Below are 144179 nucleotides of genomic sequence, written 5' to 3'. Positions count from 1 at the left end.
TCATTGTGCCTAGAACATTAGTTTAAAAAGAAAAAAAAAATAACGTAGTAGTCTTAGAGTTGTCAAGTTTTCAGTGAGAATACTAATTATGCCTTCATTTTGCAGGGAAAAATACTGTATTTGGAGCGGCCATCTGTCAATTTTAAAATCGTGTCTGCACTGTATCTTATCGCCCCTCTACCTTCAGATAACTTAGCAAGACTAAGAGCAGTATTATGATACATTGGATATGTTTAAGGGTATAAACGAAAAACGGTAAAAATAACTTGATGTATGATGCGTGAGTTATCTTAGTATTTGAAAATTCAAACAGAAAGAAATATATAATCATCTTTTTCAATTTTCATCATTTGTACCACCCACTAAGTAAAAAGGCTGATTGTTGTAGTTGCATCTCTAATTATATTTCATTTAGGACGTCGTGACAAGGCCCTTTTTCGATAAAAATGATGTACCTGATTCTGTTATTTAAAAAGATATTAAAAAACAACAACAACAACAACAACAAAAACAGGGTAATTTTATTGTGTGCGTAAACAGATTAACTCAATGGTTAATCACAAGTAAAATGACTACAATATTTCTTAGAAATACTATAAGTTCTTTATATTCCAAATATGGTCTTAAACTATTATCTTGAATCCTTCAAGCAGGCAGTGTCCCTGTCCCAGCATTAAATATAGCAGTTGTTTTTAACCTTCTTTTACTCTATTACTGTTTTTAACATTTTAACAATCATGCTATGTCTCATAGTCTCACTTTGCCTGGAAGTCTTCTTCCAGTTTTACTTTTATTCTTCACTAATACCCAGCTTCATGACGTGTGCGACAGTGACAGAAGTGCTGTGACAGAGTTCCTCTCCGATCTACAGAGTTGGTCAGCTGAGAGTGGCAAAACTATATTGCTTAATACGGTAGTAGATCTAGGTGAACCAGTCGAAACAATATCCACTGTAAATTATCTTTATAATTTTTGCGGAAGTTAGGGTGTATTTGTTCGCAAGACGATGTTTCTCTTCGGGAACTGAAAGACGCTTTGAAAGTATCTGAAGAGAACCAGTTCATGGTTGAACAAAACACACTTCTTCAAAGTAGAGTTTCTGACTGGTTCACATTGAGAATGTACCGTATTACAGGTTCAATTGTTCATAGGGTTCAATTGTTATTTGCACAAACGAGCAGATCCAGAAAATATTGTTAAAGCTATCATGCAGCCGTCTGAGCGCTGCAATGAGGCTCGGACTTGAATTTGTACCAAAAGTCCTCGAACGTTATAAAACTATGAAAAAGGCAAATAACGTTCAGATAACTCTCAAGAAAATTGGCCTGCTTATTGATACAGAGCATGGATTTTTGACCGCATCTCCAGACTCTGGCATTATTGAAAATGGCAATTTAGTTGGTTTGGTAGTAGTCAAGACAAAAGTTGCCGATAAATGGAGCAAAATATCTATTGCGAACAGTGCTAAAGACTCCGGCTACCCAATAAAATGTGTTGCCAGCAGTGTAACTCCACAATCTTCATGCTCAAAGAAACAAATCCCTGCTATCACCAAATTCAGCTGCAGCTATTTGTGTTTAGGTCATTTGCTAAGTTTTGTGACCTTGCAGTCTTTCAGGTTGAATGTGGACTTTGTTTGCTTAAGAATAAAGCTTAATGATGACTGGGTACAAAAACACTTGCCGAAACTTGAGCACATTTTTGATAATTGTATGGCTCCAAAAATTATTGAAAAACATAAAGCACTTTTGTAATTTAATAGTATTTTATGGAATCACCTTTTACCCTTAAGCTCTAACTCCTTTATAGTTAGGTCTCTTAACACGAATAAGATACATTTAATAATGAAATCGGAAAGAAACGTAGCTCTAAAGCTAATAAAGTTTGTCAGTAATTTCTGATTTGCACTTTGTTTCATGTTTGTACTTTCAGTCCCTCTAGTATACAGAAGCTCATATTGAAGGAACATGTCTGTGTCAAATGACAACTTCAGTTCTTATTTTAGTTGCGTGTCCACGATACAAAGAAACCAGAATTTTATTTATGTCCGGAGCATACCTATGGAAGACTAGTGCGCCATGCAAATTGCCAAATGCTAAATGACAAATATTTAATGCTTACTACCGATTATTTAATGCTATTGCCAAAAGCTTAATGCTAAATGCCATACCAAATGCTAAAAGCCATATATTCAATGCTAAGTGCTAAATGCTTAATGTCAAATAGCTAAATCTTATTGCAAAATGATAAATGCTAATCGTCAAATTATTTAACTTCATGAGTTGTGCTTTATTCACATTTGACCCGGGTGCCGTGCGATATATTAGTCTACAATTTTTCTTGCGATTTTGGGGGCATCGTAGATGGCTACGGGCTATGGCGTATGTGTTCACATTATATCCGAGCATCGTGCCTTTTTTTGTACAGTCTCCCGGGGAAGGCCGGGAGAAATCCGTATGGACGCTGCGCGGAGATTATACGGAAATCGTGCAATGTCAGTGCAGTTGCCGTGCAGTCTCCGCAAGCTTTCCACGGAAATCGTACGACGCCTGTACCGCTTCCGTGCATGCAGAGGCTGCGTGGAGAAGATACGGTGACGGTACAATCCTGGACGGCAGTCTTGGTGCTGAGCCAAACTTTGAAATCCCCATGTGATTCCCGCATCAACTCCTGCATCAGGGTGTCGTAGTGTCCCAGGGTGACCCGTCTCAACAGCCAGGGCTTCACGTATACCGTCCACTCCCTGTGCCTCTGTTGGGTCTTCTGCTCATCAAGGACGACCAGGGCTGCAATCATTGCCTGCTTTTTTCCTGATCTGCCTCAACTGCAACCGCAGGTATGCCGCTCTGAGTCTTAGTGGTACTATCATTTCTCTGAAGAATAAATAATAAAAATACATGTTTGAGATGGCCAATATATATAACCATCTGAAAAATGTTTTGCCCATATCAAGGCCGCCGCACGGCAATGGTGCGGCCGCTGTAGGATTGCCGCGCGATGACTACTCAATATCCGTGCGATTTCACGCGTACAACGCTGCAGCTGTACGAGGGCAGTGCGAAGGTCCCACGTGTCTACACTCTCCGTACGATTTCTTTTGGGCATTATGTCCACGGAAAATCGTGCGTTGGCTGCACGATCAGTGCGCGGTCTCTTGATACCCGTGCGGGGATTGTGCAATGCCATCTGCGACATGTCTTCGAGCTACGGGCTTACGTTTTTTCAAATTTATATACCTTTTCGCTAAACAAAATCGTAGAGGCTGCGGAGTCCGTGAATCCTTATGAAAATCGCACTGCCGTGAACTAGGCATAAATTACTGACCTGTATCTTTTAAATATTTCAAACATTAAATGCTCTACTAGTCTAAATTTAAAGTACTAACATGTTCTCCTTGTGATGGGAACAAGGAGTCAAAAGTGTTTTACTCTAAAATGTTCAGAAAAACGTTTTTAATTGGGACATTTTTCATTTAGCATTTAGCATTTAGCAATAAGAATGGCGCAATCGCCTTCCATAGTATGCGGAGGTAATGTTGTCTGTCTGCGCTGCTAAGGCTGGTCTATTGTAATTGCACGTTTCCAGGATCCGATCAGTTCTTTACGCTTAATAAAAAAGACTCCAGGATTACTGTGTGGCACAAAATGACCGGTAATCTGTTGAAAGTACTTGGGAAATATTATCTTGTCAAACCGTGTCTGCTAGTTACACTTTACGTGTAAAGCCATATTTCAGTAAGAATTGCTTGTATTGGATTGAAACTTCGTACAGTCAGCAGTGTTTTCGAGTCATCAAATGTACGGACATAGCCAAGTTAGATATTAGTAGTTCTTGGATGAATTCAATATAGATTATTTGGAAACTTTGGTAAAAGTTGTGGTAGCTACCAAGCTGCACCGACACAATTATAGGTCATATGGTGACTTTCCAGCTTTGATGATGGAGAAAGACCCCAGGTGGCCCTCCGTGAATCATTTCACATCGATAGAACCACCGGCCTTTCGTAAGCCAGCTGGACGGCTTCCTCACATGAAGAATTCAACGCCCATAGTGAGGCTCGAACCCACATCGATGAGGGGCAAGTGATTTGAAATCAGCGACCTCAACCACTCGACCACGGAAGCTGTATTTCAGTAACAATTATAATAATATATAACAAAAACTGAAACTTCATACAAGACTTCTTTTTTCACCAAACTTTCCCGCATAATCAAGCAGAGTACATGTTTTATATGTAACATGTTTTGCGACTAAAGTTTTATCTTTTTAATTATCATTGTGCTAATTTCTTCCGAATTGGCGAGTGCGCCGTCTTATGAGCTCTTGTTTGGCTGGCGTGGGTTCGGTGGAATTTACATTTTGCTGACAAAATGCCGGATTTACACAGTAATATATACTATGAAGGTCATTTGAAAGCGGTCAGAAGAAATTATTCTAATCAGGAAAAATAAAACACTTTCATCACATTAAACAACTTAATTTCCAATATTTAAGGGCGATCAGCCTCCCATCGCTGATTCCCAATATGACCCGGTGATTATGCGCTTCCGCTGATTTCAAATCAATTGTCGCTCAATGCTGTAAGTCCAAGCCTATTCGTATTTTTCTATGTTAATACCATCGAGTGGGTAGGCATTTTGACGGGGACTTGCTATTGAATACAAATATGTAATGGAAGAAAAATGACTCATTGACAAATATTTAATATGTGATATTTATTCATGCAGCAATGTATAATTCATTCATACAACAGTGCATCTCAGCCACTATACATCATATCAGAGGAATACTATATAAATAATAGGCATTATGTGACAATTTTGAATGTTTCCAAATCATGTCACAAATAATACAGCAATAAAATGACAGTTGAAAAAAAATGTTTTTGGTGGTGTCTTAGCCTCCCAATTCGTTCTTGATGGTGGGGAAAAGCCAAAAGTCACATGGTGCTAGGTCTGGAGAGTATGGGGACTGTGGTATAGTTTTAATATCTAGCCCAACTAGTGTTGTCGTGGTAACGACAGACGCATTTGGTGTTGCGTTGTCATGGTGAAGATAGAATTTTTTGCCGACAAGCTCTATCATTATGAACGAATTGAGAGGTTCGCGTTTCGACGACGTCGAAGACCTGCCAGTGGTTGTTCGAGAGTGTATCAGGAGAATAGCAACAGAAAAACAGCCAATTTAAATCTTGGGTTCACAGATACAAGAGGTGTGTGAAGGTCTGACTCTGGGGAATAGTTTAAGAAAATTTGACATGTGTGTTGTGTCCGACATTACAACGTAGACTTTCTGCAATTATTTATACATTTAGTTGCCCCGCTCACGGTTGCTATGGTAATAATGTTTAGCGTGTTATTTTTAATATTGTGACTTTGCTTCTGAGAATGAGTAAAAGGTATATGGAGCTATGTATGTTCAAAGAATTGTGCAAAAATATTATAAGATGAGTGTTACGGCACTTGTCCCGACACCTTCCGAACACTCCTCGTATATCTTTTATTGTAAATATTAGATTATTAGATAAAAATATGTTACAGCTGTTTATTGGCACACGTATTACTCCAAATGGTAGGTCATCACGCTCCTTTATTTATACACACCAGGACCGGAAATTCTTGCATACCAGACTGGGATTTCTGGTGATTTCACTGGAGCTGGAAAAAACTCCATCTTACATCCCGGGGCTGTAAGATGACTCTCGTGCTATAAATGACGTATAACGAACTACATCTGTGTTGTAGATGTGTGTAGTAATAATTGTGTTTTACGTAAAAGGGGATAAAAATCAAATACCTTGAAAGTTTCTGTTATCGGAAACAAACACTATTTATTTTAGGCCTAAGACGCACCTCAACGACAAACAAAGCAAATAATATATATTGTTTCAATTCTAACAAGTTAGCAGAGATTATTATGTTCATCCTTGACGACATCAATCAAATATTTGCCTGTTTTGTGTGGGTTTCTTTACCGGCGCGGCGTTATGACGTTTGACGCTATGGCGTAATAATTGCGACGCTCTAACAATGAGTAGTTGCATAATAACACACAATTATCCGTCTTCCTTATTTAACAGGAAACAAATCGACTTTATTTACTGTGATTTTATTGATAAACTGCCATATTGATATTCCGCCAGGCCTGGGATGAAAAAGATGATAGTTTTTAAGACATTGATAAAACTCTTACAAGTTCGTATTCCTCTTAGTTACCAAGTGTTCCTAGATTTTTTTTAATCCGAGTACTAACAATAAAGCTATGAATCGCAGGCTAAAGAAACATTTTTCAAATTTCCTCGTCTTTTCCATTCAGAGAGTCGGGTTGAATATAGGCATGCAAAAGGGGCAATTTTAGAGATCTCGTAATATTCTTTCAACTATAATCATATAAAAAATTGCAAACTTGGTAGGCTGTCTGGAAGCAGCGAGCACGTACAGTGATCAAACAATGCAAAAGATAAAAGGTAAAGGTAGATTTCTCGGAAGCACAGAGCACCTCAAACACAGCAATAAAGCCATGCATCGAAAAGTAGGCCATTAGGCCTAGTCGCAAAGTAGATTAAGTATATAGATCGGGGACCTGAAACATCTACCATGCATATCCCTAGACATTTTTTTTTTAATTTTAAAAACTTTGGTCCTGCCAAGAAATGTGGTAGGCTACTTATGAAATAAGTCTGGATGGATTATCATCTATGTGTTTGTCATTTCCAAAAATGAACAGTTGTCATAGAAACATTGAAATCATATAGATATAAGAGTTTTTCTTTCATGGGAAATCCTTTTACTTTGAAAAAGTTGGTCTTGCCAATGAATTTTGTACCTATTCATGAAAAAAAATGTCTTAGGTGTGAGGGTGCGTGGTAGACGTTGCTGGGCCCCGCACACCAATCAACAAGTATATCTACATTTTAATTATTAAAAAAGTGCAAACATTTAGAGAGAGTAAAAAGAAGAAATGGTAAGGAAATGGGGGCGTTAAGTGGGACTGTAAACGACAATAACTTCTAGCGGAAATAGGAGCACAACACTGAAATTATTTTATAACTTGAACGCTGATATAGTAACTATTTGTTATTGAAATTTGAAATATTTGCAAAAAGAAAATGTGTCAATGTTGACGCAAGCCCCTTTGACTCTGGCCGTTACCTAGCTAAAATACTGCACAGTCTCTCAAGTAATACAGATTCACAGATGCTCGGAATGTATAGCCTCAGACGCACGAGTTTGTATAGTTGCAAAAAAAACCCTCGAACATAAATAGACTCACGAGTATGTATAGACTCTAGAGTGTCTATAGATACATAGAAATTTGAGTGTTTAGACGCATGGATATGTTTATACATGTATGCTCGAATATGTGTAGACACACGGGTGATATAATAATAATACAGGCACGTGTCCAGGTGGGGGACCAGGGGGCCCGGGCCCACCCAGCTGGCTGGCTAGTTACGATTTTTATTACTATGGGCCCCTCAATTAACAAATTTATACACCAGCGCAACTGGCTTGATTTGACAGCAATACACAGGCTAAAGAGCCATAAAACCGTGTCCGGTAGTGGAAATTAGCCCCAGGCATGTCACAGGTAAAAGTTTATCTGTGCATGCTTCATTTATCGCTTGATCGGTACTTGATTGGGTAGTGGAGAAACTATTATGTTTTTTTTTTTTTTTTACTCTTTGGAAGTGTTATAAAATGATCAGAACATTGTTGGTTTTGTTAAGTAAATCTTAAAATGAATCTGAAAATTGAAACATTATGATGGTTGTATTTTGTTTTTACATTAAGGCACATTCCCCAAATTTATTAAATTGATAGATATTTATCCGATCTTTTTATTTTACAACAATTATGAATTTGAAACTACTGTATCAATTTTACTCTTTTGGGTCCAATAACCTTACTTAAAAACTCTCATAGTTTTAAAAAGTAGTTTCTCAGTAAATCTTACAAAACGCATCTAAATCTCGTTACTTATGAGGGGTTTTATACATAAAAATATCATTTAATATGTGCTGTGATGTTATAGTTTGTACAGTCAAAGAAGTATAAAATACACATCTATTTATTTTTTATAGATCTCTGGTACAGTTAAGAGTTCATTGTCATTTGAAATCTATGATGTAAATAGTAATTGTCATAATACTTCGTTTGTTTTGTTGGAAATCTAAAACATTTGGCCATTTTGCAAATAGGATACCCTTAATAATTAGACTAGCCACTAGACTGATAATTACGATATTTCTACGATTTTTTTTCTTTTGTATGTTCATAGAGACAAAAGCCAGTCTATTCTAGAGATTTTCTAAGAGGACTGATGTTAAAATTGTAATATTGGACATAGTATATAGACTGGCTCAGTTCACTGCATGAAATAATTAAAATGTGAAAAAAAAAAATATCAAAGTTTAGGAGCTAGTCTATTTAATAACCATTTTAAAACTTCAACATTTTTTTCAACTGGGTATCATACAGAAAAATAAGTCCATACACCGTGACTGTACAATCATACATACATTGAAAAGGCTTGATGAAATGATTAAAAAGTAGACTTTTCCTTAAATATATGATACATTCATGCATCCTTAAAGGTGTTTCAGGTAGCAGGAAAATGCATCTATTCATGTGCCATATTAAAAAATTTCGCAATCGGGAGGGGATACCCCTCCTGAACCCACCCCAGGTTGCCCCCCCCCCCACCCCCCAGCAAACAAATCTTGCACACGGGCCTGTAATACGTGCAGACGCTCGACTATACATAGACGCACAAATATGTACGTATCGACGCCCGAGTATGTATAGACGCGCAAGTATGAATAGACGAATGCCTGCGAACTTATTTTAGTTTTATTTATTTTTCATTGACTTTAGAGTAAGTTTTCGCAATATGTTGAGCTCGTTGTTTGCTTCAGTTTTCGCGCCTTGGTAAATGAATATGGATACCGCGGACCAATCTGATAAGCCTGGCTTTTATGCTACGCAATAGATGAGGTGTATTATACGGAGGATACGGAAATATCCGATGTTTGACAATTAACGGCGGACAATGCCGCTCTCATCGGTAATCGAGCTCGCGACATCCGGATCAGGAGGCTTAGAAAACTAAGTTCTGCACATGGATCTATATACTACTGTGCGTCCCATAAATTTAGACCTATTCACGAAAAGTATTTCTAGTCATGCACTTTTACAAAAGTTTTAAGTTTCAATGTAGCAAGATAAATTCATACCTCGAACGTAGAGTAACAGGTGACATATCCTTTTATCTACTTTCGACTTTTTTTAACGACGGTCATGACCCTAAAGTGGAAAAAATGACCGGTTTGAACCAACACTCGAACGCCCATTAGTATCAAGTAACAAAGGGCGAAAATTTTAACATTAAAAAACATTGTGTCGCATCAAAATTGTTACATCATTTGACAATAACACTTTTATTTATTTTACCCTTAAAAATTACACTCGTCTACACAAAAGTCACAAGACCACTGATGGCCAGTAACAACCCTGTGGGCAAAAAAAGCTCTGGTTTTCAGAGTTAACACACTGGAAATTTAATTAATTTGATTATTTACTACAAGCTAGAAAATGATTCGTCATCTCGCTCGGTTAAAATAAAAAAAAAATATTCGAAAAAAAAAATCAAGTATCAGTGCCATCTTCGACAGGTCATGCGATAAAAACAAAGGTAATGCACGTTGATACTCGAAAGAAAGCGTGTGAAATATTTGTTCTTCGAATATATCTCAAATATTAGATCTAAGGTATACATAAACTTACCTTGCTTATAAAAACAAAACTCTAAGTTTAATATAAGGCCTAACTATAGTAAAGGAACCAGTGTGGGGACCATCTGGTCTAGTCGCGTAATGGCGGCCAGGTTTTTGAACAGTAATTTTTCACTTGGGATGGCCACAGAGGTCTAGATTAAAGCTGGTTTCTGCATAAATGTCATTGTAGATGTATTTTTGACATTTTGGAAGAAAAATGGGAGAGGAGGTTGTATTTGATGAACTGAAGTTCTATTTTAGTATGAGTAGTACTTCCAGGTCACAGCAGTGTGATTTTGGTGTGATTTTACAGTAAGCAAATGTGACAAGAGAAATCTCTATTAGAAGATGCATGACCCCTACTTTTCTCTTCATTTTATGTCAGTTTTATCATAACTCGTTAAAATGAGGTAAGGATTTGTTCTCTGAAATGGGTCTAGCTATGTTTGGTAGCTCTTTAAAAAATGTCAGTTTTATATGGGATATATAGTGAATACTATTTATGCTATTATGACCTATAAACGCTAGATTTTTTGAAATTCGTCAGCTATCACGTTCTTCAAAGCGAGGCTAATGTTTTGAAACTAAGCCAACACACTTACCTACCGTTTTACTCAATAAATGAGTAATTATAAAAAAAAAAGTTTTGTTCGAGAGTTGGTATTGTTCGAGAGTTGGTATCGTTCGAGAGTTGGTACTGTTCCAACGTTGCTACCAATAAGCTAACATACTTACCGCAATCGGAGCATTTGTTTTATAAGTTTCGATAACAAAATCAGTGACGCTCGTGTTCCGGACAGGGAAACACGGAAGTATTAGTAAGATTTATTTTGTCAGTTTAGTAACAGTCTGTTTAAGAAAGGGAGCAGGTACATTACATGTAACCGTTACTGTAAAGCTAACTTTTCTTAGGGTGCCTTAAAAATTAAATTTTGAATTAAAAATATACAGTTCTGATCCGAACAATAGCCCTTGTAAACGTTTATTTTTACAGTGCTTCATGCGTATTCATAGTCGTCTTCGGTAACACATAAGGGTGACTTCTCCAAAAGGCTGTCGGTAATTTTTGTTGAATACTCGTGCACGATATAGAAGACTAGAACTCACGACCCCTGGTTTTGTAGTCACGTGACCGCTGCGTCCGCTCTTTAGTAACGAAGCATTTTTACGCGCATATTCCGTTTTCACCGGCACATTGCGTAGTTCCAAAGATGATCTGAACACCCTTTAGTGAGAAGGGATTTTGTATAGTATGTATCAAAGTTTTTTTGTGCTAAAATCGACTGCGTCACCAAAAGATAAAAGGTAAGAGTAGATTTCCCGGAAGCACCGAGCACCCCAAACACAGCTATAGAGCCACGCAATTGCAAAGCAGACCCGCAACAAAAAGAAGCTGTAACGGAAAAATGTTATAGACCGATTGCTTCAAAAATCCAACACGTACATTTTAATTTGATGCAAAATACAGAAAAAGGGGAGGAAGGGGTAAGGGTAGAAAAAGGGAGATGGGGTGGGGGTGGGCAGTGGAACGAAAATGAATATTAAAAAGGGAATGATACGTTTCTTAAACACAGTTACCCTACAATGTAAACCACAGCAGCGCAGACACCTACGTACAAATGACAAAACTAACATACATAGATAAACAAACAAACAAATAAGATATAACAATCGTGTGGGGCACCGCCATACAACACAGACGCACAAGCAATGCACGCAACAGTCGGACACCACCTGAGGACGGCCGGGAGCCAAAATTAAGGTGGGCACGATATCTTTCTCATAGTAAAAGGTTCTGCACTCGACAAAGTAATGATTTCGTTTCTATCTTCATTATAAATGTACCCAACATTTATATTATCGTGGATGACGGTAGTCTGGGATGAATACTTAGAGGCGTACAGTCATAATCCCAAATAGCACGTGGCTTTAAAAATGTCTGGATATGTACAACTGATCATTGATATATTTCAATAGAATTATAATCTAAATAAGCAAATGTCTGAAAAAAGTTAATCCTTACCCTGTTGAATTTCTATAATTTAATTGTCCATCTTTCAATTTGGACAGTGCCATTAACTGTTAAATGGGGGTGCTTACCAAGAAGATACTGACTAAATGGCGAACATTGCAGGCCATGGTGAGACTGCACGGATGTGCAGGCTGATCATGATCTGCACTGGTCGCAAAGGCAGAACCAATCGTGTCCAGCATGATGAGGGTTAAGAGTGTTCCACATCATCCGTGATTTACAACTTTAGTATGATTCTGTGAAAAATAAGAAGTTAAGAATCAAACAGATGCTTAATCGCTCTCCTAATCAGGTAACGTATGAGTGGCACACGTGGCGTGTATAAGGCGGACTCAACAGCATAAGCGACTTGCTAAATGACATAGCGAAAAAAGACGGCCAACGGTCCTTAAAATGCCGTGCCATAAACCGTGCGATACTACTGCATTTTAGTAGTGAAGTGTACATAAAGCACTCTTTCTACATGAAAATGCGCATAAAGAAAATAAAAAAAACATAATGGTATCTTTACTTTGGACTCTTTCGATACACCAAGGACCCATTTTTTGACCGATTTACTGACCTAATTATTGTTATAGTTATTCTTTCTTGAAGAGGACGAACTTTAAACAAAAATAGCAGAATCAACTAACAAATATCTATATTTAACGAATCATAGTCCTCCGTGGTATATTAGTCAAGACCGCGCGGATGTTTTATTGCCGCGGCGACCCGGGTTCGATTCCCGACTCGAAAATCTTTCTTTTTTGTTGATTTGGCATTTTTAAGATAGTTTAGAAACAAAAATTCATTTTCTAATTTTCAAAGTACATGTATGACTAAACTTCAATTTTAAAGACAGATCATTTTAGCCAAATTCCTGACGTCCGTGCCTTTAAAGATCACAAGATATTTATGTAAGCTGTAAAGTAATGCTAAATTATTTTACACCAAAGAGTAACCCGTCAAAAAGCTTTCACAGTCTGCCGTAGTATGGATTGAAACGGATTTCTACGTATTTGTCGCTCCACCTGGAGGTCTTGGGTTCGAGCTCAGCTATGATCAAAACCACATTCCATATGACATCAGAACTGCTTCTATATTCAGGAAGCGTACTAAAGAGATATCAGTATGACACAAGAGAACAGTTATTTGCCCATAATTATTAAGCATTTTAAAGTCTAAGCATTTTAAAGTCTAAGTCTAAATTTCGGACTTAAGGTAGTGGACCCATATTGCCACTCGGCCATTTCCGCTTGATTACGTATTCTCGTTTGGCAATTCGGCATTCTTCGGACGTAAACTAGCTCACCGCGCACATGACATTCCGTAAAAAAACCGGGAAAATGTCGAAACAGCATAATATTATGTAGAATACGTAACTTGCCTATTCTTATTACGTGTCCACTACCTTTAAATGTTGGTGAATACGGGCTCTGGATCTATTTGAAAAGGGTTTCTATGTCTGTTTTGAAATAATTAAAATGGTAACAATAATCAACAGTAATCGATATTTTTTGCGTTGCTCAACGATTCTATAGGCACTTAGTACTTGAGTACATGGCATTGTGTACATGAGTACATTACATTGAGTACGAGTACAAGCGTAAATGGTTCTTTAGTATTTTTCTTATTAATTCATGCGATCATACTTTTTGGAGTACATGTCGTGCATTTTGCTATTATTACATGTGTTCAGCTGGCGTGGATAACATTTGCTTACACTGTACTGTATCTTTGGTACCAGTGCAATGTTGTAAACTGACCGCTATATAATAATGACCCACGGTCATTATTTTATGTTGGGTCATAATTTTATATAGAATAATGACCCCTATCTATAAAAAACTGACACCCCTTATAAAATAATGACCCCCCGATTTTATCTATAAAATGTTGACCCCCACCTACCCTAGTACTAACATACTCTTTATCAGTTTAGGTCACTGTCGTATTTCTATTGCTTATATTTGTTGTTGTTGTTTCTGCTGCTGCTGATGCGTCTACAGCTGACACAACAGCAGTATATCTTAGAGGCCCCGCTAAGAAATAAACGTACACCTATAGAAAAATGAAGTTTAAAAGGGTTTTCATTTGAATTATCATTGTTGTACATAAAGAGAAGTATTACAATAATAGAAGATATACCTAAGTCGTTTCAAGGTTACTATAGAAATAGAGATAACCGATATTTAGGCTGGAGGATAATTTGGTTTTGTTTACTAACAGTGTATTATCATCTTTTATTAGTCATCTGAAATGATTCTGGTCATGTTTTCTTGATAGAAATTGAGATCATCCTTTAGGAATAAAGCAAAAGCCCAACCATAAAAACTTTGGTGAGATATTTGGCCTGAGGAAAATGATTCAAACCACTTGTCACTTACAGTGACTCTGCTTTAGTATTTGGTTGGAGTTGTCGAGTGGTTAAGGTCGTTGACTCCAAATCCAGCGGCCTGGGTTCGATTCCCGGGCGGGGAAGCTGGAAATTATGAAACACATGTTTCCCACTCAACTAGAGGAGTTCTGGTAAGCAACCCAGAGTTACTGGATTGAAACCCAGGCATCCTCGCCGCCTGAAAACTAGCCAATTCTGGCTATCTAAAACTGGGCGTTAAACTGAATATGAATAATATTGATATGAACAAATTTATGAAGTAGAAAATAGGGGTCTTTCCGTGACATTTTTCGCAAACAGCAATAAGATTTTGTAACGTTGAAACTTGTGTTACGTCGGGTGACGTTTAGGCTACTTCAGTGATACACGCGATGCAAATATATGCTTCTACCGCATTTTGTGAAATATTTCACGGAAAGAGCCCCTTTTTTTTATTTCATTGACTTGTTCGGAATTTTCATAGCAAAAAGACTGCGTAAGTCGTAGTAAATTGAATCGTTTTCCGTCGACCAAACCGTCCACCGATGCTCGTATGGTGCTACTCTAAGATCAAAAGATTTTTTTAGAACGCCCATCGTAGTGACATTTTATGAAATGTCCGATTGACAACACTGACATATCATTCTGTTTCCCTTGCCAAGAGCGTCCGAATGCTATTTTTGAAATTAATCCAGCGAAAAAAAGCCATTTTTACTCCAGATGCTTCAATATTTCATAATTTTTACGAAACAGCCCTTTGCTAAACAAAAAAGGAATATAAAAGACCTGAATCGTACAAAATGAAGGGGAGGTGTCCTTGTATATGAATACCAAATATCAGGGCCTTATGGTAACTTTACTTTTCGACCATTATTACTTCTACCGACGTCAAAGAAGACTGGCGTAACAACGCATCTTAAAAACCAGCTATCCCGGTTGAGGCCAAATTACGCATCCTCTTTTAAATATACTTTACGACTTTTGTGAGCCTCGGTGGCGCAATGGTAGCGCGCTTGCTTATTAAAGCGGATAGGTCTCCACAAAGAGTAAATTTGTTGCCATATCAATCGTTTGCCAATAGAAACAATAAAAAAAATGACCTAATGGAAGGGGGATACATAAAGGAAATCCTTTTGCAACTTGGAATCCTTGCAACTTTCAAAGTACATGGTAGAACATACTTAGAACATACATGTAGATCACGAAACTCCTGCTTCAAAAGGTGCGTGACTTTTTGTTTAGAACATGTTTTAGATCTAAACTTTTTTGTTACCTATAAAAATTTCATGCTTAAAGTATTGAATCTGGAACTTATGATAATGATGATTTTGTTCGAAATTTTAGAGAAAACATCATTTTGTTATTGCCTCCTACATGTTGCACTTATTTCGTAATAGCATGGGCTCGCGGGCTCATTACGGAAAAATGCTGTTGACGGTAAAATAGTTCAATTTCTGAAGTGTAAGATTGTTAAAAGGTAATTTATACGTGAAAGAGCACCATGTTTTATGCTGCCCCTGAACGTAATGTCAAATACCCTTAACCTTCGTTATGCCACCTATATATCATTCATATATACCTCCAAAAAATAGGCAAACTAGTATGAGGTAGCCCAGTTGTTTTATTACCTATGACGTTCCTCGTCGTTATAAATTATTAAAATTTCAATATATTTTTGAAGAGAATCCTTTTTTGGATTTCAGGCATCTTTGTTATTTTTCAAACGTTTTTACGTAGAAAAAATCAACAATTATATCAATATAAGGCATAAAATATGAAGTCGGATGTTAGGAAGTTCCACGTTGTATGGCCTGTGACGCCAATGACAATACGATGTTGTTCAAAGTTCAGCATAATATTGAAATATAGCCATTCCGCTGGAAGTTTGGGTGATTTTTGTCACTTTTCAAGAGCTTTTAAGTAACACGTATTGAGCAACTATTATACCCCTTTATAACATTCAAAGCCATTGCACAATATGTTAACTTAGTTTCTGTTACGATACCCGTCACGATTTATATATAAAGTTGTAATGTGTTTTTAAAGAAAACCAGGGAAGCCCAACTCGGGATATTTTATCAAAACTATATACATTGTATATGTATGTCTTGCAATTGATAATTTTTAGAGGTATCGATACAATGCTCTTCACACACATTCATTCAACTTCACGCAACTCAAGTGCTTCTAATAATGTGGCTTTTGAAAAGCATAAAAATATGATGCGCATTGCTCGTGAGATAACCAAAAGAAGGACCGTATAATTTTAACCCCAAACAAAAAATATTTCACTGTATACAGTCACTAAATTCTTTATGAATATTTATTGGCGTATTATCTCGGCTCCTTTCAAAAATTGGCTAGATCCCACCATGGGTTCTAGAGTTAAGGCCCTTTAAGCGCCAAAATTGCTATTTTTGCTTTTGCAGCCGTATAGATCCTTAATTTATGGTTTGATTTTAAACAAACTTGCAAAATATCTTTAACAACAATAGTTTTTGGATTCTACGATGAATTTGGCAGATCCATTTATAATTTCCGGACTTACGGCCCCTGATTAACCTCCTGAAAGAGCCAAAATTTGTTACTTTTACCTTGTAAACACGATAGAAGTGACATTTTACATTGGAGTTTCACAAAACTTACAAATTAAGTCACAATTATATTTCGGTTCTTTTCGGAAACCGACTAGATTCCGTCATGGGTCCAAGAGTTACTGCCCCAAAAAGGGGAAACAATTTTATAGTGGCACTTTCAGCCATAAAGAGGTTTTATTTATGCTTTGATCTGAAATTAAAGAATAAGCTTGTTTACACTCTTAGGGGCACACATTTTATTCTACCTTAATGAAACTTGTTTAGAATGGTTTGTTATCATAAAGTCTTGGATGGTTTCAAATCTGGGTCACGTGAAGTCAAAACCGAGGTCACTAGATCAAACCAAAGAAAAATATTGTATACAATCTAAAGGCCACTATTTTGCTCGAATATTCCCGAAACTTTGTCAGAATGTTTTGAATCTTGGACAAATTCGAACCTGAGTCATGTTGGGTAAAAATGTAGGTTACTAGGTCAAATAAAAAAGCTTAAGTACACTCGAAAGGCCACAGTTTTGGTCTTGATGAAAATTAAAATAGAATATTTGTATCCATGAAATCACTAAGTAAAACATGTTTGCACTGTTATGGTGTGTTACTCAGGTGAGTGATCAAGGGCCATCTCGGTCCTTTTGTATAATCTTGATACTGTGTTAGTTTTTGAGTAACTGAGAACTAACAGAAACAAGAGCAACGGATTCGGGAATAATCATGACCTGTATATTGTCATTCAAAATATTAGGAATACTCTAATCTAGGGTTAGGATTAGGTTTAGGGTTTACGGTTTAGGGTTTGGGTTGAAATTGGCCCAGTCCTGGCTCAGACTTAGTTTCACATATAGTTGTATAAGAGAAACCTTTAAAAATCTTATCTTAAAGCACAATGCACAGAGCTTAGATATTTTGCATGTAGCATTGTTTATTGGACCTCTACCAACATTGTTCAAATCATGATCGGTCTATTCCAAAAACAAAATGTTGATTATTTAGGTGTATCGGTTGAAATATTACTCAATAAGCACTGGCTTTCAGTCTTTTCAGCGCTTTGATTGTAATTGATACTGCTTTTCTACTACTGTTACGGCTAGTCGTTACTGAAATTGTTCACTTTTAAAAGCTGTTACTGCAAATGCGCGCAACAACTCATACTAGCTACTACAACTACTACTACTGATATTGCTTTTATTGCTACAGCCGGTTTCCAACTTTCAGTAGTGCTGCTGCTTCTACCGCTCCTTTTTTCTTTTGCTACTGGTTCTTTTCCTACAGCAAATATCTTTGCTAATATTTTGCTAGTACTACCAATTGCACGTTTTTGCTTCTGCTAATGCCAATTTCAAATTTTGCTACTGCTACTGCTGCCACTGCAACTGCCAGTTTTATATTTTGCTTCCGCCTCTGCTTGCACTGTTACTGCCGATTTCAGGATTTAGCATCTGATACCACCAGTTTTAAGTTTTGCATGACACTTATTTTGTCTGTACATAATCTGTAAAAAGATTCTTTGGAAGCAAAGCATACAACCAAGCAGAATAATAGCAGACTCGGTTTGATTGAGTCTGTTCATGAGAGGTAAGAAAATATGCAACAGCTCTCACGCCCCTAGCTTTGTCTTAAGCGGAACTTATGATTTTGTTATTTATAATAGCGTCTGGAATTTATGGTAAAAAGCAGTAACTATTGTGTTGTTTTCTAATTGTATTTTAATTGAATATTAACATTCCGTAAAATACAAAGAAATTCCATAAGGAATAAAAAGGGTTTATTGCATGATATGTTTGTCAAATAGTTGCTTGAACCTCTGAAAAAGACATACATATGGCCTGAGAATATAAACATTATCAAATAAAGCACAACAGTGCTAAACGGAAAATACATGCAAACACATATGTGGTAAAGTGCTAAAATCTATACATAATACAGCATTTTAATTATAACAAGCAAATTCGATTAATTGGAATCCCCCACCAAATGGGTTTTTTGGTGAGGAATAGCAAAGAAATATATCCGGCAAAAAATTATGAATGTTACTAAGAAGCAAATAATTTCATAAGTTGTGATTAATTTAATAGAAAACAAACGTTTTAAGTGTACATTATAAATGTATGCTACGTTTTGATCCTGACTAATGAAATTATTTTGAATGGAATATGTTTACTGTAATAAACTTTAGAATTATATGGAGGTATTTGAAATGTGAGCTAGTGTAACTAGAACCAAATATTGTATTCGAGCAGTTTGGCACCAGCTGTCGTTGTTTAACATGTACATTTGAACTTAAAAAGAACAGATATCCCTTAAAGAGAGGACAATCAAGCACGAAATCCAGGACGTGGGTAGTGGCGGGACTGAGGGGTGGTTGTTATTACAAATTCGCATGCTAATAAATATTTATGCAAGGTTTAAAAGATTTTAACAAAAAGGGATATGTTAGAGGGTGGGGGTTGTGGGGATAGGATGGGGGTGACCGGGTAAAAGTACAAAACTTCACATATTGATAATAGATATTGATAGAAAATAAAACGAAAATGAAGAAAATAATTGTTGTGAGGGGATATTGAGGGATGCTACATGATCGGGGTAGTGGGGGGTGACTGGATGGAGGAGCCAGGTGGGGGTGGGGGGGGGGGGGGGGTAAAACTTTGCAAGTTGAAAAATATTTATGGAATGTTTGCAAAAACAAAATATGGAACGAATTTTTTGTGGGGAGCGGAGGGGAGTTTGGGGTGTGAGGGGGGGGGGGTGGGGTGACCAAAGCGGTAGGGGTGACCAGGTTTGGGTACACAACACATGTTTACAATAAATGCTCATCGAAAAGGATGAAATAAGTGTAATGAAATTCTACCAATTGGTTAGTTTGTTATGTCAAATATGTAGATTTTTACACAATTAAAGGGAAATAACTCTGAAGTTACTAAAGAGATCCTAACGAAGTTGTGTATGCACTACCCAATTACGGTGATCTAAACAATCAATTTACGTTTCATAGTTCTAGGTCAAATATATCACAACTTATGCAGCAGAAATTGCAATATTTATAATATCCTATATAGTAAACACTAGAAACGTCTAACCGCCATAAACCGCCATAACTCTAGTGTTACTAGCAATCTGACTGAAACTTGACGGGCTGCATAACCTTACAGTGATAAACATGAATATGAAGTGTTTTTTTTTAATATTCTAAACCACTTTCTAGATATGGCTCCGGACGAAGGAAGACACGGAATGAAGGACGGACGAACGGACGGACGGACAACGCCGAAACTATATCCCTCCGCCTTCGGCAGGGGATAATAATCAATTTAGATTCTTTAATAGTTTACAATGATCAAAGAAGTATTTAACATACCCCGTTTGTACACAAAGTACATATAAATGCATATAAAGATTAGGAAAATATCTTAAAGTCCAAATCCCGACATAATCAGAATGTCGGTAGGTAATACAGATTTTTAAGCACTATATTAATTCAAACTCTGCTATTAATTATAAATACTCTCTACTTAACAATATTCCTGCTATGGATCAACCAGTTGAACTTCGCTCGAAAATATTTAGACAGTCATGAATGTTCAAACACGGTCCGTCATTCAAGATATCTATAAAATGGCTATCACATTGATCCATGGTACACTTGACTGCGGTCAGTTCGATGTTTTCTAATTTGACGGCTTTTGATAGAAATAAGCATATCGACGCGCATTGCTCGTGCGACAGATTACAGTTCCTGATGTTACACGACCCGTCCAAGGTAGGATTTATACCGGTGATAGATATCGTGTTACAGTTAGATATAGAAAATTCCTCTAGTTCTTTGTGATTCGTAAAGTCAATATAATGACCTTCACAAGCGTTCCCAGAGCATTTGATCTCACTTAATTCGAGGATGTTGATAGCTTCTGCGTGTGATAGGAATGAGCATAACGACGCGCATTGCTCGTGCGACAGGTTACATTTCTTGATGGTACACGACCCTTCCCAGGTAGGATTTATACCGGTGATAAATATCATATTGCATTCTGATATAGATAAACCAGTAAGCTGTGTGTGATTTGTAAGATCAATATAATGACCTTCACAATCATCCTCAATGCATTGGACATTATCTAATTCAAGACGGTGTAAAGTGACTGCTTGTGACATGCAAATGCATAATGACGTGCATTGCTCATGTGATAGATTACAGTTACTGATGTTATACCTCTCGGGACATGTAGAATTTATACCGGTGATAAATATATTTTTACAGTTTGATATAAATACATCTCCTAACCTTTTGTGATTCGTAAGATCAAAGTTATGACCTTCACAATTATCCTGAATGCATTGTATTTTATCTAATTCCAGACAGCTTAAATTTTCCGCGTGTGATAGGCAAGTGCATAATGTCGCGCATTGCTCGTGTGATAAACAAAAGTCGACGAGCGTACATGATTGAAGGACCGTATAATTTACACCCAAAGCAAATATTTCACTGTTAAAAGACACTAATTCCGCTAATTCTGTACGATTAGTCAGGTCAGCAGTATGACCCTCACATTGTTTCTTAGAACGTTTTATTCTTTTTATTTTAAGAATCTGTAATGACACTGCTTGTGACAAGCATGATGATAACAACGAACACTGCTCGCGTGACATCTCACAATTTGAGATTTTACAGGATCGAAGGCAGATATGATTTATACCGGAAACTGAAATTTTACTCCGTGATAACTTTATACTCTGCAATTCTTTGTGATTAGTCAGATCAGTAATATGACCCTCATATTCATCAATAGTGCATTTGATGCTACATATTTCAAGCGTCCGCAATGATTTTGCGTGTGAGAAGAATGATGATAACAACGAACATTGCTCGTGTGATAACTCACAGTCTGAGATTTGACATGATTGAGGACAGATGTAATTTATACCGAAAACCGATATTTTACTCCTTGATAACTTCATCATCTGTAGTTTTCTGTAATTTGTAAGATCAATGGTGTGACCCTCACAGTTGTCTTGAATACATTTGGTAAAATTTAAGTCAAGAGTCCGTAATGATACTGCTTGCGACAAGAATGATGATAACAAAGAACTTTGCTCGTGTGATAACTCACAGTCTGAGATATTACAGAATTTAGGACAAAAATGATTTATACCGGAAACTGATATTTTACTCCTTGATAACTCCATCCACTGCAATTCTCTGTGATTAGTCAGATCAATAGTGTGACCCACGCATTCATCATTAGTACATCTGACTGAATCGATTTCAAGAGTCCGTAATGATGCTGTTTGTGATAAGAATGATGATAACGACGAACATTGCTCGTGTGACAACTCACATTTTGAGATTTCACAGGATTGAAGATAGGTACGATTTATACCGGAAACTGATATTTTACTCCTTGATAACTTAATCCTCTGTAATTCTCTGTGATTAGTAAGATCAATGGTGTGACCCTCACAATTTTTCTGAATACATGTGGTAAAATTTAAGAGAAGAGTCCGTAATGATACTGCTTGAGACAAAAATGATGATAACAAAGAACTTTGCTCGTGTGATAACTCACAGTCTGAGATATAACAGAATTTAGGACAAAAATGATTCATACCGGAAATTGATATTTTACTGTCTGATAAGTGTATATCCTGCAATTCCCTATGATTAGTCAAATCAATATTATGTCCCTCGCATTTGTCTTTAGTACATTTCATGATATATATGTTAAGACTCTGTAATGATATTGCTTGTGACAAGTATGATTATAATAACGAACACTGCTCGTGTGACAACTCACATTTTGAGATTTCACATAATCGAGTACAAGCATTATTTGAACCAGAAACTGATATTTTACTCCAAGATAATTTTATTGTCTGCAATTCTCTATGATTAGTAAGATCAATAGTATGACCCTCACATTCGTTCTGAGTAGATCTGATGCTTTGTAGTGCAAGAATCTGTAATGATGTTGTTTGTGACATGCAAGTTGATAACAAAGAACACTGTTCATGTGACAACTTACAGTCTGATATTTCACAGGATTGAAGATAGGTATGATTTATACGCGAAACAGATATTTCACTCCGTAATAATTGTACAGTTCGCAATTCTCTGTGATTAGTAAGATCAATAGTGTGATCCCCACAATCGTCCTGAGTACATTTGATGCTTTGTAGTGCAAGAGTCTGTAATGATGTTGTTTGTGACAAGCATGATGATAAGGACGAAAACTGATCATGTGACAACTTACAGTCTAAGATTTCACAGAATTGAAGACAAGTATGATTTATACCGGAAACAGCTATGTTACTTCTTAATAACTTTATTCTCTGTAATTCTCTATGATTAGTCAAATCAATAGTATGACCCTCACATTCGTCCTGAGTACATTTAGTATTCTTTAGTTTAAGGGTTCGTAATAATACTGCTTCTGACAAGAATGACGACAACAACGAACATTTCTCGTGTGACAAACGACAGAATATGATTTCAAAGAATTGAAGAGAATGACTTATACCGGAAAGAAATATATTACTACTTATTAACACTATACTCTGCAATTTTCTAAGATTAGTGCAATAAATAGTATGACCCTCACAATCGTCCTGAGTACATTCGGTGTGATTTAGTTCAAGGGTCCGTAATGATACTGTTTGTGACAAGCATGATGATAAGGAAGAACACTGTTCATGTGACAGCTCACAGTCTGAGATTTCACAGAACTGAAGACAAGTATGGTTTATACCGGAAACAGATATTTTACTTCTTGATAACTTTATACACTTCAATTCTTTATGGTTAGTCAAATCAATAGTATGACCCTCGCATTCGTCCTGAGTGCATTTAGTATACTTTAGTTTAAGGGTCCGTAATGATACTGCTTGTGACAAGCATGATGATAAGGAAGAACACTGTTCATGTGACAGCTCACAGTCTGAGATTTCACAGAACTGAAGACAAGTATGGTTTTTACCGGAAACAGATATTTTACTTCTTGATACCTTTATACTCTGCAATTCTTTATGATTAGTCAAATCGATAGTATGACCTTCACATTTGTCTTTAGTATTGTGTAAGCTATCTATTTCAAGAGTCCGCAATGATACTGTTTGTGGCAAGAATGATGATAATACGAACATGGTAATGGCACAGGATAATGCATCCTACATGATTCAATACTAGTAGGATCTAAATCAGTAAAGCACGTTATTGCACTATCTTGTCGATGGGGCCCGTAATAAAAATGGCGTAGTTTAGACTTTACGGTATGTTGATCAACTGAATTATGTTCTAATAAACAATCAAAAGTTAAACTCTGTACCCGGATTACTTTCCGAAAGAACATGTCTTCATCCATACTCTTGTCTCTTAGTGTTACATTATATATGCATTCACAAACATGTTCTGTAAGGTCAGTGATTAGTCCACATATCATAATAAGTACATTTTCTAATCGCAGTATTTCGGCAACAGAGGTTTCTGGAGTAACTGCAATGAGACCCTCAAGTAATGTAAGGGCAGTACCCGAGGAATAAGCATCAGAAACTTTCAATAGGTAACGGCTACAAATGTATAAAGCAGCAAAAAACTCCACGTAAGATGTATGAATAAATGAAAGTTGTGACTTCGCTTGTGTTGGGTCGGTACAGTTTACCTCAGTTAGAATACCAGTCCGCAATATTGCAGAAATAGCATCATCTGATACACCCAACTTATTCAGCTTGTATCGACCAAATACAAGTAATGAGACACTGTCCGCGCTTTTTATGTACGCATCATAAGCAATGTAGCCTATAAGTAGGAGCAGATTTCGGTTGTACTGACATCTCTCCAAACTATCAAAATACTTTGGAAGTGGAAGTTGTTCAAAACTGCTATTTTTGAAATCATGTAGGACAGGAGCAGCACTCAATTTGTCAAGCTCCCACGCAAGTACAGTATTAACAATGTCTGAGTAAACAGAACTTCTAGATTTACCTACATTGTGACCCTTACAGTGTAGCCAGATAATCTGCTGCAGCAACATTGGGGCGTTCTGTATATCTTTGACATTTAAATTTGAAAGTGTTTTTAAATCGAAGTCTCTAACAGATGGTGTTGGCGTTTCATTTAACAACTTCATGTATTTTTCTACCATAGGTGCCACAGAGCTATTCTTTAAACCAACGAGAGTTATTACCAAATCGTAGTCTGATGATTTCATATTTAAGATACCGCGAGATGATGGCCGAGATGTTGTGATTATTGTAGAATTCCGTGCAAAATGAGATGTCGGTACCCCGTGATGTGGCGACTGTCTGTTTGATTTAGGTTGTGCCCACTCGTCCAAACCGTCTGCTAGAATGAGAATACGGTCCGAAAGGTTTGTAAAAATATCGTCAATCAGAGTTCTATAAATTTCTGACCGAGTTTTTATCATATCAACAGTGTCAACAATACCTTCCGGCATTTCGCCTAAAGGTATATAAAATAAGAAATCAAATTGATTCATATCGTACATGTCGTTTTCTTTTTCATGTGTCATGCCCTCCTCGTCTATGACGCCTGAATCGTCACTGTTTCCTCTTTTTGTAATGGAAGTGCACCAGTTGTGCATCATCATTTTACAAAAGGAACTTTTTCCAGTTCCTACGTCTCCAACAATAAAAATCTTCCTATTTCTTTTTTCATCTGTGCCAAATAAATCGCAATATCTTTCTATATGGTTTTTATTTCTTCCCCTATTGTTTCCATTTTTCTCTGTGTTGTTTTCGTTGTTGCCATCTTTGTTTTTGTCGACAACCATTTTAGGAGATACATATACGTCACTGATGTTGACGTCATTTTCTTTTGTGTTTAGTGGAGAAATCCATGTTTTGACATAATGTTTCTGATATTCATCCACCAGGTGTTGTTGAAGAGCTGTAAATGTTCATTGTACAATACTGAATAAAAGAGATAGATTAAAAAATAACCAACAGTTGGGTGTATAGGCTTTGTACAAATACAATTATATTTAATATATACTACATTCTCTTTTATATGTGTATTTATGACTGAACAATTATTGAAAAAGACGTTAAACCCGAACACACGCACGCGCACGACACGCACACGCACGCACGCACGCACGCACACACACACACACACACACACACACACAGAGCATGTGTTGATTGGAAACGTGTAAAGCAAATGCGTCAATATTAAATAGTCGCCAACAAAATAATGTAAAACAGAAAAAAGTGGAAACTTCACAGGTCGCCCAACACGACAAAAACGAAAATGTTGCAGGCTCGGTTTGATTGAAACCATAAAACTATAGAATTGCCAATTTTCTTTTGCTATCCATGGCCTCTAATATACATAATGATCTATTCATGCCTTTATCTGAATGATGATCTTAGGATGCACTGAAAACATTATTATAATAAACTTTACGAACTAGTTTTGTATATAGTACACAAAGCAGACAGTGAAAATAATCAAACACAAAGCAGACAGTGAAAATAATCAAACTATCAGAGAACATTTTCCATATTTCTAAATCTGCGACTGTTTTACATTGTTACCCCATCAAAATGAAAACAGCTATAAAATTCTTAAAAATGGCAAATCATGGAAATTATCGCTGTAACCCTTGCCACTAAAAAAAGCAAACTTTACTTTAATTCATAAAACTTTATCAAAGTATCAAATATATTGATGTAAATGTTTACACGTGAAAATATATAGCACATATTCATTAATTCTACGTAAGATTACACTTCAGCAAAATTATCAAAATGTAGCGCATGGTCCTATATGATTATCTACAAAGGGTACGGCAAGTAACACATTTGTTTATTCAAATCTACATCGAATATTGTTTTCTATACTCAAACATGTATTGTCGAATATGCTCCCGTAATCAAAACACTGTAACAATGAAGATTAACAAAACCATGTTCCTTTCTTTTTAATCTATTGAATTTTATCAGTGTACACGCAACATTCATTTATGACAAATATTTCATTCCTGAAAATTAAATGTAAATATTTGATATTTATCTATCATAATTTATAAAATTCAATATAATATTATAGTAACTCTGCGACAATGGGAGCATAGCACTGCCACATTCTGAAAAATAAAATTACATCAAAGTAAAACAGGAAAAGAGCTGGGGACTAAAGTTGAAGGGTGTGGGCGTGTGTGTGGTGTGGGGTAGATGGAGAAAGGAAGTGATTAGATATTAAAAGAAATCATCAAGAAACAAAGTACTTTGCCTGGCGTGGGGTGGCGAAAGGTATAAATGATGACGGGATAGTAAGAAGCAACATATATGCGGCTGTGCGGGCTGGCAGGTTCGGGTATAAATATAATCTGGAAAGTTGATCCCTCGAAAGCACCGAGAACAAAACAAACAGAGAAAATTGCAGACTCGGTCTGATTGAGTCTGTTCATGAGCAGTAATTGAAAGTGCAACACTGCTCACGCCCCCTAGCACCGGTTTAAGCAGTATTCAATTTTCAAATCTAAATGAGTTGAAATCAATGATCGCGAAGGACCAGAAAATATAACAACACTGAGATGAAGTCGGGGCGACTTTTTATAGCCGCCACACAACACTTTTTCAACATTTTTTTCTACTTGTCTGCTTGCAGCAGTGAGCACAATGCCCAACTTTACAGTGCTGCCTCACTGGAATATCACGCCATAGACACGTGCCATGATACCCCACCCAGTCACATTATACTGACACCGGGCTGACCAGTCCTAGTACTATCCTCTTAATGCTGAGCGCCAAGCGAGGAAGCTACTAGTACTATTTTTACGTCTTTGGTATGACGCGCCCGGGGATCGAACCAACGAATTTCCGCACTCGAAGCGGACGCTCTACCACTAAGCTACCGAGGCGGTTGCGGCTGGCAGGTGTAGGTTGGTGAGAAAGAAGAAGTAATGTGGCAGGGGATGATAGGGTACTAGTCAAAGACAATATCAAGACAGTAAAGGAGAAAGAAATATTTAGGTAAGGGTTTGGGCAGTGGGGTGTAATGTGAGGCGGAGGCGTTAATGCGGTTTAGTTTAATCATATTGTATTGCTTATTGATATTTACATTTATAATAACAAACATCAAAAATGTACATGAACAGCCAAGAAAATAAGCAAATGGGTCGGGCCACAAGTTCTCACAACATCAGTTAATGCGGTTGGAGGTTGACCCGCGATACTGAGACAGTACCAAATAACGCAAAATTTTGAAAGAAAAAAGTCTTATTCGGGTAGTAATGAGGGGTGGAGGGTGACGAGCTACTTATAGATTATATCAAGAAACACAAACAATCGAAAGTAAGACATAAAAAAGGAAAATATCTAGGAGTTGGGGAAATGTGGGTGGTTTGGCGATGTGTTTCTTTTGTAGGAAATTGATACGTATAAAAGATAGCAAGTGTTATGAAACCTATGTCATTTAGTCAGTCAGTTAGGTGGTATTTTCATTTCAATGAAGTGTGTGAAGTTACATTCAGTTGTGATGTATATTTACAGAGATACGAGCTTATTGACAATCGAGATCAGACTTTTGTTGAAAAAGAATTTTAAGCACAAAAAGGACATGATTTCATCAACATTGTCGCTAGAGTTATGGAAGACAGTTGGTATCTACATGGGGAAGGCATTTATTAGATCTGATGTAATTGTGATGAGTAGTAATTGGGATTTGAGAATTTCTAACTAGGTTAATACACGCGCTGACATATTAAAAAAAAAAAAAAAAAAAAAAAAAAAAACACTTCGCACGACCCACTTTCCGCACTCTCCCTTATGAGCTAAGCGGGCTAACACAAAGTCAATGATCAAAAGTATTTCGAAAATACATGTAGCACAACTCGTATGACACCATCACGTCAACGCTTTTAATCACACCTACACCGCCTGTACAAGCGCTTATTAACGTAAAAATCAACTCTTATTATCGGAATCATCGACAATTTATTAACTATTTATCCATGCCATGACAGTTAAGCATACTCGGTATGTCTTTTTTGTACATCTGATTAAAACATACCTAAATACAGTTGTGGAACTTCCACTTCCTTTACCATATCGGTTGTAGTCAAGCTCAAAATAACGTACAAAAATATACAACTAATTCCCTGTTTTAGTATGCCTTCCTTAAACACATTCTTTCATTGATTAGATAAGGCTTTTTAAATGTCTTGACTTTATAGCCTTTTAATGAAACGGACCTAACATAACAAAAAAGTTTCCCTTCCCTATGTTCTGTGCCCTAGGTGGTTATCTCGTGTGAATTTTTCTCGAACGGGATCATGTCGGAAATTATGTTTAGCCTCGATCTAGGTAGTTTTCATTATATTTTCCTTTATGTAATCCTTGACGGATTTCCAAATGGTATGAGACAGACAAGAATACAATTTAAGCGCTTTCTGGAAATACATGTAGTTATGTTTTATGCATGCACCGTGTAGGTTTGTTTTACAAACACCCAAAGAGTTTTAGTTATTTAGAGAAAGTGTCAGTTGAATCTATAGAAATATCATCAAAACCAAGTACATGTTCTGCTAAATTAAATGCAATTTCAATCCCTGTAAGCGCCACACTTGTTAACACTGTTTCTTTAAAAAATGTATATCAATCTCTTCTTCTATCTGGCTTCTGGTGAGTTTACTCATGGAGGTTGCACTGTATATGAAATGTCTACTATGTAGTTTTAAGAACGTTAAAAAGGCAGGATTACAGGAGATTGTGACCAAATTTTTCTAGACCGAGAATGTTCTTTAGAGTTTTATTTTTTAGGAAAGCTGAATTAACAACAGAATCTGCGCCCTCGTTTGTTTCGTAGGGTTATCGCTACGTTTCCTAGCTAACTATTGTGTTTTCGCATCGCGATCGTGACATTCAAATTATATAATTGTCGTGTTTTCCCTAAGCAGGTTGGCGGAGCTAAACACGAGAATGATATAATGTTTTAATGGCCTGAGCACAGTGCTTCATTGGAGATTTAAAAATAGAATGACAATGAATCAGCGCCCTCTTCGTTTCTTCTGATTTTCGCCGCGTGACCTTGTTAATTATTCTGTTTCTGAATCGCGACAATGGTTTTTAAATTATATAATTCTCATATTTTAACTCGGCAGGTTGTCGGAGCAAAAACACGAGATTTAAAATATTTGAATGCCTTGGGCGCAGAGTGAAATTTATGAAATAAAATGACAGGAAAGTGGACGAAACACGCCAAGCAGAGAAAGCACGGGTGGAAAAACACGCTAATTAGCGGAAGCGCCGGGCGAAAAGACGAAATTTATGAGACATGATGGTGGGGTCGTAGAAGAAAAGACGCTAATAAGCGCTCTGTGTACGTCGAGTTTTCGGTGTGAAAAGTCGAAATGACAAACAACAAGAGGGCCATGATGGCCCTATATCGCTCACCATGGTTGATCTGGCCTACTGACCTAGTTTTTGACCCAAATAACCCGGATTCGAACTTGACCTAGAGGCCATCAAGACAAACATTCTGACCAATTCTCATTAGTTTCAAACTTTAACTGTGGACTCGAATATCTATATATAACGAATACCTAGTGAAACATACAGCCCCTATTGCATACACAAGGTTTTACTTCAATTTGTTCAGTTGACCTAGGTTTTACTACAGATAACCCATATTCAAACCTGACCTAGACTTCATCAAAAAATTATTCTGATCATGAATTTCATGAATATCCAGAAAAAATACAGCCCCTATTGCATGCACAAGGTTTTTCTTTGATTTGATCAGGTAACCTAGTTTTGATCCCAGATGACCCACATTCACCCTTTACCTAGATTTCTTCCAGACAAATATTTAGATCAAACTCTGCGAATATTAAGTGAAAAATACAGCCCCTATTGCATACATATTGTTTTTCTTTGATTCGACCAGATGACCTAGTTTTTGACCCTGAGGTCCCATATTCGAACTTGACTTAGATTTATTAAGCAAATATTTCTGTCAAAGTTCATGAAGATCGAGTGAAAAATGCAGCTACTTTGTCATATACAAGTATTTTCTTTGATCTTACCTAATTACCTAGTTTTTTTTTATCCCAGATAACCAATACTCGTACATGACCTAGATATCACCAAGGCAAACATTTTGATCGAATTTCATAAAGATCAAGTAAAACATGCAGCCTCTATTGCATAGAAAAGCTAAGTGTGAATAGATGACAGACGACAGGCGACGGACATTGGGCGACTGAGCATTGCTCAGGTGAGCTAAAAATTGTAGCGATGAAATCAGATTGACTGACAATGTTTTATGTAAAGTTCTCAACATAGAAATCTGCTTTAATATGTTTGTATTTTTAAGACACATTCGTTTTGTTTTAATCGAGAACTATATTATAAGGAACAAACAGGAGATATCTAAGTATTTGATTATATTCCAATTTTTTTTAAATAAACTCTAAATTAATAAATAAATCTACTGCATATATGTAGTTCGGAATACGTAATTTACAGCACGAGAGTCATCTTACACACCAGGATGTAAGATATTGTATTCCAGGTTATAATATAAATAAATATAAATAATATGAAGTGTCATAATATATTGAAAACTAGAAGCACATTTTCCATTTTTTGCAATGCAAATCATATTATATAGATATTACAGATACATGTATATTGTTGTACAGTGCAAAGTTACCTTGTTTTTGTTTCAAGTATTCGATCCTCGTCTGGTACTTTTCTTCAGCAAGTTTCAGTTTGGCAACATGTTGTTCCAATTCAAGCTGTTTCCTTTGCAACTCCTTTTGTTCTGCTTCAATCACCTTTAATCTCTGAAAATTATAAATTTAGCATAATTAAAACTTTTTCATACACTTTCTCCTTTTGTACATAATTAGTAGCATATACATATATGTGGTAAGGTGTCCAGACATAATACCTGTTAAACGAATTTGGACAAGTGTGAAACATTATACTAAACAACTAAGTGACAGTCAATTGACATGACTTAGTATGCACCAAACGTAAATACATACATTTTCATGGTCTTCATGTCCCAGTTTAAGTCTTCTTATTTCCGGTTCATATATTTCCCCAAACACTGTCGACACTGTAGATGCAACCTTTTCCATTGCCCGTTCCTTTGCACCGTCTATTTCTGTATTAAATTCCGATGTCTGCTGCCGTAAAGAATAATAAGTCTCTTCTGCTAGTTTTCTAATACTCTCTTCAGACTGTTCTTTAACTGCTTTGATGGCCTCTAGCGCAGTTTGAATTACTTTAGCTTCTTCACTCATTGTTATGATTAATTCGTCTTTGAGAATCTGTAGATTAATCGCGGAACACAGTTGTTAAGGTCAAAATTTTATCATAAACATGAGAGGAGGAAATAAATTGTCTAAAGAATTTGCGACAAATGAAAATTGAATCATAAATAAGATAAGAAAGACAAACATCAATAGATCATGGACATGTTCTCCAACAGAGAGCCTCCAAAATATAATTAAATGTGTTTGTCATCATCACAGAGACACTAAAAACAATTTTTGTCGATGATCGTCAGGCGCCATGTTGGTTGTGATGTAGAGTTATGGAACGATGCCGCTGTCTTTTGTAGTCATGGACATTTATTAAAATCAGTGTTTTGCTGTATGATATAAGTACCAGGTTTCCCGCAACATGTATTAACTCCTCTTGTCTTAGCACAGTCATCAAAGATTATTTTGTTTTTCTCGAAATTATTTATCGCCTCCCCTAACCTGATCGCCTGAAGCAATGGAGTCAGTCAAGGCGACGACAGCAGACAATGTTTTCTCCACATCAAGCGCGTGCTTGTAGTTTCCGGCGTCGAAAGATATCACCCGGCTTAAAATAGCCTCTATATCATAATATAATTACCACTATATAACAAAGGTATGATAATGGCACGGCTGTTTTATGTATTTGTTTGTTTTCGAAACAGCAAATAAATCACGTTAGCCTGACAAAACCTTTTCTAAAAACAAAACAAAAACACTAAAAAGCGTTAGCCTTACAGATATTTTGCTCAGTTAATTACTTTGATTTTTGGACAAACCTTTTTTAATGTTTTTGCTGCTGCTTCAGCTGGTGGATTAATGCTTAGTGCTTTCTTGTCTTCTAATACTGCTATCATGGATTGTAGGTATCTAGTTACTTCTTGATCCGTCAAGTCTTGTTCAGAATTGTGTAAAATTGCATTCCTTATATCTCGTACCTGTACAAGGAAAGCCATGAAATTCCCTATATTTATGTTACAAGATATAACTATGCATTTTCATATTATATCATATCATTTCAAAGACCATTCAAATATCAAATTCTGTTTTTGTTTTGTGTGTTAAATTGCATGTAGTCAAGGCTAAATTGCGCTGCTTATCGTCTGATTTACCACAGTTCAGAGCTCAGATAGGCAAGAACTGAATCGAGAGGGAGTTCAACTCGTGTTATTTAATTGCAAAGCAATTGTGCGGTGAACGTGGAAAATCAGATGATAGCCTTCAAGAAGGCTTCTTTAATTTTCCTAATAGCATGCTCATAAGTGATAAAATTATCATGCGGTGTTTCAACGTCGGATTTGATGTCATTATATTCTCTCAATGATCCGTGCCTCAAGCATTCACAACGCTTGACTTCCGTCTTTATTCAGTTGACAAAAACTCGATCCATGTAAGAATTGTAGTTTTAATACGACTGGAAAAGATAGTAGTAGTATTTTATCATGACCATAATATATGAAAATGTAAATTAACAAAGCTTGATTTTGCTTGATTACGCAGCTGATGTGAAATAATAGATAATTATATGTGTTCCTACCTGACTAAAAATATCATTTGGTGGATCGATATTGCACTGAATGTTTGACTGAAAGAACTCGCCATTTATGATAATGCTGAGTAATCCAGAAGCATCCGTTTCGGCAGCAGTATTGCTTGATCCTTTGCTAGTGGTTGTCAAGAAACATTTTGCAAACTGCCAATGGTCAGTGTACCATGTAGAACAATCAGTCACCCAGTGTGGTTCTCTAAAACGATGCAGTAATACAATATCGTCATAGATTTTGCTACATGTTGCACAACTCCTGTTTGTTCCCTTTCTGCAGTTACATTTTGCTTTATTTTTCTGAATACAAACTTTTCCTTTGGCATGTGCCGGCAGGATGTTTTCTATAGCACAGCCTGTGCATGGCAGCAGCTTTTGAACAATTTTCGAATGTTCCGCTTTAACAGCACTGTCAGTAAATGGATAGAGACCTTTTTGTAGATAGAACAAACCAAGCGCTCCCCTCACCCAGTTCCTGTACGGCTTAACTTTTATCTTATCGGTGTTTGTCATTTTACTCCAGAGAAGGTTTGTTTCTAAGGACTTCAGTCAAATGTGTTAATACTTCACAGGTGCACCACGTCCCACATTTGAAAACTGAAAAATAAAGATGTTCTATAAAAGGTGAAGTTATGAATACAGATAGAACTGGTATTAAACAGCTTTTCTTTTTTTAAAGTTTTACATGTATTGCGTAAATATTTGTTGCCAGTTACCAAGACTGTACATCAAAATGACATGTACATACATACATTGCAACATAGAAAAAATCCTATACGTACACCAATGTTGATATGGTCATGTAAATAACAAAAGAATTTTTCGAATATTAATATCGAGTCGAAAATGTCATTATTATAAGTATGTAGTTCGTAGCGTAAATTAGTGCAAACGCAGTCTCTCCTAGATCAAATCCTTCTAGTGAATCTCTTTCGGTGAACATGAATGAAACAATTCTTACTTTTTCAAGTTTTAACGAAAATGGGTCGTTACAGTTCTGCGAACATCTTAACAGGAATATCCCTTCCACTTCTTTAAAAAGAAAAAACAAAACATACAGCATTTTAAACAAACGCACGCTCATTACTCATAACAATTGATCTGTTTATGAAAGAAAATATAGAAATCTCTTTTGCCATGTATATCACTGGTTGAGCTCTACACAAGCGTAGACGGTAGCTTGCATTTCATCTACCATCCATAAACAGACTCAAATTAACCGAGCCGGCAACATCACCGTTTATGTTGTGTTAGATGACCTGTGTTTTTCCACTTTTTTTCAGTTTACGAGGGTACAGAAACAGACCTCACACTCCTCGCAGTGGATTTATCATATTAAGAGATTTCATGAACATGCATGATCTGAACATAAGGTGATAAAACTTATAACGGTTTAAAAAGTTTAGTGACAATTGCAACGTTCATTTACTTGAGAAGTAGTTATGAACAAAAATCTACATACCCGATCAAAATAAGTTTTCTCTTAGATTTTATAAAATTTATGATTTTTCTTTAACCATCTTTTTTAACAAGTACATCAAACATTATTTTAATGTTTTGTGTTGTATTTTTACGTTTTGAAGGACATAATTAGACTGTAATACAGGCACATAAAATGTATGTTTCATTGTTTTAAATTAATAAACTTTTAATATTAGAAGTAATTGCAGTGTTAGCTAATACCCGTTTATTCAAGTTCGACTCTGATAGGCTAGTCAGTCGCGAGTCCACTTCCTGGAAAAACTAATCTCACGTGTGGATGCATTGTCAAAGATGACATAGGGGCTCCGGATGAAATAATGATAATAACAATTTCCATATACGAGCTTTGCATCTTGTCAAATATGAGAAAAAGAAAGGAAAATAAAATTTAAATTCTCTGTGTCATAATTCCAATAAAAACTCGTTTATTTACAGCGCATCCCGAAACATCACGCAAGTACAAGAAAAATTATTTTTCCATATCTTAGAGTATGGTGATAACAATATGGAAAAGCGAAATCAGTTCTCGTGTGGCTATCAGTGTGTAACATTCCTAAAGTCGCGCAATATTTCCGCTGAAGAACTGAGCATATTTCCCGATACAAAGCTAATAACCTTTTTATTACACACGCATCTACACATATAAATATGCTGTAAATATCATAAATATATTCAATAGTCTGAATAGGATTGACAATACTGAACTAAATAGAAAAATAATAGTGCAACAACACACACTGAATTACGTAACGCACCCGATATGAAATTCAGGCGTCAGTGTATGGGAAAATATTGACGTTTCCGGTACCAGTGTAACTTAACGGGGAATAGAAACGAGTATGTAATAATATCGCATTCGCATTAACCGTTAATAAACAGGCTATAGTATTTATTTTTAACTATCGGTATTCAAGAAATTACTTGAAGTGTTAAAAACCCACCACGTCCTAGTTACCTACATTTTTTCCTACCAAATGAACTTGGTGCATACTGGTATATTATAGCTATTCTATAAGATGACAGGAAGAGAATTTAGGCCCTGTTTTCACATCTTCATCTGCAAACTTATTCAGTCATTCTCTTCTCAGTATAGTTTTAGAAACATACAGAATAATAACAATCTTTACACCGTAGAAACAATGTGTAGTTTAAACTCACCTTAATTATATCTTATTAAACATGAAGTACCGTGCATACTACTACATTAATTTAAAATATATATTTAGACATTAAACACATTATCTTAGCCTTATATATGTCACTGTCAATATATAATAAATACTTGTTATTTCTCATTTTCTCCATGCATAAACAATGTATAATTAACACTATGGAAATACCAAAGAATACAGTTACGTTGTGGTGCGTCTTTAAGGTAATTTGACAAACAGTCACTACTGACCATGACATTTTATAGAGAAAAATACAATAATACATAACTCTCCTTAGTATTTAAGGTACAACCCATGCAATAGTGTACTTCCTTTTGAAGAGTATAAACCTACTTTTACTTAAAATGTTCAGGTGGTGTAGGTTCAAGTCCCTTTTGGGCCAAAAAAGTTTTCTTCTTATATTCCTTTTTTCTAGTAAGAAAGTGATATTTTACATTTGATAAGTGATTTGTTGCTGTTCAAGGTGAATTTCCCTCTGAAACAGAAGGGGGCAAAGTTAGACATCTTTAAAAAATACTGAGTTTGTATATGCGCCATATTGTTAGGCTGCACTTTTTGAGCTCTGATTTGATTTAATTTTGTTGTCGTTAATAGTGGGAGTAGAGACGTTATTTTTGAAGTGTAGTTTTGTGAATGTGTGCTTGATGTGTTTGTGTCATTATATTTTGGATTGCTGCATGTGTTGATCCAGAATCAGCATCAGAAACAATCACATATATAAACTTGAAATATTTATTATTGATAAACACTTTGTGAACTTTCGTTCACTATTGTAGTTTTCAATCATGGATTTTATTATGTATGACAGCAATTTCTTACACAAAATTGGACAGTCAACAAGGTGTAGACTTAAGCCTATTGTGTTATCAAGGTTAAAAGATTTGAGAATATTGAAAGAGTACAGAGGAAAAAGAGCTGGTCGCATGAAGGCACAATCCTTGAACAATAGCAAAAGTGGTTACGGTAAACCAGTGGTTTTCAGAGGTGTAAACTTAAGCAACCTTATATACCCTAAGAAAAATGGAAATAAATTGAATGGACAAAATGAACAGCTTACATGTTTGACGCTAAATTGTCGCTCGGCAGTAAACAAGGATGTTCTTATTGGTCAATTATTACGCGAGGAAAAGATAGATTTTGCTCTTCTTACAGAAACTTGGTTTTCGGACGACAAACAACACCAATATGAAACGTCTGATCTAAATCAAAATGGCTACAAATTGAGTGTTACGAACAGGCAAAATAGGGTGGGTGGTGGTGTTGCACTGACGTGTAGATCTGCTGTAAACATGCGAAAACTTTCGGCAGGACATTCTCACAGTTTTGAATATGGTATCTGGATGTTGATTTTCAAGAACATTACTATGCATGTAGTTGGGATTTACAGACCTCCGTCTTTATCCACTTGTTCCCAGTTCGTCACAGACTTCTTTCAATACATGGAGGGAGTACTATCACATCCACGATGACACAAATGCAGTAACAGAATTCAATAATTCTTTGTACGCCATGGGTTTACAACAACATGTACAATTTAGTACACACACTGGTGGTAACATTCTTGATTTGGTCCTTACGGAAGTCGTAAATGGTGTTGAAGTAGTTTCTTGTGAACAGGGTCCATATATTTCTGATCATTGTGCAGTCAAAATTGTGACAAATGTTAGAAAGGAAAATATAACAAGTGAGGTGGTGCTCTTTAGAGATTTCAAAGACATGGATACGAACACATTTTCAAGCGATCTGAGAAAAATGACAGTCGAAAGTGATAATGTCGACCTTTTTGTTGAAGAATTTCAGACAGCAGTAGAAAAGATTATGAACTCACACGCACCATTTATAGAAAAAAAACAATCATCCATCGCGCTCCAAAACCCTGGTTCACAGAAAAACTTCTTCACCTTAAAAGAGTGGCTCGCAAATCTGAACGTTTGTGGAAGAAACATAGACAATCACATCTGCATGAAGCCTTCAAAACAGCACGTAAAAACTACGAAAAAGAACTCAAACATGAGAAAAAATCATCTCTGAGTGAAAAAGTTCTTAATGCAAAAGGTGACTCGAAAAAGCTTTATAGATTTGTATCTGAGACAACAGGCACTAGGTCTGAAACCCTATGCCAACTGGACATGACAGTACACTGGCTGAGAAATTTGCAGATCATTTCATGAATAAAATCGAAAAAATTCGAGAATCGTTCAAACATTTCGATAAGTTTCAACCATGCGAAAAAGATATTCCTTGATTTGACAGTTTTAAAGATCTGAGCGAGGAAGAAGTTAGAAAACTTATAGACCAACTACAGACAAAATCATGTGAACTTGATATTCTACCAACAAAAGTGCTAAAATCATACTTGGATGTGCTGTTGCCTGTTATTACCAAATAGGTTAATTTGTCGTTGCGCGACGGCATCTTTCCAACAAAATGGAAACAGGCAATTGTAAGACCTTTGTTGAAGAAAATGGGACTGGAACTTGAATTCGCAAACTACCGGCCTGTTAGTAATATATCGTTTCTGTCAAAATTAATTGAAAAAGCAGCTCTGTTCAGACTCAATGATCATGTAAACAAACACAATCTTCTTCCAAAAAAACAATCTGCTTACAGGAAAAACCATTCTTGCGAATCAGCACTGCTACGTCTTGTAAATGATTTACTGGATGCTATGGAGAAGAAAGAAGTTACGGCGCTAATTGCCATCGATCTCAGTGCCGCTTTTGATACTGTAGATCATGACATTGTTGTTGATGTGTTAAACAAGCAGTATGGCGTTCGTGGAACAGCACTGAGCTGGGTTGATTCCTATCTGCGCCCCAGAAGTTGTCGTGTAAGTATCAATTCAGCCATGTCATTTCCACGCCAATTAAATTGTAGCGTTCCACAAGGGAGCTGCTTAGGACCATGGCTATATTTGACATATGCGGGGCCACTGTTTGATGTTATTCCGCCGTCGATTTCAGTTTACGGCTTTGCGGATGACCACACTGCTAATAAACGCTTTAAACCATCATCTCCAACAGTAGAATCCCAGGCAATACGAGAACTTGAACAATGTGCTAAAACAATCAACAACTGGATGAATGAAAATAAGCTTAAAATGAACACTTCCAAAACCGAGTTCATCATGTTTGGTAGTAGGCAACAGCTCTCTAAGTGTTCAACTGATAAAGTATGCATTGTAGGTGATGAAGTGAAATCAGTGAGCTTTATTCGATATCTAGGTGCATTCCTGGATGAAAACTTGAATCTAAAAGAGCATGTAAAACGAAAGTGTAGAACAGCAATGCTCAACTACTTCAGAATAAAATGTATCCGGAAATATCTTACCAAAGAGGCTACCGAAGCCCTTGTCCTGTCATTGGTGATATCCCATTTAGATTATTGTAATGTCATTCTGTATGGTATTGCTCAAAGCGAAGTAAACAAAATGCAACGAATTCAGAACATGTGTGCAAAACTTGTCTTAAATCGAAGAAAATATGACAGTTCCAAGCAAGCGCTGTATGACCTTCACTGGCTACCAATCAAATCCAGAATCACATTCAAAATGTTCACCTACATGCATAATTGTTCAGTTGGAAACTCTCCAGAATATCTTTCTGAACTTCTCATAAAACAAACACAGACAAGAAACTTGCGTTCTTCTAACTCCGTTACTGGGTGTTTCGTTGTTCCTTTCAACAAGCGCAAAACGTTCAGCGACAGAAGTTTTGGTACTGTTGGACCTAAACTCTGGAAAGAATTGCCTCTCGAAATGAGGAACTCGGACACAATAGATGTTTTCAAAAAGAAGTTGAAAACTCATTATTTTGGAAATTACTTTGCACTCTTTTAGAGACTGTGACTGTATTTTTTAAGAAATTGAAGTAACGTGAACTGGGTGATTTTATTGTGTAAATACATTCAAAAATGAACTATATTATAACAAATACAAAATACAATTGTTTGTAATAACTTTTGGACATGTCGCAATAACCCACTTATTCTTACTTAATAACAAACAGCTGTCTTACTGTATCTTAATATTCTAATATTTTATTAATCTTATCTGATGTCTGATCTTTTTTTTAATGCTTACTAAATAGTTTATTCACAATGGTATTTATGCTCATTTATGTTATATGTCATTAAATATCTTAATTTTTGTCGTATTTTTATGTATTTGTAAAACGCCATTGAATATGTTTTGCGTAAAAATAGGCGTTCAATCAAATGAAACAGTTTCAGTTTTTCAGTTTCAGAGTTACATGCGGTAAAAGTTCTCTATTTTGCCTTTACTCTTTAGATCGCATATTATGAAAAAAGTAGGTAGGTTTTACTTCTGCCAAAAGGTTATTTTTGAATGAAGTCAGCAAAATTTAAAACAGTCCCACATGACTTCTGCCTCATTGAATCTTTTACTTGAAGCACCCTTGAAAACAATTATATTCACAGTCTTATTTTGAGTTTTATAATTGTTTACCAATTGTTTGATGTTTCTTTTATCAAATTCAATGGTAAAATGGATTCCCTGCAAACGTTTGGACAGTGGCCATCACTTTGAAATTTGTCTCTACTAGATCTTGAGGAAAATTAATATGAATTGTACAACATTTATTAAAAACAAACGGCATGGTAAAAGTTGTTTACAGTTTGCATACACGTCTCTCTGGATACAGTATATTGCTGAAACATTATTGTGAAGATTTTAAATATTCACCATTACGTGAGTCATACCTTAAAATTGAACCCCAAACAAGAGCTGTCACTATTAGTGGCAAACGCCCCCGAAGTGTGCCCAAGAATCCTACTTTTGTCTGCGCAAAATATGCCAGAATAGTTTAGGTATGAATCATTTTGTGAGAAGATAAAAATGTTCTCTGAAGATAACCTTGACCTTGGAGCTAGGGGCCTAGGTGTTGAGCATGACACACCAACTCATTATAAGGAACAATTGTGACAAGTAATTTTAACATCCCTTGATGAATGGCAGAGTTATTGACCGGACAAAAAACATACAATGTTAACCTTTGACTCTAGGGTCTTGGTCTTGCGTCTGACACGTCATCTCAATACAGGGAACGTATTTTATGTATTTATGCAAAGTAATTTTAAAATCTCTTCATCAATGGAAGAGTTATGGAACGGACAATACTAGTAAACAGATCAGGGTAACCTTTAACCTCTAAATGTTACCTTGACCTTAGTGTTAGGGATCTGGTTTTTGTGCATGACATATTTTCTCGTTATGGGGAATATTTATGCCAAGTAATTTCGAAATCCCTTGACGAATGGCTGAGTTACGAATCTGACATGAAACAAACCCTATTAACATTTGACTTGACTTCTAAGTGTGACCTTGATCTTGGCGCTAGGGGTCTGCATCTTGCGCGTGACACATTGTCCAGTTATGGTAAACTTTTATGCCAAGTTGTTTCAAAATCCCTTCAAGGATGACAAAGTTATATACCGAACACGAAAACGATCCTATTAACCTTTGTGTGGAAAAGGTACTACTGATATTCTTTTATAGTTTTGTAACAAGTGGTATTACATTAAAATTTCCACACGGTTGATTATAAATCCTCCAAAGATGGTAATGTAAAATTGAGTGGCAATACAATGGAATGTAGTTCAGAACGTTCAAGCAGAAATTCAAAGGGGTCTGGCACAACAAACAGTAAAGTTCCTCCGAAAACTAATGAGGGAACGTCCTCTCTTGCCGCGGAAACTAGTGACAAAATGGTCTCGATTTTGCAAGAAATTCAACAGTGTATCAAAGTACATGACAAAAGAACTCGTGAATGTGACTAATGGTTTAGATTATTTAGAACAGAGTAATGATTACGAGGGTTGATGAAGACTGTTTGACTACCCTGCTTTCTCGGGTGATATGTGTAGGGATAAAACTAAAAATCAGAATGAAGATTCTGCCAGTTGATTAAAAATTGTAATGGCGTGTTAGCAATGTTGGGACACTCAAACAAACAGATGAATATGTTTCTTAGGGACTTGATGAAGCCAGAAATAAAATCATACACCTTTGTTAAACCATTCACTGCATTTTACAAAGGAACCTTTCGTAATGATATTCTTAAGACAACGAAAGAGATTGAGGACTGTGTAAAAATAAGTAATAAAATCCGTGGGATATTTAGAGGACGTCCTAGTTTTAGGAAATTTTATAGACTGAGGCAGATTTCTGACAAGGAGTTTCGGTTGGTGTCTAGGTTTGTTCCATTCATTAGCTGGTGGCTAAGCAGATACAAAAAGAGTTTTTCAAAAAGCTCAGTGAGAAGAAAGGAAGTTAATATCTCCAATATTCTTGCGGAAAAAGAAAAAACGCGATTAAAGAATTATACTAAATTTGAAGAATCTGAACACATTTACCCCTATTATCATTTTCGTGCGCATGTTAAAACAAATATTGCTGGTTGCCTGGCATGACTGAATCAAATTCAGCGCGGGTGCAATCTGGATGTTACAATACAACAGACTAGCAGAAGATATAGCCAGAATTTCATGCAAAACGGCTATTGTGGTACTATTGACTTCACGGTTAATATTTTTTTAATTTAACAGGTGAAGTTCTTAAAGTGTAATGTGGTATGACGAAAACAAGTCAATTTTTTAAATTCAAGTTTTTATTAAAAATACCCTAGTAATACATCAGGATAGTTTCTTTTGCTATTCAGTATATTTCAGGTTCATTTTCACGTGCTTGCAATGTTTTCCCAAATTGTCTGACACCGTGTCCTAGGCTCAAAACTCTTAAAACCTGTCCTTTACAAGCTATGAAGCTTAGGATATCAATTCTGGATTTATTGATGACAGTCTCCTTTGTGGGAAAACAAAGGATGAATGCCCTTCAAAGAAGTTGGTTTTTTGGACGGTTGTCGAAGACAAACCGGATAGAGCAACCACACTCCCCCGTAACACTTTTCTCTGCCCCCTTCACAACCCCTGCACAAAAATATACATATACGAAAAAGCTCTTATTCAATTTTTCAATCACTTAGTAAAACTCCGTTGGAACAAAATAGTTCCCTACATGTGTCGCCTTAAAAAAGCAAACAACAATATGATGATAAAAGAGTCTGCAAAATTATAATCAAGAATGATATAGAGCTACCAAAATATTGTAACAAAACAGATATAGGTGTATTACAATGCATTGTCTGATCGTGAAACATCGGGCATTTCCATATTCTCCGAGAAAACGTTTGATATTGAAGTGGTCTACATAAAATTCCAAAAGCCAATAGCCCAATGTTGCTCTAATGCAAAAAACATCGCGCCAAAACTGAACAGATGACGGGTCACGTGACCCCTTCTTTGCTTCATTGCCGAGGACGACGCCATATTTGGACAGTTGTCGACGACATACCAGCCTGTGCAAACGCTTCTTCCCCCTCCAATAAATATATATACGGGGAAAATTTTTATTCGATATTTTTACTTCTCCTGTGATTTCGAAAGCCCGTTGAAATAACCTAGTTCTATACTTTAACAGTATTTTGTTTGTTTGAATCGAAGTCAATAGACGCTTGCAGTTTACGGATGTTTATAGCGACCCGCTTATTCTTTTGAACTGTGAATAACAATGTAAATGAGTGTTTGATAATAAAAAAACAGTACCCGATATATTTACACAAAAAGCTATAAAAATGTATTTTATACTTCTTTGATTTACTTCAATTTTCAACGTATGCTGCCGAAACTGAAATTAGTTATATTACTACATGTTTATTCACTGAATTGTTACTGTTCCGCTGTAGCTTGGAGGTAGCGTGCTCGCTTTATATGTTAGAGGTCTGGAGTTCGAGCCCCTCTGAAATCCGTAACCGTACATAAACTCTCTAAAAGCTGAAATTGTATTGTTCTAGCATTGAATGTCTGAAATTAGTTAGTTTGTTTTGAATTTAATGCCGTTTTTCAACCATATTTCAATTATGTAACGGCGGACAGTTAACCTAACCAGTGTTCATGGATTCTGTACCAGTACAACTGGTGGAGGACGAATTATTTCAGACGAAATGTCTTTCATCAAATCGTCACGGAGAACATACGTCCCGCCCGAGAATCGAACTCTCCGTAGATCTGTGCTATTGAGCTAAGTAGGCGGGCTCCGAGAATTAGTAACAGTATTTTGTGTTTGTTTGCTGTTATATAACCTGTATATATTGGCCCTCTTACAATAACATCTCTGATAGACGGAGGATTGGAGACTAGCACTGTTCTTTCCCATGTATGACGTTTCTGTGAAAATAGCCGAAATATTGTTGAAATCTAAAAAGTAATCCAAATGAACAAAAATAAAACTAGAAAATGTGTTGCATGCTATCGTTGATTAATCCGGTGAACATGATAGATCCATCATTTATCTCGTGTAAAGTCGTGAAAATTCCAAATTTAATAGTATTTTAGTGCCTTGTGAAATTTAATACAGATAAAATGTAGCTGTAACTCGGACCAAAAAGGAAATGCGCAATATTCAAGACGACGTATTTTTGTGTAAGTTTGCTTTATTGTGCATTTTTGCCTATATATTAGCCTTAAGTTTTGAAGAAAAAAACAACACCAAATCATTGAAAGAAAGAGTTGTTTCATATGAAAATTGAACAGCATGTAAAATATGCATATTACGCTACTAAACCAGAGCTATACTGATATAAACATTAAATTCCGGAAAAGGACTGCCTAAAGGGGCCTCACTTCCGGACAGTTAAACGCCTTTGAAAATTCACCATTTTCAAAGAACTGTTACATATGTTCATTTTGATGCATTTGCAATAGCTTACGTATGTTGAAATTTTATAGAGCTAGGTAATACACAGTTTTCAGCAATTGTTTATTCTTATTTCTTTACAAATAGCTTTCATTTTCAAAGGGGGATAACTTTTTCAGAATATTTCAAGTATCTGTCGTACGGGAAAGTACGACAGAACAATGGCCAGGTAAAATATTGATAAAGATGTTGTTCGTTTATCAGATATTTCTGTGTTTGGATGATATACTCATAAACCTTAAAATGATTTGCATTAAATGAAATCTAGAAAGAAAAAAAATCAAGTGTTTGTGATTACAGTCTCTCTTAATAAAAAGGAAACACAGTTAGGAAAACAATTAATTGAAACAACAACAACAAAGATGCTTTAAGAATCTAAGCCCAGAAGAGTAGTGCATAAAATTATGTTTTTTTTTTATAAATTATTTCATGCTAAAAATCCTATTTTATTTTAGAACACATTAAACTAGTCTAACATTGTTTTATTACTAAATTAAAGTTTATAGAATGTACAATGTCCTTTCTTTTCTCTTATAACCACCTTTGAAATGAGTTTGCTATAGAAGTGATTAATTCAGCCTATATAAAGAACATACATACAAGCCGCCTAGTGAAACCTTTATTACAGAGTACAACTGTACAGTCTTTCCCTTAACTTTTAACTTTCTTGTGGCAATGCAGTCTAGTGATGAAGACTTATCTGTCACATTTGTCCCACCAGAGGCAAACCTAGGCCTCCTACTGTTTTTTTTATCTAATTGTTAAATTGAGCTATAGTGTGACTTTTAAGCATCTACTTGTATAACGCAAATGTTCATTTTTGCTCTGTTTGGTTTGCCACTTTCCTGGACAACCGTCCTTCAGTGCTTTCAGCGCTTTGATTAAGTTTAAACTTTATTTTAAATATTGAAAAATGTAGTAAATCATGCAGTGTAAAGATAATTTCCATCCGTTATGTTGCCAAGGTCAAAGGCAATCTAGTTTCAACTTTTTCTTCAGTAGAATATGGCAAACTGCATTAAAGAAATTTTGAAAAGGCGCCACAACTAAGGTTACCCGTACTGAAGCAAAATGCGGCTGAATTTGACGTAGAAATTGTAGTTGGAAGACGTTCGTTGGTAGCATGTAAACATAAGAAATCCGGTTAGGCATATTAGTCATGCAAGGCAACAGCTGACAATATAGACAGTCGCGAGCCTTCGAGGTTGGGGATTTGTGTTGAATGCTTGTGAAAGTGGTTGTAGATGGACAAAAGATGAGTCACAAAAACATATAAATGTGTCGGACAGCTCGACTGCAGTGTGCTACATAAATAGCATGGTTGGAAGTAAGTCCAACGAGTGCAATTCACTTCGTAAGCAGAAATGGTATTGATGCATTCAACACAAAGTCTGGCTCTGTTGTATTTACATACCAGGTACAAAAAATAAACTGATGTATTTTCACACAGGAGAATTTGAACTAAATACTAATGTATTCAGAAATATTTGTGACAAAACCATAGTCCGAGGTATTGATTTGTTTGCATTTCGTTTTAATACAAAAATACCAGTTTTTTGCTCCTTGAAGCCTGATCCGCATTTACATTGGATTAAAATAAATGTTCCTGCTGTTATAATGTTATAATCCCCCCCCCACCCCGCCTCTTCAGTTTTCTGGGACGCTGTATCAAGACGATAACTATAGACATGGCAAGTTGCATAGTAGTTTTTCCACTGTGGCCATCCCAGTCGTGGTTCACTCTGCTGATGAAATTGTTAATACAGAAGCCGTTGGTACTACCATCGCAAAGGGATCTATTTGCACTCCCGCAAGGAAACAGGACTCATCCTGTTGCAAAAAAATGATTTTAATTGCATGTCTTGTCAAGAAGATCTTCAGACAGCGTTACTGCCAGAATCCTCATGTGTTCTTGGAAATCAGGAACTAAGACAGTATCAAATGTATATATCAAGATGGTTACATTTTTCATTTGGAGAACAGATTAGTTGTCCGTTACTGTAGTGAATGATTAAGAATTTCACGTCTTATACCACATAGTGTCCGGGGAACATTTTCGTAAAAGGCTAGGTTTAACGCAGTCCCTGTAAAAAGTATTCTAGAGAAAGCTTGGTGGTCAAATTATAGAACATTCTCAAGATTCTATAACAGGAAAGTAGCACCAGGCATTTCCTATGAAGGAGAAGCCCTGGGATAAGGTTTAGTCTATCGTGTCATTATTGAGCAGCTTTAATCTTCTCCTTTAAGACCGAATGTGTTTTTGACGAAATAGAATAAGCCGATGGTTGATGAAAATTCTATGAATCAAATGAACACTTGAGTGATTAAATAAGATTGTACTGGATGTGTCAAATCAATTTTTAAAGTATTTAATTTTGCATTATTGAAATATTATTTTTTTTAGTTTTAATGATATGAGTCAAAATGAACACTTTTTCCATCTCATATATGGGATGAGAATGGAGAGCATTTAATCCCTCGAGTGTTCATTTGACTCATAAAATTTCTATCAAACATCGACTTAACCAAGTTATAAGTCTCGTTTTTTGTTTTCTTTTTTCAATTTTATAGGAATACATTTGAGAAGGAGGTTTTGTTATATTGTAAATGAGTTTGACATTGTGAAAACAATTATTTTTAAACGATTACATTTCAATATGTAATATATTGTAGTTTTTTATGCCTAGCTGTTCTAACATATTTTGCTTAAAACCATTTGAAATCATCTTATGTTTATTATAGACAGATGTATCTTAAGCCAAAAGTTTGTTAATCAGTGGTGATAAATTCTTAAAGGGCTCAACTTTGGACACTCAGTGGCAGGACCAGTGCTGTAATATTATATTGAGAAAATGTGATACTCTGCAGCCTGGAGTATTTATAAATTTATAAATTGTTTTATTTGCATTGATTGCTTGATGGAAGAATTGAATTTATTAATTGTTTGACTGAATGGATGGACAGGTGAAGTTTTTGCATGCTTAGCTCCTTTACTCCTTTTTCTCATTTTAAAAGATAAAACTACATATATTTAAACTGAGAAATATTATCAAAGTACTGCTGATAGTTATTGCAACATGGAATATAAAAGGATTGCAAATTCCTAAGAGCTGTTTGAATTGTAATTTATCTCAAAATTATTTAAAGTTGACATAATAATTCTGTCTGATTCGAAACATCTGTCTGGTTTAATAAACGGACTATAACCGCGTATATAACGTCTCTCAGTTTCTTGACACTGTGTATTCACTTATCCGAATTTATGTTTGTCCAAAATTCTGTATACTTTCATGGTCGATTCGTTTGCATGTTAGGCAAGTATTTAAAGTGAAAAGCATAAACAATCAGTGTAGGCGCTAAACTGCCTCAAAATCAAATATTTGTTCTTTCTGATCACTCGGTAAATATCGAGATCAGCGAAACTGAAAGTACACTTTGGCAGGTGGCGCTAAATGACGTAATTTTAAGACTGGTTTGCATATTGTTTTAAACAATACCGATCAGCGACACGGATGCTATTGGATCAGTCTAAAATCACTCATGCACATGCTTTTGTAAACATTTGCCTGCGGGTACGATTAAACGGTTAATTGCTTGCCGATTGTGGCAGTAGGTGGTAAGACAATATCTGTAATGAATACATTAAGGCCACTGTTCCGAAACTTAAACATGCACTGGTTAAACTTTTCAATATCATTTTTAAAACTGGAGTTGTGCCGAATTCTTGGACTGTAGGGAAAATTGTTCCAATTTATAAAAACAAAGGAGAAATCACAGATCCTGCAAATTACAGACCAATATCCTTACTAAGCTGTTTAGGAAAACTTTTCACAGCGATATTAAATTCAAGACTGGAAAAATTTACATCTGATAATGATATCATAAACAAATTTCAAGCTGGATTTAGAAAGGGTTACTCCACAGTTGATAACATGTTTGTTCTTAGTACTTTAGTTGAATTGTTAAAACACAGTAAAAAGAATGTATTTTGCGCTTTTGTTGATTTAAAAAGTGCTTTTGATACCATATGGAGAAATGGACTTTGGGCTAAACTTATTGTTGATAATATAAATGGAAATTTTTTACGAGTTATTAAAAATATGTATGACAAAGCAAAATCGTGTATTTTTTCAAATGGCTTTAACTCTGATCATTTCCCTTGTAATATCGGAGTCAGACAAGGGGAAAATTTATCGCCCTTGCTTTTCTCCTTGTATCTAAATGATTTGCATGATTACATTAAAAACAGTAATTTAGTAAATGGTGTAAAATGTCATAAACATGGTATAGAAAATGATATTAACAATTATATTAAACTGTTTGTTATTTTATACGCTGATGATACGGTTATAATATCTGACTCAGCAGCAGATTTGCAATCAGCACTGAATGTTTATGAATCATATTGTGATGGTAACAAATTAACTTTGAATACGTCAAAGACAAAAGTTCTTGTTTTTTCAAGAGGTAGACAAAGAGCATATGAATTTAAGTATAAAGGTGAAAGTATTGAAACTGTTTCAGAATTCAAGTATTTAGGTATTTTATTTAGCCGAAGTGGTTCATTTTACAATGCTAAAAAAGAGATAGCCAAGCAGGCAACGAAAGCAATGTACTGTCTGATTAAAAAATCTAAAGCGCTATGTCTACCGCTTGACATGCAGATTGAACTGTTTTCAATAACTGTAAAACCTATACTTTTATATGGTTGTGAGGTATGGGGATATGGAAACTTAGATGTAATTGAAAGGGTACAGTTGAAATTTTTAAAGTATATTTTGAATGTGAAAAATTGTACGGCAAAAAATATTGTTTACGGTGAACAGGTGTTACACCAAATCAATTGACATCAAATCGAGGATTGTGTCATTCTGGTCAAAACTTGTTAGCTCAAATAAAATTTAAGTTAAAGGGGATATGTATGCCATACTTTTAAGTCATTTCCGGGAAACAAATGTAAATAACGTAAGACATTATTTATGGATTAGAAATGTTAAAGATATATTGATAAGCAGGGGAATGATAAAGGTATGGGAAACACAAACATTCCCAAATGGTAAATGGCTTTATATTGACTATAAAGCAAAAATTACGTGATTTATTTCTAATGAATGGTATTCAAATATTAAAAATTTAAAGTAGTTGTAAAAATTATAGGATATTTAAAACAAAATTTGGTTTGAAAAAATATTTGATCAGTACACAAACAAAATATCTTAGTATATTTTTAAAAATTCAGAACGAGAAATCACAGACTGCCTATAGAAAGGGTTTTGTTGGAATAGAATCCCTTAGAATTAAGGAAATGTACATTATGTAATCAAAATATTGGCGATGAGTTTCATTATCTCTTAGAATGTTCAGCATTAAATATTGCAAGAAAAAAATGTATTAAACCACAATACATAAGGAACCCTAATATCATATCATTTGAAAAATTAATGACAACCAATTTACACAATCATGTTGAATATAGAAAGCTATGTATGTTTATTAAGGAAATTATTAAAATATTTGAGTGATGTCTTGAATACTGTGATTTATGCTAGTGGTGATATATGTATACTTTTTGTAAGGCATTATTGTCATTACTACAAATGAAATGTTTTTGGTTATATATATTCTGTTGAAAGGAACATCTCCCTTTGTATAACCATGTTAAATGTAAAAATATTTAGCCTCACTGATATTATATGTCAATATTGTATTTTGCCTCATATTATCATGTGTATCATGAAATGAGAGTAATAAATTGAATTGAATTGAATTGTAAGATAATTAAAGGTTCGGGCGTGTATCTCTTGATAAACAAGGGGATTATAGACAACTATCAAAATTATATTTGAAGACTAAATTATTGATTTCCGGGCTACACGATACGGAGTTTCAAGGTAGCCCGGCGGGCACGCTCTGAAAAAATTTAGTATCCCGACAGAATTTATTGGTAGCCCTCGGGTTCCGGACATGGGATTTCTGAAACACTGGCTTAGCAAGTTGTTGTCAACTTTTAGTAGATTTTCCAAATTGAAAACATTGATATAACAAAAGTAACTGTACATAAACTGTACATAAATGGTTTTACCAAAATTGTAAATTTATAATTGTCGAACATTATTTTGGATAGGATATATTTATAGTTCATGAACATGTCATTTAAGGGTAAAAATATGGTGTAGTTATATATAGATAAAGTTTCTTTTCCCACAACAGATATATGAAAACAAACATTCTTACCGGCTTAATAAATCTTTTTTTTTTCATTTTATCTTGGCTATAAACGTTGAATCGTGTTTTATACAATTCATATTTATATCCGAATTCAGGTTCGTCTAACCAAGATAACTGCGCAGTTTATTTGACAATCCTAAACAAGTTACTACCCGTTTGACTTTAAACAAAAACCGATAGTTCGACATTGACACATTATATACGTCACAGTCACCAGATGTCGTCTACTTATACAATGACCAGCGTGTAGGCCAATAAAAAATAGTTGTGTGTTTTATGTGTTGGTTTCTAAGTTAAGATAACTGTTCAAAATGTCTATCAATCTGACTAAAGTACTTGATTTTCTAAACGAAGATCTGAGAAAGACCCATTCACATTCGCCTGTATATTTTGGATTTCCGATATTGCTATTTTTATTTTCGCAAATCTATTTTTATTTGAACCAATCAAACGACTTATTTCAACAGGCATTTGGCTGAACCATCAAAATAGCGTCGAATGTCAAAGGGTGGGAAAAATGTGCAGTCAGTCCGAGGCCCGAACCCGGACCCTTTGCTTTCTGGCGAGTGTCCTCCCGACAGAGCTAACCGGCTGTCTGACACCGGTACGTTACGTGACCAAGTCCGTACCGTGACATATGATTTCTCTCAAAACACGAGGGCGTAGTCGCGATGTAGTCGTTATAAGAATTGTAAATATGAACAACCTAAGGTAAATATGGATTTTTAAAACTTCTACTTTCACATATAAAATGTTGTAAGTAAGGCTCTGATTGGCTAGCGGAAGGGTTGTCAGAACGAGGATATCAATAGCACGTCTTTAGATCAAATGTGCGTAGCGTTAAGAGATGTATTTTAGTCAGATTGACATTTCTATTTACACGACAATATAAGATCAACATATATAACATTATACGCAGTGTACCGAAGGCACATCACACAATGCAGTGCAATTTTCCCGCCAAAATACGTATTAACTAGCTCTTGTTCTACTATACATTCAGAAAATGTGTCGATCTTAATAATAACGTTCGGGATAGGGTTATTGTAGGTAATGTATATAGCACTGTCTCAACAAAATACAATCTTGAAAGTATTATTTTGAGCCTTGGTTATCTTAAGTTTAAAAAAAGTATATATATGTCATGACGCCGAACAGACTGACGATTCCCAATTTCATTTCAAGCATTTCATTTTCCGATAAAGCACTCTCCTATGCATGACATAAGCACGATTACAGTAAGCGAGTGCGCATTGTCCAGCTCAACTACATGGGACTTCCGTGGCCGGGTGGTTAAGGTCACTGACTTCGAATCACTTGCAATTCACCGATTTAGGTTCGAGCCTCTCTCGGAGAGTTGTTAGGAAGCCATCCAGCTGGTTCCGGATGGTCGGTGGTTCTACCCAGGTGCCCGCCCGTGATGACAAAGCTTGATTGTCGCCTGTGTCAGTGCGACGCTAAACCAACAAACTCAATTATACGGCCTGAGAAGACTAATACACCAGTGCATGACACAGCAAAATAAACCGATGACAAGATGCTTTTACAGCTTTTATTTCTGAAACAGAAGTCATGTAGAATGATTTGAGACATAAATATTTTAATGAACAGAAATAAAAAACAAATAAAGGTATCCGATTCACAAATAATTTAAATTTGGATGCCTTGTGACCCCGTGTTTTTTATGGCATGGTATAATTTGAAAGAGTTGTGACTGCTGAACAAGAATCAGTTAATAAGATGACCATAATTGAATTTCAAGATTCATAATTGCAGTCGTGTTTTTGGACTACAATTGGATGATTCTTACACTGTAATAATTATATTTCTGTGGGAGTATCATTGAAGACTGATACCAAAATTATATTTAATTTAGCTTAACAGGCATCAATATTTGATATGTTTTAATAGCGATGTTATATAGACCTTGCTTATCTGTTGATCGGATACCTTAAGCGGTAAACAAACAAAGACTGTATATAGGCCTGACCGAGTGTTTGCAATATGCTTATCGGTAAACCCCGCCATAAGTGATATGTACACGCAAATTTCCTGATGACATATGGGTCAGCTTCAAAGACATGTACCGAGGTCACGGAGGGGAAACAGGTGTTCGAAGTGATTGACAGGACTTAGTAAAGGACTGCAAACTAACAAACGGGAAACGTCTTCTTAAAGTCCTAGATTTACGACTATATATGTGTAACCCTGCCCCTCCCCACCCCCATCCGTCCAGTAAACAACTCACGTCTTATCTGCTGCTTATCAGCGATTATGTAAGGTAGCTTATATAAGGACAATTAGCATAGCAAAGGTCCCCATGACCATGGAAATTTGTGCAGTGGGGTTCAAATAAATCATTTTTCAGTGAATGTAGAATATCAAAAATATTAATATAATTATTATTAGTAATAAATATAAAAAGTATAAAAATGTTTTGTCTCAACAACAGCGAAGACGGCCTTAAGTCCACATAATCTAAATGCAATACCAACATAGCTATACTACAGGCCTTTAATATGAAAGTCTGAAATTATACTAATTAAATAACGGATATGAAAACATCTCGACATCATCCATTCATTAGCCCGCATGCCTGCATAACGACATTGCCAACCGGATAATTAATTAACTAACTTTTCAAAATTTGTTATTAAAAATAATTTGTCATTAGTTAAGAAATTAAATTGATATTCTTACCAGCTTGATTTCATGGTCTACATCCAACACATTATTTTATATTAGCAAATATTTATCATTTATCTAGTCCAGTTTCTACGTAATACAACATGAAGTACGCATCTGATCATAAACAAGTTCGGTTGTATGACGCACTCTACTGAAATATGTACGTAGTATAAGTTGATTTATTTTACAAAATGGAAGGGCTACATTTCAGCAGTACATTGAACTACCAGAGAGTTTCATCTGTAAAGCAAAACCGCCCCGGTATCCTAGTGGTAGAGCGCCCGTTTTGAGTTAGGGAGATCGTTGGCTCGCTCCCTAACCGCGTCATGAGAAAGACGTGAAAAATGGTTCCAGTAGGTTCATCGTTTTGCGCGCAGCATAAAGAGGATAGATCTCGGACCGGTAAGACTGGTACAAGGTAGGGTATTTTGTCACGTGACTACGGTGTGATATTCCTGCGTGGCTTTATTATGAAGCTAAGCATTGTGCTTATATGGCAAAAGAAGCATAACACAAACACCAATCGTTAGTAAAGGGAGACATATTTTTTCCTCATCCACTTTCGTCTTCTGCTAACTATCATTCTTCCATTGCAGACGAGCACACCTGTTTACAATGTAATGTATTCTCTACAGTTGTTTAAGCTGCAAGGCTAAAAAGAGTGGAAACCATTGATTTTACTGTTAAGTTTATCTAATCACGCAGCCGACCACGCGTCTGGTATTGATTGATTGCATGAATTATTAAAGTTGATTACCTTTTATGATCATATCCTTCTTAAAACTAACATATTTTATTTTATCTATTTTGTCTGGTTTAACTTCGCACCGACGCAATTATAGGTCATATGGCGACTTTCCAGCTTGGTGGAGGAGGAAGACCCAGGGTGCCCCTTCGTGCATTATTTCATCACGGGCAGGCACCTGAGTAGAACCACTGACCTTCCATAAGCCAGCTGGATGGCTTCCTCACATGAAGAATTCAACGACCCGAATGAGGCTAGAACCCACATTGATGAGGAGCAAGTGATTTGTAGTCATCGACCTAAACCACTCGGCCACGGAGGACCCTACAACTAACTGATAAATATGAATAAATTTATATTTACATTTCTGAATTGTATTATCTGTCATGTTTATTCATTAAATAAACTATAGCGTAAGAGGGTTTTATAAAAAAAAAAGTTTTGGGACTTTACATTACTGAACTTCTTTCAATATCGAGTAGGTTTATCATTTCAAATTCAATATCTCTCAACAAATGAGTTTACCTGTCAAATATGTCATTAGGTCAATGCCACAGGGTTTGATCATTTCAATCTTATGGAAAGACACCGATATACCAAGACTAAACGCGTAAATAACTAAAGTTATATAATAAAGTACTCTAGCATTTATACTATAAATAACCGTATATTTTTATCTGTAAAACACATACTACAGAAGAGGGAGAAGGGTTAGGGGTAGCAGCTAAATAGCTAGATAGCTAGATAGGCGCAAGGTTAATATGAAATGAAATACTGCGTCAGTTAAATTTAGTTAAGATACTGTAAAATAATGGACTTTTATTGTGAAAATAAATCAATGTTAAATCAATGTTACATCACAACACATACTAAGTCACCGCGCTATTATAGTAAGAAAATGCGTGATTTGCGTTTTCATTACGTGTTTTATTTTTATTAAAATCATTCTCTGTGAGTACCTAGCAACAATAATTTACAATTATAGTCAATCTTGTCAATAATGTACCTTGTGTGTTTACACGATGCCATCCATTTACTTTTTTTTCTTAACTTCTATAAGTTTGTTTTCAGCACCACTGTATTCATTTATGTAATGTATACACAAATGAACAAAGCTTCCGGACAGCGCAGTTACTGAGAAAACTTTTTCTATAACATTAAGAATGTAAATCAAATTTACATCATCTTCTATTCCAACGTATGAACAATCTTTGTGTAAAATAAACGAACGGTTATCCATCCATGTAGATTCAAATCAAATCTGGGTAAAGGGTTAACGGTAATAAAACACTTTTAAACCACCAATGTTTATGCCTAGTCTCTTACCTTGAAGCGTATATTCATTTCAGGGAATTATATGGGAAACGTTTCAATAGATGGGCAAATAAGGTCATTTTTATCTCAGAACTAAGTGTCCTGAAATCGATATTTATTTTTTGTAATCTCGTTTAGACACAGACAATGGCATAAATTAAGTACTAAATATATGTAATTCATTTTTTGCTATACTTATCCCTGCCTTCTTACGCCCGTTTTGGGAAAACGGGGCCTATTATGTAACGGCGAATGCGCCTTCCGATCATGTGTCTACCCGTTAGTAATAACATGGCATATAGGTAAGCGGTGATGAACTTAAAAAAAATCCTTATTGTTTAAGTAATGTTGCTTAACAATAAAATTTATAATTAAAGAACATTATAGTCATTTAATTTACGTTACAATCAAAATATGGCACAAAACTTAAAAAAAGAAACATCATATAAGGCAGTCTTTTATGCATTGTAGCAACTGTCAACTATACGCATGACCTGAAGCTTAATAATCTTTGAATTTCATATACAACTATAGCAAACTGATTAAAATTAAGTGTCAAGGGTTTAAAATTCTTTTTTTCGCTTAAGTTAGAGGGGCGGGGGTTCAAAAAGTAGACAATATGTTTATACAAACAGGAGGTCACCGGTAAGTAGCCTCATCTTCATTTCGTTCAAACCTATTAAATCTTCAAATATTACCTGTTAACAATATACATTTGTTACCATGTGTGAAAAGTTCCAAAAGTTTACTTCCAATCTAACATAAAAAGGAGTTATTCAACGCATTCCTTCAGCGTATTGAATAAAGAATATATGCAATCTTTATTACCTTCTTTAGAGCATTTCTCAGAGTGGAGTTATTTTATTTACACTGTCTTGTCTAACCTGTTGAAAATAGGTTTAGTGAGAGGTTTACATTCCTTTAAAGAGGTAACTCTCCGTTCAAAACCGGTGCCCCTACTTTCAACTTGTCTTTTGTTTTATATCCTATGTATATTGTCTTGTTTGTTGGTAGTGTTCGCTGTTCAGTCTCCAAACCCCCTCCTTTGGCCCCTGCTGTCCTTTAAGTATGAGTGAGGTACGTTACCAATCATAGCGTAGTTTCTCTGTTTAAGATTCATGCTTGTTTCTTTCCACTTGTCTAAACACCCTACCCTTTTCACTACCCGATTTCCAATTTTGCATCTTGAATAAAATCAATATGTACTTGCGGTTGGATTCTGCAGTAAATTTCCACGACAGTTTTTTTGTTTTTTGGTCTACTTTGCGATGCATGTCGTGTTTGCTGTGCTCTTTGCTTTCCACAATTCTGCCCCCTTACCCTTTAATCTCTTTTAATCTATAAATAAAATGCAATTTTACAAAATAAATTAACATAACTTCACATGACTGCCGTGTTGTTTGAGTGACCCATAATTCAGTTTTTCGTAAATGTGCAGGCTTGTATAATTATTGTATTCGATGTACATGACAAATTTTGGCAAAGAATGCCAAAATAGTGTTACCAATCGGAAATATAGCGATTGTACATCAGTTTTGTTAATTGGATATATTTTCCGTTTTTTTATACATAAGTACATTCTGTATCATGATGATTAAAGTAACTTTTGAGATATGACCTCTGTCTCTGTCATTTTAGCAAGATCAAACCTTGGTAATATTTACAATTCAAGAGCAGTAACACTGACAGAATTCATCGAATTATCGAATTCATTTCTAAACCTTTCCCTATATACATTCTTATTATAAATAAATAGATAAGTAAGTAGGTAAATGAATAAATAAATAAATAAATACATGCTCTTTGTAAGTTTAATGAAGACTGCACAAGAAATATGGGCACTAAGATTTCATTAATGCTAAACATGACAATTTGACTGAATCAACGGTCATTATTCAAGTATCATAGAAGCATTATTGCCCATTATCGACCTAAGTAGGTTTCTCTCAGCAGCCTATATTCTGCACACGCTGCAAAGAAATATAGCTACTTCTAAAATGACTAAGACATGTTAAATAGCGAAATCGGTTAAGTAATTTTCTAACTTTTATGATGTTATTATTTTTGTAGTATATTTGAAACTCCTGTCACATTAGAAATAAACATTTAAATTAATTTAATAAATTTATCTCTAGATTTGTGAAAAATATTATGCTAAAATAATATATGGGCGTTAATACTTTCTTTTAGTGTATTTTAAAATCTCTTGTGAGATTGAATAGTTCAAATGCATTTATATCCATTATATGTATAATAATGATTTTTACTACATATTTGGACATTTAATACATATTTAGTTACTATAAGACATATGTATTTAATGCAAATGTTCACTTTTAAATATGTTTAAACTTTTCCTCTATCTTCACACAGAAAAGACCATTGCGTTACCTTCAATATAGATTTGGCAGTAGGATCCATCCCCCTGATATGCCTTTTAACTGTATTTCATATTGAATGCTGTTTTGTTTTTGTTGGGTTTAACATTTCACCGCTACACTTACAGGTCATTCAGCAATTTTCCAGCTTTGGTGGTTAAGGATAATCCCAGGTGCCCCTCTTGACACTATTTCATCCCGGGCGATCACCAAGGTGTCCGATTGATTGCTACTTCACATGGACATTCAATGCCTAATGTAAGGCTTGAACCCACATCGGTGTGGGGTAACAGTTATTTAATATCTAGCCCTTAGATTTAATTTCAGATTGTTTGGCAGTGTAATGTTTTCTATACATTTCGGATCTTTTGGAACATCTTGGTTATAGTTATGATATGATAAAATACAGGCAGCAGACGCACAAGTCCTACAACAGACTTGACCATTATTCTATTCATACCAGTGTTACAACAGGTAGCAAAGGCGAGGAGACTAATTTCTATTACAAAAGTGATATTGACTATACCCATACTGTGAAAGACGCTCTCTGCACACAAAACCCCAAAACTTCATCAATAAAAGTAATATTTCATTGTTTGAGATTGACATGCAAGCAACACCACCCGGATCTACAAGGTTAAAAATTATAAAGTGTGATGGAGAATTTTACAAAACTTCAATAATGGCATCTCTAGCTCCAAATGATAAAGATGAAACATACATCTTAAGCGAGCTGTTCAATCATGAGATCAACATGTATGTCCGTGATTGGAACAAGAGGAATGAATTCAAAACTCACACCATTAGTGGTCCATCGACACCCACGTCGTTAGGGAACTTGCATATTGACAATGTCAGATGTTTCAGGTGTTTGTATTATAAGCACTTACGAGAATGGGCTTTCAGACGACGGCCGCGGGGTTGGCCTTCACCAGAACAAGTGCATAATATATGCGGTATTGAAGGACACGTTGTCCCTGTAGGATTTAAAGGGTCGCCAACCCAATATCTTGAATGGAGAATTTGTTACACACTAGCAGAACTTTATTTGATGAAAGAATTGAATGAAACACAGTTAAAGGTATCTATCATTCTGAAAAATATAGCAAAATCTGTTTTAAAACCAGTTTCAGAAGACATCACCTCGTATAGAATGAAAAATATACTTATATGGCAAAGCGAAACATTGGCTTGGATATGTTTGCTAAACACACGTTAACGGCAAGAGTTGAGGATTGTCTTAGATATCTAAAACGTTCTGTGGAGGACAATTTATTATTGAAGAAAAGAATAATTTTGGAAAAGAAAGTACCACCTGAATCAGAAACAGAGACTGAAAGGAAACTAATTCAATCCGAAAATAAAGATTATCTTGATACTGTTAAAGAAATGGAAATGCTTATAAATTTTGACTCTAATGCTTTGAAACGGGAGGGAAGATCATGTCTGGAAGTCATTGCTGCCATGGAGGAGAGGTTGACAAAGTGGCTTTCATAATCTTGAAAGCGTTATCATATATAAATGGACGGCACAATGTACCTTTGTTTTTCTTGTACATGTAGAAAAGTTCGGAAAGACAGGGATACATTCCCTTTTAAAGCAAATTTTTATATACTACCAAAACATTTTTATTTCTGACAGCTACGAGAATATCATCAGAAATACAGACCGCAGATAGACATTTTTTACATAGTTGCTATACTAGAATGATTTTTTTAAACGATCTGTTTCGTTCGTTAGAAATGGGAACCATGCATATCAAAGCATCTAAAGCACACCTTTAAGACTTATTTTAACGTATAGTTTTCCAAATAAGTAAATGAAGAATGACAAATTAATATTGCATAAAACAGATTGCATGTTTATTAAAGCTGTCAGAAATTTATAAGTGTTGGTATCTTATTGCCTTGTGCTTTAATGATCCTCGAAGTGGAAGCATATAGTCGTAGGTTTGTCCGTCCGTCCGTCCAGCATTTCTTGTCCTGTATATTTCTCAGAAATCACTGGTTGGAATTTAGCGAAACTATCAAGAGGAAATACACATAATTATTATCTTCGTGTTCCGGTTGGATAATTTTTCACCCAGTAATGGCCCTTTGGTCATTCAATGATAGTACATTTGTTTTCCGGAGTATTTCTTAGCAACCACTGTTTGAAATTTAGTGAAACTTTATAGGAAGCCTCAATATAAAGATGGGATGCCTATATTGTCTTCATGTTCCGGTCGAATGATTTTGCACAGAGTTATTGTCCTTTGCTTATTCAACAGTAATATACTATAGTACAATGCTTTTCCGGAGTATTTCTCAGGAACGACAGGTTGAAATTTAGTTATGATTTATATAAAGCTTTGCTATCAAGAGGAGAGGAGATGCGCGTATTATCCTCTTCTTCCACTCGGATGATTTTTCAATGAGTTATAGCCCTTTGATTATTCAAGAGTAGCATACTATAGTACAATAATTGTCCGGAGTATTTCTCAGGAACCACAGGTTTGAAATTAGCAATACTTCATATGAAGCTTTACTATCAAGAAGAGATGCGCATATTGTCTTCGTGTTCTGGTCGGATGATTTTTCGCCCATTTATTGCCCCTTGATTATTCAACAATAATAATTATGTTATAGCACAATTCTTGTCCGGAGTACATCTCAGCAATCACTTGATGGTATTTTATGCACCTTCGTAGGAAGCATCGCCATTAAGAGGACATGCGCATATTTTGTTCGTGTTCTAGTCGGATGATTTTAATTGAGTTATTGCCCTTTGATAATTTAACAATAGTATACTATAGTTAATTTCTTGTCTGGAGTATTTCTCAAGAACGGCTGGTTGAAATTTACCCATACTTCATAGGAAGCTATACTACCAAGAGGAGATGCGCAAATTATCTTCCTGTTAGGGTTGGATTATTTTTCACCAAGTAATTGCCCTTTAATTATTCAAAAAACATAATACAAAATACATCACACTGCGGTCTATGTCGCAACTGATATCTCTGTGTCTTTTATTTTTACTATCTACCTTGTACAATCAGATTATATCCCTAATATAAAGTATTGTAAATGTGAGTCAGAAATGGTGCCTCTATAGTATTGGTGTAATACGAATGAGGCAGGAGGTCATAGTTATAGAGCAAACTGCTAAGTTCTTGACATTTTGCTGTATAGGTTATTAGCACTCAGCAACGGTAACAGTTACAGTAGTCTAATCGTGAGGTAATAAGGAGATTTACAAGATACTTACTCACAAAACTGATTATGTAAAGCGATTCAAATAAGCTAAGCGTTCTTCTCAATCCTTAATTCATGCCTGAATTATGTAGCGTTTCATGTTGAAAATATATGAATAAACTATTGTTTGAAACAAACTGATTATGTACCAGGCTTCGTATTTGTCTATTTCATATCCGACATAAAGAGGTGATCTGCTGTTCCATATTTATGACAGAGTCTGTCACTCTTTTAGATTTAAAAGATTTAACCCTTATAAAGCTGAACTCGAGTGACCAGTAAAGATCATGATCTTGTTCTACACTTTTCGCCATGCAGTCAGTATATTTATGGTATGCATCACTATTAACAGTTAATGACCAAATTGAAAGGTGGATAAGTAAGTTATAGAAATTATAGGTAAGAGTTATTCACAGAGCTACCGATCTTCACTAGCACGTCAGCAACGTGTAATTAGATATGCTTTTATATGAATAACTTTTGTTTTCCGCATAAAGATTTGACATACTGTGGTGCATCTGCAACATGGCGCCGGTGAGATAAATCTAAATACGGTCTGGCATCGTCACTCTTCTAGTTACAGCCTCTAAAGGTTTAAAGGCCAGATGAAAGTGATAGTCGTCTTAGAAATGAGGATGCAGTCCGTGGAAAGTACATATTCAATTCAATACAATTCATAGGTTCAGTATACATTTTTATATCTTTAATTCTTATTTTATTATACCACCCTTACCATGATTAACACGTTCAAAGGCGCTTTACGTAGCGCTAAGGCAGCATTTCTGGGCGACAAAATCATTCTTAACAAGTACAGTCACAGACCGATCCGAGGTACAGAGCAAAGAACAGCCCCAAGAAGAGAGAGAGAGAACTCCTTTTTAGATACAGCCTGGTTCTTTGCGAACAGGAAGTCAGGTTCTTTAACTAATCCCTTAATATCACATTTGACCTTTCCTGGGAATAACAAGTACTAGCCTTTTAGTAAGGTGAGAGACACTCATCGCAGACATTTCATGCGTCTGGACTGGGATTTGACAGTCAAGCGGATCGTGACACACTGTATTCCCAAACACAGGCGTAGATAATTCACTATCAATGCGCACCGTTTGATGGCGACCACTAAGATGTAACAATATCTATACAACACGAGCAAGAAAACAACATTTATTGAGCATAAACCAATATTTCATCGCGTATGAAGTTTGCATTTAGTCCGAATAGTGTTGAATGCGATGATGATTTGGTCAATGATCTGCAGTTAAATCAAGTAACACAAGGCCTTACTAGTAACGCATTTCTAATTAAAAGACCGAAGAAAATGATTCCAGTCGACTTAGTTGTGTTCTGTTTCAGGAGCTTACAAGCTTGTTTCTACTAAGATGTCGTTTTAGGACATCTATTACTTTCTCCAAGACTTTGAAATTACTTGGAGATTGGACATGGTCAGGTAGTGTTTGATAGTTTTTGATTCTAGCCTAGGGTTTTAAACAGGGGCATTATCCACAAATTCTTAAACTCTTCTGATACAAACTGTAATTCAGTAGATGCACACTCAACAAAATTCCTAATCTGTCAGTTTTTATTGTACTAGATATTTATTATTTTTATTAATAATGCATGTATTTATAAGACATTTTACATAACGGCATTTGAATAGGTACTGCAGGCAGTGAGTCAACGTAACCGCATTAGGCGTTATAACCAATATAGCACATTTTGCACGTGCAGGGCATGTGCACCAATACACACGTGTTAATGAACACATTTGGCATTACTGACAAAAGTCCTAATAGAAATATGTGTTTTCTAGTAGGACTTTAGTCAGTGATGCCAAAAGTGTAAACAAACACGTGCATGTTGGTGCACTTATCAGCAAATTGTTTTAAACTTTTCCATGAATAGATTATTAGTACTGTCATGATATAATAATCAACTACAATGTATGTAGTTTTCAGAATTTTGCTTTTTAACTTAAAATTAATTAGAGAAAAGTATTTTATAAATAAGATTTATACAATTACTCCCCTTTATTGTTGAAAAACAAAACAACAACACTAATTCTGATATTAATATAATCATATTGAGCCGTGCCATGAGAAAACCAACATAGTGGGTTTGCGACCAGCATGGATCCAGACCAGCCTGCGCATCCGCGCAGTCTGGTCAGGATCCATGCTGTTCGCTAACAGTTTCTCCAATTCCAATAGGCTTTAAAAGCGAACAGCATGGAGCCTGACCAGACTGCGCGGATGCGCAGGCTGGTCTGGATCCATGCTGGTCGCAAACCTACTATGTTGGTTTTCTCATGGCACGGCTCATATAACATTTACTAAATTTACGCTGTCGGCTGATTAGGGAAACATTTCTAGTGTCGTATGAGTTGCATAATTACCAAGATAAAATAAAGAATTTAAAAGTTATTGCAGTATTCAACAATCAACAACAAGAAATTCATCACTATGACAACTTACGAATGGTTTGACATTATGAACTGTATGGACATCAAGCCGGTATCATAATGCAAAATCCATCTGTGTTCTCATTAACCTCAGTGAATAATATATATTGCAATAGTTTCCTTTGAATTAGATGAAATGACTCAGGTAAGTAACCTGATCAGTGCTTTTCTGAAATTAAACTGTGGTCTTAATTGTTTTAAATGTCCTTGTGCAATTTAATATGAAAATATATAAAGCTTACTTTCCAACTGGTTTAACTTTTAACAAATGGATATACTAGTATTTTGTTTAAGATTTCATAGATACAATATATATGTCTTATTTAGTCGTTCCAGTCTAGTAGAAAGACTTTCATCTTTATTTTTTGAAATAAAGATGGATGTAAATGAAAAATTCAGTAGTATCTATCTCAGTGTCCCTAAGTATTTATTTTTAGAAGCAAAGTTTACATAAATCATAAATATTAAAAGAAAGTACACCGACTTTTTGTTATAACTACCTGAAATGAACAAAGCCACCTAGATTAACAAAGAGCGACTGTAATCTGAAAGCTGTGAAAACACAAAAAATCTATAAATAACCTAAAGACTTAATACTGTTATATGAAATCCTTGCGCTGCGGGAAATTGACAATAATCGGTTTTGAACATTTACGTAGTACAAGATATATCATATCTAAATTGTATAATTTGATTATGGCATAAGCTTTAAGATACCATTACAGACACTAAAGAAACTACAACCATAGCAAAACATAGATTAACAATACCATTAGAATTATTGCAGCATACCACTAGAGAACACATGTAGTAGGATACATAAAAATACATTGTATTGCTATTGTCATTTATGTCAAGCATACGCACTGACATCTTTATTCCTCCTCAAAATGTTGCTTATTCTTTCAAGAAACATTGTGTTACTTTTCGCATATTTTCATTTGCCCAAACTTTTGTCTATCCAGTAGATTATGCATATAATCTTCTGTCGAGTCTAAAATCTTTCTTAAAGCAAGTAAAGTAAGAATGTTAATGTTGATATCAAGTGTTGTTTCTTCCTCGTAATTTTTGACCGGAAGTACGTTAGATCGGCGAAGACCAAGAAGTTGCGATGCTTTCTCGACATGTTCCTCAACTACCCAGCTTTTGTATGTGAACGATATGTCCTTTTGGACGTCTTTACATAGCTTGTCTACCTTCGTCAGTACAATAAGTTGTGGAATTTCTAAAGTACAAGAGGTAACATCATTATACCTACACATGATCATGTCAAAATCATGTATACATAACTACACTATCCTGGACATTTTCTGCTTGCAAGTTTTTCTTGGCATACACATTATCTGATGCTATGAAAGAAAACTAAATTTAGCGGTGTTTTATTACGAGGCATATTCTGATTAGCTCTTGGGAATGTGACAAATGTTTTATCTCTGTACTTGTTTTTAGCTTTTATACTTTTAAACACATGATGACAAGATGTCCTTCATATGATGCGCATTTTCGTGCGATTAGAAATAATATTATAATACTTTTTAGTCTGAACACAATTAGGTCTCAACAAAGTTGACTTTATACCAAATAGCCTTGTTTTACAATTTGAAGTTCACACTGCCACAATGTGAAAAACTCAACAAAAGTAGATTTATTTTACTCAAACTATTTCTAAATTTCAACATTTTAAGACGATAAGTTAATATTTGTGTAACACATTTTACATAAAATCATAAATATGGAATATTTACATGAATGCCAGTTCTTTTGGAGTGTATGATCAGTCAGGGCAATGAGCTGTTTAACATCATCTTAATTTTGAAAAGCATTTGAAAGACTAAATCAGTACCCCTTTCGTTCATTATGCGCTGGAAATTCTTCATTTTCTCTACAACTTTAGATGACACCACATCCAGTGTTGTTGCATCAAGCACAAACACAACACAATGGATCCTGTCTTGAGTAGTTGGATCCTCCTCAAAATTATCAGCTTTCGAGGTAAAAGGGGATTTTCTATTGAACTGAAACGGTTTAGAATGCCATTATTGTATATACATGTTGCTTTTAAAACAATTTGTGTGTGTGATTATGCAGTTACCAAAAAAGTGTATGAAATTATTTTTCTTTTTGCAAGTTTCTTATACAATCATATATAAAGGGTATGCAATTTTTTCATCTTTGTAAAGGAGATATAGAATTCGAGCGTATGTCTATACACTTCCTACACAGAATTCGACATATGTTCTTATTTCTTTACAAAAGGACATTAAAAAATATGTCCTTATAAACGGATTATCTTTTCATACTATCCTGGTTTAATAACGTTTTGACGATTAAAGTTTATTAAGTATATGCATGCATTCGCGAAATGTCTCGATTGAACATAATATATTTTAACATTCACTTCAGGATTTTAAAAAGTATGTACACATTCAGAAAAAAGTAAATAACACACTTACTAAGTAAAAGTTCGGTAAGTTTCCGTCTAGTAGGTAACTACACTCGTTAACTTCCAAACCAGCAGATTCTTCGAGACCAGGCGTGTCACACAAAATGAACTTCGGTGAGTCTCCATTGTCAGTCCTAACCGAGTATGGTATATACTGTAAAAAGTAAAAAGTGTTTAGAAAACAAAAATGAAAACATGATAAAAGAACATATAAAATCTACCTTTTAAAATTACTAAGTTACGAATTTCTAGCACACCGGACTGGCATTTCCGATTTTTTTACCCATGCCGGCAAAACCGATCTGACACCCCCATGCCAGATGACTCTCGTGATGTTAATGAAAACTAGTGGTTCATGCACTGATAATAATTATATTGCATATGTAAAATATGAAAAAACAGGAACCTTGGTAGTTTCTCTCCTTTCCTTATAGTATAGTTCTCGATTCAAAATACGTTAGTTTACCGTAAGGACATAACGTTACGCTACAAATGATAAAACTCAAGTGGAACTTTGTTATTGTGCGTAACGCAAAACATCATGACGTCACTTCTGCTTACGGATGTTAATTTCCCGCGCTTTGTGTTCATTCTCTACCATAAGAAAGATTGCTAGATAAGTATTTCTACCTGTTATTTGTAAAATACGGTATGCAAGAAAAATAATTTGCCAGAATAAAATGCTAACATGTATACGATATGCAAGAAAAAATATCAGTCATGTGTTTACGAATCGAATAGAAATATCCGTCCCTCTACCACCTGCGCATGGGCGGTAATTCGGCAAGTCTCATTACCGCCGAGGGGCGGATATTTCTATCCGATTCGTAAACACATGACAGATATTATTATTCCTACAAAAGTACTCTTACAAAATACACAAAGTATGTGACAGTTTTGTAACTGAGTGGTGGTGTTTCTTAATAGACAGTTTTTGTTACATGACATATTTTATTTTTGTGAAAACATATAGTTTTATTTTGATCAACCTTGATCTTTTTATTAAATTTGAAAACTAACCTAACATAACTGAAAGCTGAATAAAAATATAATATTTAACACATCGAAACCGTACAATGTGTGATATAATATGAGTGATTTACATTTTCATATTTTTTATTCAAAATGTGGCATGCAGTTTTATAGAAGTCTTGGAGATATATTATTCTTGAAAGTTGGACAGCTAAAGTTAACGGGAAGAGAAACCGAAGTCATCATACAAATTGCACAAACATACTATCCCAGTAGTAACACTTTGCTCCGCGCTTCCACTGCATGCTCTTTGTGTTATACGACCACGAAATATCGAATCTATTGTATTGTAGAAACTCGACTTCCCGGCTCCAACTGGACCTATCATTGCAATTCTTGCCTCTTTGAAATTAAGGTCGGGAGACGGTTTGAATGTAAGGATGTCTTCCTTGAGCTTTTCCAGCTCCTAGAATGAAAACCACAATTAAAAAAAAGGTACATCATCAAACTCAAATGACCAGATTAGGGACATACGCTAGGGTTTTGGGCAGACACAAGATTAGTACAAATTGTCTCCTGCATACCACATCCAGAATTTAGCGCAATGTCAGTGATAAATCACTATCACAGAGCATATTACATTATTGTCGAGCACGACATTAATATAATCTCTGAAAGTAGAAAACATGACTATTTAATATACAGTAGTTCATATTGGTCATCATGAATAAACCGATCACAAAAATCGTTATACAATGACTTTTAAATAGTATATTATGCCCGTTCTTGAAAGAAAACGGACGTATTAAGTAATTGTGCATGTGTCTGTCCGTTTGTCCGTTAATTTTTCGTGTCTGGAGCATAACTATATAACCATTAAGGTATATACTTAAAACTTGGCATAAAGGTAGGTGGCAACGGGGCGTCGCGCATGAACAAAGTCAATAGGTCAAATGCCAATAGAGCGAATGGACGAAGATCAAGGTCACAAATTGTGTTCAGATTTGCCATTTTATTTTGTGTCCAGAGCAAAACTTCAAAACTATTCAAGGTTTTGACTTTAAACTTTGAATATAGGTGGTTGGTGATAAAGTAATTATAGAAGAGCAACAATCCACTTTATTCACCCCCTCCAATAACACTGCAATCCATGACCCACCCCGCCCCCTCCCTCCCCACACACAAGTCAGTTTCATTTTTGAGGAGTATAACAATCAACAGAGCTCTTGTTATACCTTTGTATTCCAGTTGTCCAACTCCCGCCACGGTTTTCTTTCTTTGTCTTCGTCATCTGCAAATTTTACAAAACATATGTTAAACATACTGTCTAGTTAGTAGCATGATGTTATACAGAAAATTTATTGTATGCGCGTAAATAAGCTGCCATATAATAGATACAGTACTACAGATAAATCAATGACACATATGATAATCTTACCTGAGATTTATTTATGCACCTGTATGAAACGCAAATGTAGTTACTAGGAACAATGAACAAATTGTATGGTTAAATACTTGGTGAAAAATCATTTCATTATAATGTCATTTTTTATGTCATACAATAAACATGTTTTTGACAATTATTTTACAGTCAGATAAATTCTTCTTGCGATAATCCAGTTATTGTATACAATAATATTTCGGTGTTTTGATAGGTAGGACTGTCTGCAGTATATATCATATCTATACAGAGAAAATAATAAGTTTCAGAAAAGCCTAAGCAACATGATTGAAAATGATCATATTAAGACTTTAGTATATAATAGGTCTTAAACGATATATATATATATATATATATATATATATATATATATATATATATATATATATATATATATATATATATATATATATATATATATATATATATATATATATATATATATATATATATATGTATATAAGATAAATATGAATTATGTAAAAAACAACTTCAAAATGAAAATGAATTATTCATAAATCACTTTCACTAAAACTCTTTTTTTCGCTTTTAAAAAATTCAAAATATACGTACATGTAACTTTGTAAACTTCCAATTCAGTGACGTTTAAATTACCATTATGGATGTCATCTGCGCTGACACCCTGCATGTCGTAAGAATTTCCAAAACCGGCATAGCCGTTTAAAGGGAAAACAGAACCAGAACGATTAATAGTACCGCTAAATGTATGGAGGTCATGACCTGCTCCAAATGTTGGACCGATGTTTGTTTGGTTGCAAACTGCATAATGATACTGTCCTGCTTTCAATTCAAATTTAGAAGGTTTTTGTTTCCCGTCGTGATAGAGCTGGAAAAGAAATGCTTCACTACTTGATCCATATGCACTGATTACCGAGTTCCAGGTAATCGGGCTGTAGCCGCCATAGACAGATTCTTTGTCATTATAGAGTACGGTGACCGTTGGTCCCTGACCGTCACACTTCTTATGAAAGACCGTGACATCACATTTGTCTTTGGTTATGGCATAAAGAAGTGTGAATGTTTTAGGCCCTGTGCCAATCCACTTCTCTATCTGGTCTCTGTCTTTGTTTGTCAGTCTTTCTCCCATTGTTCCAGAACTACAACATAAATATGTATAATTGCAAAATTCTAGGCTTTATATTTTTATCGCAAAATGCTTCTCATTCTGTAGTATTTTATACTTCTTACATTTTTTAAATGCATGCTTTATCTATAATTTACTCGTTTGATGAACCGCAGAATGAAAAATATTTTACTTAACCGTTGAAACAATTTCTAAAAATGTATATAACCAAGTAACAATGATTGTTGATATTATAAAGAGTGTATTACAAATAACTAAAACATATATGATAAGGAAAATTTTGCCAGTTTAAAATAAGAATATACAAACGACGCGTCGGGCGAAAAAAGGCCTTGTGTAACCTAACTTATTTTATTTCTTCACATTTGCGACATATTAATTTGATTGTTTAATATTCATATTTTCTACAATTCATTCCTATTCTGAAATTACTAATAATTAGTACAATGTCGATTTATTTACATTGCTTTACGCTACTTGTGACGTTACAATTACTTTCATTGTCAAAGGAGAGAGATGGTTTAAAGTTCATTGATGGTTAATACGGTTTGGTAAATTTCTAAAAAATACTTAGAAATGATGAATCATTCATAAAAATGTTTATCTGATGAACCAGCATGCGCGTGAGAGTAACCAAAACTTTCAGGGGGCGTGAGCGGTGTTGCACTTCCTATTACCGCTCATGAATATTTTGCTTAGTTGCATTCTATGCTTCAAAAGGATCTTCGTGTAGATTTTACAAATTGTGTTTATAATATTTCGGTCCAGTCCCATACGACTTTTCAAATTGAAAATAAAACTTGATGTATTTTTCGCTCGTTTCTTTATGTCATTGTTGGGAACCACGTGGGTAAATGTTATACCGTGATGTTGTATGTCGAAGTATCAACGATGATAAAGGAAAACTTTACGGTGAAAACGCAAATTTCTTGTAATATGGCCATCGTGGTCTTTCATCATCGCAGTTACCTATTTTCAACATTGCGGTGAATTTAAACAACTTTTATCGCCGTAGTTGTACAGTGCTTCGACTTCTTTAGTGGGATTTCGAGCATCGTAGAGAAAAAAAAAATAGAAAATGGCGATAGTAGATTCAGACATCAATTTCTACTTTAGGTAATATAACACACTAAATAGCTGTTCTTTATTCTATATAAAATTGACCTATTTACAATGGCCGCGGCACAGATCAGGACCAATTTTAAATGTTTGTAACTTAAATTTTCTCGAAGAATATTGGCAGTGCTTAACAAAAATCAAAAGAAAAGTGAGGGTCATGTTTGATGAAAGAAGAATAATTTCCGTCAAACATGCAAACTGCAAAATCAGCTAGAAAACGAGACCCCAAATTATAGTGGTGATGTGTGATCTAAGTTTCCATGAAAAATTCTGTGATAGTGTCATTTCATTATGAAAATGCTACCTACATGTCAAGTATAGATCTGTAATGTGGTTTTAACAAAAAAAAGTGTAAAGAAAATAAGGAAAATAGCTCTACAGAGCAAAAAAAAAAAGGAAAAAATGCAAAAAGAGAACTATTTGCAATTGTATCCGCAATTATGCCACTACCACTTTTTTCGCGCCATTTTTCTATTTAGTGTATGTATGTCTTTAAGAATCACCCATAAAAATATCATTTATCCCTTTTAACCAAACATCGATTATAAATCAAAGTTATTGCCCTGAACAAAAAAAGCCTGAAACACTAATCTAAGATTTATTCTAGTATAATATATACCCCTCTCAAATAAGTCCATTTGATTGGTCGAAAGGGGTACACGCGCCGGTCCGCAAAAAGCGATATTGACCCACAAACGTGATAATGACTCTTGTGATATCACCCTTTCTTATGTGTATGAAATATGGGCCAGTCAAATAAGTGCATTTGAGAAGGGCATATAATATAACAATTATAGACTCATGTTTAGGTCAATATGTGCTTATACGGACCTGTAAAAATGATATGGACCTCAGACTGCGTCCTCGGTCAATATAATTTTTACATGTCCATAAAAACACAAAATATTCACTGTATTACTATGTACCAATGTATATGTTTACTATTTTGGAATAAATATGTTTAAACTATTACACATATTGACCTCAACATAAGTCAATTACTGTATAATAAATGTTTTCCATAACTTAGCATATTTGACTGTCTGCACCCAATCAAAAGATAGAGCTAGTAAAACGTCTTTTTTAACAAGATTATATGTTAAGATAGAAATAGTACACACAATGCGTAACTAGCCACGGTATTGATTTAAACTACGACTTCACAAAACAGAAATGACTGTAATTATTTGGAATTTTAGTGTGAATGCAGCTCTATCGTGTAAGACGACAACTTGACAGTGACGTCATATGGTTCTATTTATTGACTGAACAATTTGCTTAATTCACCTGTGGTGATTTTGACAGGTGTGAAGTTCAGAGAGGTAGAAGTTTGAAATAGAGATTTGAACTATTCTAAAAGTCCATGTCATGATTTGAGTTACAGCCATATTTATGTATGCCAATAACGTATCTAGATCTACCAATTGCGCTACGACCCCGATAAAGAATAAATTACTATATTTCATGTATACAAATAAGAATATTTTCTGTAAAAGTGTTTGGCGATGATACATTTTACACTAACAGTTCCATAAGGCTTTAAATTTTATGTTAAAAACAGATGCAACAGCTGTCCAAATAGATGGTATGCATAGTTACATTGGTAGAAAAGCGCTACTTTTAGTACTGCACATACACGTTTACAGTAAATGCCATCAAGGGAGATAATCAAAAACTATGGATTCAATAAAACTTTCTACAGTGTTCATCAATATTCAAATCTTCGACAATTACTAGAGAAAACAATTACACAACAAAATGTACTTGAAATAGGATTGAAAAAGAAGTTAATAGTTTATGTTCATAGGTCACATTTTAAAGAAAGCCATTTTGAGCTTTTAATGTTGCTTTGAAATTAGGTCATATCTGATGACACGCTATCAAGTTATCATAACACAATATTTCGTATTTATCCGAACAGGATTTTATATAAAAAGTGGACACCTAATGATATCGTATTTAGTTAAAACTGCACATACATGTAGTATATCTTTATATCATCATGTATAACAGGACGTAGAAATTAAACGATATCTAGATAAACACTTTCGGTTTCGTTTTGTTTTTTGCAAGTATAAATCGTAATAAAAATAGACTATAGAAGAATAAAAGCTGAAATACAACTAAATGTATATAATTACCTGAAAAAATCCTTGCGATTTATATAAATCCCTGTAACATGTATAAGTTAGATAATACATAAAAGTGTGTTACCGGCTGGTATCATCATGCGCGGGGGAATCTCAGGGAACGTAATTTGCTATCAAATTACGTTCCCTGAGATTCTCCCAAGCATGATGATACCCGCCGGTAACACACGCGTATGTATTGTCTAACTGATTTATTGCATGATTAAAAACAGTAAACTGAACACATTTTTTAAATATCTTAAATTTAAAATATTTAAAAATATTTCCCCTGTTGAGCCTCCCTTAGAAACATTTCATGGTAAACCCCCAACTACCATATAAAAGCCAGAAGATGGCGCTGGGTAGGTTTTTATATAAATTATGCATGTTTTACATCAGATCCCTTTTTCAAAATTCTAAATAAACTACTAAAAAAATATATATAAAAAGGTTCATAAATACGCATTGAAACATTCTTTATCAATTGGTGTAATTGTTTTTCAAAACAAAAAGTTGTGAAATATAGTTTCAAAAATAATTTAAACTAACTGCTCAAAATTTGAATTTGCCGGGGGTTGGGGGCGGGGTGGTAAGGCGATTACGAGGTCATGAACCCTGGAGAAATAGGGAATGTAAACAAACCCCACGTGGCTAATTTTATCAACAAACGTTTCATGTATCGATGAAATTAACACCTAGAGCATATTGCAAAGCTTTGCCAGAAACGTAATTTGAATGTTTAAACTGAATAGAATATCATAATCATTTTTGCAGTTATATTTTTATGTTATTTAAAAAATCAAGTTTTAAATCAAGATGTAGAGAACTAAACTACAGAAATACAGTAATAAATTATTTCAAATAGCTTATCATTTTCAATACCTTATCACAGCATCACTTGCTAATTTGTGTTTATTGTTCTACACTCCAGACAGAGAAAACTATGAGCGATACCTGTGTGCAACGGAATTTAGAGCACAGCTAACCGTGGCGATACCAGAATTTAGAAAACACAAAACTTCAAAGGAAAATGCCGCAGTCATGCAATAAACAGTGGTTAATCAGAGTGTGTTTTTTTTCTGACCCGTTAACACCACACACACACAAGCGTAATAACCGGAAGTAAATTGATAGACAAAGTATTGTACTACTATTTAAGGTAGCAGGGTACACTTAGATTAGAAAACGGTCAGGTTTACATCTAGCGAGTCGCAATATTGCATTTCCCTAATGAGCAGAATATGGGTGGCCATTTTATAAATTCCATGCATGTTTTGTGCTTTTAATTAATGGCAAGATCATGACTCTCATATAAGAATACAGAAAGTTATCAAAACGAGAGTTTTACATTCCATCAAAAATAGCATGCAAAACTCATCAATTTTGCACTTTTTGAACAGACTGCAATTGTGACTCATATAATGTTTAATACCTTTCAAATGAAAAATAATTAATTCCTAAAACTATATTACACGTGTCATCTAGCATGTGAAACACTGATATTGGATAATGCCAAGAGTTCCATTGCCTTTGGTAATAATTTCCGAGTGATAGCATAGACTTGCATTAACTGTTCTTAAATTATTTAAAAAGGTCAACGAAGAAAAAACAAAACCTTTTATTTTACAAAGCTTAAGTCCACAACAAGGTGGCTTCCAGGAAAAACTTGGCTGCTTAATGACATCTTTTGTGCTAAGAGAATCCATTTGGTTTAGCAAAAACAATTTTAGCAAACTTCATATCTGCTTTCCAGACGCAAAACAAGCATTTGATCGTGACTGTTCACTCCACTACAAACGCAGACATAGTGGGCTAGACTCTACAACGCTTTTAGCATTTTCTGAACTGTACACAAATATGATCAATTGTGTGAGAAAGCAACAATTTGCATCGGAATGGTTCAAAGTAGAACAAGGCACTCGTCGGGGGGAGGGGCGGGGGCGGGGAGGGGGTGCAACAGATTGCCACTACTCTATCTTCTTTTCATAAATGGTTTGATCAATTATCTGCAAGAAAGTTGTTGCGGAACGTGCATGTATAACATAAATATATCTTCAAACCCCGGCAGATGGCATGACGCTCATATCCTTTTCAAGTAAGGATTTAAGCATTATGCCTGGCATCAGTTATACATATTCCTATCAGTGGCGCTAGTAAATGTGCAGTTGAGGAATTCAATGCGAACCCAAATTTATACTCGAAACCGGAAGTATGTCCTTAGGCAGAAGAGAAATAAAAAGGTTATACTCATTTAGACATTAAGACAGACAGATACTTTAGCACTAGACAACTAATGCATGATGATAGTGTGAAATTGCGAGGCACATTTTTAGGAATTTCTAATAGCAGATTGCAACCAGAGGGATTGAACTGTATTACATTGTATAAAATTTACAAAGCGGTTGTTTTACCCAAAGGTTTATATGGGTTTGAGCTGTGGAATAATATTTCGTCTACAGATTTACTTCAACTAGATAGATCCCACAGACTTTGCATAAAGTTTATTTAGCGGATACCAAATAATCCCAGCTCAGACTTTACTTAAAGTGCTTTCGGTTCAACGTAAATTGAAAGTGAAATTGATTATATGTAATTGCAGTCTTTTTGGCCAACTGTGCAGACTACCCATACATTACTTTGCGAAAAAAGTGTTTACTAACACACAAAGGGGTATATACCAGATATTTATAGGCTTGTACAGAAATATAATATATTCCACGTTTTTGTCAGATAATTATGTTTCTCGTGGATAATTTCCGTCGAAACTAAAAGTGGAAACAAATGCTTAAACAGAATATTATTCTACGATCAGGATTTGAGACTATAAACTGTTTGTATAACGATGAATAAGAGCATCGAGCCGACGAACTAGCCATGTACTTTACGGAAATAAGTAAATTGATATCGAGTATGTATATTTATTGTGCTTCCGCTGTTAAAGCCACAGGAAGGTTCTATTCACGAACATTTCCTCAGACTTGCTTGAAATGCAAAAGCTTATTAAATGGTCTTTTGACTCACATGCTTTGCCATTGTCGGGGAAACATAGGCGATGCTATGAAATTATGGAGTCTTATAATAGAATATAATGGGTTGAGCTTTTTCATGAGCTCTCATTGTCGATGAATCATATGTACACGAAAAGAAATCAGATCAGTATATGTTTTGATAATGCCTAAGTATGATTAAATGTTAAAATAAAAAGCATGAAAGAACAAACATTTGTTACCAAAACTGAGAACAGCTTTGATTGAAAGCGTGCTATTTTAAATTATACTCATTAGCTGACACATGAGATAGTATTGTAACGATTCTTGAACCTAGCTACGGGTAAAACTAGAATGAAAAATTTAATATGAATGGATGAGGTATGAATTTTTGTTTTTATCTAAATTATTCTGCCAAAAGCTAACAAAATATGGAAGTTGACCAAAATATCAATAATTGATGCTTTTTCTTCCTATATTTCAAATAGTTTCGTTTTTAGTTGGTGTTGCACGTTGTTCTATAATTTTTGGTAATGTAAGCCGCGCCATGAGAAAACCAACATAGTGGGTTTGTGACCAGCATGGATCAAGACCAGTCTGCGCATCCGCGCAGTCTGGTGGATCCATGTTGTTCGCTTTCAAAGCCTATTGCAATGAGAGAAACCTGTAGCGAACAGCATGGATCCTGACCAGACTGCGCGGATACGCAGGCTTGTCTGGATTCATGCTGGTCGTTTTCCCATGGCACGGCTCAATGTAAAAGTCCGTATTCCAATGAACTTCAATCTGTAAACAGCCAAATGTATATTCTTTTGAACAACAACAATAGAAAGATGGTTTAACCTGAGCAACTTCATTAGCTAAAACCTGTTACAATTAAGATAAAGTATTCATTTTGGTTATATTATACGTAGCAGATTAAACTTACAGAAGAAAATGTTTACCATGCCTCTCCTATTTTGGGTATCAAATGTGCAGTAAAGAAATAGAGTTACATTTCTGTATTGTTTTCTGGCTCACAATTGTATGTATTTTTCTTAATTTTGTAATTACATTTTTTGATAATTTAATTTTAATTTTATCAGCCTTAACTTGTTTTTTGAACAAGGTGACAGCAGTTAACCATATGTACATGAAATATGTGGATTAAAGTGTTTGCCCCAGGAACGTACTTGTGTAAGGTAATTTTAAAAGTAAAATTTTTATGTAACACACTTATTTGATAACATTACGGATTTGAAAAACATATCACATCAGATTCTATTTGAAAGAGTTTAATCACTCCCTGGATTGTGTGCCTGCTTTTTACTTTTGTCTTTTGGTAGTTTCTGTGATATGCAGGCTCCATAATCACAGTTCCTCTCCCTCTAAATTCCAGTTTGTTTAGTTCTTCCTATTCTTTCCTTGTTTGTGGCTCATCCATTATTTTTTCTGGAGATCATACGCTGATTTTCATGGAATTGCACTCTGTGCATCTTTGAAGGTTCCATGTGCACCGCCATATGAATACATCTGCGGATGTCTCCTGATTACAGTTTGGTACATTTAAGATGAGTTGATGTTGAGTTCTGCTCAACCAGGGGTTAGAGGGTGTGGACGGTAGCTAGCACTATCACTACCGTCCACAAACAGGGCATGCAACATTTGCGTTTATGAGGTTTAGATGACCTGTGGTTTTCCACTTTTTATCATAATATACTGGACAAGAGATCATATATACTTCGCAAATGCTCAACTCTGTTGTTTATTTTCTGGTAAAATAATAATAAGCTGGGCGTGTTCATAATTTCAACAAATTTGCAAGTTTTAAAGCAACGAAGAAACGTGCTTTCTAAATACTATTAGACAAAATGATCAATACGCTTTGTGGATGAAAGAAGAAGTAACAAATGAATAATGGTGAACAATGAAAATACATACTTAAATGTTTCAATGTTAATAAAAGATAACATTGCATAAACATATGCGTGTCCAATAAACAAGAGTTCTACAAATGGTACATATTACATAAACATATGCGTATCCAATAATCAAAGAGTTCTACAAATGGTACATTATATAAATTTATCATAACAGATTACTGCACACATCCTTCTCTTATTGTGTACTGAAAAATCATTTAATTTCGTGGACATGAAATTTCGTGGTTTTAGTCAAAACGGCAATTTCATGGGGATATGAATTCGTAGACTTTAACCTTAGAACATAAAATGAATGGGAATTTTACATCTTTTTTGTGATTAAAGGATTTCGTGGATTGACTCAACCACGAAATCCACGAAAATTAGTCCCCCACGAATATTAATGATTTCACGGTATATTGTAACGAATTGGCATACAGGATGTCAAAATCAGATTTCATAATTAATAACATAAACCTTAAAACAAGGCAAGTCAAAAGATAAATAAATATCGAACGAACGAATGAAGAAATTCATTGTTAAAAGACTGTTCAGTTTCTTGTGACAAGCATTATCATTTTTATATCAATATCAATTTGATCAAATAGTATATAGATGTTCATATAGATGGTGTAAGTCAAATCATTTCACAGTACATGTGTGATAAATGTTTGTCATATACTTTTCATATTAGTTTATTAGCAGTAGAACTTTTGCGGCATCATCTAATCCTGCGATGGTCCCACATTTGCAAGCTTCGTAAATATTGCTGAAACATTACTTAATTTACATTGTACATATACATATATTCCGAAGAGAAAACGAAGGTACATAATCATCTGTGCACAACTGACACATTTTCGTTTCATGTTATTTAATTTTTAATCCGTTTTCTTCATCTGCGATAAATGTCTTAGACATCCTCTTAGAGCATCTTTTCATTTTTGTTCACTTATGTTCATTTGAGCAAACTTTTTCCGATCTCGAAGATTGTACATAAAATCTTCGACCGAATCTAAAATCTTGCTTAAAGCAATCAATGTGAGGATGCTGATGTTTGTATCGAGTTCCTTTTCGTCCTCGTAGTTCTTCATTCGAAATACATTGGACCGGCGAACACCGAGGAGTTGCGATGCCTTCTCGACATGTTCCTCAACAATCCAGCTTTTGTAAGCGAACGATATATCCTTTTTGACGTCTTTGCAGAGTTTATCGATCTTCGTCAGTACAATTAGTTGTGGAATTTCTAAAAAAAAACATCATTTAATGACCTCAAAATACTTTTAGAGGAAATAAAGCATATATAAACATGATAAAGGACCTGTTTAGATTTCATTAAGCTCATATGTGCTCCAAAAACGTACCCAAAGGCAAAGAGCTATGTTCGTATACTTAGTATGTCATATACACTCAACAAAATCCCAACCAGTCAGTTTATATTGTATTACTATTTTGGTAATAATGCATTTATTTATACGAAATTTCACATACCGACATTTAAGTAGGCACTGTAGCTAACTGATGATTTATTTTTGGCTAACTCACGACCAAAGTAGTCGCATTCGGCGTTTTGACGAATATTGCATATTTTGCATGTGCAGAGCATGTGCACCAGTATCCACGTGTTCGTTTACACTTTTGGCATTACTGACGAAAGACCTACTAGAAAAAAGCATATCATTGTGACACAAGATCAATGTGATCGAGCTGTCGGAATGCTGCTAGCCGGGACACATTTACGACACGTGAGTTAAATGTGTTGGAATTTCAAAGGAATTTTGATATAATTTGTTTGTAGCTGTTACTTTGATGGTTGTTTCCATTTTTAACCTTATTTCCGTTTACAAGAACCTTCAATCGGTGGCTCTCTACCATCCGGGCTCTTTTGTCGATATTTAATCAAAGTACAATTCATTGAAGTGACCGATTTGAAATTTTGTTGTAAAATATCGACAGCTTGTGATCGGGCGTGTGGCTCTTATGTCAATTTCACAATGATATGTGTTTTTAGCCGGACATTTGTCAGTAATGCCAAAAGTGAACACGTGCATATTGGTGCACATGCTCTGCACGTGCAAAAAATGCAGTATCGGTGAAACGCCGAATGCGATTATGTTGGGCATGAATCGGCCAAAAATAAATAAACAATTAGCTGCAGTAGCTATTCAAATGTCGGTATGTGAAATTGCGTGTGAATACATGCATTATCGAAAATAGTAATAACATTTAAACTGACCGATTAGGAATTTTGTTGAGTGTATTTCATCGTTCCATACTTTTATTTGTTAAACGATAATATGTTTATCCGGTAATAATCATTGCTTTTTGTCCGAACTTGTCCGACGTAATATTCATATTCCAAATTTGACACTGGCATGTTGACTTCTATGGTAATAAGGTAATACCTTCATTTTTTGTTAATAATCTTACGTAACCTTTAATGATTTGATAAAATTGATCAAACCTCTTTGGTTCATTAAGCGTTGGAAGTTTTTAATTTTTTCTACAACTTAAGATGACAAAACGTCCAGTGTGGTTGCATCCAACACAAAAAGCACACAATGTATCCTGTCTTTTGTAGCGGTCTCCTTCTCAGAACCTTTGGTTGGTAACTTAACGTCTTGATTGAACTAAGATAGATATTGATTTTTGTGATTAATACATATTTAGATATTTACATTTCTTGGTCTCAAGAAAATTCTTTAATTTTCGTAGAAGCTCTCTTTTTGAAATGAAATTTCCAGCTGAACTATTCCAAACATCTTGAATGGTAACAATATAACTTTTCAAAATAGGACTTAAAATACTGCGGTCTGTTGCGTGATATAATTTTATAATTTCTATGTAATTCACAGTTAATGATATTATCCAATTTTAACGCTTCAAAACATGTGGGAAACTCACACCAGTTTTTAATTGTTTACCAGGATTAGAGAATCAAAACCCAATAGAGATGTACTTTATAAAATGATCTTCATATAAATCTATTTCTCGTGCAGGTACCACATACTTTCCTGTTAAATTCCAATTTTGAACATCTGCATGCAAAATCTTGTAAAACATTTTTTTATATTTAAAGCAATACTTATAGGTCTGATATACTAAAAGTTTAAGATCACCGGAATTTTTTAAAAATTGATACTAGTTTTTCTATTTCATTTGCATTTGTTTCTTGTATACCCTGTGTTTCTAGTTCGTACATTATAGTCTAATAACCGTAAGTTTTGATTATCAATGGTTTTCCGGGAAATGTGAGATCTCTTGGTTTCTAAACTTCTAGACATGATTTAATTTTATTGTTTTTATTCTCCTGGCCAGATGTCCTCATTGTTAATGCCGTAGCCGTGATGAATGCAAAAGGACTTAGTCTAATTTATTTTTTTTTATAATTTTAGTCGTTTTTTTTAAAAAAATCTGCCTATAAATAAATAAGCGCATTCAGAGCGTTGAAAATATGGGGCAAAGAGTCTTCATTTTTTTTCGCGATCAGTTGTGTATCATCCAAAAACTAGTTTATTTTTACTTCTTAAGTACATACTGGAAGTTTGGTGCCAACTACGGTTATAATTTCATATTTTGAAGGCCATAGGCTCTGCTTGTAGAATATATAAAAAGATGAATATAGACAACCTTGCTTTATAGAACGTGTGACAGTGAAAAAAATCAACTTTTATTATATAAAACCATTACACTGAATACTCACATTTGAGCCTTTAAGAAGCATTTTGATCCAGTTTCTGCAGTTTTGACCAAATGTAAATTTTTGCAAACATAAATCGATCCAGTTCCATTCGCACCGATCAAACGCTTTGACCTGATCGAGAAACAAGAGGGCCAAGATGGCCCTAGGTCGCTCACCTGTGTAACACACCATAACAGTGTAAACATGTTTTTCCTAGTGCTTACATGGAAGCAAATATTCTGACCAATTTTCAGTAAGATTGAACCAAAAAACGTGGTATCTTTAGTGTAAACAAACAGTTTCTTTGATTTGACCTACTGACCAAGTTTTTGACCCCACATGGCCCAGATACAAACTTGCCCAAGACCTGATGATAACAAACATTCTGACCATTTATGAAGACCGAATAAAACATTGTGCTCTCTAGGGTGTAAACAAGCTTATTCTTTGATTTGACCTGGTGATCTAGTTTTTGACCCCAAATGATCCAGATAAATATTCATACGATATTTCATGCAGAATAAACATTCTGACCAAGTTTCATGCACATCAAATGAACAATAGTGTTAACACGCTTTTGCTTTGATTTGACTGGGTTACCTAGTTTCTGACCCCATATGACCTAGTTTCAAACTTGGCCAATAAACAATCAAGACAAACATTCTGACCAAGTTTCATGAAGATAGGGTCATAAATGGGGCATCTAGGTTGTTTACAAGCTATGACCTAGTTTTTGACCCGACATGACCTAATTTCGATCAAGGCCTAGAGATCATCAAGATAATCATACTGTGCAAATGTGTATCAAATCAAAGCCTAAATGAAACCTCTATATGGCTGAAAGGCCAAAAAAGAAAATGTTGCCCCTTTCAGGTAGAGTAACTCTAGGACCCATGAATCTAGCCCGTTTTCGAAAAGAACATAGATCTTACTGCGATATAAGTTGTGTGTAAGTGTGGTTAAAATCAAATATAGCATGTCACTACTATCGTGTTTACAAGGTAAAAATTACCAACTGTTGGCTCTTTTAGCCTAGGGGTCAATCAGGGGCATAACTCTAGAACCTATGATTTAATCTGACAGATTCACCATGGAATCCAAGATTTATTTATTATTGTTGAAGACATTTTGCAAGTTTGTATCAAATCAAACCATAAATTAAGTCTCTATATTGCTGTAAAAGCCAAAATAGCAAATTTAAGGGGCCATAACTCTGGAACTCGTCAGTTTTCGAAAGGAACCGAGATATTATGCCAATACAAGTTGTGTGCAAATTTGGTTAAAGTTGATTGCAAAATGTTGTCTCTATAGTGTTCACAAGCAAAGAATAGCAAATTTTGGCCGGGTAAGGGGCATGATAGGATCTGACCAGTTATCGAAAAGAACCGACATATTATGCCCATACAAGTTGTGTGCAAGTTCGATTAAAATCAAATACAAAATGTGGTCTCTTTCATGTTTACAAGGAAATTGTAAATGGACGGACGCCGGACGGACGGACGGATGGACGACGGGTGATCACAAAAGTTCATCCTGTCACTATGTGACAGGTGAGCTAAAAATGATAAGACCGTCTAGATTTACATTATCACAGTAGTAAATCAAATCTTGAATGTATCTGTTTGCCTCGTTAATATTTCTTCTATGTACCCTTTTGATAAGACTGAATTTGATAAAACAGGTTTTGAGCGATCAGAAAGACATTTTGCCACAATTTTATAATCGGCATTAAGTAGAGTTGTAGGTAGCCAGTTTCTCAAATCTTTGCGCTCTCCCTACCTCTATACATTAATGGCAATACTCCTTTATATTAGGAGTCGCTTAAAGAGTTGTTCTCTAAAATTTCATCAACAATTTCTTTGAAATCGTGTTTTATTTAATACCAAAATTATTAATACCACTCATTTGGAAGTCAACCAATGCCGGGTGATTTAGGTTTTTTTAATTATACGCTGAATTTTAAAATTCTAAAAAAACTTAAATTTTTATTCAAGTGAACGTCAAGGTTATCGTCAACTGGTTTGTTATGTTTGAGAGAAGAATATTCGCTGATTCAAAATCAATACGTTCAGCTTGAAATAAGTTTTGTAACATTTTGTTTGAACTTTTAAGATGTTTTATTCAGCAAATTCAAATTTCCTTGATTTGATTATATTTTCTACCAAAGCTTTTGTTTCCATTTTAAAAACAAGTAAGCAGAGAATGTCTCATTTACCTCGATAAACTGTGCCGTTGATTTTATTTTTGAAACGGTTGTTTGATGTTCATAAAATTGATTTATTTAACTCATAAGATTTTCTATTCCGGATTTGTATCACTATTATCTTTCCTGCTTAATAAAAAACTCTAGCCTGTTTTCAAAAGTTGAAATATTTGGGTTTCGCTTTTTTTGTATTTTCTTTTCGCTCGGAGCAAAACGCAAGCATTATTATTTTTATCTTACACTTAGTTAGATCCCACCATTTTCTTTTCGATTTTCCTACGGCCTAGTCTATTTTCCAAATCGCCCACCATTCTTCTAATAGTGAAACATAATTAGGATTTTCGAGAAAACTGGTATTAAGTTTCCAAATACCCGGCCCCTTTTCTACGTCTTCCTTCTTTTATACGTCTTCCGTGTTTATTTTAAAGGAAATTAGGTCTATATCCGAAAACATGAAATGTTTAATTTTGGTATTTAATATTCCGTTCTTGATCGGCTTCGAAGAAAGAAAAAAGTCAATACGCGACTAACTGTTGTTAGTAATACGTTCAAATGTATAATCTCTCGTAGACGGATTGCGCATTCGCCATATATATTTTTTTACATCAAGCGAATAGATTAAATTTTAGAGATCACGTGACCCGAAATCTTCGTGCGAGGACACCGAATAGCTTTTCCGATCTTAGCTTTTATTAAAAGTAGAATTGTAGTTACTCGCAATTATGTGAGGCATATCATACTGCAAGAGATTTTTTTAACTGAGTTAGAAAACGTTTTCCTTTCTTTTATGTAATTTGATGCGTAAATATTTAATATTCTGTACATTTTGTGTATATCTAATTCAAACGTCATCGACATAAATCGATCATCACTTTTATTGTGATGATTATCTACAGTTTATCTTTATTTAAACCGATACCCCCTTTGAATACTTATTGCCGTTGTTCCAGTATGATTTACCTCCCCGCTGGCATCCCCAGTATTTAGCTTCAAATTCATTTATATGTTTCTTGTAAAAGAATTATATAATAGTTACTTTTGTATGAAACATTATTTAAAGATGTGTTTTTATATGTCTATCAAACAAATTAACTTTTAAGTAAGCATTTACTTATGTGCCAAATTTCTTCGTTTAATAATGACTGACAATGACATATTGGCAGCAGGCATATGGCAATTGTAAATATATATCAAATGTATTATACGTTCCTGCTCACAAACATTCGCTTCTCTCAAAATGTCTCCGATCATATAAGATACCGGGTATTCGCTGATGTCGAAACACGCAGGAAACAACTTAGTACCTACTAACCTGATAAAAGTTGGGTATGTTACCATCTAAAAGTCTACTACATTCCTTCTCGTCGAGTCCGGTGGAGTCTTCGAGTCCAGGTGTGTCAAACAACACGAACTTGAGAGTGTCTCCAGATTGAGCCGTCACTGAGTACGGTATATACTATAGATATAAATAGTACACGTATGGAGACGATAAAGTATGTCATATTATGAAGTCAAAGCGAAAACGCTTGCTTTTTAAACTGTTAAGTGTTAAGTATATTAATTTGCCTAACTTTAATTAGCAATGAAGGTGTCCCATGTGATTCTGGGACGAGCTGTGTATGAAAAGAATTGGAACCAACCACTCTCTTACCCTTGCATGATCGTAAGAGTCGACTAATAGGGTCTTAACACTTGGTTTTGCAGTAACTCTGTGATTCCAGCAGGTATGCAAATTTTGATTCCATACCTCATGTTTTTATTTCGATGTAAATGAGATGTGGAACCAAAATTTGTAGTCCTGTTTGGCGCCATATAACCTATGCTGTGTTGGTGCGCCGTAAAACCCAAATAAATAAATAAAAAAAATTAATTAGCAAGGCGATATTGCAATATTTTGTTAATGATAATACGTGCATAGGATTAATGACATTCTAAATATAGAAACAGAAAGTAAATTTATGATTATGTTAATATTAATTTACATATAAATATAATGGTCATTATAATGACTGTAGAAATGTTCATGCCATCCAGCTGGCTTTCGGATGGTCGGCGGTTCTACTCATATGCCTGTCCTCGATTACATAATGCAGAGAGAGGTACCTGGGACCTTCTTATACAACAAAAAAATGGTTGACGGTAGCGTGCATTCCCACTTCTGTCTATGAACAGATTCAATAAAAACCGAACCTGTAATATTTCGTTTTTTGTCGAGTTGGGCGACCTGTTTCCACTTTTTTTTTACTTTACAGACAAGAAAATTCTAACTTACACCTCTTATTATGCATTTTCATCTGATAATGGCTGGCATGCAACATAAAAATATCACGCAGACGTAGAAAACATTATCGATAGTAGTTTCCTAATCACAAGCCGAGAGCACAGGGATAAGACTCGAAAGAAAATACCACGGAAGTATGGTATTATGTACATGTGTTTACTGCCTTCTGTAGAAAGGGAGCAATGTGAAACAGAGATCAATACACTAAAAAAATAATAACGAGAAATAAATAAGTAAAAAGAGGAAGTGTACAAAAAGTGTAAATTTGTTTGAATAATCTACCCCAGTAGTGGTGCTTCGCTCAGCACTTCCACTGCAAGCCCGCTGTGTAATTCGGCCGCGAAATATCGTGTCTATCGTGTTGTAGAAACTTGATTTTCCCGCGCCGACTGGACCAGTCATTGCAATTTTTGCCTCACTGAAATTCAGGTCAGGAAGGGGCTTGAATGTAACAACTTTCTCTTTCAGTTTTTCTAGCTCCTGAAATATTACAAACTTTGCAATTATATTAATTTTGATAATATATTCTATCTGAAGCATTCCGTTTTTGCAGGCTGTTGAAATATGAAATCTTCTAAACCTTTCTAAGAGTTAAACACACAAATTTAGATACCGATGCGTTCCTTGTGGTTGATTGTACCTGGTGTGGAAGTTTATTTGCGCTTGTTTTGGTCAATACATGTACAAATGTATGTCTTAAAGCTCAGTTCTTACTTGTTAAAATAGAAGAGGAAGATCAGCAGATGGAGGGAAACCACTTTGACACCTTGTGCCTGTAAATTTGAACTTTACGAGGGTCATTCATTATATATTGCAACCATTCCTATAATCTTATAAATACCTGTTCTCTATTTTATACGTTGTATGGATATCATTTATATTTCGCCAACGGTTTTCTGTTGTCTTACGGCAAAAGAATGCCTTTTAATTCTATTTTACCATATGACATTCATATATTTATATCACAGCAATGTCTTTGAAATAACTGTCATTTGCTAACGGAATAGTTTTGGATGTAACGATGCCTGTTTTCTTACGCTAATATAATACTGTCAGACATTTATCGAATGATGAAAATGTAGTTTTATTCATTTCTAATTTCTAGCTAGATATGAAAATATCCGTGGATCTACTTTAATTGTTACGACACAAAGTCTTGAAATTTATGCATGGAATTTGTTGAGTCCCTTTTTATCTTTCCTTAGAAATACCGCTTTATCAAGTAGTATTTGAGATTTAGATTTAAGCAATAATAAATATGTCCCTATATTTTATCAGTTAATAAAATATAGGCAGGAGTTCGGATTCGTAATAATTAAATCACGAGTGCGTAGCACGAGTGATTTAATATTCGCATCCGATCGACTGCTCATATTTTATTAACTGATAAAATTATTGGAACAAATTTATTACTTCGATTCTAACCACGCAAATTCTTCGCATTTTACAGGACTACATTTTAGCTTGATACGTCATTCGGCTGGTCATATGCTATTATTAAAACCTCCCCACGAATGGAAAGCGTTGCATAAAACGGAATTGTCAGTAAATTTTAACTAAAGTATTAAATAGTTACTGCTGTGAAAATGTTATTTTTTTTCAATAACATTTAAGGTCGGATATAGAAATAGAAGTAAATGTCATTCAAAATTTATGATTACATGCAGTTTCTAAAAATAGTACACGTCACCTACATGATGGCACTGAAACATACACGCTAGAACTTTGCAGCATATAAACACGTAAACACTTGAGTCCTGAAGATTGGAACATGAATTATAATTTATTTACTGTCAAAGTAGAATCTAGTTGACATCTGTGGGGCCTACAATGCAGAAATTATAAACTACGCACACGAGCAGATATAGATCTAGATGCACCGATGCTGAAGTTGAAACTTACCGGGCTGAAACATTTTCTTACGATAAAAATATAAACAAATAAATTCATCATTTAGAAATTGTTTGTTTTAGAAAATTTAATGTACTTTTTATTACTACTACTTAGCACTGAAAGAGTAGAGTATTTAGTCTGCATATAGAATCTCACAGTCATGTTACAATCGTAGGGTGGAATGGAACAGCTATATTTTATCGTAAAATCATGTATAGGCGATTTCGCTATATGTTTATATAGCAACTGCTGCGGATCGTGTTAGAATTATTTATATACTTTAAAATGTATGAGGTAATTTAGTACTCGCAATTTGACCGCGATGGTTGACCGTAGACTGATTATTCATATCGACTATTTCATTGTAGAAATCAAGGGTGCTTAGGGCATTCGTATATATTTATATGGAAATAATTTGTAAACAGTGCAGTATCAAAGTATATATACTTTCATTTAATCAGTTTAAACTTTCCAATACACGTACACTCCTTTTCAATAATGGGTTGTGCCTTATTATGTATAATAATGCAAAGGTTGACCATCGGGGTCAAGTTGCGTCCACTATACTGATTATTGAATTATTCTGACGCGCACGAATGCGTAAAATTATCAACAGAATAAGACACAAATTTATATCGAGGCAGTATTAATTATCTAATCTCCCTCGTACAAATGCATAGAAAACACAAACCTGTATATTCCAATCATCTATGTCTCGCCAAGGTTCTCTCACTCGCCTTTCGTCGTCTGAAATTAAAGTGTACTAAAGGTTACCTTTTTAAGTTTTCTTGCAATTCTAAAGTCGGATGACGTAATATGTATATTTTGGAAATGCAATATCAGAAACCTAACTAATACAGGCAGGCAATCAAATGTTGCATCTTTTAGTTTTAGGAGAGGTTGAAAATAAAATATGAACTAATTTATGCGTTTTACATTTTACATTATTATACCTCATATAAATGTCCAATGCAAATTTCCCATTAATTTAACTTGAATAATATATCATATTCAATAGTGATTTTATATCACATGCGCAAAATCATTATTTTCAATTTCTACGCAGCTGATATGGTCCATAATTTCATATCACATGCGCAACAGCGTTATTTTGTTTTTCTGCGCATGTGATATTATTTTTTCATATCACCCGTTAAGAGATTGATACTTTCGCATTGATTAAAAGACTGAGTCGAAAAATTTTCAGACGAGGCGCTTATATAATTATGCTTTAGGACTGAATTACCCTTTTCTGGTGCTCTTTCATGTGCAAACAGGGCCGAATTTTCTTTTTTATGCTAAGTGCAAAATATTTCGAAAACAATTTTTTTTATCAAATATTGAATCGAAACTATTACTATAAGTTTGGAAATGATCTAACTAAGAAAATGGGTGTTCACAGTTATATGTTTCGTTTAGGAAAAAGAAAGTTATCGCCATTTTTCGAATGCTACTGATTGACGCATTATCGAAATATTAGAGTAAATGTAGGGGTCAGCGATATCAATCGTCTCGACTAAAATCTATCGGAAAAGTCTTATTACACAGCAAAGTCGCCACAAATTATGAGTGCTAACAAGTAGAGACTCTTTAATTCTGTCTTCATTATTTGGTTAGTAATTACGTTTAATGTGAAATAAATTATGTTGATTTTCAAGTAAATGCTTTGACCCTTATAATCTTTCGGTATGATAAAATAAATATTGCATTCCTGAGAGGGTGATATGAAAAATGTTCACCGCAAGATATATGAATATTGACCGAGGCGCCATTTATATAGTAGTAATGTTTTGGCTAAACTCATTACCATCGCTGCAGTTTGGTTTATCTTAGAATAAGGGCGTCATATATGCACGACTAAACTTATATATAATAAATATTTACGAATAGTTAAACTAATTGGACAATTCGCAAGCATGTTTTTGGTTAAAGGCTATTGAGACTTATGACATACCTACGAGGGGTTAAAAGAATTGTGTAAAATATTAAAAACTAAGAATATAACAGCACTTGTCCCAAAACTTTCCGAACATCCCTTGTATCTCATTTCAAAAAGCTTTTTGGAAATGAAGAATATTGATTATTGCACTGTGAATAAAAAAACATTAAAGACAAGATTCGCTGCAAATATATCTGTTCATGCATTGAAATTATTACAGGAACACTGTGGAATGAGTATCTTACAGTTACAATATTCATTATATACCTACGTAAATTCTGCAAACATGGCTTTTCAAAAGTAAATACGAACAGACAGAAAACAAATTCCGTATTGTACTGAAAATCATGTATTTTGCACGTAGCCGTACTACTTTCATTAATTAATATTCCTGACCTGAGCACGAATAAGTAAATAGGACGCACACTAAGCCCACTATTTTCCGTACAGACCATTTTCACAAAAATGATCTTGTCTAAACATTTGAAGAAGACTGTATTCAGATAAGGCTGTGCATCTGAGCAACTTTGAAGCCATTCCTTCAAAAAGTTTATGAGGAGTTGAACACAACAAACGTCTTCACTATGGCCTATTTTGTGAAATTAAAAAAGTGCTATACTTCTAAAAATATAGCCACAATAAAATGTCCATTATTTATGATCATCTTCACATCAATACCGTTCATCTGCGAACATTTCAAGCATATCTTTTTAATTGTGTTTGTGGAGTTGGGTACATAAGTTTTTTTTTATTTTTTATATAGCACAACTATTAACATGGTAAAGATTGTCTCAGAAAAGTTCCCAAGGTAATTTTCACATCAAGCTTGTTCATCTGTAAAAGTTTGAAGCAAATCAGGCTAATAGTGTGTGGTGGTGAGGGGGTGGGGATTTGGACGCACAATATTTCGGGATGACGTATGGAGGACGAATGGTTGTACGGGCAGCAGTAAAGCAATATGCACCAATTTGGGACATAAAGCTGGAGGTATCTTATACAAAGGTCGTTATAACATAACCTTGATCTATTGGACCTTCCACATACCAGATTCACTTTCTGAATACAGTATCCCAGATCAAGCTACTGCATATGTTGTTGTTATAATAACCCATTATTTTAACCGGGATTATTACCAGGACATCACCCATCAAAAACATTCACGTCTTGCAATTATGTGTAATATGTAAGTGTGCAAATGATAATCCCGCTTAAATATTATTTCTATTTGTATTTGCTTTAATGTTTATTTTCAGGATTCCGTTTTATTCTGATAGAACAGACTTCCAGATAATTTTGTGTATCTTGATAACTCATTCTTCTATTATCACACACTAATCCCATCATTTTATACCCAACTGCTCCGCAGATTGATACTAGAATGTGGAAGACATAAAAAATGTTATACTTACAAGTTACTTTATACACTTCAAGTTCTGTGACAATGAGGTTCCCGTTATTTATTTCATTTATGCTGAAACCCTCCATGTCGTACGTATTTCCAAAATTCGGTTTCATATTCAACTTGAATATATCACCAGATCGGCTCACAGTTCCTGTAAACGATGGAAGATCGTGTCCTCCACCAAATGTTGGTCCGTACACGGGTTGGTTATACACAGCATTTTGGTAGCATCCCTTTTTCAGTACAAACTTGTTTTGTTTTGGATTTCCATTTAGATATAGCTGAAAGAGAAAGGCGTCAGTACAATGATTATATAGGCCATTTCCACTTCCCGGGGTCCATGCAGTAGGGTTGTATCCTCCGTAGACAGACCCGTTAGCATTATACATAACGGTGACTGTCGGACCAATGTCGTCACATTTCTGATGAAAAACCTTGGCATCGCACCCATCTCTGGTAATAGCAAAGAGCAGTGTGAATGTTTTAGAACCTGTGCCAATCCATTTCTCTAGCTGGTCAAAGTCTTTATTTGCTAGCCTTCCGGACATTCTGTTACTTCTGAAATAACAATATTCATATGTACTAGACTTGTAAAATGATGATAGAGATTTTTCTATTCAGGCTTTGCTAAATAAGCAAATAAATAAAAAGGTGGCCGGTGGTCTAGCGGTAACACGCTTGACTGTCAATCCAGAGGTCCGAGGTTCGAATCCCGGTCCAGGCAATGAAATTTCTGAGATGCTCTTGAGTGTCTCCCACCTAACTAGAGGCCTGTACTGGTTCTTCCCAGGAAAGAGGGCTTGACGTGAATCGGTGCTATACACCGGGGACGTTAAAAAACCAGACTGTTTATTCACAAAGAGCTAGGCTAAGTTAGCTCTGTCTGTAGCCCTGTGTGACCGCGTCTGCTATTATATGTAAAGAGCCTTTGAAAGAGTTTATCATGAAAAGAGGGTTATATAAATCTGGTATAATAATAATAATAATAATTAGGCGCACAAAGAAGAATTGTAATATAATTTATAATGATTTCATTTTGACTTTGTTATTTGTCCGAACTTTGTGTCACGACCACTCATCACTCTAACAGGAAAAAAACTTGTTGTATAGTAACACACACAGTATCACAAAAGACAGGATATTGTTGAGCATAGAGGTCACTTAGCTCATGGATTTTGTCTACGGTTATTTAATCTCTAGACGGAAGATGTAAAAACTTTTTAGTAACACGCATTTTCTTTTTTTGCAGTATAATTCATTTCAATACGGATCGACAATATTTTTGTCAGGTGATACCTACACTCAACAAAATTCCTAATCGGTCGGTTTATATTTGTATTACTATTTTGTCAATAATGCAGGTATTTACACCACGAAATTTCGCATGCCGACATTTGAATAGGTCCGACAGCCCGGGCGCGTTGCTCTTGTGTCAATTTAACGATGATATGTGTTTTTCTAGTAGGACTTTCGTCAGTAATGCCAAAAGTGTTCATTAACACGTGCATATTGGTGCACAAGCCATGCACGTGCAAAATATGCTAAATTGGCCAAAACGCCTAAAGTGGTTACTTTGGCGATGAGTCGATCAAAAATAAATCAATAATTAGCTGCAGTACCTATTTAAATGTCGGTATGTGAAATTTCGTGTTAATACTTGCATAATTAACAAAAAAGTAATACAATAAAAACAGACCGATTAGGAATTTAGTTGAGTGTATATAGAATAAGGATTTCCTATATTTAAAGACCTAAGTAATGCAAAGCTTTGGTTTCAGGACTTGAACTACTGCTTCCGCGCCATCTGAGTCAGTAATATCTTATATCTGTAGACGACCTGACTACATGTACATGCTGTGGCATTTACTGAGAGGGTAGGTCTTATAACAAAATTTAAATGCTCAACAATGGGTTCTAATAATAATGTTCAATGATATGATTACAAGAAATAATGAAACATTATTTCAAAAAGGACAGCTGTCAATAAAGATTAACAAACAAGCATTCTAATAGGTGTGGTTGCGCTTAACGGACCGCACTCGTAATTATTTGTTAAAAACATTAAATATCAGTTTTATTTTTTTTTATTATTATTATACCAGATTTATATAGTCGGGGAAATGTGATTCCATTTAGAGTACAAATTGTTCAGCTTTTTCTTCTGATCTTGTGTCAAATTAGTGTTGTCTACTTCCACACAAAATGTTAATTTTGTAACTGTTAAGGTTTCATTTACAGCTCGTTGTTGCAGTGTTATTTTTTTTCTTAGTTTGTCTTTGCTAAGCAATAGTGTCTCTCGTAAAATTACTTTCTTGCAGATAACATAAATACGACTAAGCTTGAATAGATATTGCTTTTGCTGATAGAATGGAAACACGAGCTGGTTCTTTCAGTTATTCTAAGAAATTTTGTTATAGTCTTCGTCGCGTTTGTGTAGATTTAAGGTATCGGACCCCTAAAAGAAATGTTTAAAAAATGGCATTTGCTTGGTATATTCTTAAAGTTGACCATGTTTTGCACAGTGTTGCAAATATTAAACAACTTTTATCGTGCCGTTACTTTGTAAGTTTTGTGTATTTTTTGGTATTTCCTCAAGCTATAATAGAGACAAATTTCAATGTAATGGCCACTATTTAAAACGTTTGCAGAGAATTCATTACAGCATTTTACTGCATGTAACTCAGTATTTTTAAAGATGTCTAACTCTACCCCTACTAATTGACTTAATTCACTTTGAACAGCAAGAGATCGCTTATAAAATAAAAAATTTCCACTTTTGTACAATACATCCATAAGAAGTCTTACTAGAAAAAAGGAAAATATGGAAAAAATGATTCGGTCCCAGTGGGGCTTGAACCTACGCCCACCACCCCCACCTCTGAAAATTGCAGTCAAAGTAGGTTGATGGTAGGAACTGAATATTCTTCCAAAAGGAGGTACTCTATTGCGGGTCCAATACCTTAACTATGACTAATGATTCATTGGTGATACTTTGAAATGCCATAACATTTGCCCTATTTGTTACAGGAACATCATGATTATTTTCCGTCATGGGAACAATAAAACATGATACAGACATTTTAACTTCAGCATAAGGAAGCTTTTTTTCCATTGGCAGCATTGTGAAGATCGTCAATTGACAGTAATTATTGTGATTTCGGATTAATGGAGTTGTAAAAATCAACTGACATATTTGTAATCATAGAACCCTTGTCGACTATGCCTTTTGTATCTTTTCCTTCTATTTCAATTATCTTCCTATGTTATTAATTCCCAGTAATCTGTCATAAATGTATGTTTTCTTTGAGATTTTTGTTAGCTCACCTGAGCCAAAGGCTCATGATTTTTGTGACTGCTCGATGTCCGTCGCCCGTCCATCAACAATTTTAAAAAAAAATCTTCTTCTTCAAGACCTTCTTGAGCAGATTTACACCAAACTTCACAGGAATGATCCTTGGATGGTTCCCTTTCAAACTTGTTCGAAGAATTAAATTCCACACAGAACTCTGGTTGTCATGGAAACCGATAGGAAAAAATCTTCTTGTCCAAAATCGCAAAGCGTAGAGCCTCGATATTTGGCATGTGACATCATCTAATGGTCCTGTATGAAGATTATTCAAATTATGCCCCTGGGGTGAAAAGAGGCCCCGCACCGGGGGTTCCAAGTTTCACATAGACATATAGGAAAAGAATCTTCTTGCCTGAAACTGCAAGTTTGTAATTTATTTTCATATATATAAGAATCGAACCTTGACCCCGAGAGTGCAAAGCCAGCGTCTAAGGCGTCACTGTAACTAGGAGGGTAAATAATGCTTTTACTGCGAATCCAAAAGTTTTAACGCAAAATGCCCAAGTGTCAAATCAAAATCGATGAATTAGTGATAATCAGCAAACAGTTTTCAAATTATCTATACGATAACGAATGAACATGTTAATGTAGAAAAAGGAAAATATTTAATATCTTTGAAACAAATCCGTTTGCAAACCGAGATGAAAATAATATACATCGCTGTACAGGGGAGTTCAACTTTAACCTTTAAAAGATGTCTGGCTACCAATCAGTTTATAAAAATTAGAGGATATACATCATTTAAACAGATATAGGACTGATAAGTTTGGTATGACTCAATGATACTGAAACCAAAGTGTTTATTATGAAAAAATGTCTTCGATTAATTACAAGTATGTACCAGGCTGTCACACAACAACAGTATAACACAATAAATTAATTGAATAGAAAATACGTTTGTAATACAAAATCAAGTTTTTACTGTGTAAATAATAAAGTGAGTCACAATGAATTTATAGAGATAGTGTGCATTAAGGGACATAATTAAAGTCACAACATTTGACTTTTCCATACTAAGCAGCTATATTCTCTCTCTCCGAAGTAAACAGGATCTCTGGGATACAATGAATCTATAGGGACACTGTGCATTAAGCGATATAGTTTAAATCACAACATTTGACTTTTCCAGACGTGACATCCGCGAGGATACAAGTGCGCTTAATAAATTATTAAGTTAAATAATATCTACTTAGAATAAATTATTCAAAGTAGAGATAAATTATACGAAATTATCAGCACCAGAGTATACTAAACGAGCCTACACATTCCACAGCAAGTCCACTGATCCAGTAAGACTGATTTCGATGCTTCTTTATGTTACCCCAATTGTTCTACACATCTGCACTGGACCACAATGAAAATAAGGGATTTCTTCCCTTTTTTGTGTTATCCCTGATATTGATTCACTGATATGGTTCATTACGTATGCATATTTCATGAATTTTATTATTTTTTTTCCTTGCTGATAAATCTTAATATCACATCATGAATGTTGTCATTGTTGCAATGTTGTCAATATCGAAGTAAACAACAACAACAACAACAACAATAACAGCAACATTTACACGTACACTATATACTCAAATCTCTGATATCATGTGGTGCCAATACTCCCGCTTTCATAGCCTTGGGTATTGTATAATCACCCCTTGGATATGGTGCTTGCTTTTTAATTTTGTCTTTTGACAGTTCCTTTGATACGCCTGCTCCATAGCCTCAGATCCCCTTTCTAAATTCCAGTTTGTTTAGTTTTTCCCATTGTTTTCTCGTTTGGGGCAAACCCTTTACAAACGCCACTCTTCATGTAATTACACGCCTCAACACGTACATCATTGAAGGTTCCATGTTCACCGCCGTTTGAATACATCTTAGGATGCCTCTAAATTGCTTTTTGTACTTTTAACAAGTGTAAATGTTGAGTTCTGCTCAACCCGGGGCTAGAGGGCGTGGACGGTAGCATGCATTTCCACTACCGTCCATGAACAGGCTCAATCAACCCGAGACTGCAACATTTTCGTTTTTGTCGTGTTGGGCGATCTGTGAAGTTTCCACTTTTCTCTATTTTACAGTTTAACAAGAGATTTAAACTGTAAAAAGGTCCATGCTATGATTTCAACTACAGCCAAATGTATTTCATTAACGTCTCTTCTAATTGTACAACGATCCCTATAAAGCATGAATTACTCATTGATATATACAAACAGGTAATGTCAGCAAAATGTTTGATGATAATACTCAATACCTGATTTACCTTTGAAAGTAAGTCATATCTTGTGATACGCATCCAGTTATCATTTTACAGTATATTCATATTTAGCCGAGTATTTACTCTCTATCAAGTTAATACCCAATTATATGATAATTTAGTGAAAACTGTTCATATTTTATCGTAAAATCATCAGCTAAATCTTGAAAATATGTGCAAGTGGCTAGAATAATGAAACGATAAATAAACACTTTCGGGTTCGAAATGTTTTATATGCATTATAGACATTTTTTAAGTAGAAATCATGCTTGAAAATAAACTCTAGATGAACACACACTAATACAGGAATGTAAAATGTATATATTACCTCAGAAATCCTTGTCCAAGAAACACACAGCGCGTATTTCACTTTGATATCTGTTTGACACTCAAAAAGTAATTTTTATGAACATATTGATTGAGAACTTGAGTGTAATATGTTTGTGTAACAAAACGCTAGTGCATGATTCATCCCGCTGAGAGATAAAGTCCATTTTTGAAGTGTATGAATAAATAGAAACACGGCTATCTTGCATTTTAATACTTTTAAACCCATTGACACCACACATAGGGATAAAGCCCGGAAGTAAATTATAGCCAATTTTAAAGTATTGCACACAATGTAAAATCTCTGACCTGACAGTAACCATACCGAAGATGTCATAATTAGGTATATTTGAATGGCTATGAAATATAAACATATGAACTGAAATAGACGATAGAGCTGCATATTTACGAAAGAAAGAAGATTAAAAGTAGAGCTTCTATTGTGAATTGATAGCTAATGTAAAACTAAGTGATTTTACAATAGTTTGTGTTAATTTCAGTATTACGCTCTGTGTGCCTAACCGCATTACGTCCGCACTATAATTTACAAACTTGAAATCCTCGCTGTATGCCACATCCCAATTAGGCATACAACATAGATTTTGTGAGAAGTTTTCTGAATCAGAGGAAATTTATAGCTTTTGTTTTTCATTTCGAAACACATTTTTAGAGTATTTTTTACGTTTTATTGACGTTTACAGTCAAATACTGTATCCCGTACTTTCAAAGCTGGAATAAGCAAACCATTTACTCTGATACACAATGTCGAAATTCATTTTAACTAATGAATTAAGTCATTCTACAGAAAGTTAAAATCACTCGCTAAGACAACAAAAAATCTCAGTTCAAGAAGGAAGTAAGAAACTGTTATTTCGATCGTTTGTTTTTGTTTACCTAACATCCTAAAATCACGCGATCCAACACTGTGTCTGTTATATAGTGTTCCGTTAATGCTGATACGTTAGGGCCTGAGGACTGTTGCTTATCTTGTCACCTCTGATAAACACAACGTGTCTGCTACAGGTTTCGTGGTAACGTTCTATGCTTCCACAGGATCTTCTTATCTATAGGCTTTTTTTCATAAACATGTGACAATATTTGAAGAGAATATATATATATTCAAAATATTGATATAACATTGTAATCATACAAATTATGATGATCGGATATTTACAATATCGGGTTTAGCCTGTTATTCACTGCGAAAGTACGATTTATAATTGATACTTATCCATATTGGAAGGACATAAAAATAACTGTATGAAAATACGCACTTCAGTTTTGAAACATAATGAAGTTATTCTATTTTGTATTCAGATAAACTAGAGATAGTGGACACTTTATGCCAATCGGCATTTTCCGTTTGATAAACGTGTTTTCCGTATGCGATTTTCGCATTCTCCCGTTGTTAGGAGAAGTAATTTTCTGTTACGGCCTAAGGATGACGGAATCATATGTGAAGAATTCGTATACGATCGGAAATGGTCAATTTGACATAATGCAGAATATAGATGTGTTTACAGATGCGTGTTAGTCGAATTATTCCACAGTGCATGCATGCTAATTTTTGTCCTATATATTTCATATCAGTTTATTTGCAATAGAAGCACGGTAGCATCTAATCTCAAGATGGTCCATTATTCGCAAACACTGTAAATATTGCTGAAATATTTATATACTCCCGACTGAATTTACATACAATATGGAAAGAATACGGAAGTGTATAATTTAATTTTGTGTGCATAATTGATACATTTTCTTTCTATGTTAATCAAATAATCTGCTTTCTGTATCTGCAATAAATGTCTCAATGCAAACTTTCATTACTTTTCACAAATGTCCATTTGGGCAAACATTTTTTAATTCCGATCTTGAAGATTGTACATCTAATCTTCAACCGAATCTAAAATCTTGTTTAAAGCAAGCAATGTGAGGATGCTTTTGTTTGTATCGTGTTCCTTTTTCGTCCTCGTAGTTCTTCATTCGAAATACACTGGATCGGCGAACACCAAGTTTTGACGTGTTCCTCAACTATCCAGCTTTTGTAAGCGAACGATATATCCTGTTTAACGTATTTGCTGCGTTTGTCGATCTTTGTCAGTACAACTAGTTGTGGAATTTCTAAAAAGAAAAAGATATAACTTCAAAATAAGTTTAGAGGAAGATCAACTAATTTAAAGCATCATTCCAATGTTAATTGTTTAGATTATTTTAAGCTCATTTGTACTCCAAAGGAAAATAGTTGTGTTTGTATGCCATCATTTATATGTTCAACGATGAAATGTTTATCTGGTAAAGTATTCAAATCATCCAACGTAGTATGCATATTTCAAATTTAAAACTGATATGTTAACACCTATGATTATACGTTGATACCTACATTTATAGAACGTTATCATTAAAAATCTATATATATAACTTTAATGATTCGATAATAATGATCAAACCTCTTTGGTTCATGAAGCGTTGGAAATTTTTCTTTTTTTCTACAACTTTAGATGACCCAACATCCAGTGTGATTGCATCAAGCACATAAAAGAACACAATCTATCCTGTCTTGTGTAGTGATCTCCTCCTCAGAACCTTTAGTTGGTAGCTCATTGTCTTGATTGAGCTAAGATGGATATTGATTTTTGTGACTAATACATATTTAGATATTTACATTATTCACATTTATTGAGCATTTTGTTTGTTTTGTATGAAACATTATTTAAAGATTTGGTTTTAAATGTCTATCAAACAAATTTACTTATTAAGTAAGCATTTACTAATGTGCAAAATCTTAACGTTTATTAATGACTGACAATGACAATTGTAAATATATATCCAATGTATTCTACGTTCCTGCTCAGGAACATTCGCTTTTGTCAGAATATCTCCGATCTTACAAAATATTTGCTGACGACGAAGCATGCAGAAAATAACTTAGTACATACTTACCTGATAAAAGTTGGGCATGTTACCGTCTAAAAGGCTACTACACTCATTCTCGTTGAGTCCGGTGGAATCTTCGATTCCAGGTGTGTCACACAACACGAACTTTAGTGAGTCACCAGATTGAGTCGTCACACAGAGTATGGTACGTACTACAGATACAAATACTACACGTATTTAGGCCATGAAGTAGTATCAATTATAAGTCTGAAGTTGTCGGATCCATTTCTAAAGTACATGTATAAAGATAAGCCCATTGTTATGTAAGTTTGCAATGCGATATTGTAATGCCTTATAAATGATCATATGGGCATATGAATAGGATTATTCAAGATAAATGAAGGTAAATTAACGATATTGTTTATATTTATTTATATACACTATAACGATAACAAAGTGACACATAAACGCATGTTTTCCAATAGCTCTGTCTTGGTGATGGTTATTACTAGTACTTCCTGTAGAGAAGACAATGCGCGGCGAACTATAAGTGAAAAAGAGATATATTCTATGAAAATCAAAGTAAATAAAAAGAAGAACTATACACAAAATATAAACTTGTTTGAATAATCTACCCAAGGTGTAATACTTTGCTCAGCGAATCCACTGCAAGCCCTCTGTGTAATCCGACCACGAAACAACGTGTCTATTGTGTTGTAGAAACTTGATTTTCCGACTGGACCAGTCATTGCAATATTTGCCTAACTGAAATTCATGTCAGGCAGGGGTTTGAATGTAATGTCTTTCTCTTTCAGTTTCCCAGCTCCTGAAAAATGGCATATTTGAAAATAGTATCGTATTTATTAATATTGAAACGTACATGGGGTCTGCTAGCCCACGTACACCTCAATATCCAAACGTGGGTTCTTCTCAAACACGTGTGGGAAAGTACGGAGTAAATTATACGGACATCTGAAATAAAATTAAAACACAATAATTTATTTATATGTCATTTCACAAACAATATAATCGGATATGGTTTATCTGAGTAATGGCCTTGGTTCCTCGTCTATCTCTGGTCAGGAGTGTTCGTCTCTTCGTCAGCGTCAAATTAGAAGTTCCTCGACTAAATATAGTTCCAGTAATTCTAAAGAGTAAAGAAAGGCTTGACAAAAACAGTGTCACGTCTTGCCTTGTAAGTAGTGTCACGCCTTGCCTTGTAAGTATTGGAGGCTTAAAAAAACAACAATGTCATGTCATGCCTTGTAAGTATTAGTATTGGAGGATTGACAAAAACGGTGTAACGTCTTGCCTGGAAATCTGGTTGATGGTACTGGATCTTGGAATGGATGGAGCGCTATATAATTGAAAGGAATCTATCTATGTTAAGTTTAAATAATGGCTGCCTAGTAGTAGTAGATTACATTGTATATTAAAATGGGAAATATCTGTTCTGGACTGATAAAAGGGTCCAAGGTTTATTAGAGATAGGTATTGGATCTTTATTATAGATATGATGATATAAGGTTCTATCTAGTCTTAATTTCATTAAGGACTTTAATATATTTCCATATGTTTAAGAAATTATGCTAAGCTGGCAAACCCTGCCAGAAATTCTAGACAGTCTTATATGGTTACTGTACCTTCTTGGTAGCAGGAGATACATCCATATGGTGTTTTGGCATTTCTGAGCTAAATAATAAACGTAGTGGCTAGCACAAGCTCTAACCGGGTACTGACGACAATGCCAGGGTCTGCCAGCTATTTATAGTCTCAGAGTGGTGGCTACATTGACATGGGGTACCAAGCTTGACAGAGTCGTCATCTGGTGGATGACATCATCGCGCGTGCTGACGAAATTTAGTCTTAGTCGGATATGGCATCCACGTTTGGCAGCAGGAGGCTTATTAGTGTTTCTTCGTCTCTAATATGCCCCGATTATTATCTAAAGTCATGATAAATTAACAAATATATTCAGGAGAAGCTAATCTCTTGATTCACACCGGGTATCAGCATGAGGACGGCATTATAACATACTCGAGGTGCGAAAATTATAGTTTACTAATTTCGGATAAACTATATCCGGACGTAATATGATGATGGCTTAGTGGTTACAATATATTTGCATATATCCGTCCCGCTTGTGAGAGAATTTTAAGTATGATGTCTACTATACCGTTTATAAAAGTAAACTAGCCAATTGTATTTATCGTTGCAAGCATCAAAATTGTCGGTGCTGGGTTTGCAAGTTTGTATACGCTGGCTTTGTTCATTTTTTTCTGCTTTTACTTTTTGTACAATATCAGAGAAGGAAGATCAGTAACATGTTTGATGATATATGCCCTTTTATTCGTAGTGTACGAAAGTAACGATTGCTTTACCAGCTTCCTTGTATAGTGTAAATACAAATATGATTGTACGGATACCGATTAATTCACTGTACTGATTTCATAAGTGAAATAAACATCATGCATAGCGTCGTCACTTTCAAGTCACCAAGTGATAGACGATCTTTTCCACCTGCAACTTTTATAAACTTGTGTACAGGGTAATAACGAGTAGCGTGCCATATTTCAACCTTAAAACCTTTTCTTTAACATGAATAATTGCCTCATAAATAATTGCTTTATATCATCGGATATAGTGAATTCGATTACGATTTGTTCAATATTTTAGTTCCATATAATATTGAAGGACCCTTGTTTAAATGAATTCGAATAACTGCAGAAAACAACGCAAAACCTTACTTTTCCAATTATATGCGTCTTGTCATGGTTCCCTCACTTTCTGTTCGTCATCTGAAATGAGAAATACTGACAGAAATCTCAATCAAATGAGTATTTTATTATGACAAACGTTGCATTGCAGTATATCTTGACAGGGGCTATTATGGAACATCTCCCAAACAAACTAAACACCAAATTGAATTATATTTATAATTATTTAAAATATAATACAATTAAAACGGTATTTTGACTGACATTTGCCCAAATATCTCTATTTTAATCCCGAAAGTCATCGAAATTGTGTAGTGAAAAAAAATCCTTATAATTTATTTTTGAACTATCAAACAAAAAGCAAACTGGAATGTATGTAAGCTCACTGTGTCTCAAGAATGATCATAAGAATTTGAAGATACATAGAATTTTACTTACAAATTACTTTATACACACTTCAAGTTCAGAGATAGTTTGGTTCCCGTTTTTCATTAGAATGTGGAAGATATGCAAGATTTTACCTACAAGTTACTTTATACACTTCAAATGCAGCGATACTTTGGTCCCGGGTTGTCATTAGAATGTGAAAGATATACATATATGATTTTTATTTACAAGTTACTTTATACACTTCAAGTTCAGCGGCAATTTGGTTCCCATTGATCACATCATTTTAGGAGATACCCTGCATGTCGAACGTATGTCCAATATACACGCTTCCATTTTACTTGAAGTTATCCCAAGATCGGCTGACAGTTTTGGAAAACGAAGGAAGATTGGGTCCTCTGCCAAATGTTGGTCCGTAGCCGATAGCGTTATACACGGAATTATTGTAGCAGCTCTTTTTCACAACAAACTTTTAGGTTTTGGATTTCCGTTTACATATAGTTTAAAGATAAAGGCGTCAATACAATAATTATACTTTTTTTTCCCCGAGTTCCATGTAGTAGGGATGTATCCTCCATAGATACCTGAGCATTATGCAGAACAGTGACTGTCGGTCCCTGGTCGTCACATTTCTGATGTAATGCCTTGGTCTCACATCCATCTCTGGTAAAAGCGTAGAGAAGTGAAAATGTTTAAGGCCTTGTGCCATTCGATTGTTCTAGCTGGTCGAAGTCTTTATTTGCTAGCCTTCTGGTCATTCTGCCACTTCTGAAATGAAAAAAATATATACATATGTACAGGAGGAATGCAATCATGGTAGGAAGATTTTATTCTAATAAATCAAAAATAGGGACAGCAGTTATTTAAGTTATATGCAATATACCGGATTTGTATGGTCATGACTGATGACATAAATTAAGGATAGGTAATTACATAAGAAATATCCATCCCGAATCATCGTCATAGAAAAATTCTTCACCCGTTCTCAAATATTTCAAGCATTAAATTTTAAACGCGGTTAAATGCATTTGTTATAATTTTCAGTTTTACTGACATGATTCCATGATGAAAACGAGAGAATATGTGTTTGTTTCCATGAAAGATGGAAATATCTTCCACGAGTGAACACCAGATGCTATATTTTCATGAGTGGCATAGCCACCAGTAGGAATGTAAGATATGGTTATAAAGACTGAAAAATATTTTATTCTTACATAATAACAAACAGATATTATATTTTCAAAGTTTTTACTGAATCTTCCAATTTTATACTTTTTTACCAGTGAAAAATGCATTTGATATTTTTCAATGTAAAAATACCAGATTTGTTTGTTTACATATGTCGATAATTTTCTTGAAAGTATGTAATAAAAGTTGCTATTACCGGCAGAAAACATTCGATGTATAGAATATTTCGGGCTACACTGTTGCCTTATAGTTCACGATATCCAGCAACTACTATTCTGTTAAACTAACTTTTAAATAAAGGATAATACGTGTGATAAAATATCAATGTTTGATCCTCCCACATGTAGCGATTAGATAATCGTATCCAGCTACTACGGTGTCCCAAAATCACTGTATAGATGAATGTACTTGACTACAATGCTGAAACGTGGAAACCTTTTCCTTCTTGTTTCAGCTTTAAAGACACGATGACACAAACGTTTTTGTAACGGCATTGTCAATGAAAAGCAAAACAAAGTACAAACTGTGCAGCTAGGTAGACATTTCACTCCATGTGTATATAATTGAGTCTAGGATGGATATTTTATTTGATCACAGGGGTAAGAAAGTTTTTGTTTCTCTTTTTACTGATTTTGTTCATGTTGGGTTTAACGTCGCAACGACACAATTTAGGTCATAAGGTGACTTTCCAGCTTTGACGGCAGAGGAAGACCCCCAGGTGTCCCCTCCGTGCATTATTTCCTCACGTGCAGGCACTAGGATAGAACCACCGACCTTCCCACAGCCAGCTTGATTGCTTCAACACATGAATAATTCAACACCCGAGGTAGGCTCAAACTCAAAAGGTGAGAGGCAAGTGATTCAAAGTCATCGACCTTAACCACGGAACTCTTTGTTTGCTGAGGTATTACATTACTGTATATAAAACATATAAATTGAATGGTTGGCTTTTGAAGTGTCACTTGTTATATGACTCTAAAGAGTTGCATGTTCTTAACTGTGTCAATACTTATTAGTGTTTGGTGCTATGAAGTATGAAATGTGAAGAGTAAAATGTAAATGTGAAGTATGAAATTTGATGCTGAAGTGTGAAGTGATAATACTTCACATAAAATGCATCATATTTTACTATTAAGTAAGTAGACTTGTTTTCTCGTTTAGGGCACAGCTATTATTTTTCTGGGGACCACACACCGCTTTTTTCGTGGAACTGCACTCTGTGCCTCATTGAAAGCCGTATGAACAATTCGGATGTCTCTAAATTACATTCTATTATTAAGTTCTGCTCAACTCGGCGCTAGAGGGCGTGGGTGTTAACTTGCATTTTCACTACTGTCCATGAACAGGCACCATCAAAGCGAGCCTGCAACATTTTCGTTTATGCCGTGTTGGGCAACCTGTGGTTTTCAACTTATTATACCTCCATAAACAAAGTTGGGGAGTGAGTCGGTCGGTAGGTTGATTTTAATGGTTGCCGGACAACACCCCACGAAAGGTTTGACAGATTTAAATAAATTTTGGTACACAGTTGTAACATCATCAAGAACAGGTCAAGTTCGACTTTGCCTACAAACCACCATTTTTGACGTAGTTATGACCCCTTTCCAACTTAAGATTTGCCAAACTCATGGTTTCCTGACAATATCTTATGAAAGGCTTGACAGATTTAATTAATTTTTGGTACACAGGTGTAACGTCATTAATTACAGGTCAAGTTCTACTTTGACTACAAACCATCAATTTTTGACGTAGTTATGGCTCCTTTCCAACTTAAAATTTGCCAAACTCATGGTTTCCGGACAATAACTCATGAAAGGCTTGACATACTTAAATAAATTTTTGTACACAAGAGCAACATCATATAATACATGTCAAGTTCGACTTTTGACATTGACTAGCGCTGTTATATTTCGATCTCTTTAGATTGTTCAGCACGACATATATCGTTATATATGTTGTATTTGTGTACCGTTTTATTTTAGTTGCAACATCCTACTGATGCACCCAAATAGAAGATGCAGACTAGCAATATTATTAGTAAAATTGAATTCAAGTGAAGAGCAACAACACGCACGGTTTAAATCTGCACATGAAACCGATGAGAAAGCTGCGCTAATTTGGGCTACATAGGTTGAAAATATATTTGACTGTCACAAAATCTACTTTTTGTTATATTGAACTTTGCATATCAATTCATGCACTCTTGGTACTTAAATATTGTTTTTGCTAGAGATATTTCTATTTTTCATTTGTTCAGGATATCGGCCATATTTGAAAGGAAATGAAATTGTCATTTGATGAAAGTCAAATAAACACAGAAAAGTGATCTGTATTATCTGTACTGATGGAACAAATTGAAAATTATATTGACACTAATGTTGACAAGATAAAAGAGTACCATTACTTTGATGATGCTGTAAACATGTTAACGATAAGCTTTTCACCACCTTCCTAATAACAATAACATGCTGACATTGTATTTGAACATACGACTTGACTTATCTTTGTAATTTAACCATTGTCAATTTCTTTTATCAGAATTTTATATATCAAAAATTGTATAGTGTATAAGATATGTCAAAGGTAATTTTTGCAAATTATTTTGCAAATTATTAAATCTACGTTTGGTGTTGTGCTCATAAAAGAAGATACGTTTATACTGCTGAATGTAGCTGATTGAGACAAATAGAGTATTATAAAGGAATTTATGTATATTTGTTGATTTGCGTGTAATTTGACGGCATTTGTCGGTAATTTTAATTTATAATGCTCGGGCGATTTCGGTCAATATTTTTATATAAGAACCATCTCTTCCAGCGAACCACTGACGCTTCAGTATGTGCATGTATAGCGTTCAACAATTGTTCAGTCATATAAATGACGGTGTGTACTTGTAGCAGTGCACAAATAAACAAACACATCATTAAGATATAGGTAGTGTGTAGACAGTAGATGTTGTCTCATTTGAAATTATTTGCTGCTGATTTAATGGGAAAACTGGATCATGCACGGTCATTCTGGTCCTTTTGCATAGACTGCTTTGATCGGTAGAGTTATAACATGGAAGCTGACGTATTCAGACATAACTAGGGAAGGAGAAACCTTACTAATTTGCGTTACACTTTGTTATATTTCAAATAATATGCTAAACTCGAAGGGGTTTTCTGTCTATAGTTCATGAATACGTGTATATGTGAACGTGAAACCCGAGTAGTGATGCGCTTGTGATTAGAGTCCGCAGACAAAACTCGATTGATGAATATAATTAAGTAAATTTATCAGACAAATCTCCCAAACGGAATCTATGTTATTGGTACATTGAAAGTATTGAAATGGCATGAGATAATGAAGTGAAAAATTGAAATAACTTAGAAAAATGTTACATTTGCTTAGTTTGTTTGTCTGTTTGTTTTAGGTTAAACGCCGCTTTTCAACAGTATTTCCGTTATGTAACGGCGAAGAGTTAATCTAACCAGTGTTCTTGGATTCTGTTCCTGTTTTCCACATGTAACTTGCAACCTCCCCACTTAAATCAGAGGTCGGGGACGAACAATTTCTTTTATCAATTCGTCCTAGATAAAAATGCCTCGCCAGGAGATAGAACTCTCGACCACGCGATCCGTACTCTTGTGCCATCCCTACTTAGCCAAATGGACGGGCAGGTTACACTTGCATCAGAAGGTGAGATCAGTAAAATTTAATATTTAAGGACAAATGTGTTTTGAGAGAATAATTTAATGTCAGATTTAAGTACTATCTTAAAAGTATATTTAATGTTTGCAGAAAGATACCATTCAGGAAATTAACCAAAATGTACACTAAGATTATGACACAGGCCCTCGACTGGAACATTTAAAACAAAGGCTTATATTTTTATATTTTGCACACACACACACACGCACACACACACACAGAGAGAGAGAGAGAGAGAGAGAGAGAGAACGAGAAAGAGGGAGAGAGAGATATGTATTTTAATATCTTAACATAGCGTCCAATACATCGTTCTTTGAATTTGTTTCTGACAGATTTCAAGTAGGACATATTGCAAGCATACCTCAGTTATATAAAGATGGGATGTCGTAATGTGGTTTGTATTATTCTCTTGTCCATTAACGTCTTTTATTCATGTATATTAAGCAATTTTCAAGTAACTCATCGATTTTACACATGATCACAAAACCTCAATCGATCAAGTTCAATAATGGAACAAGCTCATCATAGCACCTGTATAATGGTCCTTAAACATGTCAAATTATGATATTTCACCTTCATTACACACTAGATACAATTTATCTTCACAAATCAACATGGCAACATAGGACTACGGTTTTAAGATACTTTGACGATGGAGAAAATTGTTACACTTCTTTGACCAAGTGTTGTTACTATTTCTGGGCCTTTGGAGCATAAAGTCCTTTCAAAAATACATTATAACTGAAACCCACTTCAAAAGATGCTAGGTGCATGAGAGGTGTACGCATATCATTTCTCTCTCTCTCTCTATCGACCCGTTGGAAAGTTCAATAAATCAAATCCCTTCGATAGTTATTCGAAAAAAAAAAAACAATGTAAATTTACATTATTGCAGTATAAATACATCACATTTAGCATTTTAGAGTTTGGCTCAGACAACTAAATTTAATTAAGGGCCAAGACAGATCTATGGTTCTTATACACAGCAAGTTCTCATAACGTTTCGTTTCGTTGTGTGAATTTTTTTTGTAGCTTTTAAGCTTTTTTGTACACACTTCAGTTTCTCTTAATGCACTGGACGGACGCATGGACATAATCACTACTAAAGAACCACCAAAAAAGCAGGGTCAGAATAATCTAAAAACTTGAAACATGAATATATTACCTTCATGTGAAGGGAAGCCTGAAAATCTAAAAGTACTTTTCTCGATAGGAGTTGAACAAAGTTGTTTCCCTGAAATGATATCATTTTTATAGCTGAATCGACAACATGCTTTTGTTTTAGAGTCACAGATCTTCTCGTGACAGCTTAAGGTAGTTGTGCACGTAACTATATTTCTAAAGTTAAAAATATGATATTAACATCTTACACGTTAAATAATTAGAACTAATGGCTTAAAACATGTTTGAAAAGTGCGGACCACTTTAATCATGGGCAAACATCTAGAAAAAAAAGCAAGCACATGGACATTTTTTTATTTCACCATTGCATAGAGCAGATATTATGTACGACTGTGAGAACTTTCATTAAAGTCTACATTGTAGAAAAAGCTTCTATTCGCGAAAATGTTACGAACATTGTGATTTCCCCATAGACTCCCATTATCAAAACTTGCGTAATGTCCTAATTTTCAGTCTAGTAAAAAATCAAGCATTCGACCCTATCCTTTTTATTTGCTAACTTTTCTAAGTATATTCTGAAGTTTTGAAAATTCAGGATTTAAACAAATTCTACATTTTAAAATACATTTTGATCCAAACGTGCAGAGCTACCTTAAGTGTTGTCAAAAAGCGAGACATACTACCCACCAAGGTAGCCCTCAGCACATCACCACTGTGTTATGATCAACTTATTAGCACCAAGAGAAAGAACAAAGGATACATTACAGTAAGTTCTACATTTATTACAAAAAAAAACCACACACAGAAATACAAATTATAGATGTACGATATACTATAAATCAATTCTAACTAGAAATAAAATAACTTTTCTTCATGGTTGGCAGAAAGTGGGAAAATTGCTGAACTATTAACAATAACTATACGTAAAAACTGTACATAAACCCAGCTGCTATAAGTTAGTAACGTAGATTGCAGACTATCAAAATATAAACTGCATGATAAACATTGAAAAAAGACATTTGTCATAGATTTTCTTTATTTAATGCAATCATAGTATAACTGCCAAACTGGATTTTAATATTAGTACAGACGTAGATGTTATTTCACAGAATCGTTGTATCAGTCCAAAAGGGTTGTCTGTATAGAGAACCCATCAGACTTCATTTACAAAGTTCTGAAAAATTCGTAATTATAAAAGGTTTTAACACAAAACTTCTTTCAAAATTATCTGCTTATCGTTAATAAACAAACATAATAATAAAAACTATTAAAATGTTCTTTGCAAATGCATGTATTTAATATGTAACTTATACATTCTTAAAACGATACGTTTCAACTACATCCACGTGAGAAATATTTCAGCAGGAATTGTGATGAAGACCACACTGAAGAAATTTTTGTTCAGAGTTCCAATTGAATAATTATATACAATTCTGGTGACTTTAATTTCTTTTTAAGTTTTGATTCTTATACTGAAATCTAAGCAAAGAAATACTCTCGTTAAATCCAATAATGAGAAGTAATCCAAATAGATTCTTCAACATCCAATTTAAACATGTACTGTAATCTAGATTTGAGCTCAAAATTATGAATAAGTAATTTTTGATATATCTTTATATTTAGTTAAAGTTCCCGCCAAAACCCTATGATATATTTAACAAACACAAGAAAAGCAAGAAAATGACCTATCATGTGAAAATTATGAGCAACTGGAGAATAGTTTACATAACAGACTGGTGCAATATTAAACAATGTCAAAATGGAGCAATTCAATAATAGTGAAATGAACAGGAGTAAGCTTTTAGAACAGAACAACAGGAGTAAGTTACATAAACAGTTCTTCCGGAGCAATAACATAATATAGAGTTTAACAGATAATGACAGAATTTATCGCGATCTCCGCGACATGAATCACGACAGACTTTGCGAAAGCATCTGGTTGCTGCGAATACTGCCTCTTAGGAAACTGGGGCTAGAGGGCGTGGACGGTAGCATGAATTTCCACTACCGTCCATAAACAGGCTCAATCAAACCGAGCCTGCAACATTTTCGTTTCTGTCGTGTTGAGCGACCTGTGAAGTTTGCACTTTTCTCTATTTTGTTGCTAAGTGACTAACTATATACAATAGAAGTTATTGCGATATCCGCGACATGAATCACGACAGGCTCCTCTGCAAAAGCATCTGGTTGCTGCGAAATACTGCCTCTTAGGAAGCTTTGTTGCTAAGTGACTAACTATATACATTTTGTGAGAAGAAACATCTCGTCTTAACGAAAATCCCGTTTGGCAGTTTGTCAGCGGAAAACGCCATTCTGCTGTCGTTACTCTAGCAGCAATTATATTGAATTTAATGAATATCTAAAAAAGATTATTATACTTAATAGAATGTATTCATATACCTTATACAGTCATCACCAGTTTAAAAGCGTACGCTAGAATTCCCTGTATATGAGATGGGCGAAAATTTTCCCAATAACAGAATTTCTTTAAACTTTGGATATTGAAGGACAATCATCTAAGAAACCAAAAAATGCAATAAAAATCATAGGTCACCGGATTCGAAAAAGAGTTATCTGCCCTTGAAAACGTCATTTTTTGGAGAAATGCCCTTTTCAAGGGCAGATAACTCTTTTTCGAATCCGGTGACCTATGATTTTTATTGCATTTTTTGGTTTCTTAGATGATTGTCCTTCAATATCCAAAGTTTAAAGAAATTCTGTTATTGGGAAATTTTTCGCACCAAATTCTAGCATACGTCCTTAAAGTGGAATTATACGCATTTTTCAATTAAAAATCCAGCTGAAATGGATGTATGAGTAAAAAGGGTGGAGGGAATTATAGATTTTAACCCAATATACCAAACTCTTCCTGTTACCCGTGCGAAATAATAACTTTCCAAATATGACTTTTCTTATTTTGACTGGGGCATTTCTTTTAAGAAAAGTCAAACTGCACGCAGGAGTTGCTTCCCTTCAACTTAGAAATCTCTACCTTTTTGTAAGGGAGATCATGGCGTAGACGAATTTACTAGCCCGATATCTTTATTTTTTAAACATCAACTTCAAGTAGTTATGCGGCATTGTCATTTAAATGCAAAGCAACAGTAAATTGCTTTTATAAAACAATCACCAAAAATACACTATGTACAGTAAGATGCGCATAATGTCACTTTAAGCAACTATCTAAATACATGTAAATGATATCTTTTAACTTTTGAGTTTTGTTTTACTTTCCAACAGGACAGGCTAGAAATGTTCCATGCATCATTCATTGACCATTTGCGGTATATCATCGACTATGTTACCAAACATTGTTGAATAGAAAACAAGCAAATAAATTTTATGAAAACGTTAGCTATTTTACAACTTGAAACAATGTTGCAAACGCTTAGGCAATACAAATTGAGTGTAATTATTATTTTTTTTTTTTTGCATCTGGACAAATTCTGACTACATTACATTAACATATGTTAACCATCAATCTTTTATGTTTTTAATGCCTTTATTTTTTTCTCTTTTGAATAATGATTTTTTAAAAGGTTATCTAATTGTCAATATACAAAGAGATTTACTCAATTTATATACACAGTCTTTAAAGTTCAAGCTAATGAATGCTTCATTTAACAAACACAAATAAAAATAGAAGGCATTTTTTAGCAGCAAACCAGGCTTTAGGATAATCATGCTTGACTATTAGTAATTTACAATATTATGAAATATACTAAAGTAACCCTTAAATAGTGGCCCTTTGCCGTACTGTTTCAAGACTGTAAAACCATTTTACTTTGTCATTCCAAATTTTGTATTGCTATATTATTTAAAAAATATCATAAATCATGTAAATTCAACTCTAAATCTATCTTTGTTCTTTTGTGCTATTGATATTCTACCGTTTTAAAAGGAATGACATAATGTACATTATCAAACATAAATGTAACAAAGAAAGATTAGCATATTTAATAAAAGCTTAATTGTAACTTTCATGCTTGTTTTTGGTTTTTTTGCCGTGCTTATATATAAATACAAATCTATAGGTACAAACGCATAAAATCTTATCTACTAAATATACGATTAGTTTTAATTCATGTGTAAAACAAATGCAAAACTAATTTTCTAAAAGACGAACATATTATACAAAATTATAAAAAAGCACAAAAATATATCTTGACATGTTTTTTTTTTAAATAACATCTGTTTCGCGTTAAACTATTTCATAAATTCAACACCAGACAGGATAAACAATCTGCAATACCATATATAAACTGTCATGACTTGCTAATTTAACATACCGCCTGGACCTTAATTAGACGAGGCTGAAGCATGCTCTATACATATTTTTCTAGAGTTAAGTCTTTCACAGTCATCCATTAATGTTACAATTACGAAAGTTGCTGCAAGATGCAGCAAAGGGAAACGCCACACCAAACAAAGCTATGTACATGTATGTAGTACTGATAGATCAGGAGATGATATAACGATACTGGTTTGACAGTCTTTGTTGTAGACACTAGGCAAACAGACACTCCGGTGGAGTTTCATGAAATTGGAGAAAAAACTTTGTCTTTGTAGTGTGAGCAGGATTTTATTGTTATATTTTGTGACCTATTATTTACTGATCATGACCGATATGCGAAAGTGACCTCTAAGTTTCGTTATACGGAATAAAATGTATTGCACACACAAGGTTGTGCTTAAATTCAGACTTACGTAGTAATTCATCCGAAATAAATGAGTTTCAAACTTAGCTCAGATGTTATCAATACCATTAATTTGTTAAATGGCTAATCAGGAATTCTGGCTCTATGTGATACTTTAAAGTTAAATGGTGAGGAAGGACAAAGATGTAAAATGAATGAAACACAACAAACATCATTTTATCTCGCCTAGAGGCGTGAAACTCAGTTTCAAAGGAATAAGAAAATTATAACACAAGTGTTATATTTGACAGTGCGTTGGTGTATTTACTAAGGGGGTATTGTTGTTGTTGTTGTTTTCTTCACCTCCTCCTTAGGAGAACAGCTTATGTATACGCAGCAATGAATATTGACTAAACAGTTTACTACTATAAACACCTTTACCACTATATTCTAATCAACTGTTTTTTTGGAAGGACGAACAGTCAATTGTGTGCAATCAGCTACGTCTCGAGAAAGATCGTTCTTTTGATATTGCTAAGGGTCAGTCTGTAAGAAACCTACATTGAGGTAATAGATAAAGGATACTTTAAAATGCAAGTCAATTCGGATCAAAGGCCATTTTTTGCCTTATTGTTAGGTAACATTTGTAAAACGTTTTACAACAAATATGCGCATCAAACAATAAACACATAAATTCTTAACTTAAAAGGAATAAAATAATGTATAAAACTCTTTTTAAAAAAATAAAACACTGATTATGGATGTTTGTTCCAGAAGTACGTACAATGTTATGATTATCGGAAGAAGGATGGGCATTACCATGCTTACATTAAGATGGCGGAGCCTTGTACCATTAAGAAGTTGCAGAGTGAACTACAAACTTAATGCAAGGAAACAGCGATTAACGTATTAACAACACGATACGCATCATATTATAAACCTTAACAAATACACAACATTTCTTAACAAATTACTAAACAGAAGTAGTCATATAAAATTAACTTATATACATACCAATAAAAGTAACATAATAAAGTGGGTTTAAAAAATAGCATAAATTAACTTAACATGCAGTATTCCTATACCCTTAGCTTATGAAATAAATGTGGCAAATAACAATGCATACAATATGATAAATCAGTATTTAAAATCAAACAAAAAATAAAATTATTACACACGCAAATAATAACTGTCTTTCTGGCATATTCATCAAACTGAAAACGAAAGAAATTTTCAACATATTGTGCTTTTCTTTTCTGCTCTTTGATTTATTTCCTGTTTCGTTTTTTCTAGCGATACTTAATTGTCTCGTTTGGATTGTTATATCTGATGCCATTATTATTGGCCAAATCAGAAATAAATATGTTTGAAATTTTGCAAATCGAAAGGAAAAAATCGTCATTTTCGATATACACTGCACGCACAAATAGCTATCACAAATACACCGCGCCTAGTGACGCGGAAAATGAAGCAAGCGGACATCAAACAATTGATCTTTTATCTCATCGTAGAACATTGACCTTTAACGGACAACGGATATGGGAATAATCTGACAGTTTAAACTGCTTACATCTGAATGTCGTCTCAAACATTGGCAGATTACAGTCTGCACAGTGTCAACTTGTTTAAAAGAAAGATATGGAATGGATACAAAGGGATTGACAGATAGACGGATAACCGGACCAAAAATAATAGGTATTAATTTACTTTGTGCAGCAAGTGTCTGACAGACATTTTTTCTCTAAAATTTCGAAAATAAGTCTTCCTTTCATTATTATTGAAGTTGTTTTCTAAAAATGCTCATATTTTACTTGCAATGATAGAATTGTTTCTTTAATAAATACATTTGCAAATGAAATCGTTAACAATTGATCTAATTAAATATACACATAGGCAAAGTTAAATAAGTATGCAGTCTTGAACAAAAAAAAAGTCAGATATACTATAAGGATTTAAGTATGCAGTTACATTTACTGTTTTGGGTTAAATCACCTGCAGGAATATAAAATGAAAACTTGCAAACAAAAAAAAAGCATAATTTTGGAAAAAAAAAATGGCCTTTTTTGTTATTAAGCTTTGATTTATTTCTTACTCTTTGAAATTAAGGTTCGACGACTGTTTCATACTTATTTCATCAGCTAATTTCAAATTATTTCTTTTTGATTGTTTCTCAATGGCTAAACAATTGCTTTTTACAATACATAATCACTCGTTTCTTTCAATATCACTTTTAGAGCATAATGTTTTCAGATAATTATCAAAATTACGAAATAATGTAGAAAATGCCATTTTTTATGACATTACGGCAAAATTATAAAAACTTCAGTCTATGTACAAATAAAAGCATAATACACACGACCATATACTGTAGCAGTCGGGTAATTAATGATTGAGTCATTCATGGAAATTTCGTGCAGAATATAAAGAAAAAACAGTTGGGACCAGATGGATTTCTGATGTTCGGCCGAGTGATGTAGTCATCGGTATTCGATCAAGCGCCTTTTCACTGCGTTAATAAAGTCGATACGATGTTTAAAGCTTCAAGGTCACAATTCACTGTTCCAGACCGGCGAACGAACTTATTTTCAGATTATTGTAACATATAAAAATGTAATTGAACACTTCTTTTCAGCACTCAAATATATTCGTTAGAAATATGCAGGTAAACGGATGACAGTTGTTTCCAAACATAAAATAGTACTGTATTTCTATTTAGATACGTGTGTAATTATTAAACTATCAACAAGAACGGCTCACTTTGTCTTGCTGGATGTAAACGTGCTACCTAAAAAATCTAAAAAACTAAATGTGTATACGCTTGTTCACATTGTTCGTGTCTGTATAAGGTTCCCAAAAATAAAGACAGTATCGTCAAGTTCAGACAGAATCGTTATGTGTCAGTTGTTTGTAAAATGAATAAACGTGTTAGAAAAATGTGAAGAATAATTCAAATCTAACTAGTAAGAATTTTATATTATTTTCAAACTTTTTAAAAATCTTATTTTGACACGAGTGTACTTCAGCTCAGATAATTTATATTCTGTCTGCTCTGAGTTCTAACCGCCTAAAAAGCCGTTCCATATATATATCTAACCGAATTTAATTGTTTTGATTTCCGTATTCGGTAGGTTTTTATATAGTTCTATACTGTTTTCTCCACAGTCAATATCAGATACAAAAATTAATTGTAACAATACTTTATTTATGTTAACCACCAAATAAAACAACAATTAAGGGTAAGAGGTCACCGTGACAATCTACTGTCGTCGCTTACAAAATTACTTGACCGCTGCTCTGATGTTAATTACTTCCCGTATAAATCCGCCTTAAATTGTTCAGGGCCTCATCCTTTGTGATCGCATCCCATGCACTAGGAACATTTGACACAACATATCTGTAATGAGCAGCCAGTTTATGTTTATACGTAGCGACAAACCATAACCAAAATTTTCCGCAGTCTTGCATGTTTGAATTTGGTTCAATATCCCAGTTTGGGAGATATGTTCTGTAATCACGATATTTGTGCCACACTATCTCACACTCTTTTGCTTTAGAGGCATTACAGAGGAAATTAAAAACATTACAATGATGAACTTCTTCAGATTGAACATCATAATTACAAGATGTAATAGACGCTTTGCGTGTTTTTGTATCTCTGACTCCCTTGCAGCAAGAAAGTCTGTGCTGCAAACTATAGTGATTACTCCCTTCATGATTAGTATCCTTAGCACATGGTTCGCCACAGAAGGCGCATTGCTCGGAACATCCCCACGCCTTTTGAATCAGAGATTCATACGGATTTTCACCGCTCCATTTTACCGTAGCATGTGTTTGTTCTTCGAATTCTTTATTTAAGTTAGCTTCAGACGCATTCATTTGTTCAATAAGAACACTTTCAAAGTTGTGCATATCTTCTATCTTTTCTAGTACCTTATGGATATCACCAAAACTAGACACAGACAGTGTGTATTTCGAAAACTTTGATGTGAAACACTTCAGCCATGAATCCATTAACGGACTTTCAAATTCAAAAGCTTGCATACTTGCCCTTGCGCTTTCTCTAAGGTTGTCATAACACTCAGATACCATTCCTGATGCTAATTCTGAGTATTTCTTCGACTCGGAACCAAAAAGAAATTCTTCCGACTTTTTCGTAATGTATTTTTCAGCAAACAATTTGGGATGTTCAATATAATCGATAAATGAATCAAAGTCGTTATTATTAGTCATATCCTCAAGCATCTCAAGCATGAGATGAAATTTCAGATGCGTCAAAGAATTCAGTAAAGCTGATTTTACTGCAATGGGTAGACGTTCTTTTATCTTCTCACGTAAGATATTTTCCGTTACTATGCATATTTGTTTAGCAGCCGTTTCTTCTGTCTTGCGATCATTTATATAGGCTATAAAATGTCCTTTCACTTGCAACTTGTATATTTCTAATCGAGCTTGTACACCATGGGACCTCTGGTAATTTATGTTGTGCTCGTCAAATTTAGTTTGTATAAAGGTGCTAACATGAATGAACAGTTTTACGACTGCTGTCGTCTTTAACGTAAACTCTTTATTTCCTTTCCGAATAAGCTCTACCTCTGTCTTTGTTTTCAGTAACGCATTTTTTACATCTCTTTGTGTAATTTCCGCATTACTTTGACATAATCGAATAATGTATAAATCTAAAGTTTCAAACAAATAATCGATTTTTTCTTCAACTACTGTAATACTAAAATTTTCAGAATCGGGAGTGTAATTTGAAATGCTGATATCTTCAACTTGAATCTTAGTATAACTAAATGACCCTTTCAAATGACTTAAACAAGTTACAGGGAAAATTCCTGTATCTTGTTTCTCTGTTTCAAGTTGAAATATCCCCATCTCCTCAAGTTCAGTTTTTAATATCATTTTTTCTGTACTAAATATTACATCGAAAAGATATTTGATAATAAAATCTCTCATTGGCTTTTGTGTATTGCTCGATATACTTACGTTCATGATTTCTCTTAAAATATTTTTCCAAGTTTCTTCAAACTTAACGTTAATTTCGTGCTCGGTCAGATTCTTCCCTTTTGTCTCCTTGGCTACTTGAAGAGACCTATCGTAGAGCTCTTTCTCATGCTCCTTACTGCTTTCAGCTGTCATGATAAAAATAGCCCTCTTTTCACGAAAACGCACGGTTTCCAATTTCATATTGTTTTCCAACTCACTGCAATGTAGTCTAATTTTGTTAAATGTAAACTCTTTCCATTGTATGACTGTGTCTTTATACTCGTTATTTTCAAAGAATTCTGCCATAGCTTCCTTTGCCATTGACTCTTTCTCCGCTAAAGTTTTCTGTGTATGAAGAATTATTTCATCAAATGCATTTTGTAACTGGCTTTGCTGTTCACATTTTGCGAATTCCTCCTGCGAAATAGATATTCTTTCTATATCAACATCATTTTCTAACTTTATCAGATTATCTTTTAGTGTTTCCTCCAGTTGAAAATATGCTTTGATTTCAAGACTATTTCTGAAGCTAAACACAAAGTCCTCTGTTAAGACTCCTTTCCACAAGTCCTGCATACGCATTGAAATGTCATTTAGTGTTTGGAATGACTTGTCTTTTCTCTCGAGTGCTGTATGCAATAATCTTATCTTTTTATCAGCTAAGCAGTCGCTATACCCAAAATTTACCCTTGCCATCGGTGGGTTTCCTTGCCAAAAATTTGGGAGAAACCATACATTTGAGGTCATGTCAAATTCTATTATCTGATTGAATGTCGTTATTTCTGTAATACCTTCCGCCTCTGCAGCATCCATAGTTACAGTATCGAGTGTTTCCATTAAAACTTGTTGGCCAGTTCTCATATTGTCTGCTGCTGATATATCTACAACGTTTTGATGTAAAAGGTAAAAACTTTTGCCAATATCAGCTGTCTTTCGCACGAGTTTAAGACGCAGAAATGCATGTATTACTACCTGCACTATATCCTTTATTTCACTGGTATTCTCACCCATTATATTGAGAAGAGTTACATCTCCTAGACCCGTTATTACGGTTGACAGTTCGTTGTCATGGTTGGTTCTATTAGGGTTTATCTCAGGAGCTCGAAGACCTTCTGTGTCAATAACTAAAATATATTCGAAAGGAAGCTGTTCACAAACATTTGCCTTGCAAGGTAACAGCTGTATATGTATTCCTCTGGTACATCGTCCAGATTTCACAGGAAACTGAGAACCAAACATAGCGTTCAGCAGAGTGGATTTCCCTGAACTCTGGAGTCCAAGAACCGAAAGAGCTAGAACTGGTTTCTGCTTTATTTTACTTGAAACCTTTTCTAAAACTGCATGAACCCAACGTGTCGGCATGTAAAAGTTGTCACCGTCGACAAGTTCAAATGGCTGACCATGAACTACAAGATTAGCCACAGCTTCAACAATAATATTTGTAGAAGGAATATGCAAGTCTGTGGGGTGAAGAGACTTGTCGATGGCCATTAGTGCTTCGTAAATATGACCAGCTTCTCTAAATAGATGCTCTATTCCAAGCGACGCGTCTTCAATTCTTTTTTGGGAAGCTTCTGTTAATTGTATTTGCCTTTTCATTTCTAACTCTGAATGTGACTGACCTTGCTTTTTCAATATTTCAAGATTTTTCCAGCAAATACGATTTTCTTCAATCAGCCGAGGCAATAAATCTCTCTTTTGCCTCTCGAGAAAATAGCTAAGCCATCCAAATATATACTGTAGTGTGGCAGGATTTTGTCCATTGTCCGTAACAGCATTTATAAACAATTTCATAGGCTCACTTACATTTTCCAGTTGTTTTGCACGTGCAGAATATATTTCATCTTCAACATTTCCGATCTCTTCAACATTTTTTAACCTGTAAAGACGTTTCACAGAGACACCAAGCTTTTGAGAATATATGTAATTTGATGGGATAACAATTTCTTTCCACTTGCATTTATCTTCTATGTCTGACATCTGCTTAAAAATTGTGCTTGCTATTAGTTTACCATTAGCACATTCTTTATCTGTTTCGTCTATTCGAAGATTAGTTGCAATTGCATTTAACCTGCTTTCTAAAGACTTAGATACCGATGTTTTGGTACTTGAAAGTACCGCCACTTTGACATTAGCAACAATTTCTTTTAAATTCTTACTCTCTCTGCCTTTGTGTGTTCCGACAGGTGTTAACGGAATTTTGGAATCATCTTTAAAGTTCTTCAACTTTACCTTGTCTTGGGACTTAAGTGGATTATCAAGAACTAATACCACAGATGGAAAATGACTTATGACTTTCTTCAGAGAACTGGCTTTCTTTACCAGAGATTCCTTATCTATTACTAGAACAAGTGTGTCAGTCATATCAGAAATTAATGTTATTACATCATCATGAAAATCTGTCTCGATGTTACCCCTCATATTAAAAAAAGAAAATGCTTCAGAAAAACTGTCATTTTTATTACCAACAGCAGGCAAGAAAAACAATTCTATGGTCCCATTGCTGAAAAATCTATGTGCCAGACCTGAGGGGCAGTCCCCATTGAAAAATGTATCATGTATTTGATCTGATATCAAATTATTCACGAGCTTAGACTTTGAGAACTTTGTCCTACCAAAACGAGCTAATGTGACTGTCTTAACCGGAAGCTCAAGAAGTTCAGTCTCATAACTTTTGGACTCTTTCTGGTTACCTGAAATGCTACCAACCACCAAGGAACGGAAAGGCCATATTGATATTTTACTTTCGAGCGACAACCTATCAATGTGAACAAAGGGTACAGCTATTTTACATAGGTACAGTTTTTTATAGACGAGTTGTTGCAGCATGTTATCACAACATTGTATAGTGACATTAAACACATCAAGAGGACTTAACTCATTACTTGCTGATGTTTCATCAATAAAATCAAACTCTTCGGCTCCTTCCATATTGCGTTCGTTCTCTTCTTTATCTTCTATGCCACTAACACACATATCTCTAGCCTTGCTTTGCACAGCGATTATATTTCTCAGAAGAACGTACGGAATTTCAGAAAGCTTTCTAGGATCCTTTCTGTTTTCACACAAAGAAATCGATAAGACATCTTCTACTTTAATCTTACCGGGATATTTGTCTGTGAGTCCAAGAGTGTCCAACATTTGATGAATAGTACAACTGTCAGCATCTTAAACATTTAAAAACATTTTACAGAATTGTTTCAAAGACTTAACGTTTTATTTAAATTTGAAAATATCAAGAACACTGCTGTTTTGTAAAACAAAGAGGATGCATATTAATCTCGGTCCTGCTAGATATGGTGTGCCAATTTGGATAATGACAGATTAGCTGTTAGTGGATGTACAAACCAGGTATCATTTTACACCAAATATCATAATACATTTTAAAAAAACGGCGTTAAACCCAAAACAAACAAACAAACATTTTTTGATAAAACGCCAGTGCAAATTAACCAGTTACTGCAATAATAATAATTTGTTATTAACTACATATTAAACCGGTTTTATTTTTTTATAAATATAGTCATAATCAAACCGTCTTTCCAACATATTTATTTAAGTCGTGTTTGGCGACCTATTGATTTTCCTCTTTTCCTAATTTATTCTGTAAATACATAATGCCGTACTTAATGTATTAACTTAAGGACTTAAAAACGCCTCATCTGAATAGCAGGTTTCAATAATATATATATAAGTAAGTATAAATAAGTATATAGTATATATAAGTATGCATGACAAATTAGAGTTTTAAAGTAATTATTGTTCTGTTTTCACGAATCGAGACTATTGTGCAAATCTTTGATAACTTTTATTCTGATATACAGACACTCATTGGCCGAAAAATAATTTGTAATCCTGTGTCTCCTTGTTATCCAGTCACAGAAAGACAATTTTACTGCACATTGAACAAGGGTCTCACTTCAAGTATCACAAATGTAAGTATAAAATTAGATCAGATGATAAATAGTGAGTACTGTTTTTTTTCGGGGGTTGGGTGGGGGGGAGAGAGGGGTGATGGGTAACGTTGCATTAACACAATTATAGGTCATATGGCGATTTTTTAACTTCGATGGTGGAGGAAGTCTCTAGGTGCTCCTCCGTGCATTATTTCATCACGAGCAGGCTCCCGGGTAGATCCACCGATCTTCCTTAAGTCAACTTCATGGTTTCCTCACATAAAAATTTCAACGCCTCGAATGATGCTCGAACCCATATCGATGAGGGGCAAGTGATTTAAAGTCAGCCACCTAAACCACTCAGCCCCCATAAATGAATATAATTTTATATCCAAGTTACAAAAATGAAACACTAATATATATGGACGAGGCGTTTTAAATGTCACTGAATGTGTATATAGTGGGAGAAAATACATAGCTTCTCTAGTCTGTCTCCATAAGTTCAAAAGAATTAACTATCACTGCTTATTTCTGAGGCATGATTATAAAAATATACACTATTTCCACTAATTGAGCCGAAAGATCCTTTCAAATGTAAACAAAAGTCTTTACCCTTTTCTCCTGATTCATCCGAATCTTCCAAATTTCTATCCATTTCAAACTGATGCGGCTCCTCAATCTCAGCTTGTTCTGTTCCAAACATAATATAAATAATTTGTTTTTTTATTGTTATACGTACTAAAGTTCAAACCTATTATAATCGTGTCGCTGAAAAAGTAAAACTTTTACTTTTACTTTAAACATTTCAGTAAATAGACAACATGCCATGATAGACTATATTTAGCATTATCAAATATTGACACATTTTTTTATATTCTCATACTTACCACCAATATTGCTAATGGTGACCTCCTCAGTTTCCTCCCCTTCACTTTCTCGTATGAGTTCATCTGTATCGAGGCAAAGAAAATAATTCATATGGTTGCATCATCTTACTTTAATGGTATCTGCTTTCATTTCGTTACTATATCTTTACACATATTAATGCAAAACGAAGGAGGGACACATTAGAGTTCTAGACTTGAGGTTGAAGATTTCAAAATATCAGAGCAGGACCAGTTTAAGAACAAACATACGTCTACTAGAGCCAACAATAGTTCATGAACATAAAATATTTAAAAGTAGTATATTAGACTAGGAACATACCCTTTTGGCCCTATGCAAAGTAAACTATTGCCCTCATAACCATATGACTGATAACCATTATAAGGTTTATGTTGCAAAATCTAAATAATTACAACCATTTACCTGTAAACACTTTAGCCGTAACTGTTTCAGATTTTGATTTAGTAAGTTGGTCTTCGGTTGTCAATATTTCAGTAGGTACTGTTTCGGTTGGTAATTGTTCGCCAAACTTATGTTCTGTTGATGTGGGTTCGATATGTTGAGGTACTGCAGACACCTGCTCTGCAGGAATTTGTTCAGTCGAAACAGATTCGACAGGTATATGTTCGACTGCCTCTGGTTTGGATATTGACATAGTTTCATTCCTTTCGGTATGTAGTGCTCTGTTAGTTGATGGTTCGGTAGGGACTGGTTCAACAGGTATTGGTTTGGTATGGAGAAGTTCGGTACTGACCGCTACGGCTTGATCTGACTTAAGTGTTGATGGCTCAGTATGTGGCGGGTTGATAGAAATCGTTGCAGTAGGTGTTTGTTTGGCTTCTAACGGTTTGGAGGATAGTGGTTCGTCTGACAGTGTTACAACAGGTTCTAGTACTGCCAGTGGGGGGCTGGTACATACGGGTTCTGTCGACATAACTACAATTTTCATTCACATACATGTAAAGATATACATAAAATTCATTTAAGAAAATGACACCAAATTTTCAGATATTTCGAAAATTACTGTCACAATGGTGTAACATAGGTATAGACGTAGGTGAAGTTATAGCAATATTAGCCAATTTTATATAATACATTTCATTTAAAAGTGCCCTACATCATAAAACTCAAAAACATATTACCATTATCAATGTATGACTAAAGTATTTCCTGCCGGAGGGCTCCCTTTAAGACGGATTTAAATTTTAAAGATAAGACTACGACTTTTGTAGTTTATACCTTAAATGTTTATATTATATTCGTGTATACTTTTGTACTAAAATAATCAATTTATATAACTGCAACTATGGTTGTTATTCTTTTATGTCACTGTTTATTACAGTAGACATCAACAAAAGCAAGATATTTTACCTTTCAAAATTCCCGTAAGGTAGAAGAAATCATTCCCATCAATGTTTAAAGTATTTATTTCTTAACAAAAATAGGGTAGATTCCATGGGTTGGTCTACAAATGACATTGATTGTTATTGATTCTGATTATTTAAAACTGACGGGACTTTAAAAAGAGACGATAAAGTACACATACCATCAGGTTCTTCGAATTCTATGAAGGCTGAGTGTGTCTCTCGGTCAAGCTGTAATCTCGTTTCCTTCCCTCCATCCTGCTGTTGGGGGTTTTTAAATACCAATGTTAGATAGGCGTCATCCACATTTGGTGGTATACCAACTACTTGAATTTTATATCCTTTTTTCATGGTTATATCGTCATCTAAAATGAAGTTTTATGATAATTGTGATTCAACGATCTGATGCTTCTTACGCTATGTCATTTTCAATTTTTGATTTATACGATTTAAGTAATAGAATAATAAATGAGGGCCGCCGTGGCCAGACGGTTAAGATCGTTGATTTCAAACCACTTACTCAATACCATTGCGTGTTCGACTTCTCGCTTGAGTTGAAGAATCCTTTTAGGTGAGGAAGCCATTCAGCTGCCTAACGGAAGTTAGTTCTGCACAGATGTTTCTCCGTGCACGAGCGGAAGGGCGCCCTATACCTTCTTCCATTAAAATATCTGAGTGTCTTAGCATAATGTACTATAACAAATCAAATTGTTTAACATTATAAAACATAAAAAACCTACCGCTATCCTTAGGGCCAGGATTTGATTCTATACCAGCCATGACTAGGAGCAGCCCTATGAATGCCAAAGATCCAACTGTTTTCAGACATTGACTGAAGTTGATCAAGCGCTCCACTGTAACAACATCTGTCCCAAAAGCAAACTTGAACGTTCCTATTCTTCCTCTGTAGGTTTCTATGTCAACTCCCATTGTGCTACATGCCTGGCTGTGGCTGCGTCACTGTGATATAGTACAACTATTTTTAGAAATGACATACATGTACATGTCATATAACGACATGTACCAGAAAGCATGTGTAAACTTGAATGATCAGTCATGTCGAAATATAACATAAGTTGTTTTTTTACACGAGTACTTTGGTAAAAAAGGTAACTTAATGTACTATGTTACATTTAACTACTAACGTATACAGAGAAATGAATGTGGCCGTCGATTTACGTATTGTCTATAGACCGTTAATTTCACCAAGAAAAGAACTATGTAGGAGTTATACAACTCAATGACCCGACAAATTAGAATAATATCATGCAATTTTTGTTTATTCTATAAATATTATTATCTTCCAATCAGAGATTCGCCCTGTTTAAAAGGTAATACTAACGGACTGTCACGTGGTACAGATGCGAGGAAAAGTGGATGTTATAGTTAAAAAAAAATTGAATCACGCATAAGCAATGATATAGTATGTATTGTACTATCTTGCCTAGTTTTTTTAAACGAATTTTGAATATGAAAGTTCTTGAAATGCAAAATTGGGAAACCTGATCTCATTCGGAAACGATTTATGTAGATGTGATTAAGATTTTGCATTCTTAATGTGTTTTTATCGATGCAATTTATTTAAAGAATTTCATTAACTTTCATACATAAATCCCACGACGTATCCCTTTATATAAGTAGTTATTTTCAAACGATAACAGGTGTGTGCGATTCGCGTTATAAATCAGTGAACCCACCATCTGTCATTTTGCCATTATCTTAAAATTTATTCAATTTGAAAATACTTTTGTTTGTTTAGTTTTGTTTATCGTCGCTACGCCACAATTTCTGGTCGTATGGCAATATTCTAGCTTTGCTGGTGGAGGAATACCCCAGGTATCTCTCTTTGCATCATTACATCATGTACGAGTATCTGGGTAGAACCACCCACCTTTCATAAAGCAGATGGATGACTTACCACATGTAAAATTCAACACCCTGAGTGAGGCTCAGACCCACATTGGTGAGGGTTAAATGATTCTTATATTTATCCTGTCACTTGCAGTATTTTTGACCCGATATCAGGGTGCCGTATATCTTTCTTGATATACCGTCAGTTGATCATGTGACCAGTGATTTACGGTCAGTTGATCATGTGACCTTATGGTCGATATTGTTGTCATAAGAAATTTTGCAACGAAACCATCATCATTGTGTTGGAAATGTCCGAACTAAGAAAATGAGTGGTCAAATAATGAGTTTTTATTCAAAAACGAAGAAGTTATTGCGATTTTGCCGGTAATCACGTCATTATATAAGTGACGTCATTACGAATATGACGTCATTAAAGCGGTTGTCGCACACTTATTTTTGTAAAATAAATTGCCAAATATCGGAAAATGAAGTAATGACAAGATAAATAGAATAATAGGTTAGTGCCTAAGATGGAGAAAGTTTATCTGGCTCGGCTCCGGACGTTATCAGGTTCGCCTTCGGCTCACCCGATAACCTCCTCCACCTCGCCAGATAAACTTTCTCATCTACGGCACTAACCTATTATTCTCTATTTACTTTATACGCTTCACTAAATTTTGTTAATAAATTACAGTTTCAATCTGTAACAAAAAAAAAGTCATTGTCATGATCTATGCAAAAAAATGTAACATTTATTATAACCATATTCTATTATAAAACAATATCTTCACCTCTCTCTGTATTATTTTAACTGCTAAAGCGTTTAGCTCTTTATTACTTTTCCAGATGGGACGTGGTAGACCAGATTAAGGATTATGACTATATGAGCGTCCATGCGTGTTCCGATATTTTTTTAATTAGATGTTTTTAAGCTACAACAATGTAAACCACAAAAATGGTAATTTCAGTTTTTTATCCAACATTGGTAAAAAATCAAAATGTCGGTTTGCTTTTTCTATCAGAATGCTTGCTTTCAACTCCCCTGTCATTAGTACGGTGGATATAGAACTATATATATTTAATTTAGGAACACTTGACGTAACCTAGAAATTGATTTCTTTGTCACTCAATTATTAATTACACAATATTATTATTATCAATTATTATTATTAATAGTAGTATTACTATTGTTATTATTATTAATTAATTGATTAATTAATTAATTTTACAAATGTGAACTATATCAAAATTGTTGATTGAAGATTTTAAATATTTTTATACTTGAGTTCACAAAGAATGACAACTATCTTATCAGATACTTACAAGCATATACTTTAAGATTAGTATAATAATTGGGTTTGTACGTCGTCCTGCGTCCTACCACTTATACATATTCTCTGTAACAATGCAATGGAACTTGTTGATAAAGTTGGTCCGGATTTTCCTTTGATGGTCCTCTACCAAACTTATTCAAAGAATTCTGTTCCATACAGAGAGGCAACCAGAGGGAAACACTAAAAAAGTCTTCTCCTCCAAAACCTGAAGATCAAAGGTTAATATATTCAGTATGTAGCATTTTCTATTGATCTTTTATCAATTTTATTTGAATTATGACTCTGTGTTAAAAGATGACCCCGTCCTAGGGATCACTTGTTATACAAGAAAAAGTGCACTATCTTCTTGTTTAAAACCCGAAGGCCTTAAACTTTGATAATTTGCATGTAGCATTGTGAAGTGATTTTCTATCACGTCTGTTCAACATGCCACTGGGGTCCAAAGTGGCCATGCCCAGTTTTTTAATTGTTGTACATAGGCTGATATTTGAAAATGATCTAAAGCCTTTCTACCTAAACTCTAAATGCCTTTAGGTAAGAATTTTGGCATGTAGCGGTGTGTAGAGACCTCTACTACGTTTGTTCAAATCTTGTCCGTTCGGTCAAAATTAGCCCCGCCCAAGAGTTCACTTGTTTACATAGACCTGAGTAATTAACTTTAAAATATTCCTGTTTAAAACCTCAAGGCTTGGCGCTTAGATATTTAATATTTAACGTTGTGTAGTGGTCCTATAACAAACAAGTTTGTTCAAATCACGTCCTTTGGTTCTATTTTGCAAAGACTTATACAGGAAATTCTTTAGAAACAATCTCGTCTGGAAACGTCATGCCCTGAGTTCAGACATTTGGCATGTAGCTTTGTGTAATGTATATTGTTGCAATCATGCCATTGGGGTCATACTTAGTGTCATCTAGTAGTCCTCTACCAAGTTCGCCCAGAAAGTGCTCTTGCGGTCGTAATTAGTCCTGCCAATGGGAAAAATTTGTTTTACATAAATTTATATTAGAAAAAAAAATCAATTTTTCAACCTAAAACCTAAAGACCTTAGTTTATTACTCTGTATGTAGCTTTGTGCAGAGGAGAAGTCTTCTACCACAGACAATATATATAAGTCCATTTGAGCCAGGTGAGCGACCAAAGCCCTCTTGTTGTCATATTGTCTTGTTCAGTTATATCCTGTCTTGTCTTTTGTCTAATAATGATCAATTTTCGTTTTACAAATTGTTAATCACATTGTCATTGTAGAAGCAAAGCAATAAACATTCTGCAAACACACTTATCATTTGAAGTCTTTTGAATGTAATCATGTTCTAACTTTCTTTAAGGTTAATAAATTCTTTGTGATTTTGCATATCTGAAAAATAACAATAGATAAGCTATTTTTAGAGGTTATAATGGCAATCCAATATTACAGTCCTAGGTCTGTTTATGTTTACGTGAAATTATCTCGTTCAAGGCTTGGAAATCAGGTTTTGTTATTGAAACGCGGTGTATAATCAATATTGGTGTACTACCAAGTACATTGGTGCAGTTTTTTATATCCTATTTAGAAATATACTGATATTATGTTGAGTCTTTCGTGGGAAGGTAGAGCGGGGGGGGGGGGGGGGGGGGGGGTGCACAAAAAGGTGTCGCGCATATCGTATATCTCTTATGACCTAGTGACATGAAACTTTATAGGAATATTATACAGTATATACTGTTATACCTTTGATTCAATTACAAATAGCAGAGCTATTGCTTTTGACTTAGTAAATAAGGCTTATAGAACATTTTTGTTGCGTATAAGTCAGACGTATATCACCGAGAGGAAATCAACTTAATAAACTGAAATGTAATTCGGCATTTGAAGTTAGGCATCTATAATCAAAGTTCATGATTTGATACAATTGTTTGTTGAAAATGTATGCCTCGTGTATCTCCGAAATGAATTGCCGTAAAAACTAAGGAGTGCAAATCAGCACATCAAGCTATGCGCCTAGGGTTTCGGTTTCCAATGTAATATGCAAGATCTGTTATGGTCTTTGATCTTACGCAGGGCAATATAATTTGACAGCAAGATGAGTAAGCATATGTAGTTGTACAATTATGGTTTCGTCATTAAAGCAGAGGTATGACCACTGACTTTGCCAAAATGCTATGCTGGACATACGTTGACCGTGGAAATACGTTGACCGTATATACCCCTCAAACAATTTTAACTTTATAGAAATATGAGTCAGTCTACGTTTTTTATTTCCATTTCGCATCTTATTACAGCCTCAAATAAAATAAATAATATCATGTGAATGAATGAGGAAGTTTGATAAAGAATTCTTTATGCATGTCTTAATGATGTTTTTGCTGGGCAATACAATGTTTGCATAACTGCCGTTATCACGGCTGCTTAAAATCTGCAGACTTCAATTCATCTTAGGTATTAAAATATATTTATATCGCTCGTCACGCGGATAAAAATAAATTCAAAGCAGTACACTTTCCGAGTTTCACTATTGTCATTATATACTTTGAGTTCATTTGAAACATTGTACATAGGGGAATTTCGTATTTTTTTTTCTTGTAATGAAAGATGTTCATTCTTAAATTGTATGGAATAATCTGTGTAAAATATGTTATGTTAACGATTTATTCCAATTTGTGCTTTTGTAATTTACCACTTAGTCTAGATAAATATGTTTCTTTATACAGATCAAGGATGATAATTTGACACTTGTATACATAGCAAAATACCAGTAATATAACAAAAACAAAGGTGTCCTGATAAGCTCTGGGTCTTGAAGCTTCAGACATGTTTTCTTTATATAAGTCTCTGTAAAACAAGTAATCCCTGGGCGAGGATAATTTTAACCCAAGAAACATTAAAAAAAAATGGCAGAGGACCAGTACACGATACTTTCATGAAAATAGCTAAGCTCAAGGGCTTGAGGCTTCGGACAAGACAATTTTTAAGGTTTACATATATAAATAAGTGACCTCAGATTGAGTCAGTTTTTTTACCAGATATATGATTTAAACAAACATGGTAAAGGATCACTACACAGAGCTTCCTGCTAAATATATAATTTATCTCAATGGCTTGAGATTTTTAGACAAGAACATTTTTCATGTTTTTCCTATAAGTTTATGTACATTCAGTGAAAGATAAAGCGGGACCAACTTTGATCGAAAGGACATGATTAAAAGATACTGTGTAACGGACCACTACCTCATGCTACATGCCAAATATCTAAGTTCGTAGCATTGCAGTTTTATACAAGAGGGTTGTTCTTTGCTACATAAATCTATGAAAAACAAGTGGACTACGTTTGGGGCAAAATTTGACCCTTATTTTTTTATATAAATAAGTGATTACGGGCAGGGATAAGTTAGACCCCAAAGCCATGATTTAACACATTTGGTAAAGGGCTTTCACACAATGTTGTACCTAGGGCGGGACCAATCTCGACCCCAGAAGCAAGATTTGAACTGACTTGGTAATGAACCACTTCACGATGCTACATGCTAAATAACCTCAGGGCGTTACGGTTTTAAACATGACAGTTTTTTGTGTAAAATTTCAGCTGTATAAATCTATGTAGAATAAGTGAACCGCAGGATGGGATCAATTGTGAACATAGGGGCATAATTTGAACAAACTAGTAAGAGACCTGCTACACATTGCAAAATGATAAATACATATGTATAGAGTTTGGTCTTCTTTTAGACAAAAAAAAATAATGGTTTCCTCTTATAAGTCTATTAAAAACAAACAAACCCCTGGGCTGACCAATATTAACCCAAGGGACATGATATGAGAAAACTTGACAGAGGACCACTAATCACAGCTACGGTCTGAGTTGTTTCTCTTGAGGTTATAAATTGTTCAAAGCTTTTACTTCTAAAAGGTCTACGTAAAACAATTGATCCTCATGGCGGGGCTAAGTTTGATCTCATGGGCATGATTTTTAACCGAGTGTTTGGAGACCTACTAGGCAATGCTACACAGCAAACATCTAAATCTATCTGAAGATCTTTTTCCTTCTGATGGCCGTAGCAACTAGAATTCATGCATGAGATATAATGTTTTGAACATTTTGGAAGAGGAGGAACATCCAAGGACTGACCAGACCAACATTCATTAATTACCACAGAGAAGATGTTAAATGAATACATGTATGTAAATGCGGAGTGGACAATTCACCTATACATATAGCTCACCCCCAACTTAAAGCTTAGGGTAGCTCCGCGCGTTCGGATCAATATATTTTCAACAATACAGAATTTGATTACACCCAGATTTTTCAAAACCTCAGCAAATGAAAACAATAGTGTGCTTGTTATTTTGCTAGAACCTCACGCAAGTTTTTATTTTAATGGGTGTTTTCTGGAAAATTACCATCTTTATAACATTTTCGCGGATAGAATAGTTTCTACAACGTAGATTTTATTGAAACCTCTTCCAATTGTACATAAACATATTGACCTATAATATGATGAAATAATGAGGTAGGTTACCTTGTTACAAGGGTAAATTCAAATTAGTTGAACCGCAGCATTATTTTGAATTTCGTGTAATATGAAGTTTTAACTGCTACAATCTCAATTTCGTTTGTCTGTCCCTTCAAGTTCAATTTTTATCCAGGTTTGAAGAACATGACCCTCCAAAGGTATTTCATATTGAAAGAAGAAGGAAAATACGGATATTTAACACTTTTCAGTGTATTTTAGTTTCACTGATATCCGTAGAAGTCTGCATAATTGATAATTTTACTAATATGCACGTTTGCTTTCTAGTATAAGCTTAAAATGTATATGCCGCGGGGCTCGTGTTTCCATGGTAACGCATTTTCTCTCATTTTTAAACAACTATGTATAAAAATAAGGGTTTTCGACGGCTTCAGTGCCATTCTGTTAATGACCAAAATGGAATATTTGGGTAATATTATTAGCAAAATACCAAGCACTTTACATGGTACCCTATTTTTCTTAAAGTTTTAAGTAACCATGACCACAGAGATGTTTAAGATAGCTTATATCTTGCTTTTTGTCGTAATTTCTTATAAAAAGTATTGAATAAGATTATCTTTCTAGTTGATGTAGCTTTAAAACATATTATTTCTAACGTAAGTTATATTTTCGTGTTATTTGCATTTATTCAAACAAATTTCACAGCTTAGAATACTTACAGCCGTACCCCTCGCCTGGAATTTTTCATGGAAAAATCGTTCAGCATGCTGCTATTATTCTCATGGATATTGTTGAAATTAAAATAAAAAGCCGAAGCTGTGTTTCTTAAACAGACCAGTGTCAACGCTTTTAAATTTTACATTTAGATACATAGGTCACGGGCTTCGTTTCCATGGTAACATCAATTCAATTCAAGAAACTACAATTTTCTACTGAAATTTGAACAATTTTAGATTTTAGTTTTAGTACATAAGTAACAAATTATCAACGGAACCGGAAAAATTGGTATTACAAATCAAACTGCTAGATTTTTTATTTGAAAATGTCCGTAACAAGTAATCTTTCACCCAACTATATTCCAAATAACATTGCTTATCATCATCCATTTTCTTACATTGCGCATAACATTTCAATATAACTACATAAAAGAAACAAAATTTTGATTATTATTCAGAGCAAAAGGCCCATAATAAATATTTCAGCAAAAGATGGTTATTTGAAAATAGTTAAAATAAAGAAAATGCACGGAATTACGTACTTTCAAGATAAAAGCTATTAATTTTGCTCGGTAACTGACACGTAACGTCATGAAGTCAATGACGTCATTTAAAGGCAACATTGTTTTGAAGCGTTTCTGTGGCAATTTATTCATTATTTCTATATTATTAAACCATAAAGTATCAGATCGAAGACAGGTTCATAATTTGTTTTCAGAAGAATGAATATACAAGCACATTTAGTTTGTCGTAAACGTCGTCGTAAATCGTCACGTTAGCTTCCGGTTGGACATGCGCACATACAAATATGAAGGTAACCTAATAAAAGGAATCCGCACATTTCAAGCTGGTTTGAATTATATAGCGTGTCACATGTTTTAATATCATATTTTAACTTTAGAAAAAAATTAACGCTGCCATTGTAATAAATTTACTTACGGGTTGCCATTAATTCATAAATTGATTTTCATTTCCGTATGCCAATTCCAGACTTAATTTTTCGATTTCAGAAAGTCAGTTTGAGCTTAAAATAGTTCTGGTCTTTACAAAAACAGCATTAAAGTTAATGTAATTGCGTTATGTTAGAAAAACAACAACAAAGTATTCAATAACGTATGCTGCCCCTACATTCTAAGTTCGAATTTCCTTTCCCCTACGCCCCTGAAGTGTATTTCATTTCTTTGTCCCTCAATGATCGACCTTGAATGCATGTCCTATTAACACAAAGATCGAAACAACTGATAAATACTTTTGGCAAATATTATCACGATGTAAACTGATCACTTCTACATTGAAAGTAATAACCTTATAATACGTAAACAAAAAGCGAGTGTTTGCCAAATGGAGTACGCTATATTTCTATTGTACAGTTTGTGCTCATTAGTCAATATAATACACCCTTACCCGCTAAATTTCTAAAATGAACTTGTCCGTCTTTCAATTTGAACTTAACCATTAACAGTTAAAGGGGTACATACCAAAAAGATACTGACTGAACGACGAACAGTACAGATTTTGATCTGACTGCACGGATGTGTAGGAAGATCATGACCTAAACTGGTCGCAAAGGCAGGACCAATGTCAAGCATGATATCATAAGTATTAAATTTCAATTCCTCTTCTTGTTATCATTTGCTTATTGGCTGTTTCTGCCAGTAAGACTAAATGTGACACAAGACTAAAAATCTATATGATTTTTTGAATATGATTTATCTCTTCTTCGACTTTTTCATGCACTGACGATCGTCTATAAACCATCTTATTCCTATTCTTACTGTTATATTATGCAAATACTTACGTGACTAGGATATAAAGTTGTCTATCGTATTCAAAATGATAATGATATGATTGTAGTCATAGAATAGCTTTTCTGTTGAAATGTGTTCTCAAAGGCGGCTGCACAATTCGTTCGATAACACTTTTATTCACTTTATTTCATCGTTTGCAAGGATGATTTTCAACACAAATACAGCTATATCTGTAAGGTGATACTTAAAGACACACCACAACCTAGTGATCAACTATTTTCCCCTTTTTTATCTTGTTTTTTTTTTTTTTTTTTTAAATTATACTTGTTTTCATTCATGATTTTGTTAATGTGGAATTCATTATGTTTGTATACGTATTTGTTTGTATTTTTGCAATTTATTCTGTAAAGCACTTTTGAACGTGTACAAGTGCATGAAAAGAGTGCTATATAAATGTGGTATAATAATAATAATAAAAATGGACTCTAAGAAAGTCATTGCATCAAATAAATATAGTTAGGATACAGCATTATCATAAAATGAAAAGTTCCTTTTCGAGAGTTTGGTATTACAAAAACTTTCTCTGCTATTTTTTATAGCCGTTTTCAGCACATCTTACAGATTTAAAAGCATAGCTATATATAAAGCTTACGATGTAGGATCCCTTATGTCTATGCACCAATTACTGAGTGTTCTGCTACATTTATTCAGTCATTAAATATTTAGATGTTTAACTCCCTGAGGCCGATATCATAACATATCTGCTGCGGCGAGATATGAATTACCACCTAACGTCGAAGAACATTTTCTGATCTTATCACAATCTCACGCGCATGCAGTCAATTGAAATCATGCAGGGAATCATGGGTGATTAGAATAAATTAAAATAAACTTACAAAATCTTCGATGTTTGAAAAATTATTTTGATATCCTATTTCATCCTTAACATATATCCAAATAGAAAAATATTTTCACTTCGAAATATTCACAATTTTAACGAACCTACTGTGTTGAAAATATTTGAACGTTTTTGGTTCGCTTACTTTTTCACATGTAAAGACATTGAATTCCAATAAATAGAAATACAATATTTACAAAGAATATTTACATAAGCACACTTAGAACTGACGCCCGTTTTTGTGTGAATATCGACCATGGTTCATTTTGATGTATACATGTACACGTTTTGTGACATGCTGAGACAGTTAAGTTGTAATATTTACATTTGCCTTTGAAATATTATTAAATTTACAATCATATGTTTATGTAGTCACGTTGCATTTGTATTTTATAAAATATGTTTTGTTGTGTTCATGTTTTTCAGTTTGTATCGTATTCGATGTAAGTGTACGAATATTTCAGCCTTCCAAAACTTAACATTTTCCGACCATTCATTAAACTGATAATGAAATTTCATCGTCTGAATCATCATCGGACGGAACTGATATGTCAAAAGCTGCATGATAATGAATATTTTCTTTATTTTAAGAAAGATTTTTGGCAGACATTATTTTACTCCTTTGAAATACAGTATGAACGAAACACAGTGAATTTCGTCTTTACATGGCCGCATAATTGCAGACACTTATTTTAACATTTAGGAAAGAATTAGCACAATTGATAATTATAACATCTAAGAAATAATACCCAGTATGCAAAATAATTTTACTTTTGTCAAGATGATCAAAAATTAACAAGTACATGTCACAGTCAGCATGATCTCGTTGCCGCGACTAAACTCGTCAATCGCCGTCCTTGGGAGTCCTGATAACGCGCGTATAGTCGGATATCGACGCTACGGGGGTAGAAAATATAACGCCTATAGTCACATTTCGGCCCCAGGGAGTTAAATAATATCACCTCACCTACACCTCGCAACTGTTGACTGTCAACTTGTAACTTTATAAACAAAGTATGTAAGTATATTTTCCAATTATGTATAATTACCAACAAGGAAACAATAGAGTACATATTTGCTGTGATGGGTATTTAAGGACATCAGCACGGCCTACGTCTTTACGGGTATGCTAAACGCACATCTTTGCAGCTGGACAACTAACTTGTCATGAACACATTTTAATGGAAAGAAATACCCTAGGTGTAATGTTTGACTGTTAATATGAATTAACTGCGGGCCTATTTACAAACAATGCATTTTACATCTAATCATGGTGAAAACATGCATAATTACTATCGCAGAAATTATAATCAATGCATTTAAAAGCTGTATGCTTATAATGCATAAACACAAGGAATAGCATTGTGCTTCTGTCCCTAAACGGATTCCTGTAAGTGAGAAGTTAACTCTTGTGTAAACCAAGTACATAATTTTGCATATATTTACTCTCAAACTGGATGCATTTTTTTTTATTTTATTTTATTAACCTCAAAAGCCGCACGCGTTAAAATATAGCAATAAAGTACTGAATTATCTGATACAACATGTAGACTATATTACAAAACAAAACCAAAACAAAAAAGAACAGTGGGAACGTCTAGTGTCTACAACAACTTCTTAACAAAGAAAAAAGCTATAAACTTACTTATAAAATTTTAGTCAGAAATGTAGTCCTCAACTGTAAACCTGTTGTTCACCTGAAAGTAGTACCAGTGCTCGCCCAAATGTTTTCTATCGGAGACGAGGGTAAATAACATCAAAATACAAAAGATAAACCTATGTCATTCATGCGATTTATTAAAATGACCTTGAATCTATATTGTAAACAATTCTTTGAAATGCATTAGAATTTTTCGAAAACGGTAATGTTATATTACCTTAAGGAGGTAGGTTACCTTGTTACAAGCGTAAATTCAAATTAGTTGAACCGCAGCATTTTTTTGAATTTCATCTAATATGAAGTTTTAACTGCTACAATTTCAATTTCGTTTGTCTCTGTCCCTTCTAGTTCAGTTTTTATCAAGGTTTGAAGAACATGACCCTCCAAAGGTATTTCATATTGAAAGAAGAAGGAAAATACGGATATTTAACACTTTTCAGTGTATTTTAGTTTCATTGATATTCGTAGAAGTCTGCATAATTAATAATTTTACTAGAATGCACGTTAGCTTTCTAATATCAGCTTAAAATGTGTATGTCGCGGGCTCGTGTTTCCATGGTAACGCATTTTCTCTCATTTTTAAACAACTATGAATAAAAATACGGGGTTTTGACGGCTTCAGTGCCATTCTGTTAATGACCGGCATGGAATATTTGGGTAATATTATTAGCAAAATACCAAGCACTTTACATGGTACCCTATTTTTCTTAAAGTTTAAAGTAACCATGGGAACAGAGACGTTTAAAATAGCTTATATCTTGCTTTTTGTCGTAATTTCTTATAAAAAGATATTGAATAAGATTATCTTTCTAGTTAATGTATCTTTAAAACATATTATTTCTAACATAAGTTATATTTTCGTGTTATTTGCATTTATTCAAACAAATTTCACAGCTTAGAATACTTACAACAGTACCCCTCGTCTGGCATTTTTTATGGGAAAATCGTTCAGCATGCTGTTATTATTCTCATGGATATTGTTGAAATGAAAATAAAAAGACGAAGCTGTGTTTCTTAAATAGACCAGTGTCAACGCTTTTGAATTTTACATTTAGATACATAGGTCACGGGCTTCGTTTCCATGGTAACATCAATTTAATTCAAGAAACCACAATTTTCTACTGAAATTTGAACAATTTTAGATCTAAATTCTAGTATATAAGTAACAAATTATCAACGGAACCTGAAAAACAGGTATTACAAATCAAACTGCTAGATTTTTTATTTGAAAATGGCCGTAATAAGTAAACTTTCACCCAACTATATTCCAAATAACATTGGTTATCTTCGTCCATTTTCTTACATTCCACATAACATTTCAATATAACTACATAAAAGAAGCAAAATATTGATTATTATTCAGAGCAGTAGACTCATAAGAAATATTTAAGCAAATAATGGTTATTTGAAAATAGTTAAAATAAAGAAAATGCACAGAATTACGTACTTTCAAGATAAAAGCTGTTAATTTTGCGCGGTAACTGACACGTAACGTCATGGCGTCAATGACGTCATTTTAAGACAACATTGTTTTGAAGCGTTTCTACGGCAATTTATTCATTATTTCTGCATTATTAAGCCATAAAGCAACAGATCGAAGACAGGTTCATGATTTGTTTTCAGAAGAATGAATATACAAACACATTTAGTTTGTCGTAAAAGTCGTCGTAAATCGTCACGTTAGCTTCCGGTTGGACATGCGCACATACAAATATGAAGGTAACCTACCTCCTTAAGGAAGAATTATTGTTTTTTTATTTGTCTGCATGGCCGCCTGCACATAAGCTTGCAATAAAACAAGACACATCATGTCAGAATAACAAACTGCAATACAGATAACTTTGAAGAAACAGGACAAGAAATCTATCAAATCACATGGTCAATTAACAATGATTTAAAGAAAAATAAAAGAGTGATGGTTCTTATTTCTCAAAATAGTGCTTAAAGGGACCGCAATACTACAATGTTCCTTTAGGACCATCAAGAACCCTATACCAAATGGAACAACCGTATAATACTCACGTATTTCAAAATCTGAAAAAAAAAAACAGTAAACTATCATTGTCATTTTGTTTTTAAATTCAGCTGGGATGTTAGACAAGACAATAAGAATATATATTGTACATAACCTATGTCGCCGGTTCCTATAACAGCGAATACATTCATCCAAAAACCAGACTGGATCAGTGTATTCATAAAGAAATGGCATAATGACATTTTAAAGGCCCCAAAACAAATTTGGTTCTGGTTCAGTTTTATCATTTTTATATTGTTTCTCATTATGCATTTTCTTATTTTTCGAGACAGAAGTTATATGGAACAGAGTTATACAAGTAACTATGTAATATGTTTGCCATTTTCCGTTTGAAATCAAAATAAACTACGAGACTGGGCAAGTGTATTGACATATGAGCATAAACGCAATAATCAAAGAAGTTTACAAATCACATGTTAGCAAAAGCAGAATTTGTAGTAAGATTTTGTGTGGTTCCTTGCAAAAAAAAAAAAAAAAAAAAAAAAAAAAGACTGAGTGAAATTTTACAAAACATAGTCTTTAATTAACTCAGCATAAAGTTGACTGAGTTCGTATCTCCTGAAAACAAGTTTCAGTTTCAACTACCTATATCAAGTAAAGATAAGAGTTATTTATAAACCTGTGAGGTGATCTTTCAAGGTTATTTTCCTGATCGAGCATATACCCGTCCGATAAAATAGTCTGCTTTTCTAAAGATCGACGTAAAAGTTTGTCATTACCCGCATTACTAGTAAATTATTTATTCTAACTGACAGTTTAAATCGATCTGTCGATGTTTTTGCTGAGTTTAACCACTGCTAGTGTGTGGTTTAAACCATGGACATTATATAATTGGGAATGTCAGCAGCCATAAGCCAGGCGCAAAATCATCAGCCATTCGTTAAAGAAAGCAACAGTTAAAGTTATTAATTATGACTGATAATATCATCATTAATTTTCGTTGGCCATGAGTTAGCATCCCACCATATACGTTTGTCATACCCACTACAACAATTTTAATTATTAATCAATTAAAACTATTAACAGTATTTATGAAAACTACAACACAGTTTAGTACGAAAAGGCTGCAACGTTATTTAAAGATTTCTTATGACAATTGGCAAGATAAGATAATGTTTAATATGCACATACTATAAAAAAAAAAAGAACTAAACATGTATATAGAAAATAACATAATTTCATTTGCCCAAGCAAAGGAACAAACATAATATATCAAATAAGATGAAATTTAAATCAAGCGACAGAACAATTATCCCTGATGTGTATTTATACGAGAGACAAACACTGCATTGTTTACATATAGTCTTTAACTTAAAGACGTAGGAGCTGGGGCCGATCCCCTACTAAAATTTCCCGGGTTACCCCGGACCCCGTTCATAGGAGGGAGACCCCACCTCCCAAACCCACCCTCTCCGCCGACCCAATGCTCAAATCGTCCCTACGCCCCTTAATAATGGGAAATGCCACAGTTGCCTATATGTATATAGGGCAAAAAAATCCTTTGGGCAGAAATTTTTAAACTTTGTGTACTGACTGGGAAACAAGTTTAAAACAGAAATATGTATCAAAAATCATTCTTGCATAAAAACTACTTTTTTCACTGGATCCGCCCATGTATAAACGGGAGAAAAATCGTGTGCAAACAAGGCAATTCACGTGCTGTTAATACATGATTTTTATTTTTTAAATGCTTTTAAATGCTTTGCCAGGGACGTATGTATGCATTTCTGCGCAGACTGATATTTGGCATCTGCATCTTGTTTCTTCCATAATAACCTCTTCCTGTAGCATTATAGATACAATGTAATCCATAGTATGTTTAGCTGTATCAGTTTCCGACAACCCCAAACGTACTGCCCCCATCAGTGTTCGCACTAGCTTCTCTTAGAGTTTACTCCCTTTAAATAATTGTGTTCCTGTTTATCAAATTGTTTAGTTATATGCAAAATTATGTGTAATGTAACGTTTGTAATAACTAAAAAATAAAAATAAGATGCTCAAAAACCTTCAAATCACGCTTTTAGTAGTGTTGTTGTTATGTGTGCCCCGGTTATGGATATTTAAAACATGTTTACCGTTTCCAAGAACAACAAGAATGGTAAAAAAATGTACCGGAATCGTCAAGTCATCACATATGAAAACAATGCATTTAGTCGTCGTATAATGTTTTTTATGCAAGAATAGCGACAATGCACGTTTGTTTTGTGTATTAACGCCTGCAGAAGCCCTTGGGATATGTTTGTGACATCGACCTTCGGTCTCGGTCACAAACAATCCCGCGGGCTTCTGCAGACGTTAATACACAAAAAAACGTGTATTATCCCTACATAGGTACATGTACCCAGGCTTGATCTTGAATTATCTGCCCTTAAAAGTAGATTTTTTCAAGTATTTTCCAGCTTTCAAGGGCAGATAATTCATGACCAAAACAGGGTTCCTATAGTTTATTTTTATTTAATATTTCTGTTTTTGATTTGATTCTCTGTCAGTAAAAAAGAAGAACTTCTTTTAATCTGAAATAACACAGCTCATTATAAATAAATGCATACATGTAATAAACAGGTACATGTATATTATAAGGTAAGGTGCGGGGGACAGTGACATACAGGTAATACTGGTACACGTCACACTTGTCCCTGACCATTTATGTAACTAATGTCCCGAAGATAGATCTGCACTGTGAACCGAAGGCATGTACAGACAAATGAGAACTGCACGTGCCATGTTGGGTGTGGTGGAGGCGAGCAAAACTTTCGATCCAGACGTCTAGAACAGACCATACATTGATCAAAGTAATTAAAAACTGATAGCATGTTGAATGTCCAGACTACAGTCTCCTACAATTTGACAATTTCACAAGCTATGACGTCATCTAATGATACAAATTGACGACAACCTTCGACGTGAATTGATGAAACCGAATAATGACTTAGAAAGCACACCCAACTATGATGGAATGCAATAATTAAAACATCAGTTATAATGGACTCATATTTAAACAATATTCTACCAAACTTAAAAGAAGGTTCTACAACGTTAAAGTTACACTGTATGTCATGCACCGACTGACTAGACACACAATCCTCGACCAAACTATTTACTGGCTTCTAGCTATTTCCGGCCGAGATATTGTAAACATCTATGAAAAAACAAGTGCAAACCCACAGGTGAGACTTATACGCCGACAAACTATGTCAAGGCTTCTACTCATACTGTTAAAAACTCATGACATTCTCCAAACCAATATGACCTGTGGTCTAGGGGCCTCCGTGGACGAGTGGTTAAGGTCTCTGACATCGAATCACTTACCCCTCATCGATGTGGGCTCGAGCCTCACTCGGGGCGTTGAATTCTTCATGTGAGGAAGCCATCCAGCTGGCTTACGGAAGGTCGGTGGTTGTTCCCAGGGCACCTGGGGTCTTCCTCCACCATTAAAGCTGGAAAGTCGCCATATGACCTATCATGTGTCAGTGCGACATTAAATAAAAAAAAATACCTGTGTTCGACAACCAAGGCTAGTAGACTGTTTACTTCGCTACACAAAGCACTGACATATTGTACTTATTTTGAACTAAAATATTACTTCCCAGTAATACTATTACTTTAATACATATGGCTTTTGTACTCTTACACCTAGAGTGCATTTTCAAATTACAATCATTATTCTATGGAAAGGTAATAAAGCTGCGTTAAACATTTTAAAATATTAATATGTATCTCTCAGTTTGAATTTCTGGCATTCAACAGAATATTTACCGACAGCGCTGACATTAAAAGTTCTGATCCTCTATGTTATCCATTTCATTTTTAAGTACTGCTTATCATAAATAGTCTCACAAAATTCCTGTCATTGTTTTTATTGTTTGTATTCAACATTATATGCTTCCAATGGATGATCGTAGACTTTATTACAGAACAAAAATTATTGATCAGTCACTATATAACTTCGTGTGTTGATTGCTGGAGGGCCTCCGTGGCCGAGTGGTTAAGGTCGCTGACTTCAAATCACTTGCCCCTCATCGATGTGGGTTCGAGCCTCACTCGGGGCGTTGAATTCTTCATGTGAGGAAGCTATCCAGCTGGCTTACGGAAGGTCGGTGGTTCTACCCAGGTGCCCGCTCGTGATGAAATAATGCACGGAGGGGCACCTGGGGTCTTCCTCCACCATTAAAGCTGGAAAGTCGCCATATGACCTAAAATTGTGCCGGTGCGACGTTAAACCCAACAAAAAAATGATTGCTGGAATGCAACATTCTGCTATTTTCCTGTTCCCTTATGGGGCATGCA

At 34.6% G+C, this 144179-nt stretch overlaps 4 protein-coding genes across 11 annotated transcripts; all 4 read right to left on the bottom strand.

The window, feature by feature from the left end:
* Nucleotides 1-23817: 23817 nt before the first annotated feature.
* LOC128546662 (uncharacterized) lies at nt 23818-54016 on the bottom strand. 2 transcript variants are annotated; one of them, XM_053517714.1, is made up of 7 exons: nt 53918-53995; nt 34527-34597; nt 33560-34162; nt 32802-32960; nt 31762-32049; nt 31425-31557; nt 23818-25652 (listed from the first exon to the last, which is right to left on the bottom strand). In XM_053517714.1, exons 3-7 carry the CDS (start codon nt 34076-34078, stop codon nt 23833-23835), a joined length of 2919 nt encoding a protein of 972 aa, XP_053373689.1. In that variant the 5' UTR covers nt 34079-34162; nt 34527-34597; nt 53918-53995; the 3' UTR covers nt 23818-23832. The 2 variants fall into 2 exon arrangements, with proteins under 2 accessions (XP_053373689.1, XP_053373691.1); XM_053517716.1 differs by lacking the exon at nt 34527-34597 and having other exon boundaries at nt 53918-54016.
* Nucleotides 54017-64443: 10427 nt separating this feature from the next.
* On the bottom strand, nt 64444-98145 carry LOC123532333 (interferon-induced protein 44-like). 5 transcript variants are annotated; one of them, XM_053517709.1, is made up of 8 exons: nt 86579-86716; nt 85328-85471; nt 69463-70007; nt 68684-68739; nt 67714-67914; nt 66487-66630; nt 65877-66048; nt 64444-65258 (listed from the first exon to the last, which is right to left on the bottom strand). In XM_053517709.1, the coding sequence occupies exons 2-8, from the start codon at nt 85351-85353 to the stop codon at nt 64954-64956; spliced, it is 1449 nt and encodes a 482-aa protein (XP_053373684.1). In that variant the 5' UTR covers nt 85354-85471; nt 86579-86716; the 3' UTR covers nt 64444-64953. The 5 variants fall into 5 exon arrangements, with proteins under 5 accessions (XP_053373684.1, XP_053373685.1, XP_053373686.1 ...); XM_053517710.1 differs by having other exon boundaries at nt 66487-66631; nt 67718-67914; XM_053517712.1 differs by lacking the exons at nt 64444-65258; nt 65877-66048; nt 66487-66630; ... (1 more) ...; nt 68684-68739; nt 69463-70007 and adding exons at nt 77956-79376; nt 80595-80760; nt 81834-81988; ... (1 more) ...; nt 91538-92088; nt 97453-98145 and having other exon boundaries at nt 86579-86776.
* A 1830-nt stretch (nt 98146-99975) lies between these two features.
* Nucleotides 99976-101074, bottom strand: LOC123531339 (interferon-induced protein 44-like). The gene is made up of 3 exons (XM_053518201.1): nt 100975-101074; nt 100392-100537; nt 99976-100065 (listed from the first exon to the last, which is right to left on the bottom strand). Exons 1-3 carry the CDS (start codon nt 101072-101074, stop codon nt 99976-99978), a joined length of 336 nt encoding a protein of 111 aa, XP_053374176.1.
* Nucleotides 101075-112112: 11038 nt separating this feature from the next.
* Nucleotides 112113-137977, bottom strand: LOC123531617 (interferon-induced very large GTPase 1-like). Of its 3 annotated transcripts, none has more exons than XM_045312735.2 (8): nt 137843-137977; nt 128378-128593; nt 125941-126160; nt 125383-125565; nt 124260-124772; nt 123839-123901; nt 123564-123641; nt 112113-122222 (listed from the first exon to the last, which is right to left on the bottom strand). In XM_045312735.2, exons 3-8 carry the CDS (start codon nt 126128-126130, stop codon nt 117370-117372), a joined length of 5880 nt encoding a protein of 1959 aa, XP_045168670.2. In that variant the 5' UTR covers nt 126131-126160; nt 128378-128593; nt 137843-137977; the 3' UTR covers nt 112113-117369. The 3 variants fall into 3 exon arrangements, with proteins under 3 accessions (XP_045168670.2, XP_045168672.2, XP_045168671.2); XM_045312737.2 differs by having other exon boundaries at nt 124260-124760; XM_045312736.2 differs by lacking the exon at nt 128378-128593 and having other exon boundaries at nt 137843-137949.
* Between the last annotated feature and the right edge of the window lie 6202 nt (nt 137978-144179).

Source organism: Mercenaria mercenaria, chromosome 11 (genome assembly GCF_021730395.1).
Source record: "Mercenaria mercenaria strain notata chromosome 11, MADL_Memer_1, whole genome shotgun sequence".
Taxonomy (NCBI): domain Eukaryota; kingdom Metazoa; phylum Mollusca; class Bivalvia; order Venerida; family Veneridae; genus Mercenaria; species Mercenaria mercenaria.
The sequence above is the reverse complement of the archived record's forward strand: the minus strand, read 5'-3'. Positions and strand labels throughout refer to the sequence as shown.

Excerpts from the sequence above, each read along its gene's own strand:
- LOC123531617 (XM_045312735.2), bottom strand. The coding sequence starts at position 126,130 with ATGGGAGTTGACATAGAAACCTACAGAGGAAGAATAGGAACGTTCAAG. Across the intron at positions 125,566-125,940 it reads TCCTGGCCCTAAGGATAGCG|ATGACGATATAACCATGAAA; the intron begins GTAGGTTTTTTA and ends ACTTCATTTTAG. Across the intron at positions 122,223-123,563 it reads GGATGAATCAGGAGAAAAGG|ATGCTGACAGTTGTACTATT; the intron begins GTAAAGACTTTT and ends TAAATGTTTAAG.
- LOC123531339 (XM_053518201.1), bottom strand. The coding sequence starts at position 101,074 with ATGACTGGTCCAGTCGGAAAATCAAGTTTCTACAACACAATAGACACG. Across the intron at positions 100,538-100,974 it reads CAGTGGATTCGCTGAGCAAA|TACGTACCATACTCTGTGTG; the intron begins GTATTACACCTT and ends TTGTATCTGTAG. Across the intron at positions 100,066-100,391 it reads ACATGCCCAACTTTTATCAG|CTCAATCAAGACAATGAGCT; the intron begins GTAAGTATGTAC and ends TATCCATCTTAG.
- LOC128546662 (XM_053517716.1), bottom strand. The coding sequence starts at position 34,078 with ATGACAAACACCGATAAGATAAAAGTTAAGCCGTACAGGAACTGGGTG. Across the intron at positions 32,961-33,559 it reads CAAATGATATTTTTAGTCAG|GTACGAGATATAAGGAATGC; the intron begins GTAGGAACACAT and ends TTCCTTGTACAG. Across the intron at positions 25,653-31,424 it reads ATACTTGAAACAAAAACAAG|CTCTTCAACAACACCTGGTG; the intron begins GTAACTTTGCAC and ends GAACATTTACAG.
- LOC123532333 (XM_053517709.1), bottom strand. The coding sequence starts at position 85,353 with ATGGTAACATACCCAACTTTTATCAG. Across the intron at positions 68,740-69,462 it reads GGAAGTTTACAAAGTTACAT|ATGACGAAGACAAAGAAAGA; the intron begins GTACGTATATTT and ends TAAAATTTGCAG. Across the intron at positions 65,259-65,876 it reads GCGCATAATGAACGAAAGGG|AAATTCCACAACTTATTGTA; the intron begins GTACTGATTTAG and ends CTTGTACTTTAG.